General features: G+C 40.3%; 5 protein-coding genes and 3 long non-coding RNA genes across 9 annotated transcripts; 4 read left to right on the top strand and 4 right to left on the bottom strand.

Annotated features, from left to right (window-relative positions):
- Nucleotides 1-26,937: 26,937 nt before the first annotated feature.
- On the top strand, nucleotides 26,938-38,343 carry shha (sonic hedgehog signaling molecule a). Its single transcript, XM_061666864.1, has 3 exons — nucleotides 26,938-27,506; nucleotides 31,348-31,609; nucleotides 34,808-38,343. Exons 1-3 carry the CDS (start codon nucleotides 27,204-27,206, stop codon nucleotides 35,470-35,472), a joined length of 1,230 nt encoding a protein of 409 aa, XP_061522848.1. The 5' UTR covers nucleotides 26,938-27,203; the 3' UTR covers nucleotides 35,473-38,343.
- Nucleotides 38,344-40,105: 1,762 nt separating this feature from the next.
- rbm33a (RNA binding motif protein 33a) lies at nucleotides 40,106-71,175 on the bottom strand. The gene is made up of 19 exons (XM_061666350.1): nucleotides 70,975-71,175; nucleotides 68,640-68,718; nucleotides 68,153-68,201; nucleotides 68,000-68,070; nucleotides 66,945-67,197; nucleotides 64,270-64,395; nucleotides 64,002-64,170; nucleotides 63,737-63,930; nucleotides 62,240-62,585; nucleotides 60,098-60,159; nucleotides 56,347-56,476; nucleotides 55,614-55,969; nucleotides 54,597-54,851; nucleotides 53,591-53,881; nucleotides 51,930-52,643; nucleotides 49,229-49,426; nucleotides 47,460-47,639; nucleotides 46,869-46,957; nucleotides 40,106-45,322 (listed from the first exon to the last, which is right to left on the bottom strand). Exons 1-19 carry the CDS (start codon nucleotides 70,991-70,993, stop codon nucleotides 45,274-45,276), a joined length of 3,630 nt encoding a protein of 1,209 aa, XP_061522334.1. The 5' UTR covers nucleotides 70,994-71,175; the 3' UTR covers nucleotides 40,106-45,273.
- Nucleotides 71,176-75,824: 4,649 nt separating this feature from the next.
- LOC133396584 (uncharacterized) lies at nucleotides 75,825-95,866 on the top strand. The gene is made up of 3 exons (XR_009767391.1): nucleotides 75,825-76,079; nucleotides 76,500-76,568; nucleotides 95,440-95,866. It is a non-coding gene; the product is annotated as an uncharacterized LOC133396584 (long non-coding RNA).
- A 4,946-nt stretch (nucleotides 95,867-100,812) lies between these two features.
- Nucleotides 100,813-116,952, top strand: LOC133396238 (uncharacterized). Its single transcript, XR_009767339.1, has 3 exons — nucleotides 100,813-107,049; nucleotides 116,204-116,284; nucleotides 116,371-116,952. It is a non-coding gene; the product is annotated as an uncharacterized LOC133396238 (long non-coding RNA).
- en2a (engrailed homeobox 2a) lies at nucleotides 102,984-104,915 on the bottom strand. Its single transcript, XM_061665806.1, has 2 exons — nucleotides 104,229-104,915; nucleotides 102,984-103,297 (listed from the first exon to the last, which is right to left on the bottom strand). The coding sequence occupies exons 1-2, from the start codon at nucleotides 104,734-104,736 to the stop codon at nucleotides 102,984-102,986; spliced, it is 822 nt and encodes a 273-aa protein (XP_061521790.1). The 5' UTR covers nucleotides 104,737-104,915.
- insig1 (insulin induced gene 1) lies at nucleotides 116,451-122,252 on the bottom strand. The gene is made up of 6 exons (XM_061665805.1): nucleotides 122,094-122,252; nucleotides 121,684-122,023; nucleotides 120,734-120,858; nucleotides 120,451-120,617; nucleotides 119,988-120,087; nucleotides 116,451-118,870 (listed from the first exon to the last, which is right to left on the bottom strand). The coding sequence occupies exons 2-6, from the start codon at nucleotides 122,015-122,017 to the stop codon at nucleotides 118,841-118,843; spliced, it is 756 nt and encodes a 251-aa protein (XP_061521789.1). The 5' UTR covers nucleotides 122,018-122,023; nucleotides 122,094-122,252; the 3' UTR covers nucleotides 116,451-118,840.
- On the top strand, nucleotides 121,451-123,950 carry LOC133396239 (uncharacterized). Its single transcript, XR_009767340.1, has 3 exons — nucleotides 121,451-122,041; nucleotides 123,411-123,528; nucleotides 123,889-123,950. It is a non-coding gene; the product is annotated as an uncharacterized LOC133396239 (long non-coding RNA).
- Nucleotides 123,951-128,393: 4,443 nt separating this feature from the next.
- Nucleotides 128,394-133,362, bottom strand: LOC133396235 (gastrula zinc finger protein XlCGF8.2DB-like). Of its 2 annotated transcripts, none has more exons than XM_061665804.1 (3): nucleotides 133,195-133,362; nucleotides 131,368-131,581; nucleotides 128,394-131,080 (listed from the first exon to the last, which is right to left on the bottom strand). In XM_061665804.1, exon 3 carries the CDS (start codon nucleotides 130,926-130,928, stop codon nucleotides 129,873-129,875), a length of 1,056 nt encoding a protein of 351 aa, XP_061521788.1. In that variant the 5' UTR covers nucleotides 130,929-131,080; nucleotides 131,368-131,581; nucleotides 133,195-133,362; the 3' UTR covers nucleotides 128,394-129,872. The 2 variants fall into 2 exon arrangements, with proteins under 2 accessions (XP_061521788.1, XP_061521787.1); XM_061665803.1 differs by having other exon boundaries at nucleotides 131,368-131,578.
- Between the last annotated feature and the right edge of the window lie 10,817 nt (nucleotides 133,363-144,179).

Raw genomic sequence — 144,179 nt, 5'->3', positions numbered from 1 at the left:
TTTAGCAGCTAATGGCCGCGGTTTTAATTCTTGATCAATTTATTGGTCAAAGGAATTTTAATGATGTAGCATTAAATTCAATGTAAATTGTATTTTTTTAAAGGTAGTGCCATGAATAGTAACTTGGTCTCAAGTGAGCATTTTTTTTAACTAACAACAGCGTACCATTCTTTTACACATAATACAGTTAACTTGCTTACCAGTTATTTTTTTCTAGAATGCAACTGACAACGCGGATGACCACATAGCTTTATCCTTGGCATTTATTTATGTGGGCTCCTTCAACCTCTTCGCACATCATGGAAACAAAATAACCTTCTTAAAGACCAGCGCTATATGCAAAAATGTTATGAAATGTCATTCTGCGTGGCCAGAAAAGTGGCAGACCTCTGTTCTTCTGTGTTGTGATTGGTCAGTCTGTAGATTTGGAGGGTAGGACATTTTCTGAATATTTGCTCCATCATTAATCATGAAGTGTCTGAAGTGGTGCGTGTGGGATCGGTGGCCTGACTAAGCGACCATTATCTGCCTGGCTGGAGAGGCCTGGCATTGAGTCCGCAAGAGATCAGAGGAGGGAGGCTCCTCGCCCAAGATCCCAGGTATTAGCGCCGCGTCTGAATTAACAGGATGCGCATACTTCGCTCGACATGTCACGTCTTAGCCGCGCTTGGCTCCGAATTCTTCCGTGAAGCACCCTTTTCTGCTCGTTTCGCAAGCTCCGAATGAGGCCTTAAGCCCTCCGCCGCAAGATGAATGCTGAGTGCTAAATTAATTTCAGGCATTTTCTTTTGTGCGCTGACAACAAAAAACAAAAAAAACGAACAGGTTGCTCGCCGGCTTCCGCGGCCGATGACAGACGTGTGTTTGCCCAGGTGTCAGGCCTCCCCGCTCTGCAGACAGCGCGGGGTTTGTCCACGTCCCAAAAAAAAATAAAAAAAAGTGCCTTAATTGTACACAGCGCCTTCATTCAGGGCGGCTGGGAAAAGAATTCCTTAAAAAGTAATCGGACGGGGGACTAAATAGCGGCGCCTCTTGTTGAAATGTTGAAACATGCCCCCCTGTATTCAAGTGATTGCAGGCTGCAATAAAAGGGAAAAGATGCATTCAATGGAAGACTAAAGGAAGATCTGCACTTAGCGGCCTTTTCATTAGCCACACCTGCACTATTTAACCACCTCCAATACCAGAGCTGCAAATGGTTATAATAGGCTTTATAAACTGTTAATAAATGGCTATCACATTTTTATGGCAGATTATTTGTTAGTAGAAAAACTGCCACAAATGATTCAAGCTCACTATTTGGCAACTCATTCTCCCACTTTTGATAAACTCTTAATAGATAAGTTGTTACATTTGTATGGCATGATAAATTACTTGTAGGAAAACCACCACAAATGACCTAGGTTCACTATTTGGCAAGTTAGTCTCACTGTTGGAAAAACAGCCACAGATGACTTAAGATCACTATTTGGCAAGTCGGTCTCACGTTCCTATTTACAGCTTCTAATTTAGCCTTTATAAATTGTAAATAATGAGTTAGCAACCAATAACATGTTATTAATAAATAGGCTATTACGTTATGACATGACAAGTGTTCACTATTTGGCAAGTCAATTTGGACGTAATCAGATCGTGCAGGTGTACCTCAGGTTGTGGCCAGTGATTGTCGTCGATACACAAATGACTTTGTTGTTGTTTTTAGCTATAAAAGGTACAGGCGTGTGTTTTGTTACAAAGCGTGATCAAAAAAGAAACTTATTTGCTTTGACGTTGAAGTTGTCACTGTTTGCTTTGGGGTAATCTGTGTGTGTGTGCGTGCATGTGCGCGTGTGTGTGTGTTTGTCAGGCAGCTTGTTATGTCTGCATTTAGAGCACTGGGCTGAGTGATGGCTACACAGCTGGCAGGTACAAAAGTATCTGCGTCCATAAATTCCCTCCGGCCTTTTTTTTTTTTTTTTTTTTTTTAGGGGGGTGGGGGGGTGGGGGTCTTGGTGGTGGCACTTGTGCCTAATTGAAGCACTTTAGGCCACAATGACGTCAATTGCCATGCGGTCTCTGGATAAAGCTATGCGGCCGTCCACATGGTTGGTTGAATCCGACCTGGCAGCAGACAACAGAGTAAAACAAAGCTAAATGAAAGCGAGTATATATACAAACTGTACAATGCGTAGCTGCAAACAGGCTAAAAACAGGTGCAGCGGTCATGTACAGTATCCCTTGCTAAATTCTGAGATGATATTGGAACGAATTAGATCCATTTTATTATTTGCTAGCGTGTTCCAGTTATTTGGGGCAGAAAATTGAAAAGAAGGTCGACCAAAAGTAGTGTGGACTTTTGGCATGAAAAGATTAATAAAAGTGCTCGAAAGAGCGAATGCAGGTGGTGGTATGCATGGTGAGCAGAGAGCAAAGATAGGGTGGGATCTTGGACCAGTGAGTTCGTTGGCATAAATGCATGAAATCTTCAACATTTTTCCAGGCGGCGTGAAAGGGGTCGACAGCGTCAAACCTCACCTTCCTGGAGGGAGTGTCATTGCTTCGGAACAAAACACCTTGCAGGCGGTCGTGTGCTCACACGCTAAAGCGCCTGCAAGTTTATATTTGCCTCTTTCGAGTTGATATAAGGGATCCTAAAGTAAGACGACGGGAGAAATCGAGTGACTTGAAAGGGTTCTGGGACAAAAAGGGGCGAGGAGGATGAGGAGGAGGGTGGAGGTGTGCTGGGATTGATTTTTCCACCAGCTGGGAAAAGAATCAGAATTGTATGCCACTTAATTTGGCGGCCACGTCTTTTTTTTTTTTTTTTTTTTTTTTTTTTTTTTTTTTTCTCCAACCCTCGCACACGTTTTTGTTTTTCTAAGCCACCAACACAACAGAGTGCGCTCGGGCCGTCAGCACCTTAAGCGAGTAAAAGCATTTGCCTTTTATGAGCTAAAACCTCCTCGTATTTGTTTTGCCACAATAGGGAAAAAGGACTTTTTAAAACAAGTTTGTGTACAGGAAAACATCAAAGAGCAGCGCAAATGAATGTTGTTGTTTTTTCCACTGAAGAAGAAGAAGGAAAGAGAGGCGAAGAGGAGGGCCGATGGGATCTGAAGGCCTCGTTTTCCCACAAGCCTCGGCGCAGGTGATTCATCACGGCGCTCTGTCAAAGGAGCTTTCCACAACATGAGGCGAACAATGACGCTGTGATTGCAAGCACAGCGGAGCCCTCGATTGAAAGATATCAGCGATACGTTCGCATCCACACACGAGAGAGGGGAAAGTGGGGGCGAGGTGGGAGGAGACTTGAATGAAGCAAAAGCATTTAGCGAGAGAGGCTTGAGCGGGAAGAGCCTTCGGATTTCCTGCGATCCAGAAGGCATCGTTTGCTGGTAGAGTGGGCCAGCAAAAAATATGTTTCCTTTATGGGAAACGAGGCGGCACGGTGGACGACCGGTTAGAGCGTCTGCCTCACAGTTCTGAGGACCAGGGTTCAATCCCCGGCCCCGCCTGTGTGGCGTTTGCATGTTTTCCCCGTGCCTGCGTGGGTTTTCTTCGGGCACTCCGGTTTCCTCCCACATCCCAAAAACATGTAGGTTAATTGACAACTCTAAATTGCCTGTAGGTGTGAATGTGAGTGTGAATGGTTGTTTGTTTGTATGTGCCCTGCGATTGGCTGGCAACCAGTTCAGGGTGTACCCCGCCTCCTGCCCGATGATAGCTGGGATACCCTCCAGCACGCCCGCGACCCTAGTGAGGAGAAGCGGCTCAGAAAATGGGTGGATGGATATGGGAAATGAAATTGACATGACATTATTTACAATATATGTACATATAATTTACATCTAAAAAATTAAAGCTAAAAAAAAATCAATATTACAGGTGTATTATGTATTATTATGTTATAGATATATCAGTAAATGTACTTGTAATACTACTAGAATATAAAATTAATAAAATATGTATAAAATAATACCATAAATTTCTCCAAGTGTGATATTATTATACATACTAAATTCAAACACACTGAATAAATCATGGCGTTTGCATGTTCTCCCGGTGCCTGGGTGGGTTTTCTCCAGGCACTCCGGTTTCCTCCCACATCCCAAAAACATGCGTGGTAGGTTAATTGAAGACTCTTAATTGCCCGTAGGTGTGAATGGGAGTGCGAATGGTTGTTTGCTTCTATGTGCCCTGCAATTGGCGACCGGTTCAGGGTGTACCCCGCCTCCCGCCCGACGATAGCTGGGATAGGCTCCAGCAGCCCGCGACCCTAGTGAGGATAAGCGTGAAAGAAAATGGATGGATGGATGAATAAATCATTTTGATTTTCTGTATTTGATTTGATTTTACAGTATAGATTGTGAACTATTTGTAAAAAAGACAACAATTTTAAATACATAAAAAATATATACATACAGCATATTTAATATGTTTGTGTACTGTATAAATTTAGACATTAAATTAATGATAAGAATGTTTTCTTTTTATTTTGGTATTCGGCAGTGAGGTGGATAATGAGGCAAGTCAGGACATATTTAATTTACTAAACTTTAGTATAAAAACGTTTGTGAAATCTATAAAAATGGCAAAATAATATTAAATGACAAAATATTAATTAATAAAATAATAAAATGTATATAGTATATTTTATACATATACACCTTCAAATGTAAAAAAATGACCAAAAAAATTGGTAATATTGAATGAATACAATTTTTTCAAACAATACCAAGGGAAATTAAAGGGGGCACGAGATTGAGCCCTGAGAACTGCCTATATGTAAAATTCTCTACAAAGACAAGTATATTTAGAAGTGCCCTGGTTTTGTAGTAGTGTACAAGTTAAATGGAGTGCTCTTTCAAATAGTTCTGTCATACTAAGACCCATATATTTATTTTCTCTCCCAATTAACCTCATTGGGGTTGCAGGGGTGCTGGAGCCTATTCTAACTGACTTCAGGTGGGAGGCTGGCTACACCCTGGACTGAACGCCAGCAAATCTCATCATACTAATTCCAATATAGGGTTAAGTAACAGGATTAGATGTGGATGATGTGAAATAAATGAATGAAGAATTTTCAGGTCGAGTTTTTATATTCAACGGCATGTTATTTTTCCTCTCCATTTTAAAGCATGGCCCATTACCTCTAATTCTATTTACACTGAGGAACGGGGACTAGCATTACCCTGCGCTCAATATCAGCACTTTAGGCCTATAAAACACAGCAGCCTGTCATTGAGGGAATCCCTAATTGCTGGTGACAACAATTGATATTACAGGCCACGCCGACTCTCACTGTTAGCAACAACAACCACGGCAATGCGCTATGCACTTAAACGGGGAGTGTATGGACATTTTATTCCATACACGCACTCAGCTAGACCATGCAGATATGAGTCAGCAAATTTTAAATTATATACTGTAGATAGATAGATAGATAGATAGATAGATAGATAGATAGATAGATAGATAGATAGATAGATAGATAGATAATGTGATCTTAAAGGCTCATGAAACATTATCTCAGAAGCCATATATTATACTTGCGTGCAAATATTTGATCAGCAAAAATGCATCTTTATCACAGCAAACACAGTAAGACACAATGCGAACGACATATGGCTTCATTTCCTTGTGCAGCTATAAAAGCTAAGTCAATCAGACACTATCCATTTGTCACTGTATTACATTGTCAGATAAAACCTATTTAAACAAGTCGATATTAATCCCACCGTGTCGGTCGTGGGAGGGCGTTTATCCCATAATAATTAAACGCTGGGAAATATGTAATTATCAAAGATGATCGACGTGTGTCATAATTGGGCCTTTTTTAAGGGGGGGACGTGCGAGGACACGCCAGGTGTTATGAAAACACAGGCTTTCCGTGTGACAACAACGGGCCCCGACGACAACATTGGCAACCTCCTGTGATTTCCCACCCCACCTCTGGAGCAAAAGCACAACATTCATTATTGAGCGCGTTCCACAGGAAGCCAGATGCATGATACTGAGGATGGAGACCGAGGCGCTCTATAATTGCTTCTTTCCTGCAGCCTGATGCAAAAAAAAAAAAAAAGAAAGAAACTGGAGACTATCCTGAGACGCTCATTCGGAGTATAAAGCGTGTGCTAAATGATGAAAAAAGCCAAATTAGCGCCACATTCAAAAGTTGTGAAAGGCTGCTGAATATCAACAATGGAGGCTGAGCTGCTTGATGATCCCAAATGTGGGGGACTGCATGTTTGTTTGTGCTGCGCATGTGCACCCAGGTTTGGAAGCGATGATGTAAGATCAAAACTGTTTTTGCTTCGGGATGAGCATTACATCACTGCGAGCGAGGGAGCGAGTGAGGTGGAGACGAGCAAGGAGACAGACACATGATGGGCGGGGGGGCTTCGCAAAAGGTGGTCCGGGGGCCCCGAAAGGGTCATCAAGTCTTTAGTGTCATTTGGATAATAGGTAAGAATGGCAAAATGTCATTCAAAACATCACCTGTGCACGTAATTAAGGCTTTATGATGGGTCGCTCATGAATATAAATATTTCTGAATACGCTGGTGCCTTCAAATACAAGTTTAATTTGTCGCCGGACCACACACACTTTTAATGGGGAAAACAGCACGATATAATATTGTACTATAATGACATAATTAAATAGAATTAAATAGTTTTGTCACACCGCATCAGTTGAATGGTTAATGTGCTGCTGCCCAACTTGGCCGCCTGGGGGCACTACAAGACAGACGGATATACTGTACATGGACATCTGTACAGGCTCAGCTCCTCGCGGAGGATAAAGAATATATGACTGTTAGTACTGTCATGTTGAATGTCGATATGTGTTGCTGCACTGTTTGTATTCAAATATCAGTTGCTTTACAAGTTGATCATCTGTCAACAAACAGAAAATGTGGAGGAATATATCTTTTTTTTTAATTTGTATTGTCCAGACACGTAAATTCTACATAAGGATTATTAGGGCCATACTGTAGAAAAGAAGAAAAGTTTATCTTGAAAAAGTACAAATTAATTCATTATGACAATTTTTCCTTTAAAAAAATCTGACTTCATCAGGATTAAGATTTTAATTATTTGTCTATTTTTTTATATTAATTAGATCATATATATTATATTGTCACCATTTAAATTAATAATTATTCTTAGAATTCTATTTAATTGTAACCTTTTCACCAATACATTTCTACAATGATTGGCTGAGGGCAATCACATGCTTCTTGGGAGGCAGCCATTACGGCTCAAATTGAACTTAGTGAATACGATTCTTTGCCCTGTTATGCGATGATTTGGAGATGTGAATTACAACGTAAGAAAATCCGGTTTTAGTATCATGAATTATTAGCATTTGGCGTCATCGAATGAGAGTTTTGAATTAAACGTCTGCGCCCCGAGCTAATGACGCCATTGTCCAAAACACATCCTGTGTTCAAAAGCCTGGCGTTTCAAAAATGATCATTTATGTGAAAACTTCACAGCGGCCCTTCATGTCTGACTCTACATAACCGGCCAGAAAAAAAACCAAAAAAAAATTGTGTGGCTGACGTTGTGCATGAGGCCTCCTGTAATTGGGCCGCTCCCTCGTACATCAAAAGATTACAGATCACAATTAAAGCTTAAAACCAAACCGAGATGATCACAAGCTCCACAACGTCCTGAAAGACAAATTAACATCACGGGAAACTACAGCACACACATTTGGTTGTTTTTTGAACAGTTCAATTCATTGATACTTCCGTAGTGTTCATAGGGTTGGTAGGCTGGTTGGTAGCTGGTAGGTCGATTGTATGGTAGATCGGTAAACTGGTAGATAGGCTGGTAGATGGTACATTGGTAGATAGGTCTAGTTTGGTTGCAGCTAATTTGGTAGGCTTGTTGGTAGGTAGGTTGGTGAGCTGGTTGTTGGGTTGGTAGGTAGGCCAATAGTTTGGTTGGTAGGTAGGTTGAAGGTTTGCAGACAAGAACCGTTTTCTAGTTTGGTAGGCTGGTTGGTAGCTAGGTTGGTAGGTTGCTAGACAAGAATAGTTCTATGATTTGGTAGGCTGGTTGGTAAGCCTGTTGGTAGGTTGTAGGCTAGTTGGTAGGCTTGTAAAGGTATGTGGGTAGATTTTAAGGCTAGACAAAAATAGTTTTGTGATTTCCTGCAGGTCCTGAACGCATCACCGCAGACTGTCAACATGTCCGGTCCTGCGCCAGTTACAAGGAGGGGAAAGGGGAGAACGCTTCCACACGAGGACGAACTGCCACCACACCACTCAAACCGCGCACTCATAATTAATACGCTTTTTTTTTTTTTTTTTTTTTTTTTTGTCGTCGCCATAACGATCTGACATTTGCGAGAATAAACCACATGTGAGCGAGGCAGCGTGGTTGCCAAGTGTCATGTTTACCTTCATTATAGAGGCGGCAATCCCCCAACAATCACGCACCCGCTCCTCACCTAGCAATTAAACTTGACTTACTTTCTTCACAGGAAAGCATCTATCCACAATAATCATAATAATAAACAGAGTACGCATCCATTCATTTGATAAAAGCATTTCTCACCAGTTGTAAATGTGCATCTGCATGCTAGTTTTACATGCACTGGTCAAATCATTAGGTACACTGTTACAAGCATACACTGAATTGTGAAAAATTACAATAATGCTCACTTTTGAGTGACACATTGATTTAACAGTATGCTTGTTTTTTATTGTTGTGGTGGAGCTGTTTCCAATATTTTAGCTGTCTTAACAGAATTAAATAAAATTATTACGTTACCTAAATGGCTTGTTATTGTTTTTGTAGTGATCCTTTGGTTGGTAGGTTGATAGGTCGGCTGGTAGGTTAGTGAGTTTGTTAGTTAGTGAGAAAAAAATCTTACTTTATTTTCATATTATTAAAGATATGTGATTTCTTTTCTGGCGGCACGGTGGACGACTGGTTAGAGCGTCAGCCTCACAGTTCTGAGGACCTGGGTTCAATCCCCGGCCCCTCCTGTGTGGAGTTTGCATGTTCTCCCCGTGCCTGTGTGGGTTTTCTCCGGGCACTCCGTTTTCCTCCCACATCCCAAAAACATGCATTAATTAGAGACTCTAAATTGCCCGTAGGTGTGCCTGTGAGTGCGAATGGTTGTTTGTTTGCATGTGCCCTGCGATTGGCTGGCAACCAGTTCAGGGTGTACCCCGCCTCCTGCCCGATGACAGCTGGGATAGGCTCCAGCACGCCCGCGACCCTAGTGAGGAGAAGCGGCTCAGAAAATGGATGGATGGATTTCTTTTCGAGAAGAAATGACTTAATTCTCCTAAATTAAAAAGTTTTTGTGGGTGGGTCTGACTTTAATTTCATAATTTTACAACATTCTTCTGAAACATATATGAGTTTTCATTCATTAAAAAAAAAAGACTTTATTACGACCCCACCCATCTCCATATACAGGATGTCCACCTCGACCTCACTGACTAAGTCCATTTGATCTCAGTGTGATTCAACTTGCGGAAAGGCGCAAGTGCAACAAACGCCGTGACTCATCAGAAACATGGCTCAGTGTTCCGTCATGACTTAGCAAATAATTGCCAGCCAGCCAGCCAAGTGGAGGAGGAGGTGGCCTGGTGGGAATGTTAATGTTGACTTTTTAATAAGCTTTGACCTTGTCTGCAGACTCTAATAAGAAAGCTGTAGTGTGTGTGTGAGGGGGGGGGGGGGGGGGGGGGACGTCACGCGATAGACCTTCTAAATCATGCGCCACAAATGTTTTAATCTCACAAATTGCTTTCTTTGGTTTTCCAACCCGCCCATGACCGCTTTCCCTCACTCTCTCATTCATTCGTACACGAAGGAGGCATTCCGACCGGGAGGTGATGTCATCGTCTCATCGCCTCAGCGAGGCACGGTGCATCGCGGCGTATATTGTACGGGATGGACAGAAGCGCGACCTAATGGTTCTCAAATCTAATCACGGCTCCGCTGGAGACGATTCAGCTCTCTGGAGCGTTCTATTGCGAGTGTGACCGCATGCATCGGCCCCACCTCTGACACGACGCAGCCTGGATACTTGGAAACCGACGGATAAGAAATAACTCCTACTACTACTACTCCAGATTTTGTCAGATTTCTACCAAATTGGGACCACGTGTACTTGGAAAATGCGTGACGCTGAATTGTCAAGCATTAGAGTTTTCGTCATTTGGTGTGTGTGGAGCACGGCGGCAAAGTTTGATGCCTCACCATAAAATTCAACTATTAATGTCCTGAAGACATTTATATGCTTTCACTTATCAACATGAAATTTGGTAGGCGTGCCTATTATGAGTAGACCCACAAAAACGTCTCAACATCCTATGCTTGAAAAGACAGGATGTCGGCCATTTGCTTTGTTTTTTTTTTTTTGGTTTGGTCATGTCCCCCAGTTTGTTTATTAAATTTAGGAAAATAAAATTTGGTCGGCTTGTCCCTTATACGTGGACACACAAAAATGTTTCAAGAATCCATACCCGAAAATTCACAGGAAGGCTGCCATTTTGTTTCATTTGTTTGGTTTGGATGTGTCGCTCGGTTGTTGTTTGTTTGGTTTTTTTTCTTTTGAAAAATCAGTTTGCAACATGAAATTTGGTCGACATGTCCATCATTGGTAGACCCACAAAAAAATGTCACAAACCTATACCCTAAAATGCGCAGGAAGTCTGCCATTTTGGTTTGTAGCTGCCTTTTCAGGGTCATTTTGACCATGGTCCCTTCAAAGATGAACTACTCCGAGAGATTTAATCTGATCGCCACCAAACCGGAACCAGGTATATTAAACAGATGGTCAACGCTAAATTGCCATACATTTGAGTTTTTGTCATGGCGTGCGGACGTAGCATGGCGGCGAAGTTGGAAGGTACGCGCAGCCCGACGGAGGCATCCGAGGTTCCCCGGCATTTGTCACGTTCCAGGTTGTCGTCGTGGAGCTCGACACACGCAGCACGGATCAGTGCCTCTGTATGGCTCGCCTGGAGCGGCCTCTTGTTCCCTGGCTTCAACATTCCAGGTACACGGAGGGAAAAAAGCGAGGCCTCCTTCCTGTCGCTCGTCTTACGTGGTGCCGAGTGACACGCGTCCGCTCGTCTCTCGGGCGCGTAATCAATCTGCTAATTGGTGTCGGAGGGTCGGCCGCTGTTGAAGCGTCCCGTTCTCTTTCGTTGGCTCGTTCGTCTTTGTCACATTCAGTGCCGGCATGCTACATTAGTTGCGCACACACACATGTAACACGGTGCTTTGTTCATCTCTTTCCTCCGATGCAATGAATCAGACAAAAGGGTGAGGCTCAATGTCAGTTTCCATTGGTAACCACTGCCGCAGCTCCGGTGGAGAGCAGGTCCGCCTCGTCATCGATTGTGTTACAGTGCAACATCTCGATGGCGCAAATCGACAAAGTAATGAAGAGAAAATATGTTGTTACTGTACTAGAGATTTTTCATGTCTATAGCCTACCTTGTGAATCTTGAATTTTCTGACAACTTTTTATTTTTACTTCCTACATTTGAAAACAGATATAAGTATGTACTTGCTACTCCTTACTTTCCCATAATAGGCTTTTTACTTTATTTCAACTTCCGCAGATGATAACACAATGTACAAATGACGTAAATCGAGAGAGGTAAAGGCAACCGCGATCTTGAGTGAGCTCATGAGCTATAAGCTAATTTTGCATTTTTTTTTGTCAGTCAGTTCGCAACATTAGTAAATCTTTGGAAACACGATGTTTTGATGAATCAACGCTAGCTAGCTAGCTAGCACCATGAACGTTAATAAAAGAGGGAAACTATTTACGAAATATTTTTTTTACATTTGTACTTTTTTTCTTATGAATGAAATACAAAGTAATAATAAATGAATCGAATACATTTAGGTAATTAGATGTAGCAAACCAAAAGTTACACTTCATAAAATATTTAATATTTTCATTAAAGAAAAGCAGTAAATGATTGAATTTTCAGTCAACCATTTCCTACTGCATAAATTAAAGATAAAAAATGTGGCTAAAAAAAGAGGAATACTCCTGAATATCATACTTGAATATGTGGTTCACAAACTAAAAGAAAAAGAAAATAAAGAACAATCGTGACTTAGTAAATTCATTAAAATAAATATGTGGTTGCAAATGAATATGTATATGTTAAAAAATTTTTTTTAAATAAAGTAACATAAAAATCCATTCACTCATTTTCTACAGTGCTTATCCTGTTCCAGGTCAGTATCCCAGTTGACATCGAGCGAAAGGCAGATTACACCTTGGAGTGGTCGCCAGTCAATCACAGGGCACATATAGGGACAGACAAAACGTTGACAATCACATTCACACAGACGCTGAGAGGGAACTGAACCCATGTGGCCCGTATGGAAGTCGGGCAAATGTCCTTCTGCCTCTGGTACTACTACTGCACATAGGTGGCAAATATCAGAGCAGCGGGGGGGAAAAAATTGCAGGAAAAAAAAAATAGAACAAATGACGTGATTCTTGTTCTGCATGCTGCTGACGGAGTCGTCTAAAGAGCACTTGACATGCGAGTGATTTAGAGGCCCTTTCCACACGGGGTGCCAATCAAGCCGTGATTAGACATTGCTGATGGCGGACCCCTCAACCCCCACGAGTCCTCACTCTTTTTTTTATTTATTTATTTATTTATTTGATTGCATGCAGGAAAGCTGTTCTGCCATTGGGGGGGTAGGGAGGGGATCAACTTTGCATCAACTTTGACTCTTGATACCACAAGTAGGGATGTGAAGGAAAGCACAAAACAGCAGAAGGTTACATTGTGCCCCCTATAGGCCCCCTCAAATCATCTGTGGATGACACTCAAAGTATACAGTATATAACCACATCTCCGTTGTTTGTTGTTACTTCTTTTTTTTTTTTTTTCAATTTAGCTGTACAGGTTATAGGTGACATTACTAGTGGAAGAAGTTTTGAAATGTTTTATCTCGGTCTTATTTATTTATTTATTTTTTATATCACAAAAACCTGGCATTTGAACAGGGGTGTGGAGACTTTTTATATCCACTGTACTCCATGATGTCTCGTGGTAACGCACTGCAAGCTACAATTTCAAATATGCAAAAACTATCATTGTTGTAATTGCCTCTGCTTCCACCGCACAGTAATGCTCTTAAAATAGTTGAGTGCACTACTCTGAGCCGCATGCTTTTAGGATTCACGCTTCTTACGTTTAAAAAAAAATAAAAAATAAAAAAAAGCCTCACGAACCCCTTGCACCCTTTGACACCGCTAATAAATACCATACTCTCCCGTTCGAAAATAAACGGCTTGAAAATGCACGCGAAGGCCGAGGGACAATAATAGTCATCACAACATATCACAACAAGTCTGAGATACCACGCAACTATGTCCCCTAGTGGCCGTGAGCAGCATAGATAAACACACCGGACAATTTGTTTGATGTTTTTTTTTTTTTGTATGATAACAACCACAACGAAAAATATATAATAGCACATGTACCCCAATTAAGATCTACATTTTGGGATTTGATTGGATAATAATCGGACAAACATTCAAAAAGAAAAAAAAATAGACATAACAGAGAAAATTATAGTAGTATAATAAAAGTGGTAGTACTGTATAGTAAATATATGAAATAAATCCTTTTTTTCTTTGATGGATTTGAATCCGGTGAGTGTTGCTTGAAAACGCAATAAAAACAAATGGTAAAATTATAACGAAAAAATTGAAATTGTCAAATATCCATTTTCAACACCGCTTATCCCGGTTAGGGTCACAGGACGCCGGAGCCTATCCCAGCTGACTACGGGCGAAAGGCGGACTACACCCCGAACTGGTCGCCAGTCAGTCGCAGGGCACATATAGACACGGACAACCATTCGCACTCACATTCACACCGTCACTGAGTGGGAACGGAACCCAGCCTGCCTACACCAAAGTCAGGCGAGTGTACCACGACACCATCAGTGAATGAAATTGTCAAATATTCTCAATGAATTTGTGAATTTAGTAATGGAAGATGTGGAATACTGAAAAATGTGACAAATTTGAAAATGTGAAAATACATCCTGACTGAGCTGAAGAGTTGCAAGTTGGAATGGTTTGAATCAAATTAAAAAAGTGGGAGGAGGTGGCAAATATTTCGTATTTAAGGGATTTTATTGTGAAAATCTGGGAATTTTTGGATATAGCTCTGTATATGTCCCGAATGAGCTCGACATGTTGAAGTTGGAATAGTCTGAATTGGTCACGAAACATGGAAGGAGCAGGTGAATATGTATGTCAAAGGTCTGCAATCATTTGGCTATTTTAATCAATGAGCGGAACACTTTGAAGTTCAAATGTCAAAGATGAGGAACCTTTTTTGTTGAATTTCATTCACTTGTAAGTTTTTTTCGTGAGGAAGATGTGTAATGGAGGGGGAGGGGGGAAATGGGAAGTTTTTAAATAGTTCACTAAATGCTCAGAATATTGTCAATATTTGGAAATATGAATAGTTTGAATCGGTCGAGAAATGCGGAAGGGGAAGATCAATACATAAAATATCTAATTATTTAGGAATGTTGTCATGGTAAGTGTGGATTAATAAAAACATGGGGAAATGGAGATTGTGAAAAATCGTTCTCAGGATGTCCTGAATGAGCTGAACAGTTTGAAGTTGAAATGTGAAAGATGATACCGCATTCACTTTTCTTGGGGGAAAAGGAAAATTGAGGGAAAATTGGGAATTTAGGGAACGTGGCGTCAAATGTTCTGAATTTTGAATTTGCTTAAATGGTTTGAATTTGTTGAGAAATTTGAAAGGAGTAGAATGAAGTGATTTGAATCTTAAGGGGTGAATAATGGCTAAAACCTGTTATTTTCTTACTGAAAAAAATACATATTGGTAATTAAATGATGTAGTTTAATCTGATGGGGAAAAAACATGAAAGGATTAATAAAAAAATTGCAGCCTGGGCACGCAATACTTTGGTGATGAGCAATAGCTTTTAGTGCGACGATGGCCTTAATGGCTTTTTACAGGCAGAGCTGTGGCGGGGTCAGAGTACGAGCAGATAAGAGCGAAAACACAAGCAGGAAGTCCAATTCAAGTGAAAAGTCAAGATGATATGATTCAACATATCGACTGTGCGTCACAACACACACACACACACACACACACACACACACGACTTAAGTATTGGGAGCGTGCATTCATTGTCATTGAGACCGCCGCATTCCGCCCCCACGACTTTTCTCGAAAAGCACCAAAGTCTGAACATTCAACACGTTTTTGTGTGCGCAGGCTCCAGTATAGCAAGTGGGTGAGCTTTTACGCACCCCAGCGTCACTTTTCAGGGAGCTGCGCAAGCGAGAGGATGTGGCCAAACACTCACACCGGGCCAAACTTTTCCCCAAAAGTTCAGCTCGGCAAGGCGGCGGCCTCCGGTAGTTGGGTGAGATGATAGAAACTCCAAATGCTGAACGGGTTTTTTTTTTTTGGGAAAACAATCATTCACCCTGTACAGTTCCGAGGACAACAATATGACAGTGAAAATGCATGTTCACGTGTGTGGTGCATGCCGAGGCAGCAGGGCGGCGCTAAAGGCTGTAATCATGAGGCCGATTCGGCCACTCGCAAACGCGGCGGTTCAAAGACCACGAGCGTCACAAAGAAAAGTAAATATAAGTCATAAAGTTACGAGAGAGAAAAAAAATGAATAGTTGGAAGAGTTGTAAAGTTGTGATACTTCAAGAAAAATCTACAAAATGAAAATTAAGACGAAATTCATAAAGTTACAAGGGGGGAAAAAAGGTTGTAATGTTATCACAATAGTTATAGTATTCAGAGTAAGGAAATTGCAGTATTACGAGAATGAGGTCAAATTATGATTAGAAAGTCCGAAAGTTATTAGAAAAATGGGAATTACCAAATTCAAATTGTTGTTTTTTTTTTTCAACAAAATTTTAAAAAAAAGAATGTAAAATATGGGAAGATAGGCATAAGTTATGAGAAAAACAAGTTGCATACAATCTTAATATGGTCATAATGTTACGAGTCGGCACGGTGGCCGACTGGTTAAGAGCGTCTGCCTCACAATTCTGAGGACCGGGTGTTCAATCCCCGGCCCCGCCTGTGCGGAGTTTGCATGTTCTCCCCGTGCCTGCGTGGGTTTTCTCCGGGCACTCCGGTTTCCTCCCACATCCCAAAAACATGCGTGGTCGGTTAATTGCTAACTCGAAATTGCCAGTAGGTGTGAATGTGAGTGCGAACGGTTGTTTGTTTATATGTGCCCTGCGATTGGCTGGCAACCAGTTCAGGGTTCTGGGATCGGCTCAACCAGTTCAGGGTTCTGGGATCGGCTCAAGCACGCCCGTGACCCTAGTGAGTAGAAGCGGGTCAGAAAATGGATGGATGGATGTTACGAGTCATAAATGAAAGAAAAAAAAGTTACAAGAATAGATACAATAATACAGTGTGTCCCAAAAATCTATCAATGCCATCCATGGCAAATTCCTCAAAATAGGATGTGTTTTTGGCAAACCACAAAGCGAAAACATCAAACTGCTAGAGCAGGCATCCTTGCAAAGCCACGAAAAGTATCTGAAGCTTGCATCGGACTGAGCAGTGATGCTTTTTAAGATGGCGCACGGCAAAATAAACATCAATTAGATCCACAAAATAATAACAAAAATGTAGAGGCTGTTAAATAAAAGGGATGTTTTGATCGCATTACGACTTCCACGCCACTAAAACAGACGTCAAACACCTGCACGCACACAGCCGCCTATGATCCCCTCGCCTCTGATGTTTGGCCTTTTATAAACTGCGCCGCCCTGCAGTCGGGAAAACTTTCCGGCTTTTTTCTTTTTCTTTCTTTCTTTTGCTCCGAGGCAGGAAAGATAAAGAGTGTGAGGAGTTTCCCATCTGTAGATAAGGGGCGGTGCTACGTTCACCTGGACTCGTATGGTTCGAAATAGACCAACGCTTGCCACAAGGGCACGTTTTGTATTGGCCCGCCACCAGTGCTGGGAAGTAACCAAATACAAATACTTTGTTCCTGTACTCAAGTACATGTTCCAAGTATCTGTATCTTACTTGTGTATTTATTTTTCGGATTGCTTCTTACTTCCCTCCACCCATTTTCTACACCATCTACATTTTCTGTTTATTGTTTTTGATATTGCTATTTTTCATCCATCCATCCATCCATTTTCTGAGCCGCTTCTCCTCACTAGGGTCGCGGGCGTGCTGGAGCCCATCCCAGCTATCATCGGGCAGAAGGCGGGGTACACCCTGAACCGGTTGCCAGCCAATCGCAGGGCACATACAAACAAACAACCATTATGTTTTAAAATGCAGAAATAAAGAATTGGAAAGTTTTTATGCCATTTTTTTAAATTACATTTTTTTTTATTAAACTTCAGTCGAATGTTAAACGTAATCGCACTTTTTTATCTTAAAGTATTTTTTTCATGTTAAAAACAAGTTGGATGAAAATTTGTTGGACAATTTTTTTATTTAAAAGTAACATTTAAAAAATATTTAAAAAAATAAAAGAAATCAAACTACACTCAATTGTTTTTTTAAGTTGAATCTTAATTATTCCCATCATATATTAATTTAAAAGAATATCACACTAATTGCTTCATAAAAGTTCAATGTTACAAGGTATGACACTTATTATTTTAAGTTATTCTTTTGAAATGTAAAAAAAAGGTTACATAAAAATTGTCCGCAATTTTTTTTTCATTTAAAATTGTAGAAACAAATCATTACTACTAAGTTAATGTTAAAGGATATAGCATTTTTTAAACTCAATTTAAAAAATGGAAAAGTTGAGTGATGCAATCTATCACACTTTTTATTTTAAATATTTGTTTAAATATAAAAAAAGTTTAACAAAAATGTAACAAACTATAATTATTATTTTTTTAAATTGTGAAAAAAATAATCAGGTTACCAGAAATCACACTACTTTTGATTAAACATTATTTTCAAGATGATGTTACAAGATATTTGCTATTTTTTGTGACAATAAAAATCTGAAAAGTTGAATGTTTGAAGGTGTGACACATTTTCTAAAAATTAAATAGTACAAAAGTAAAGCATATTTTGAATGTTACAATTACAGTAATATTAATGACTTTTTTTCTATGTCATCAATAACTCAAAGCAAGTGTGAGGTTTTTAGTTTTTTTTTCTTTCGATACATTTAACTGCTGAGCATATGTTGACCTACAGTATATTGTATTGCACAAACACAAGATGAAGTGGCCCTTGTCTTCCTTCCATTTTCCTGTATCTGACCTCCCGTGGATGACGCCAACAAATATGGCAACTTGTCCCGACATGCCCGCCTCATCTAAAGCGCCTCCCGTAGCCGCAATTTCTTGTTTGAATTGTACGAACTTCTCAAAGGTTGTGTGTTGTTTTGGGGGAAAGCCGCTTTGGATTAGTGCCGCTTTACAGAGCACGACGCTGAAGGAAAAACACTCGCAAGACGACGTGTTACAACTAATTTAGAGTCAATGTCCTTTTGATGGCGTAGCTCGACGCATCGCTATTTAAAGCCGGGTAAATCAATGTTTTGTTAGCAAGCAGTACATGCAGAGGTTACAAAAGTTGCTCCTGGTGTGGTATTATTGCTTTTGAAACATTTGTTATTTATTGATTGAATTTTTTTTATAAGCCTTATAATAGCGCAGATAAACAGCTAACTGTGGCTAGCTTGTGAACGAGCCAAGTATTTGCCTTCCCCAAAAAAACACTTTTCAAGGATGAATGAAGTATTGATTCTAAGGAAATACAGTAGCAACGATAAACAACTGTCGCTAGGTAGTAAACGTAGCCTTGCATTCACCTACTAAAACATTTTTCTAAATAAAAAAATCTAGGGGAAAAAAACCCTTAAATTTCCTTTGTAGATCCCTAAAGTATTCTGATTCTACACAACCACTTGCCCTGAAATTGCTCTCGTAAAGCATTTACCTTCTAAAATTTTCCTTTAAAAAAATAAAAACTACACCCCCCCCAAGAAATCCTCACTAATTTACCGCAAGGATCGATAAAGTATTCTGATACCAATTCTTCGCAACACTTAGTCGCCAAAATGCAATTGTAACTAGCCTAGCATCTTTCTTCAACAATATTCTTCTAAAATAATAATAATAATAATAAAAAAATCCGAAAATAAAAATACAACATACATTTCCGAAAGGATCCAAGTTTTCTTCCTAATTCGTCAGAAACAGTAGGTCGAATAGGAGCTAACAGCAAACAGTGGCAAGTTAGCGAACCCAGCCAAGCATTTGCCTTCTAAAATTCTCTTCTAGAAAGATTTATACAAAAATCGGCAACTTTCCTTTAGGGTACACGTAAAGTACTTTGAGTATTTATTAATCCCGGGAAACCCTGATAAATTACCAACCGTCGTTCACTAGCAAAATTAGCCTAGCATTTTCACCTTCTAAAATGTTCTTTTTTTTCCACTAAGTTCCCTCAAGGACCCATTAAGTATTCCAATAGTGATTCGTAGGAGCAATTAGTCCCAGAAGACCTCCGGTAAGCGGATAATAGCAGCGAGCTAGTTAACCTAGCCTAGCATTTGGCTTCTCCCATTGATGAAAGAGAGCTATTGATACTGAGTCTTAGGAACTAGTTGCAAAATAGAGCTGTTAAACATCCAACAGTGGCTAGCTAGTGAACCAAGCCTAACCAGATTTGCCTTCTTAAATTCTCAAAGCAAATTTCTCTCAGGGATCCACATAGTGAAAAAACTGAAACTGATTCTTACCAAGCAGTATTAACAAAACAGCCCCAATAAACAGCTAACTGTGGTTAGCTTGTTAACTAGCTTAGCATTTGTCAGTCTTTGGGAGACATTCTGAACACCGGACAAACATGCTTCATACCATAAATACGTGATCGTAACACAGAAACTCCTGGATGACATGACGATAAAAACGCTGGCTAAACAAATCGTAAAAGCAGCCCCCGCGGTGACTGATTGTCTTGCCGCTTCATAAAAACTTCTTCCATAAAGCGATTTTGAGGCCTCTTCACGATCCATTTGAACTTTTTTCACGGGATCTTTAGAGCACATATATTTAAAAAAAAAAAAAAAAAAAAAACGAGATGGATGTTGTCTTGAGTGAGGCTGTTAGCTCGCACTGTTAGCACTTAGTTCTTATTATTATTATAGTATGCAAGTCTGCAAGTCATGAAAATAACAAATACCGTCTTTACTGCATTTTCTGTTCAGATCTGATCTAAGTGTTAATAGCAAAGCCCTCAAATAAAAATATCAACCTGTTTGTGTTATGTCATAGCTTTATCAATTTTTTTTATTTTGTTTACGTGTATGTATGAAAAACAGTTAAATATACTGTACGTTTTCTTATAGCTCAGTGACTAGAGCCCACTTTGTTGTAAAATGGTAGTAAGGAATAGCCTCAATAAACAGCTAACTGCGGCCAGCTAGTGAACCTAGCCTAGCATTTGTATTTCACTGCAAAATTCTCTTCTGGAAATCTTGATACAAAAAAAACAAGACGAAAAAATCCCAAAGGATATCTATAAAATCTTTGGAGTCTATTTATTGAAAACGGAATAACTCAGGTAAACCGTTAACTGTGGCTAGTTTATGAACGAGACTAGATATACTGCAGTTGCCCATCTCGAAACTTAATTTTGACAATTCTACGCTTAAATGGTGTTAGAGTGAAATCAGAGTCGAGATTGTTTTATTTTCGAAAATGTAACAGGTGTCAGTCACGGGCTTACTCACCTCTGCTTGTGCGCGCGCACACACGCACATGCACACACGCTAGCGCACACACTGTAGCCCAACCCCCTGGCCCTCTTTCACCTCAGTTCAAAGTGGCTGTGGCTGTCTCGCCTTGGCGTTTAATGTTTAAGTATTGGGAGCGGCCCTGAGGAGAGCAAATAAAAAGCCTTTACACGCTCCGGAGAAGCTGTGATTCCAACATTTACTGTATCGTGACATTCCCATTGTGAGCCGTGCACACCACCTCCGTCCTCACTGGCTTCAGCGTTCAGCGGAAAAAGAGGATTCCGGCAAGGTGGAAAGCAGAGGTGGTGGAAGTACTCACACTCTGTAGTTAAGTAGAAGTACAGATACTAAAAAAATAATAATAAAAAATAAATCGCTGATATCTTGTAACTTTTCATTTTTCTATTTTGATTTTTTTTTCATGAAAAAAAGTCCGCTTGAAAAATGTTTTAAATCAAAAGTAGTGTGATATCTTGTAAGCCCGACCGATACGGATTTTTGTAGCCCATGCCAATTCCAATATTTGGGGGGAAATAAAACATTTTAACTTAAAATTATTGTGATCTCAGCCCTACTGTTTTAATATTGTCAATTTTTCAGTCAACTTTCTTTGCATTTTTTTGAAAAATCATTTCGAAAAAAGTTTATCTTGTAATATTCTGTGTTTTTTTTAATTTACATTTGTATTTTTAATTAAGAAAATATCTTTAAACACTTTAACTTTTTCTCTTCACGTTCTGATGTTAATTTATTATTAGAATACGTGGCGGGTGGAGTTGACAAAAGTACTCATGCTCTGCAAATACAGATAATTGTGTAAAAATCAACTCTGGTAAAAGTAGACGTTCTGATTCAAATCCTGTACTTAAAAAGAGTTTTTTAAAAAAGATAGACTCTAAAATGCATTCAAGTAAACATGAAGTCAATACAGTCAATAATATATATTATATAAATATATATATATATATATATATATATATAATACCTATTTTGAACTTCAGCAACTTGGCATGACTGACTGACAAAAGGCTAAATCAACTCATGATAGTTACTGGAAAAAAAAAAAAAAAATCATCATCAAAGTATTTGCACTTGGTTGCTCCCCACTACTGGTGTTAAGGCACAAGCACACAACACAACAACACAATGCTGCGGCCGCTGCTTCTAGAGAATAGGAAATCCTACTTACCACCAAGACAAACAACCCAGAAAGCCTGATACTACTTATATGTTTGCGAGCCATTATTCCCGCACTCCTAATCCGTCTAACAATGTTACAAAACATTCCGACATGAGGAGGCTTTAACGTGCTAATTGGGAGCAAGAGGAGGTGGCGGAGGTGGAGGCAACTCAATTCAACAGCGGTACCTTGAACGCCCCACGACTGGGATGAAAAAAAAAAATATTCCTCAAAATTTGAACAATTTGTTTTGCGGGGATTTTGAGCCATTATCATGTCACCTCACTAGACCTCCTCTCAGCTACCATCACTTGACCATTTCTCAATGCAGACTGACTTCCGCCACCTGTTCGTGGTTGGGGGTCAGGATAAAACAGGCAAACTGATATGCTGTTCATTGAGGCGCTATTTTAAATCCCACTTACGAGTCCCACTTTGGCTGCTGCATGCAGTCCTGGCTGGATGCAGCAACCAATCATATTGCAGCGGGAGCGTGTCCTGCCTAGAACGCTTTACAATAACGCCTGTCTCAGCTCATTAGTACGGCACTGATATTAGTCTTTCTACACAAAGGATAAAGGATATATGAACGGGAGTACTGTTATATTGTCAGTGTACATGTTGTCGCTGTACCGTTTGTATTCAATCTGTTGCTTCACTGCAACATAGATGCTCATTAGTGTTAACATTAAGCTTGCAGGATCTGAAAGGGTAAGCTATGGTTGTTTTAAATACACAAGTTGTAATTCTCTTTGTTTTATCTTTAGTTTGACAAAAACTGACAAGAACAACTGGGAGCGGCAATAAACAGCTTGAAGCCTCTTTTTTGTTTTTTTGAAGAATGATTCGCTATTTGCCAAAGTGCTGCTATTGGGAAGTGACTTGAGTTGAGTTCATTGCCAGCATGGAGGTCACAAGTCAAAGTGAAAAAGTCAACCCGAAAAACGTGTAAGTCGGATCACTCATATCTCAAGGCAACAACGTAATTAGTATCAAGGAGATATGTCGAAGTGAGGCATCTCGACTGAGAGACGAGCTTTATATGTTGCGGGGCTGAGTTTAGCCTGGGTTGTTAGTGGAAGTTAAGGGTAACGTTGTAAAATTGTTTAACTGTTTTGGGATCATAGTTTGTGGTATATTTACAGTTTAAACTATTGGTATATGTAAAACATTTTTGAGGGGTGTCAATTACGTGGGGCTCTGTATCGCGTAGGATTACTATTTGCATTTTTTTCACAATTCAAAACAGTTTCCAGGTTAGATTATACTTTGCACACCCTATTTTTTGTCGTGCTGAAATGGCCAGCTTTGTCCCATACAAGTAAGCGACTGAATACCACAGCCGTAAAACTACTAGCAATAAACTAGCGAGTCCAGCTTTTGTCACCACGACGTGATCCTTCGACATACGAGAGCCCATTGGGACAAAAGATTAGCGCCCGTAATGACAATAAAAGCCTTTTACTTCGTGGGGGTAGCATGCGTCTGTCTATGTGGCGCACGGACACATCACTGAAAGTCAATGCAGCTCTGCTTACCTTTTGGCTTTGACATGATAGCAGGGGCATCGCACCAGTGGGGGGTGTGCGTTCTTCTTAATTATAGCTCCTCTGCATGTTAGTGTTTCGGATAGTGTCGTCCGGTCTTCGCTTGACAGTGGTTCTGGATCGTCACCTGACCTGGCTGATCATGTCCCACGTGGAGAAACTGTGTGGGGCCGATTACGTAAATTCTAACTGCAAAATGTTAAATTCAGTTTTCCATAATATGTCATGTCCCCTCTACCCTCCAGTGTTTAATTTCATTCCATACTTGTGTGACAGTTATTGTTTTAAAAAAATGAAATGCATTCACAGAAAAGAAGCAAAAACGGATAAGCCATCACATGCGACCTTCACGTAAATGGTGTAATAAGGACCTCAATCCCTCCAGAAATTTTTGGCTAAAAGCAGCCTAACTTTTGCTTGCGTCATCTCCTTTAGCGAAAAAAAAAAAAAAAAAAAAGTGTGGAAGCAAGGGGAATGAATGTAACAAAGCAGAGCAAAATTTAGTAGGATTATGTATAATTTCTTTGCAAGACGAACAATACTGGTCATATATTTTTCAGTTATTTGACTCCCGTGCGTTAGTGTGGACCTCTGCTAAAGCGGGGGGGGGGGGGGGGGGGAATGCTAGATGAGCTTATACTCCTTATCCCTGGGTAGCTAAGGAGCTAGCGTCATGCTTTATGAGAAAGTGAAAAGGAAACAGAGGCCCAAAGAAATGTTGAATTAAAATAAAAACTAAAATATCCCTGCCCCACAAAAATGTTAATAAATGGTAAATTAAAAAAATTGGTAGTGAATATTATTCCCACTCCAGACCTGTAGTTGGCAGCAAAGTAAATTGAGGCAGATTTTGTCTCATGGTCCTTCCACCTAGCGAGCTTAGCTGCTTGCAACATTCAATACATTAATGAATCGGAGCAGAAAATGTTAGTTAATGTTAAACGGTTGAACACAAACTGCTAAATGTTCTTATATTCCTTGCGCCTAGCTAGCTAACCAGCTAGTGTCATCATTTATGAGAAAGAGAGAAGGAAACAGATGGCCAAAGAAAATGTAAGTTGGAAGAAATATTAAAACGATCACCCCCATAATTGTTGTTGTTGTAGTAAATTTGCAGTTTAAAAGAAAGTCAGAACTGGTGGTAAATATTTTTCCCAATTCAGCCCGGGAGGTGAGAGCAAAGTGGATTGAGCCAGATTTTCGTCGGCTATTACTTCCGCCTAGCTAGCTTAGCTAATAAGAATGAGCACTCGATTTTCACAATGATAATTGATACAAATCTAGGGCGTAATCCTCCACCAAGGCAGAATGGAAAATATGAGCTCGTGCTAGACTTGTCCCTCTTAGCTGAGCGACAAATGTAGTTAGTCTAAGCCATACATTGCAGTCAATAATGTTCCACTCCGGTCCTTTAGGTAGCAATAAGTTCCATATTGACATATTCAATAGTTATTTTTATAACACTTTTTTGTTCATCCATCCATCCATTTGCTGAGCCGCTTCTCCTCACTAGGGTCACGGGCGTGCCGGAGCCTATCCCAGCTATCATCGGGCAGGAGGCGGGGTAAACCATGAACTGGTTGCCAGCCAATCGCAGCGCTTTTTTGTTGTTTTACTTTAATATTCCATACTACTTTTGTTCAAAATCCTACTAAATTGTCTGTGGCGTCCCTCAGGGCATCATCACTGCAGCATCTCTAAAGGGAAGGAGGGGAACAATCTGCCCCCACTCGCCAAGCGCGCACGCCATCTTTTGGCCGTGGTGGACGACGTGGGCGAGTGGCATGTTGGTCTGCGAGCCAACCTGGAGGTCAGCCAGGATGAGCTTTAATGAGACGGAAAGCGCAGCGAAAGACTGGCATCGGTTGCCACACTGGCAGGGCCATGAGTGGCATCCAAATGACACACGCACTTCCTACTCTTACTTCACATCTATACTCTTACTATGACTTACTTAACTATTAATTAACTTAATTATTTTACACAATAACTGTGCAATTTATGCAATGGAATGCAAACATATGTTACTTATTGAAAGTTATTACTATATGGAAATAATTAAAATCACTTTTCTTTTCTTTTTTTGCTGAGATTCTATTTTACAATTATTGGAGTACATGTTTTTAACCAACATTTTCTTTGTACTTTTATTTTTGCTTCAATAATTATTCTTGATGTATGTATCTTTTTTGATGCTATAATATTTTGTTTTGTTTAAAATTATTCTTATTTTATTTTGTTATTATTTTAAATGATTTAATTAAATTCTACACCATTTTTCAAATTTTTTTTTACCTTTGCAAATTATTTTTTTGTAAATTATATTTCTTGTTTTCAACTTGTTTTGAAATGTGTTTGCAAAGTGCCATGGAAATAAAGTTCGTTTTTTTATTACGATAGTGCGACCCAGGAAAATGTGACGACAGTGAGCTATTTTTGGGCCCTGACTCTCAGTTTGGGAACCCCTGTTGTAAATGAAAGTCTAAAATAAAAAATTTCAAGTAGCCCGGTTATTGTCAAAGTGTTGTACGAGCACGACTAGTGGTAAAAGGGCTTTTTCTAGTGGCACGAGAAAGAATCACTGAATTAAATACAAATAAAGTGGACATTTACATGTAGTACAAATAATCATATTAGAACAAAACATGCCCTGTAGCTATGCATGTATCCAGTTTTTAAAAAAAATTATATATAAATCTTGTGTATTATATTATTTACATTACTTTTTTTACTTTATTTTTTACTTTTCACATACAGTTCAGTTGTATTTAACTTTGAAGTCCAATACGTTTGTACACGGAGAGTGAAGAATTATTATTTATTTTTTTTGAGGTGGAACTTGGTGTAAAAAGTTTGAGAACCACTGAAGTCGAGCGCAAGTACGCAGAGGGCAAACTAATAAAGTGGTTGCTAATCTGGATTGAATGTGGATTCTTGGTGTAAATAAATTGCTTTTTGGGTGAGTTTGACGCGCGTTCGTGGGCGCAGATTCTTATTTTTTTTTATAATTATTATTTTTTTCCCTTATTGTTCCACTTCTGGACAATTTACCACGCTTGATCTGCCACGGGACATATATTTCCAGCTTCCCCAAAAGACCCTGCGCGTGAAAGTTCACGGGGTATAGTGGCAAAATGCTCGACTTTTTGTTCTTTTTTTTTTTTTTTTAAATATAATTGATGTTTTCCCGTGGAAGAGCCCCTCCCAACGACACAACACATGCAGGTGGAAGGAATCTTAGCTTTTTGTGTGTGCGTGCGTGCGTGCGTGCGTGCGTGTGGGTTGGTGTGGGCTAACAAGAAGAGGGCGAGCCAATCAAGTCCCTCCCCTGCTATAGATCGCTGCTATAATACAAAGCAGTAAAAAGCGAGTCGCCTCACACAAGCGGCTGCAGCTCGACTTGAAGATTCGGCGTGTGTTTCTTTTTTTTTTTTTTTTTTAATTATTATTTCATTTAGTTTCACCTCCTTTCAAAGACGAAAAGAAGAAGAAGAAGAAGAAGAAGAGGGGGGGGAAAACAAGCCTCCTTTGGATGTTCTTCCCCTTCCTGAGACGTTCATTTCCGCACCTGTCATTAGAAGAGAACCGGGAGGGGGGCGAGCGACAAGGGCACCGAGAGAGAGCCGGCAAAGGCGCACCGAGAGGCGGCCACCTCGTGAAGGACACACACCCCCCCCCCCCCCTCTCCCTCCACCTCCCTTTTCCCCCCTTTTAAGAAACATGCTGCTGTGGACCAGAATAGTCCTGGTCGCCGTCGCCTGCTCGTCCTTGGCGGTGTCCCCCGGCATGGGATGCGGACCGGGCCGGGGCTACGGCCGGAGGAGGCACCCCAAGAAGCTGACACCTCTCGCCTACAAGCAGTTCATCCCCAACGTGGCCGAGAAGACCCTGGGGGCGAGCGGCCGCTACGAGGGCAAAATCACGCGCAACTCGGAGCGATTTAAAGAGCTCACGCCCAACTACAACACGGACATCATCTTCAAGGATGAGGAGAACACCGGCGCCGACCGGCTCATGACTCAGGTAAGGTGCGCACGGGCGCGCGCGCGCTCCATCTCCGTGGCCCGTGAACGCACCATCCCCTTGTCAACTCGATTGCGCACCTCCACACTGAAGTCGTTTTAGCCCCCTCGTGAACTCTGCGCATTATCCACGGCTGCGCGCAGCCCAAACAGACGCTGCGCTTTTGATTTATTTATATCATATTTCATATTTGATTTTTTTTTTGTTTGTTTTGGTTTTTGTTGTTCTATGTATATATAAAAAAAAGAAAGAAAGATATCAACGCGGCAGCGCGCATGCGGACACTCAGGGACGCTCGGCCTTCATGCTTGGTGACAGTGGATTTAAAATATTCATGCACAAGCCTTGTTCCTCGTATCTATATTTGTATCCTCCTCCAGATGCTCCCTTTAATATTAAAAAAATGCCAGGTGGACATCATTTGAAGCCCAATTGGCTTGAAGTTTTGTGAGGATTTTAACAAAACTTGCCTTTCGCTGGCTTTTCTGCTTCATTCGGGGAGGGAAATTGTTGCGATTATCGAAACGCAAATTGATCAAAAATGACTTTTTTTTTTTTTTTCTACCGGTGAATTATTCACCAAGGTTGATTTGGCTCGTGGTGGTCCTGATGAGGGTCAGACGCGAGCTGAGGAGCCGAGATGAAATATTCACCGTGCGTGCGGTGTCTCGGTGGAGTCTCACCTCCACCCACAAGCCCCTACCCCCATAACACCCTCCCATCATCGCACCTCCTTACCGGTCGGCACGCACGCATCTCGGAGCTGCCACGGTCCAAATTCCGGCTCAGGGGAAGGAGAAATTGCATTTTAATGACATCAGAACATAACATAAAATAACGTCATATTCCGTTAATCCACCCGGTGCTTGTTTCCTCTCCACTAAAAACAAGGTGATATGTGTTGGTCTGTGTGTGTGTGTTTTTGGCACATTTCGCAATGGAAACTCGCTGGAAACGGTTGGCGTCTTTCTCCTAAATGGTTCCAGTGGAGATTGAAAAATCCGCTATTTTGTGTGTCCGCGGCATAAGCGCGGTCACATGGGGATTATTCGGGCTACAGTGTCGGTGTTGCGCGGCTTTACGCAAGAAGCCGTGGGACTTTTACGCACGGGATTTTACGCATGAATGTAGGGGAGGGGGTGGGGGTCTTATCTGGGAGAATAAATGCATTTTGTGTTCAGGGACGTAAACCGAACGTTCGGCGTAAACTTCCCAACGGGAGCGCTGCTAAACGAAGTCATTAGTCGGTTGGCTTCAGGCTTGATTAAGACAATGAGAGTGGCCGATTGGGCGTTTTATGGATGGAGTTCGGTTTCCCGTTGTATTAATGGAGCTTAATTGACAGGAGCTAATTACGCGTGAAATCATCTCCCCGAGTTGTCAAAATGGCTGTTTGCGCTGACAGGTAGCTGAGAAGTGTTTCCTCAAACCAAATCATTTGTGAAACAGATTAAGAGGTTGGCTGTTGGACAACTTTAACCCCCTCCTTCCCGAAGCACAAAGTCCGGGGAGTGGGGTGGGGGTGGGGTGGGATCCTGCTGGGCTTTACGGTGGCTGAGCAGAACTGGGCTTGATTTGCGGCACACGACCTAATGAATTAATAAATAGGGGCCCTTTACGGCTCACTTAGAATGCGTCTTTTTTTTCCCCCTTGCGGGGAGTTGGGGCGGCGTGGGGGTCTGCGTTTAATACAGCGCATTCTACAAGTGTGATATGCTCATAAAGCTGCAGCCGCTGATATATGTGTGGACTATAAGAGAAAAAGGGACCTTGTGGACATTTCACAAGTCTGTCAGTCAGCAGGCGACTTAAGGAGGCGCGTCACGTACCCCCCCCCCCCCATCCCAACCCCACAAGACTTTGCAGGACAAGAAGAATGAAAGTGGTCCCTGAAAAGCCTCTTTGGGATGTTTTTATTGGACATGTTGCTCAAGTGTGGAGAAGAGTTGTCTTGGAGAAGGTGAAGCATCCTCGCTGGGGTCCGCAGAGAGCTTTTATTTATTGCCCAAATGATACATTTATTCCAAACGATCACCTGCTGCACTTATAATATGAGCCATGTTGCGTTCAGTTGCATATACACATAAAAAAGGAGAAGGTGGGGGGTGGGGGTGGGGGGGGGGTGTTTGGTGCTGCTCGCACCTTCCCATGCAGACCCATATATGTTGTAGAGCAGTGAAGCGAATGTGGGCTCTCATCAATATTTCATAGTGGGCTTCCCCCCCCCACGCCCTTTATCCGAGATGTGCCCTCTGACGCTGCTGCTCAGTGCTGAGAAATAAAAATCCAAGCTCACATTTACACATCACACCAGCGCTTCAGTCATGCAGACAGAGAACGAGAGGAACATTTTATCGATACGCTTCGCCATCTTCGAAACAAGATAAATGTACCCTGGTTTGTGCCTTACACGAGGCAAAGCCAGGAGAAACTGAAATATTCTGTATTAAAGCGCTTGAGTTTCTGCATGGTCTCTTCTTGTTATAATGACGGGCTGTCTAATACATTTGTACAGATCACAATCTTGAGGTAAGGGTACAAAATAGTCGCTCTCAGGGTACACCCCCGAAAGGAACATTCTGTACCCCACGTTATTCAACTGAACCCAATGAAAGCTCTCACGGGAGCCCAAAAATGGGCCTCCAACCTACCGTTTACATCCATGTACGCCGTTTGGCCAGGTATTGAACTTTAATTGGACATTTTTCAGTACAAAAATGGTACAGTACGTTATTAAACCTAAATTAAGGGTACAAAAGTAGTACCTCGAAAGATATCACCCAAAAACTGGTCAGAAAAGGGGGAACAGTATTTATATATATATATATATATATATATATATATATTATATTATATTATATTATATTATATTATATTATTCCGTCCCCTGAGGAAAATTGTGTACCTCTCAGTATTTAATTTGACTGATAAAAGTCCAACCTAGACCCCAAAAAACGGGCCTCAAACGGATTATTTTAAAAGGCTTCCAGGGGCCACAAAGGGTACAAGGTGTATTCCCAAACTGTAGTGTAGTGTCAAGGGTACAACCCCTGTCAGAAATAGGGGGTAAACTGGGTTCCCTCACTGGTCCCTTAAAGGATACAAGGTGTGTTCTCAAGCTGTAAAAGTCCAGCGTTGACCGATTGAATGGCTTTCCAGAATCCGACGTTGCAGCTATCGTACATTTTCTGGGACCAAATGGAAATAGTACAAAGCGCACCTCGTCGGCCATAATACAACGCAGTAACCCACTCGGCTACAACTACTGGACCATTCAGTCACTGCTTGTACTGAACTTTTTTTAGGGTCAAGAAAGCTACAGATTCGAATCTAAAGTCAAGTTGAGGGTACTAAAGGACAATTTTGGGGGGGGCTGTAAGCGTCTAGTGTCAAGGGTACAAAAGTAGGGTGCCATCCCACACTTTCAGGGGTACCCGTTGTGTACCCATTTCTATGGTCACTATTTGTATTGATTTCCAGGGAGCAAAGAGGTACAGGATTGGTCCTTGGATTATGAAATAGACCTTTGCGTAGCAAACAAACAATCGGAAATCTAATTACCTAGGACCAAGATGTGAGAAGAGGGCTACAGCAGGATGTATACTTCAAATGTGTCCTATAATGAGAATGATTGGATTCTGAATTGTTTGTAGGGTCAAAAAAGTACTGGATTGGGTATGAAAGTACTGACTTTTGAAGACACCATTTTAAGGGGCGGTTTACGTGTAGTTCCGCAATGGGGAAATTCTGGGTTTTACAACAGCAAAGTGGAATCCGTGTACACAGCAGCGGTGCAGGTACTCGACAGACACAACTCACCGGTCCTTTGTCTGGTCCATAGCGGTGCAAGGACAAGCTGAACTCGCTGGCCATCTCCGTGATGAACCAGTGGCCCGGCGTCAAGCTGCGAGTCACCGAGGGCTGGGACGAGGACGGCCACCACTTCGAGGAGTCCCTCCACTACGAGGGCCGGGCGGTGGACATCACCACGTCGGACCGGGATAAGAGCAAGTACGGCACCCTGTCCAGGCTGGCGGTGGAGGCCGGTTTCGACTGGGTCTACTACGAGTCCAAAGCCCACATCCACTGCTCGGTGAAAGCAGGTACGCTGCAAGACGTGACGCTTTTAGGATCAAAACACACGATTATTGTTACAATTACAGCCCCCTCCGAAAGTATTGCAACGGCCAGGTCAATTCCTTTGTTTTTGTTGTATACTGAAGACATTTGGGTTTCAGATCAAAGGATGAATACGAGACAAAAGTTCAGAATACCGTCTTGTATTTCATTGTATTGACATCTACATGTGTTTAACAACTCAGGACAGAGGACCTTTTGCTTAAAGCCAGCAATAAAATCTACATTTGCTCAGTCTGTGCACCTTCTACATCCTAAATGGTTTCTAAAACCGTAGATATGGTTCAACACTACAAATTTATAAATATACAAAAATGACCCATGTTAAAGCAGGAAAATCTCCACTCATTGATCGTCGGTCATAAGTCTTTGACTGGCCTGATAAATCCCTGATTAATCATTCAGCACACACTTTTTGAGATCACAGCGCGGGCCGGGCCCCGACGTGTCATTCTGGGGTCAGCCGACTTTACCGAAAGGATTTGCCCGGGAACAATGTCGAATCGCTCGGGCCAAATCTGGTTTGCGGGTTGTCGCCTTATTTCATGCCCGGGAATCTTAAAAGAAGATTAAAAGCCCCCCAAATTCTGAGCGCAAACCCTTCCTCCTCCTCCTCCTCCTCCTCCTCCAGAAAGTGTGATCCTAGAGACTGGTATGTGAAGAGCTTCCACCAAGGCCAAAATTATTGTCGTCAAGACGAGTTACAAAGCAGCCGCGCGGGCAGGGGGACATGGGCGCGAGCATTTAAGGAGTCCGGGGGCCCTCATTTAAATTCAAATCTACAAGTGGAGAGCCTCGCAGGGTAAATAGTCAGTGGTGAGTCGCCTATTTGTGTGAATTGTCACATAGAGATCCCTGCACCTGAGCAAATATAGAAGGGAGGGAGAAGCTTGAAGGGAGAGGGCGTTAAAAAAAAAAAAAAAAAAATGTTCTTTAGCCGTCCACATGCTGGTTTTGAATGACAATGGGCGATCTTTATTGGGTTTTTAAATTAAGAATAGATGAGGCCGGGTTTATTCCAGACAATCTGGAGTGGGCCAATACGCATCCGGCACAGAAGGGCAGAGAGGGCAAGGAATACTTTTTTTTTTTTTTCTTAACTTTACTCCGAAACTTTTTGAGGAACGGTGTGTGTTCAGACCACACGGACTAATTTCTGAGTTGAAGTTTAACTTTGCAGAGCTGAAAGAAAACCCTGCTAGACTTAGTAGTACTTTCAGGATGTCTAGGAACCTTTAAGTGCCAAGGTCCGCTGGACTGAACAAGAACTACTAAGAACTACAGGCTCCTGGAATTTTTGGTGAAAATTCCTTTTCACATTTTTTTTTAAAACTCTTTCAATTACATGCTTATATGTAATTATTTCACACGCATGCACAACAAAAAGGGGGTGTTTGGTGCCTTGCCATCTACAGTTAAATACATTTTCAGAAATACAGTGCACACCCTGCATATTCTCGATTTTCGGAATAACCTATCCATACCTGGAGTTATTTTCGCAAACCCTCTCTTATATGTTCTTTTTAATCCCTATTTCCCACTTACATTTTTCGGGCATCGATTATTGGCAGATTTTTGCTCGTCGGAGTCGGACTCTGTGTCTTTGCCCCGCGAATAGCAAGGGTTCACTGTACATGGTAAATTTCAGACTAAACCACAAAATGGAGCCCACCTACGCCACTAAATTCACGTGAATGGAGAGATGCCGAATGGGAATAGTAATACTGTAGTCTACGCTTTCAGAAAAGAATTAACTCTTGAGGCTACTTGAACTCTGTTGCTAACCAAAACAACAGCACCTACAGAGATGTCTGCATAAAAGCGTGCTGTCTCGCCTGTTGTAAGCCAGCTCCCTGTGCAGTATTAATAAGCTTTAATGGCGATTAGTGTTCCAGTAGACTCTGATGTGTGGTCACTCCACGATGTTGTGCAACATACTGCTGCATTTCTTTGGATAGTTAAGTCATTTTTATTTGTATGTGAATTAAGATAATTTGACATTGTAATAAATGAGTATTGTTAGGGAAGGTTATTCCAAAAATTGCACCCCCATCTGCAGTTGAGTAAAATTAATTATTGGAATACAGTAAATGTGTTACAGACAAAACAAAATAGCGGCCAGAATACGTGCATAGAGAGACATTAAATACGAATAATAAAAGTCTATGTTGAAAGCAAAAATAGTTCACTGTTGAGCCCATTTGAAGTCTGTTGCTAACCAAAACAGCAACACCTGGCGAGACAGCCAAATGTGGAATCAGGCCTGTTGTTCCTTTGTTTGAAAGTTGAGTGACTAAATCTGCGGGAATAAAATCTGAATACGGGAAATAGGGTAAATGTGGTCAAGACTTAACAAAACGGGGTCCTAAATACATGTGAAGGAGAGACGCTTCATGGGAATATTAATACTGTATGTTGACAAAACTCTGTGACGGCAAAAAATTGTTCACTGTATCGCTCAGCCCAACTCTATTGCTAACCAAAACGGCAGCGCCGACTGAGGGACGCAAATGTGGCGTCTTTTAAATTGTGCATTCTCAAAGATGCCCCCCCCCCCATGTGCATTTAAGTATGAGAATTTTAACTCTGTTGCTGACCAAAACAGCAGCCCCTACTATGCAAACGTGGCCCATTGCAAATGAGCTCACTTTTACGCATTCACTTGACAGTATCTTTATGAAACCAGTAATGTTCCAAAATAAATGGGAATAGTAATACTGTAGTCTACGCTTTCAGAAAAGAATTAACTCTTGAGGCTACTTGAACTCTGTGGTTCTCAAACTTTTTACACCAAGTTCCCCCATCTGCAATTGAGTAATTTAATTTGCAGAAATACAAGACGAAACATGGTAGAAATTAAACAAAATGGCAAAAAGCTTAGGACTGTTAAAACTGAAAAGGGTCGTTTCTATGTTCGTGGAACTACCACAGGTAACTGTTGAGCCCATTTCAACTCTGTGGCTAACAAAAACAGCAGCACCAACTTCAAATGTGGCATGTTGCAAATGAAAAAAAAAAATTCACATTCCGCATTCAATTAAAATTAACTGAACTGTATTAAACCAAGAATCCCGCCTTCCCCTTCTGCAGTTGAGTATGTACAGCAAATGGTAAACGTAGTGTATAATATTCATTCTAAAGTGGGTTGCGTCTATATTTGACAGAAAACTCCGTGGCGGCCAAGTCCGGAGGCTGCTTCCCGGCATCCTCCACGGTCACGCTCCAGGACGGCTCCACCAAACCGCTGAAGGACCTCCAAAGCGGGGACAAGGTCCTGGCAGCGGACGCCGAGGGCAGGTGCCTCTTCACCGACTTCCTCACGTTCATCGACCGGGACTCGACCACGCGGCGGCTCTTTCACGTGGTGGAGACAGACGCGGGCCACCGGATCGCGCTGACCGCCGCACACCTCCTCTTCGTGGTCAACAACTCCACCGGGAGCCGCGGAGCTTCGGCGGTGTTCGCCAGCCAGGTGCGGCCGGGCCACGAGGTGCTGGTGCCGGACGGCGAGCGACTCCGGCGGGTGACCGTGGCGCGGATTTCCACGGAGGAACACGTGGGCTCCTACGCGCCGGTGACCGCGCAAGGCACGCTGGTGGTGGACCGGGTGCTTGCGTCCTGCTACGCCGTGGTGAGCAGCCACGAACTGGCGCACTGGGCCCTGGCGCCGCTCCGGCTCGCCCATTGGGTGTCATCGGTGCTCTCCGGCGCGCAGACCCGTAACCATACGCATGAGGACGGCATGCATTGGTACTCCGAGGCGCTCTATCACTTAGGAACGTGGCTCTTGGACCCTCACGCCTTGCATCCACTCGGCGTGTCCAGCTGAAACCAGACTTGAGGACCAGACTTTTCCACACACGAAAAATAAATAAATACATACATAAATAAATAAATAAATAAATAAATGTAGGACTCTTCACTAGATGAAATAATAATAATTCATTAAAAAAAAAAAAAAAAAAAAAAAAAAAAAAAAAAAAAAAAAAAAAAAACCTCGACAAAGGCCCCATGCAGTTGGAGTTGATGATGGGATATTTATTATTATTATTTCTGTGACTTTTCTATGATGATGACGACGCGTTCCCCTTTCAAAGAACGAATGGAGCCTTAAAAGAGAGAAAGAGAAAAGTTTGAATAATTTATTCTCACATGAACTGATGGCTGCGGAGAAAAGTGTGCATAATCTATTTTTGTATATGTCCAATGCAAAACCAACAAAGAAGACAAAAAAAAAGTCAATAACGGCAAAGAGAAACAACACGAAGCTAACTCTTGACAGGTTGTAATGTTCATAATGTGCATATATACATATATATATAAATATAAATATATGTGTGCAACTGACTGTTATATTTTGGGGGAAGAACAAACTTGGCGGGGTTCCATAAATTATATTTTTATACACAGAATTGTAAATTAGATTTTGACAGATCGCTACCGAATTTGAAATAGTGTAAAGATATGAGAATATATTTTAATTTAAATACAGTAGTATTGGGGAAAGTGATGGAAAATTAAGAAGAAAAAAAAATGAAAAATCTTGTACTTTTTTGGGGGGAGGGGGGGTTGTCAGAGAGAGATATTCTGCCTCATGTCTGCATTCTTAATTTTTTTGGTTGCTATTATTGATTTTATTTTCGTTTTCCTCTGAGAAAAACAAAAAACAAATGCAGATTCTGACAATTCGGTAACAGTTACAAGCCGTACTGCTTCGTTGACAAAATTAATAAGTAACTAATGTAAATGTACTAAAAATGTTTTTTTCCTTTTTTTTGTCCTCCATATTTTAATAATAAAAATAATCATAGGGAAATAGTTTTATAGAGATGTGGCAGACGCACAGTTTGGGTAGTATATATACATATATATGTATATGGACAGAGCATACCAGTTAACTTTCATAACAGGGCGATGTGTCGACAACAAATGTCTAGAGTTTATTTATATGTTTATTACGAAAATGATGATAAAGAAAATGTGTTCAAACTTGGGTTTTATGTCTTTTCCTGAATTTTTGGGGGACTTATTAGGTGATAAAAACAAACGTGTGAAAGTAGAGAAGGGTTTGAAAGAAAGGGCAAAAAATCAAAAATAAAATAACGCGCGCCTTCCCAAAAAAATGGACATATTGCACTTTGAGAAACCTTTCACGTGCTTGTGAAATGTGGCGCGCTCTCGTCAAATGTGACGAGCTTTGCCCTCTGCAAATAACCTCCATCTCGGCACACACAAAGCGTGTTTGTTGGCCGCCTTTGAACGCTTTATAGGCTTATTAAACCTCCGGGACGTCCTCAAACGTCATCGATCGCCAGTTTCGGACGATATTGAAGGTGCAAGTGTGAATTCTCTTTGGATTATTTTAGCGGGGATGATGAGGTTCTCGTTGAAGGAAGTTTGGGTTAAAAATTGGGCAGGCGCGACACCGTGTGGAATACTGACGGGAGTGCAACATAGGAACGCTGAAGGGGAAATTGCTGGGGTTTTTTCGGTTAAAAAAACACCACCAGATTTAAAATATATATATAGATATAATAATAAATAGCAACAACAACAAAAAATACTTCAAAGAAGACAAAATTCAGTCAAATTTTATAATTTTTTTGGACACCCCTGACTTAGTAGGGAAATTATTTCGATCAAGTAAAAAGTACCCACAGAAAACCTATATTGACCTAAAAATGAGACTACATAATTTTTAATTACTCTTTAAATGTTTTAGTTTATATGGCAGACTTGCCCAAATGCTTATAATAATAATATCCTACATTGCTGGATCTCTGTTTTAATACAATTTGATTCATCAAGCAGGCACCGTTTTATGTACGTTATGCCAACACTCATATTTTCCATCTGTGTGAAACGCGGATATCGAAAGGTCAATGTGGCCACATCAAGTAGCGGAAAATACTTCACAAATCCATTTTGTCCTTAAATGTTCCTACTGACGCATTGGCCGCCATAGATCCAGTTCAGTCCTGTCATGTAGATTGCTTCTCATAAATTATTGTTCACAAATCTGGCTAAATCTGTGTTGGTGCGCACTACTCCATTGCCAAAACAATCCCTCCACCTCACAGGTTCGGCATATCAAGATGCTGATTAGAGAGCATATTCTTATTGGGGGCAGTCTACGGCACACCTCATGTGCAATAAATGTGCTGCACTGCGTGAGGCAGAATATGGTGTAGCTGCTCATTTTAGAGTGGCCTTTTATTGTGGGCAGCCTAAGGTACACGTACAATAAGAACACTTTCTAAACGAGGTGGATGGATTATCTGGGCAACGGAGCAGTGCTGCTCAGATTTTTGATTTTTTTATAATTTGTGAGAGAAAAAAGCTCAAAGCTCTAAGACAAAGTCTTAGAGCTTTGAGTTCAGTTCATGAAAAATGGGAACAAAAACAAAAGTGTTGCATTTATATTTTTGCCCAGTATGCATTCACTCCCTTCATTTGAAAACTGATATCTGTACTTGAGTATTTATTTTTCAGATGACTTTTTCCTATTACATGTCGGGGTTACATACTCTTTAATAGTAATGTAAGAAGCATTCCTAAAATGATTAAAGCCAACCCTTCAAACAAGGTAAACCAGGCCACGACTGCGAAGTGTTGCAACACGAGCAGGAATTCCACGTCTTGCTCTCAGGTTGCCCACATTGTGTGTACTTGTTGATATTGTGAGGTGGAAACTTTTTTTTTTCGGGTGAGTGGGTGGGTGGGAGGGAAGAGGTGGTCCGTCTCTGCCGCAGAGTGTGACCCCGGGGTCCCTGCATGCGGATACAAAAGCATGCGCGCATGAGGGGTGGCATTCCTGGGAGCAGGTAAACAGAGCCTCCCCTCTAATCCCTCCAGGGGCCCTTGAGTCTGCCTCGCAGCTCAACAGAGGGAAAGAGAGGGAGAGAGAGCCTTTCACAAATGTTGACTTTTTGCAAACGCGGGCCGTCTGGCATTCGGCAAAAACAAAACTCCCCGTTTCTAAGAACAAGTGAAACAAAAGAGCTCATCCTCTGCTCATCTTTTTTTTCTCCTCCCGGCAACGTTTGCTCCTCTGACGACATGCCGGGTAGACGACACACAAGATGGATGCTTCTTTTGTGGATCGAGGTGACTGAAAAAGTAATTTCCCTCTTCCTGATTCCTTTGCATGTCTATCACACTTTGTTTTAGATCTTCAACACATCTTTAATATCGCACAAAGGGTCAGTCAAACATGGTGGTGCCTGTGTGATGGTTCTGGGGTTGCTTGTTACTTCAGGACCTGGACTTGCTGTGATTTACATAACAATCAATTCTGCTGTCTCCTACAAAAGATCGCAGGCGAACATCCAGCCATCAGTTCGTGCTTCCGAATGCGGCTCATTTGGAATTCATGAGTTAGAGTTCGTCAAAGTACAATCCCTGAAGTTCACCCAAACGGCTGCTTCAAACCTAAAATGTCCGACTTCCTTCCCAATTTCTGGTCCTTGACACTTTTTCACACATCCTGTTGTGATCGACATGTCCAACAGATTTTATGTCTGTAGGTAAAACTGGTTTTGGGCACTTTTTTTTTTTTTTCTTTTGAAGATTTCCAGAGGGCCCTACTGATTGAGCTTTGGGAGCTTGCGCTGGAAAATTTGGAGGTACATGCTTTTTCTTGGACAGGTACGAAGGAATAGAGCGTGTTTTATCTCATCTTGCAACAGCCCCTTTCGAGTGATAATACGTCAGAAAACAAATCAGCGTTGATAAAGTGCATGCTTTAAATTCCTTAGCTATAACAACGCAACGCTTACAACCGTAAAGTCGACTTGAGAATGACTATCGTCACACTGGGACAATTTTGCTAAACATGGTTAACCATGTCATCACTTCTCAATACTGTCTTCTGACTGTGTGGCTTATCTTGAGTTATTCTGGTTATTTTGTTTATGCCGAGAACTTTTTGTCCATGTGGAAATATAAATTACAATTGTGATTTTAAGATTTAAAAAATAAATAAAAAATTCAAACAGATCGTATTTTTTAAGAAGAGTACAAGTACGAGAATAATCATCATAGTGCCCAGTTAACCATGTCATAATTTTACTACATGACACTGCACTGCTGCACTCCTGAGTTTGTAGCTCATTTTTAGTCACTCTGGTTACATATTTGGCCTACTAGCCCATATTACGCACTGAAATTCAGAAAAAAACAAAAAATACGTCTTAATGTTATGTAAACAGGTTTTTTTCCCCCCACAAAAAGGTTTATTTTGTGATTTTATGTCCTGTTGATGTGAAAAGATCACAATCAAATCATTAAGTAGCTAAATTCCCATACAAATGTAAACAGACCAGCAGCCACCATTCTCACTGTGGGAATCTGCCATATATTCATGGTTAACATCATATAAAACAAAATCTTGTTCGAGCACAGTACACACCAATAAAAGATTCATAATTTCATTTAAAAAAATACATGATTGGCAATTTTCACATGTCAAAAGGTTTTAATTCTTTGGTTTCCACTTTGTGATTTCAGACTGAACAATTCCATGTCTTTAAAATTCTTAGAAAAATAACCAGACATCCATAGACATCCACAAAAAAAGCACAACTTTGGTGTTTTTCATAATGTCAAAATATCACAGTTTGAACACGCAATGCAAGACGGCTCAACTCCAAAACTCAAGTTGGATTTTCCACAAAGTGAATCAACTACACCAGGTAACAAGTGCAGTGTTTTTCATCACAAAAAGAGAAGAAAAAAAAATGTCCAACCACAACGCAGAATGTCAAAAAGTGCGTGAAGAGCTCGTATGAGAAGTGTACAGTGGCTTTTAGAGTAAACCAGTCTGCTCCATATCCAGTGTGGCGCTCCGGGACGGGGCCACCCTGCTCGATACATAAGTCTTTAATGAACAAGGCCGGCTTTGAGGAAAAGGGGAGGATTGTGTGAGGAAAAGAAACGTGAAGCAGTGACATTTTCAAAAGTGCACAGTCGATTCACAGCAGTTGTCGCGGCGCATTGCTGTAAAGGGAGTGTCACGGTTAACATGGGAAGTGCTTCCAGAGGCTGAGGGGAAAAGGTGAAATTAGTGAGGAAATGATGACACCTGTGGCCACGGGTGGTCATAACAAGCTCAAGCAAAACTAATTTGAACCTTTTTTTTTTTTTTAATTAAAATCAAATAAACCACTTATAGTTACATTTTAAAAGACAACAATGAACCAAAGCAGCCTGTTTTTTCCCGTCTGCCTTGTACCTAATTTAGTACTCGCGATCATATTTGATGTTTTGTGGTCGACTGTCAAGTAAAACATTTGAGATTATATTTGTAAGATGCTGCCCCCGCAACCTGACCTCTGAAAAGCGGAAGACAACAAATGAATGTTTATTATGAGAAAATGTATTTTTCTTTTCAAGGGTTGCTAATCATAAATTGCCTATCTCTGGGTATTTTCGAAACCAATCCTGTGTTGTCGGCTGAAAAACTCATTCATGTTCAATAATGTTGCGACAAGACGGCGCCTGTCTAAACAGAAAACGGTGTCAAGTATGTTGAAGTGATTCATGTTGACTGAGAGACAGATCTTTGCATATCAGGGAGGAGCTAAATTAAGCCTGGGTGGTTAGTGGAAATTACAGTCTCCCCGCCGTATGTGCAAGTAGAAGCGCGTTTGATGGATTTTTCAAAATCAAATTATTTATTAGCAGTTTATTTTTTAAGGTAATGATTAAAAATAATAATTAAAAAAAGTGTTTTTAATACTTTGAAAAACTGTTCCACACGGTTCTTTCATGCGCACTTCTGGTGCATTTCTTTGAAACCAAATCAAAGCTACTTATATTTAATGTTATGAGATTAGTTTGAAATGATAAACTGTTTTGGGATCATAGTTTGTGGTATATTTACTTAAAATATTCATATTGGGAATTATAAACACTGTTAGTGGGGGCGTCAAATACTACATACTAATTTATGAAACAGCTCAAATAAATGTTTAAATAAGACAAACTCTTCCGATTTTGTAGTTGCACATCTTACAGCACGTTTTGAAACTAAAATATGAATACAAATTTGAGTTAAAAAACAAACAAGTGTCAGCGGAATGGACCCATTGTTAATATATAATTTTTTTTTTTAAATGAACACTGCATTGAGTGACAACCATAATTCCTCATATAGTGGCTTGGGGGGGGGGGGGTGTTTCTTTACTTCACTAATTCACCTGACACTGTTTACATGCTTCAATAGCTGCTGCTGTTTTGGTTAGCAACAGAGTTGGGCTCACGAAAGCCAATGTGTCAACAACACAGTTAGTTACAGTTATTCCCCCAAGGTAAAAAAAAGGAGGCATCTATTAGAGTCAGGGCCACTATTTGAGGAAATACAGAATCTGAAAGACCATCAGGGCTGCGGATCTGTAAGATGTAGTGACCTAAAGAAATAAAAATTGATTAATGTTTCAGCAAAATGCTGCCAGATCATCAAAAGGCCCTGTAAAAAAAAAAAAAAAGTTAAAACACTTTATCGAAACATTTAAGAGCCAATGCCAGTGCAAACAAAGTGTAACAATTTAAATATTTGGTTTCAAAAACCTTACGAGGTAGATTTCTGAGTGAAACACCTAAAAAATAAAATAAAAGTGCATCATGTGTAGAAATACCTCGATAAACAAGTTACAAATAGATTAAATGTGAATCACAAATAGATTCAATGTGAATCTTATGGCATTACAAGGTCTGTCTTACATATCAAATCCCTTGACTGGCATTGTCAGTACTTGATCATAAAAAAGAAAAATCCACTGGATTTAGCACAAACACTGAACAGAACAACAACAACAAAAGATAACCTTTGCAATATCTGCTTAACTCAAAATAAATAGAATAGAAAGTGTAAAAAATAAGGTGTCAGTTCATGACAACAAAAATGACAAAATACACAAGTCAAGCTTCACATGCACAATCCACATCAAATGTGTTCATTACACCTTTGACTACGCTGCACTTGAATTAAGGCTTTTTGCATTTGTGTGTGTTTTGGTAATTGAGGGGAAATACCACTAAATTAATAAAGCCAACTGATTATATATTAACTTTTGCTAAAGGTACGCTCACATTGGGAAGAGCAAAGAGACAGGAAGTCATTCGCTGGCTACTTGTGGTTACTAGCGACATCCCAGTCGGTCAGCGTGCAATGGTTGAGTATACGATCTTTAAAGCGGGGTACATACATAGTGATTTTTAACATAATGTGAGAGACCCACACATGAGAAAGAAAATCACATGCATGTTCTTACTGCTCATAGTGTGTGGTGTACTCAGGATGACCAACACAGAAAACCACACACAACGATATTTTACTGTATTTTCAACAATTGTGATTATCAGTCGTAGTACCAAGACTGACCTTTGAGAGGCAGCATGGTGCCACACGGAATCTAGACTAGTCGGAAAATACAACGGAGAAAAACTGGAATACGCTTGACTTTTTGAGTTTTCGAGCAACTACCTTCTTAATTGGCTATTACGTTTTACGTCACAATTGAAATTTCCCTGACTGTTTTCCGAACAGACAGGGAAGGGGGGAAAAAAAACAAACAAACAAAAACATTCACAACACACCCGACACCACAAGATAATCTTTCGGAGACATCCAATAATCAGGCCTTTGCGGATTTAAATCACAAGGCACGAAAAATTTTCTAATTATCGGTATGTATGTACCCCGTTTTACTGTGCCTCCTGCTTACAGTATGTAATGAACCACGGACGGAAGGACAAAGTCTCACACCACTATTAGCCCTGACTAAAGAATCCTACCGCAAAAATATATAGAACATTCCCGGACGAGATAAACTGCTTGCTGCTTACTGTGTGTAACGTTCAAAAGAACTAACAAAACTAGCCATCTTCACTTTCTCCCAAGCCAAAAAATCTTGGGAGATTGTTTATACCACCGTTCACGTCTTGCTAATATTTCATAATAATTCAATAATTTCAAAATTCAGTGGCACTCCCCTGACAATTTGTGAGGTAGGTACTTGTCAGAAGGTTAAAAAGTCCTCGTTGATTTGAGGATTACCCATAATGTGTGGTGTGAAAAGAAGCAATGTGGAATATGGAAAACACATGAGAGAGAACAAATACATGACATCTACCTGCTAAAACGCAGCACAAACATGGACGTCACACACTCTAAAGTTCAACCGGCTTCACATACCCGCTCGTTCACGGTTATATTGGCCATCTTTTTTATTTTCCCCTCAAGAAATCCTTCCCCCCGCCCCCATCACGAACAGAGATGCGGTCATTATTTGTCATTTAGACACAAACTAATAGTAAAATATAGTTACGCCTGGACATTTTACATAAAAATGCCTTCCACTTGACACAGCACACGAGTTAGCAACGCCAAACAAAGCGCTTCTGTGGGACAACGTCCTGGTATGTACATCATATTTCTACACGGATAATGGTTGCCCCCCTCAAATTCCATGTGACATTTGTATAAAGACTATGGAATAAAACTGAGGTTGAATGGTACATAAAGTCAGAGTAAATTATAAAGCTTACACTTACAGGTTTAAAACTGCAGTTTGTATTTGCCGTTTGTAATTTTGCCAGACATTTGCTATTTAGAGTGTTAAATGATATGGCGGGAGCAAAACGTTAAAAAGTGCATCAAGATGATTTTCCCGGAAGATCCCTCAAGCTTCCTGATGACGTTCATTATAAACTTATTTATTCTGACTCGCAAAATACCCAGAACTTGAGGGTACTCAAGTATTCAGAGTGCTATGTTATGTAAATGAAATGGGGGAATTCTTGCACTTATGTTTAAACTTATGAGAGGAGGAAGCGAAAGCATACAAAGACAAATACTCAACATCCCATCATTTTACATTACTCCTAAAAACTATTAAAATAAAAAAAAGAAACGCAGACCGAAAACCAACAATGAACACCAGCCAATTTTAAAAAATATCAATTAATGACGGTTCCTTTCTCAGTAACTAAAATATACATCACAAAAGGTATGAAATCTGTGGTGGAAAGTCAGTTAAAAGAAGCCCTTGGTCATAGTTAATAAAGGGAACCAAACTGAAGAGCGCGATGTTGGTCAGAGAGAGACAGTTATGAATGGAGCTGCCTCAATTTAAAGGCCTATTTACCACTGAACACTGGTATTCGACCTATCCGCTTCAAATAAGTGATACGATGCTGCCATCTACAGACAAGCACGGCCTACTACAACCTCTGCCTGGACGAACAAGTGAGCTTTTTTTATGAATATAAATTGCATGTTATGAAGTAACGTTCCCATGCAGGGGAGCAACCATTATCCTGTGTCTTAGTGTTCATGTGTACTGTACAAAAACAAACTAGACTTGTGTCTCCCGTGTCATTCCCCTACTATGGACAATGGTCATCAAGCATGCTGCATAGTGTCGTATTGTTCCAAGTTCCGAGGACGACACCTGCATGCAGACATGATGGCTGACTGACCCCAAAATGGCAGAGGCAACGCATCGCACGGCGAGGTTTGGAGGTTGTGAGTGCGCCGGGGGAGGGCCACCATGTCGAGGAGGTGTGTGTGTGGAGGGGCGGGGGGGGTGTAGACCAGTGGAGCTCCTCGCATTTGAGGGCGCTTCCCTCATCCGTCAATCAGCTTCACATCAATGTGGGACAAATCAATCATGTGCCTGTGTGGTGAGCGTAACAATCATGTTTAGGGCTTTTCGGGGTACGGAGCAATACATCCATGAAATAATCACTCATGTGGGATGGGAAGATGTTAACGCGCCATCTCATTATTCATGCGGTGCAGCGACAGTGAAACACTGTTGACAAAATTTTAGCAATAATTTCTGCTCCTTAGTTTAAACTGTCAATGTTCAGGCAATGTTTTAAGTAAAATTTTAACATTATGAACTATGAAGTATAAGCAGAAGTTAACCATTTTTAATGTTAAAAACAATATAACCTTCTGTAAACACCAATGGTGCATCTCAATTTTAACATATATATAATAATATATATATATTATATATACACAATTTTAACATATATATAAAGGTATTGCAAAATGTTCAAACAACAAATAACACTACCTTTAGATCACAAGCTAAACAGTTGCCGGCTAGCACTAGTAGCTAACGTAGCAGTCCACATTTTCACTCGGTGCTAGGGCTGGGTGATTAATCCATTTTTGTTTATTGTAATTCCAGTTCATTTGCCAGGACCTTTTTTATTATTATTTTTTTTTTTTAAATTTTGTTGGGGCAGCTACCTGCTGACTTGCACTACTGAACACAATCCAAAAAAACAACATTGTTACTATATTTAGCAACTTTTCCAACATCTCTAGCAAATATTTCGGGAAAAAAAACGACTGGTGACTTAAATTGTTTGCTAAGAAACAGGCAAATTGAGCTTAATTATTTTTACGTGCTTTACATGAAAGGAGCCCAGTGAAAGGCAATCACGAACATGCAAAATATATGGTGCCAATTTATACTTTGCAAAGGCAGTGTATGTATTATAGATATGTTGGAAAATTTAGACCTGAGGTATGGGCTTCCAAGTCAAATATTTTGCTGAGGTCGCCCTGCCTCCCCTGCAAAACTTTACATGAGAAAGGAAGGACACAGAGAGCTGTAGTGGGCATGACAACAAACAAATTAGCCCAACTATGTAGCCTGCTGGCTCATTTTATGATGTTAAATAATTCAATATTTAAAAGATTGTGTTCGTGTCAAGCCAATGGGAAGTGAACAAACAAGGAGTAGAAAGCAACCTAATTAAAACCAATAACTGCGTGAAATGACACTAAAGCGAGCAAACACTTTTGCTCTATCATCTCAGTGGCAACTGGCTAACGTTTCTCAAAAGCATTTGGGCAATAAGTGCTTACTGATTTAAATAGGTCTGCCTACGTCACACTAATTTAAGCATAGACTTCTTTTCATCTCCCATTTGTCTTTTTCCACTTACCTCCCCCCTGTCCACCTCCTTGTACTTCTTTTAGTAAAGAGTGGTAAAACGCAAACTACACAAATTAATTTGCAAGGTTGAATTCAAGGACCATTACATTAATGTAATTTGAAGACGACTTAAATTAGGTCAAGAGATATTGCGCTGATATAAAATTTCCATGATATTAAAGGCAAAGTTTCCCTCAAATTTAGTCGAACTCTTTTGACTTCGGACATTCCATGGTATTAATATGAAATAAAGAAAGGGTATTACCTATGAAAGCTCATTTGAAAACTTGCGGCATGTTGGGGACTTGAAAAGGTGGCAATTGCTTTCCTTTGCTGAGGTATCATTCTGAACATCTGCAATATAATGAAAAGCATTTAGGGGGGGATGTAAAAAGGAATGGAAAACAATATACTCTTTTCACCAACAGGGGGCACTAGAGTTGTGAAGTTGTTGTGCAGCTATTGAATCTGAGCAACAGGAGGCGCTGTGAGATCACGCTGGGAAAATGTCATTATTGAATGAGTCGTATCTTATGTTTAAGATTTCATTGATTCTGGGTTTAAAACCAAAAACAATTAGGAAGGCTTGAGACTAGGCTTTTATTACAATGACGTCAGCAGCAATTGTCAAATGAGGATTAATTGGAACTTATGAATACAAGCAATATTTTGCAAGGTCGAGTTCAAGGACTTAAAATTTTTTACAAATACACTTTTTTCCCTTCATCTATGTATTATAAATTATATACTATTACATGTAAAAAGAAACACCTGAATTAAGTTCAAGAAATACATTTATGCTCAACTTTACAATAACAGTAAGCCACTAATAGTACATTTTTAAACAGGCCCTTACCTCTATTGGGCCGATGGATCTCAAAAGGCTCTGCAGCTGCACATCAGTGGTGGATGACGAGAGGCCCTCGATGGTGACGGTGCGCCGTTGATTCTCGCCGACCCTCTGGCCTTGCCAGACGCCCACCGGACCTCCTCGACCTACGTGAGCGACCCCTCTTCCTCGGCCCGGCACGACGACCTGCCAGAGACACGCGGGGAGGTTAAGGTGAGTGAAACGCTTTCCTCTCAGCCACGCTGACGTATCAATCCAACAGTGTGGAGAAGAGCTACGGTGATCCCTAAAGGAGATAGTCGATGCTTTCTTCACACACAACTCAGACATGGGTGACTCCCCTGTGATTGACTTATCATTTTCTACAGAGAACATCAATGTCAGCACATGCTGCACACGCCTTGGCATGTCTTCATATGAGGAGCCCGTGAGTGAGAGATATATTCCATCAGATGCAGAGGAAGATGGCTGTGTGTGGGGGGGGGGCATTGTGTGTGCACTGTTATGGTGCCTGCCTTAGCCTGTCAGCATCAGTGAGTGTGACGGCAGCCTGGTGGTGACAGGCGTGCAGAGAGGCCAGGGGACCCGTTGTAGCCCCCACCCGTGAAATACTGCTTTCTGCTTGTCAATACACCTAGCACGCTGTCTTGTTTCATGACTACCACTGTACAACGTAATGTAGCTGTAATGGCGGGATTTTGTGAAAATCGCAGCACTTCGCTATAACGTGCAACGCTAAACATGGCCATGAATCCATCAAATACGGTTAAGTTAAAAATCTTGTATGCCCCATTATTCAGAAAACAACAAAAGCGGGTCTGTTGCTTGCAAACCAAATTGTTACGTAAATCAAAACACTAACCTGCACTAATGCAATAAGTCAAAATTACAGTAAATACTTATATGAAAAACAACTCCGGGTCATGAATATAAACCAATCAAATGAGAAATAGTTGTAACTGAGCATGTCTTTTGCCAAATGCAGCCTGTTTTGTTAGTTCATTGTGCACCGTTCGTAACCTCGAAACGTTTGTCGAGGCCGCCCCAAACAGAGGACACCGAAATGAACACACAAATGACTGCTGTTAGGTTTTGTACCAGAAACGTAAAGCTTGTATGTTTTAGGTTTTAAGCGGGTACCATATAGTTCATCTGAAAGGTATTCACATCACTTCAGTTTTTTTTATATTTTATGTTATATAGCCTTAGTCCAAAATGGAATACATTTTTTTTTATTTTTTTTTTTAAACACGCAACACCCCATAACGACAAAATGAATTTTCTTTTTAAAAAGTTCGGTCCTGCAAAGAGGAATGAGCAAAACTGACCAAAGATAGTTGTGCCAACTTTGTGGATACATATTTTAAAAAAGAATTGCTGCCAAAAGTGCATCAATAGTAAAGTGTTGAGCAAAGATTACAGGATTAATACTTATGATTTCTCAGTTTTATGACTGTTAATACATTTGCAAATTTGTAATTAATTTTGGCATACGGAAAAACACATAAAAAAAATGTAAAAAGTGAAGCGCAAATCACTCAGTGTTCCTTCCATCTTAAAATAATAAGCTATTAACACATTACGCATAATAAAAGAGCATTCCATTGGTTACATTTAAACCAGCATAGTTCAAACCCTAAGTTGACCTGCAGACATGAATGAGACCTTTGATCACCAGCTCAAAAGATCACATCCATTAACCAAGGCTGATTCTTGGTTGGACAATACAGACAATGACATTATGTTATGTTCTCTGTCAAGAGTTGAGGACATACCCTGGTCTGCTGCGGGTTGCCAATGCTCCCTCGGCCCACCTGTTGCATTCCGCCCGCACCGTACAGCTGTTGTCCCCCCATGGTGATCTTCCTTTGGATGCCCTGCCTGAGAGGGTTGTCCGGCCAGGTGCCTTGGTGGTGGTGGTGCTGCTGCTGCTGCTGTATTGGGATACCTGTGGCCTCCAGGCTCTGTCCAGGCTGCAAGTCAATGCATGACAACAGAAGTTTATAGCAAATGCACACACACACAAAACAGAGAGGGACTGAGCCCTGCCACGAATAACAATAAAATGCGAGTAATTGACGCTCCCTTGCCAAAACGGGTTTAGAATTGCCTATAAATCTACCACCAACAATGGCCCCAAAACAGTTTAATATAATTTAAATCTCATCTTCCATTGCCCTTAAAAATAAATAGCTTACAAATGACTTGATTTAAAAACAAAAAAAATAATAAAATAAATAAAATAAATACAAAGTAAAATTACAACAACAAAAAAACGCACATGTGAAAAACTCTCCATAACCTGCACTAACTAACCAGGCTAAATTTAGCACCTCCCCGACATACAAAGCTCATCTCACATTAAAGAGGCATCTTTTCAACACACTTCCTTCATACCAATTCCTATTTAGACAGCAATTTGTGGCATCTTAAGGCATCTCAGAAAGAGCGCAAAAAACAGGTGAGTTTTTCAGTGAATCGACGGGGATAAGTTCCACAGAAATTTTTTGGGATGAATTAGCATATATAATGAGCTGCGAATGTACAATACTGTAAACACCATAGTCTCTTCGTAAAAGAGGCTTGAGAAGGGGCTGAATATTGATCAACTCGATGAGGTGATGGTCTCATTATCAAATAAAGTCACAGCTTTGACACGTGGGGAGGAATTGAAGGTCGTCTCCTGCATGAGACTGCGGTGAGATGTGACAGATCAATACACGGGAAGAAAAGGGGCGATATCTGCGACACCCCCCAGTTGAGAGTAAAAGGATTAATCCCCCCTATAGAAATCACAGCTCCCGATCGTGCCCGTCAAATACTAAGCTGCATTACACTGGAACGACAGCAGCTGGATGTGTACCCCATCCCCCTTCACATCCCCATCGCCTCGTCCTCTTCCTCCTCCCAGGCCTTTGTGTCTTGCAATGCTTTGTATTATCCTTGATGAAAATGTACTTTGCCTCTTATCAGTATGCCTCAACCATACAAATCCAAATCCTCAAAAGTGGCAACTTTCTTAGCACTTGTATTATGCTACACCCCTCCCGCCCCCACCTCCTTGCTTTTTCGAGCGGCAAAGATTAATTACAAGGGTCTTGGATTGGCGTTCCTTTGTTGCCTCGCACCTGAGGGACGGCTCGATTGGTGGGGGGGGCAGAGCGACGGAGGGATGACGGCAGGAGGAAAAGAACACAGATAACATTGTCAAGCTCTCGTTGATGACAGCGGTACAATGAGGAAGGGAATCTTTTCGCCATTTCCATCTCTCGTCATCAGCCCCCCTCAAAGATGCGGCACGTCTGATAGCCGCGTCGCAGGTTTCCATTAAAGCGCTGACACCCAGTTATCTTCATCTGGAGCTAGCGTGATCCTCCGGGATGGGAGTTGGAGAAAAAAAAGCGGCTTATTCAAAACATCAGTATGAGTGTTTAACATGCTCGCCTTTTGTGATTATTCAATAAAGATTGCTGGGTAATTAAAGGCACGGCAGTGACTTATCAAGTGAGCAGAAAATGGCAGGTCGTGCTCATGCGGGTGGGCTTTATTGGGATTATTATCACTCAACAAGAAGCCCCCCCCCCCCCCCCCATCTTTACAACTTGCCCTTGTCATAGGATGTCAACCTTTAAGAGCAGTGATGAGGTGCCCACCAACTTTGTAGATAAATGTCACACGATTCTCTGATTCCTCGCTGCAGCGGGAGTTCGTTAAGACAGTGTCCTAAATATCAGTTTGCCAATCTTACAGGACGAAGAGATGAATTTCACCAAAATGACACACAGATGTCCTCGTATCACTCCCATAGGTAAGATCTCTCTCAGGTAAAATAGAGATAGAGAGTGCAATCAAGGGCAGTTAGATTTATCAGGTACACCTGTACAAACTGAAGAGGTTTCACTGACAAGGCGTTTCAAAAGAGCTGCCTTTACAAAGAATGTTCATACAGGTATTATGGTATACAGTATATTGCGAATAGTAGTTACTAATTTACTTTATGGGGGTTAGCATCCATTTGGGGATGGATCGTTGCATTTTTTCCCCATATTAAACAATGTTGCTGTTATATAAGAATATATGTAATTAAGTGAACTAAATGGCAGCACACTTTAATTCACCTGCAAGATTGTTTATGTGCTTTATTATGTGCATCATCTGTAAGCCAAATATTTTTAAAGGTAATGTTGTAAAATGAGTTTCAAATGATATTAAAGTGCTTTGGAATAATACTTTTGTAGGATATTTTCAGTTCAATCTATTAATAGCATTTTTAAAATGGATGTCATTTTAGTTTTTTTTTTCTATTCGGGGTATTGCAGGGGTTTTCTGTCTTCTAGTTTATCTTGTTTTGCAACATGAGGGGGCAGTATACAACGACAGAACAGTTCTACACGACTGCATGTGTGTCTGTGTGTGTTTGTAAAGATCCAAAAAAGTATAAAATTGGGATAAAACTAAGTATAAAAATGTGCTCACCCCGCCGGAAAGTTTGACCACTCTGACTTTTTGCGGCACCTGTTGGCCTTCACAGTCAGCGAGCTTGGCCCGCTGCATCACCGTTCTTTTACCCCCAGATTTAAGACCTTGAGCCTGGGGCTGGCCAGGCCCCAGGGCAGGAGTCACTGGGATGTTTTTTAGGGGGATCTGAGCAAACTGGTTCGGAGCGCCAGGTTTGTTTACATTCGGCGGCCCGCTTGTCCTTCTCTGCTGCTGCAGAGGGCTTTGTGGGGTCTGCATCCACTGCTGTTCTGGACCAGGCGTGAGAGTCTGTTGCTGTTGGCTATTTCCTTTTCCCATCTGCAAGCGCGTCTTGACATGGGGACGAAGCGTTTGGACCTGAGCCGCGCCATTGGGATTACCGAGCGACTGACTGAATGACTGTTGGGGTCTTTGTCTCTGCTGTTGCAACTGCGGAGGCTGTCGTTGTTCCTGTGGCTGCTGCGGCGCCGGTACCAGCAGGTGCTGCTGGACGGTTGGAGCCAGCTGGTTTTGCTGGGCTGTCGGATGTTGTGAAGGCGCTAGGCTTTGGGTTGAAGTTTGGGTGTTGATCCTGTCTAGGAGCTCCTTCTTCCTGACGCCGGCCTGCATCTGTCGCCTCAGCTCCTTTCTCTTCAGAATCTCCTCTCTGAGCCGCTTCTGCTCCTCGATCTTCAGACGGTATTGCCGGGTCTCTTCGTCCTCGTCCAGGTCCTATGGTGTGGGGAGAAATCCGAGAGTATAAGCACTACCATCGAGGACTGGAGAGGGCATGACACTGACACGTAATCAGAGTTAAAACCCCAGACGATAAAGCAATTGCATTGATCTGTTACCCACAATGGAAAGAGGCTACTGGCATTAGCAACCATATGATTAGGTTTTGAATAAATGGGAGTTGCTTTTAAGCACACTAATATGCTTGACTGATGCTAACAGTGGAAAGGGAGCCAATAAGGCTCATTACTCACACATAACATTTAGTACATTGTGGGGGTCAGAAACCGGAATACTGTGCAACCTCCAAAGTAAAACTTTCAGAGGAAATATGCCGAACGCTTAATGCTTAAACGCCTAACAAAACGTTCTAAGTGGGAAAGGTATGGCCTGCGGGACTGGCCTATAGGATGAAGTACATTTTGCTTTTTTGTGTGTATGATGCCACCACAGCAGGATACCAGTGACGGCAACGAAGGACAATGTAATCATCGCCATAGAACCCAAAAAGGAACTTGAGTCTGGCTGCTTAAAATATGAGACAATATGAGAAGTATACTTAAACATCCATTACATGCAGTAATTTTAACAAGCAATAAACAACATAAATATACCTATAAAGCACCATTTTTAGACCTGTTATCTCCCCATGCAAGTGTCAGCAGTCTTCAAAAGGGTGAGTAGTTTTACTATCATTTGAGTAGTTGTATTATCATTTAATTTTATTATACAATGTTTAACTTGTTAAAACTTCTATGGCAGTCAACTAACGTTACTTAACACAATGCCTGTAGAGTTATGAAGGTTTTATGATTCATAAAGGCTGAAACAAATTCAGATGACATTAACAGTAGTCCCCAACATATTCGGGGGTTCACAATTCACAAAGTCAGATTGTGTTCCATTTTGGGGCTTCCACAGTATTTTTGTGTTCAAAATCTGACCTGTGGTACGACATTGCTTGGGATTTCCTTGCAAACCACCGTCCTGCCCGTGGCCATGGACTGCTGCGCAGCGTTTGCGGCAACCTGCCCTCTCCCTCTGCCGCCTCCGGGCACCGCATGAGCATGCTGCACGGGACGCACCCCCTGCATTGCCTTGACAACAGGCCTGACGTTGGCGCAGAGGGAGCCACCGGGGTGGAAGGTGCTCATGTTTGCGTTGCCAGGTGCTACAGGGAGCTCCCGTAGGTTGCAGTTGCGCTGAGGGTGGATTTGCTTGGGAGCAGGTGTGTTCTGGAGAAATAAAGAAGGAAAAAAATACTTATTTAACAGTAAGCATCATATTGTTGCTATAGATCAGGTGTCACCAGCCTTTTTGAAACAGAGCTACTTCTTGGGTACTGATGAAAAGTTACCAGTTTGATACATACCTCTGAAATAAATGTGCAGAAATGACCTTTCCTTCTATTATTGATGATATTCATTGATGTGAAGACACTGACCATGTTAATGATTTTTCACGCTGAATTTAAGTCACAATATCAGCAGTCTTACATAAAATATGGGTTTATCACTAAAGGTGAATGTCATGAATCAAGTCCGTTCGTAATTATATGTAGCAACAGGCTCGTGAATGAGGCAAGGAAGCCTTCAAAACTGCTCAAGGCAGAATATCCAGATATTGGAGAAAAAAAATACAAAATAAAGCCGACACTGAATCCCACTGAACTTTGTGAAGCTGGATTTTCAGCAATGACAGCAATCAGGACAAAATTATGGAGTAGACTGGACATGAGCAATACATTTTGGGTGTCATTGTCTCCCATTACCCCAAGACAGGACCGGCCCTTTGAAGATAAACAAGCACAAGGCCACACTAATTACAGTAACTACATTCAGTGGAATGGTGAGTCATATTTGTAATAAGTTGTTTTCTATTTGTTTCGGCCACGAAAATGTTGGGGACAGCTGTTGTCAAGTATTAGTTGGGGCTCAATGGGTGTCTCACCATCCTTTGCCTGTTGGCCATGTTGCGTTGTTGTAGGTTTTGGAGACGGGGACCTGACTGTCTCGGACTGCCGTGCGACGGCTGTTGCTGGAAGAGATTCTGTCCGTGGTGCAACAAGTGAGGAGGCTCGTTGAGGTTTAGCTGTTGCTGTGGCTGATGATGGAGGAGCTCCTGCCTATGGTGCTGTTGGTGGATGGGTTGATGGGTAGGGAGTGGGTCCTGGTGCGTAGGCTGAGGGGGCCCATGTATTAAGCCCTGAAGAAAAGGATTGCAGTTTTGAAGTTCAAGCAGATGTGTCAGTTCTAATGGATGCTTTCTTGATATTCCTCATTACTTGGACATTAATTGGACATACTTGACAAATAAAGATGATTCTGATTCTGATTAATTTCAGATCAACTGGTGCGGGAGATGATCAGGTATGGTGCTGGAAATTATCCAATTTCTCCTAGACATCTGAACATTATTTTTTTTCTACAAATAATGTATATTTGTAAATCTATCTACACCAGCAATGTATAGTTGCAGACAGAAAAAGTAAAGGCTCTTCCACTAGCTACAATTAACTGGCGTATCCACTTGTTCCCATTCATAGAACCCATAAAAGTAATTGCACACACAAAGTAAATTTGTTAGTACACTGATACAAAATCATTATTTCAGGATATATACTTATTGTGACATTTTTGTTTTGTGGTGTTCTGTGAGAGTTTATGTCCCTTGGCTCAATTAACACTAGCATAAGGTGTGTGTTACAATCACTAGAGGGCGCACTTGTCTATGTCTCATAACAAAATGTAGATGTGGCATCAATACAGAAGTCTTTCCACTTTACGCTTCACTTGCACTGAATATCATTGCTGGCATTGTTTATTCATGTAAATAGTGCTCAGGTACAGCAATCACTTAAATAATCAAATGCAAAGCCGATAAAAATCACAAATAAACTGAATTGTTGAACTGCTTTACAAGAAATGGAGCAGGAAAGATTGACGATAAGAAAGCTCTCACTCGTACCTGAATGCCAAATTGGGCTTGCGGCGGGGGGAAAAGGATCCCCTGCTGACTGAAGGGCTGACGAGGGTTCATGAAGGGTCTGGACTGGTTGGGTGGGGGACCTTGTTGATTCAAGCCAACCATACCCTGGTGGCCTTGGGGAGTGGGGAGGCTGGGTCTCGGCGGCTCTCTAGAGAACAGTCCGAGTGGTCCCTGTGGGCCCGGCTGGCCGAAGGCCGGTCCTGGTAGGCCAAAACCCAGGTGGACCTGAGCAGGCATTTGCTGCTGATGCAGGTTGGCGTTCATGAGCGGGTTGGGGCCCTGATGATCAAACATGAGCTGCCCTGGAAAGCTTGTCAGATCTTTGCGTTCTGGGCCTGCATGATAGGCAAAACCCCCCCCCAAAAAAACAAAACAAAAAAAACAGACGTCAGAAGTTTTAACCTTCAGTAAATCCCTTTCCAAGTGTACTGTGTGCAGGCAACATAAAAGCTGAATGTGGTATCAAGGTGAAAGTGTAAAACAGCACAAATACTGCATTTAGCAAACGGCAATGTGAAATGATCTGTTTCATGCAATTTCCCCACAGCTCTTTCAAATGAATGTACAGCATATGGACAAACATGCATTTAACATGAGCTTTGCTTGTGGGGCACACACACCCTGTAGGTATAACCGCCAGAGGTGATGTGGAATACTATTAACTGCGAGGAGAAGCACTGTAACCTTTGTGTGAGCTTGGCATGGGACTCACCTCCCATAAAGAGGGGCTCTCTGTCCTGGGGGCCTTGATGTGACTGGTTCCTGAAGGGCTCCATGTGATGAGGTGGCCGCTGGGGCTGACCAAAATTATTTGGCATGTGCTGATGGAAGTCTCCAGGTCCCTTGGAAAACAACAGAAACACATTGAGGATCAAACTATAAACTTAAATGCCATGTTTCTACTCAGAGTGTAATTCCATTAATAGTGATCATCACTTAATTTAGTCACTTTCAACCATTGTGCCAGAGATTATTAGGTGTGGCGTGGGAAACTATCCAATTTCACTTAGTCAGAAATTTATCATTTATTTACGACAAATAAAGTATCTTTGTTCATCTATGCCAGCGACTGTCTTCAGCTAAATGGGCCCAGATTTCACACTGAGTGAGTGCATCTGTGACTAAATTAAGACAACATCATCAATTCAGTACCTACAGTACTTTTCTGACATTTTTTTGTGGTATGCTGTGAATTCTCTCTCATGTAAAATAAGTGCCTCGACCAAAAAAAGGTTGGGAAACTGCCTTAATTACTTGCCAGATGCCTCATCCACTTAAGACAACTAAAAGAATCTCATTTCCCATCAAGCAAATATAATTACCGTAGTAGTATTATCTCAGTTCTTGATCACCATGATCTGATTGAGCCCACCTGAACCTTGGTGCGAACCAAAACAGCAGCACTAGCACTTTACGAAGTACGTAAACCGTCTCTCAGATGAATTTAATTTTGTAGGCTTACCACATGTTGTGAAAGAGTTGCCTACTCATATTAACGTTGTGGTGATTGCAAAGAATAAGCGGTCTGGTACACTCCAATATGTGATTACTCCACAATGCTGTGTGGGTGCATTTTTATGCTCCAATCAGCTATGCAACTCAGTTGTTCTTCCCATTCTGCCTCCGTTTCTCTGCATTTCTCCCTAACAGTATTTGTTTTTCTTTTATTTTGTTTGCATACATTGTAATATATCGGGATTATTGTTTAATATTCCACAAAGGTCATGCCCAGTACAGGTGACGCAACCACTATTTGGGGGAATACGGTAATCACATTTAGTTGAAAAAAGCACAAGGAGTTTTGGGTATAGGCGGTCCTTGTAATTGAACATGGGTGTCAATCAGTGTAATTGACATTAACGCTACTTGGGCCTTGGATAAACCTTTAGAAAGTCAAGGCTAACAAGGCGGGAGGATTTCAAGACGGGATAAGTGCCCTCATCATTGTTTCAAGCACTTTAGTTTTCTACCCATTGCATACTTTCCACCTATCTTCCAAGGAAAAACTGATAAGCATCTAATCCCTCATTGGAATTCAATTACCTCTCATAACCGTCTCCATTGTTCTTTTAAACATTCATCTCTCCTAAAAAATTAACCTGCTATGCAACACGTGGCACTTCCACAAATGGAATGCTTGCCCCCTTCCAAGATCATTGTGAATTACTTAAGATGCTATCAAGGCTTAATCCATCTTCATTCCGGTGCCGCGTGGCCGTGTTTCAAGAGGCGTCAGAAAGCTGGAAGGCACCGCGAGTCCCCAAAAGTTGCCTCACGGAAAGTTCATCAAAGGGGCTTAACAAAGACGGGGGAATCACTACGGGAGCGCCGTCGAAGTGTGTGAAAAGGTCAAGACAGGCAGGTTTTCACAATGAGGACTCGGGCGTCCATATAATAGCACGGCTCATCCTCTCAATTGTAATCCGCCATAAACAGGCTACAGGGCCGTTCAATACGTGAGTGATGCTGAGCTCTCGCCAGCTAAGGGATAACCAAGACTAATCATTATGAGAGGTCAAAATCCCATAGAATGCAAACGGTGAACATGGACTTAGTTTCAGGAACTGTGTCGTGTCTGTGTTATTGTTCTTGCTCCCGTACAGCTTGTCAATCAACCATATTCAGTTGTAACAACTAAAAGGGTGACAACATTTCAGGTAAATTTCCAGATTGTTCCAAGGGAGGTTTTGGAAAAATTTTACAATTTCTGGAATATATGGGGAATGTATGGAAATGGCCTTGTAGTCTGGGGGGATAAATATAGGTCATGACGACATGAATGCAAACTGATACATATTAGAAAAAAAAAATCTTAATTTATTAACGTTTTCATTGAACAATGCTAAATAAAATAAATCTTAAAAAAAATGATTATGCTGCAGGATGTTGTTGTTGTTGTTTTTAACTACATTTAAATTGCCTGTTATTCACGTTGCAACCAATTCCCATCAATTCTCCATAGAAAGTTTCCAGCTTTGAAAATATCTGGAATTTTGCACCACTAGTTAGAAGACAGCATTGTTGGGAAGACAAACCCTGTTTTAATACTAAAAAAAGAATCATTAAAAAAAGAAAATAAGCTCCCATGTGAGCATGAATTGTTTTTATAGTCCCCAGTAATAATAACTGAATTAATCCATCTAAATGGTTTTTCCATTCTTGGGGTTGGGGAACAAAACGGGTGACAGATCCAAGAAGTACACAAAAGAACTTCTTAATGTAAGATTGTTGTTATAAATTCATGCCTGTTGTGTTCTTTATCATTTATGTACAGCGTATGGTGATGTTTGGGTGGCAAGGAAGAACCAAATTTGGGTCCTGTAATGAACCAGTAGGAATTTCAAAACCACTCTGATGAAAATTCCGTTCAATAACTCTACAGCCCAAACCCCCACCCTTACCCCTAGCAATTGGCTCTGATGGTATGATAATGTATGATAATCATGAGCAATCACACGTCCACTGGTAAATGGGACGTTCCCGGCTGATACGACCCGTGCAATTCAAACGGTGTCCGTGGCAACCGCTGCCTAAATTCGATTGGCGGCCGGAGAATTGACACTGCGCTCTTCATCAAACCGCTTTTCTGCATTGCCTTGTAACCTCTAGCAAGCACCACTCGCAGATTTAGAGGGGTGATAGAAATAAGCAGCTCCCCGCTGTTGCGCTATCAATACCGCACAAATGGGGCGTATTGGGAACTGAAATGCAAAATAATGATAATGGCGATTGGACATGAGGAAAATAAAAATATACTTATGTTTTGATAAGGATTGGCCCAAGTGGAAAATTGCATGTGAACACTGGATGCATCCACATAAAAAGGCACTTCATGAAAAGATGTAATGACCAGTGCGCCACTTGGTTCCTAGGAATCAGTCACGAAAGTGGGCAAGCTGTTTCCTCCCCTCAGAGTAATGACTTTAAAGGCATTTCTGTCTATCCCTTGGTCAGATCATTTGAGAGTGAAATAAAGCCCCTTTTCTAACAGGAAGACTCGAGATCTCTGACGTGAAATTCCGCTTTTGGAATAAATACGTGGTACAAAAGGGCGACCCCCCCCCCCTCGAGCCCCATGAAAATACCACCATGTTTCATTAACTCAAATACCACTCCCCATGCCTTTGGGACGCTTCTAGAAAGGGAATTTGAACTTGCAGTGTAACCTGACTTCCATTATATGTTGAGATGGTCGGTCTGAGCCCCAGCCCATCCATGACGAGCCGCTAAGTCCCGCCGCGGCAGCTCCCACCTCCGACCATCTAAAGCCCCTATCGCGCATTTCCAGTTGTGCGGCTCGTATCAGTGGTTACAAATTGGCTTGAACAGTGTTTGGGCCGCTCTAATTGCTGTAATGATACTTGCACAGACGAAAGCTTGCCAGTGTGTAGCAGTGGTGGAGGCAGTTGGGGGGGCTGGCGAAAGTGCGGCGAAAGGGAGGGAGACGAGCAGCTGCTACTTACAGGAAACCTTTGAGGACCCACAGCAGGCCTAGGCTGGCTCGGAGCAGGAGGCATCAAGGGCACTGCAATGAAAGAGAAGTGTGGTAGGGGGTGCATAGGAGAGGGATACAGAGGGGGGGTTGGAGGAAAAATTAAAATGAGAGGCAGTAGACAGAGAGAAGGTGGTACAGAAGGAGGGGATCATTGTAAAGAATTGTACAACAGTACTCTATTAATAACATATGCGAAAGGACTAGTAAAGTGATCATCACAGTAAATATTAGGGTGGAAAAGCACTTCGAGGTCAGGAATCAAATGAAAAACAGTATTAAAAAAATGCGACGGTAACTGTGGGTGACAACGTATTCTTACACTGCTATGCAAACTGATTTAACACGCAGCATTCTTAACCTCGTAAGTCGGAAAATATGTTGGCCAAAATCAGCTTAGAATTGACACACCAAAATGTCAGACTTCCAGTGTCTTTTCAGGCATGGGTTTTTGAGACTTTTTTGGTAAGTAGGCATTCCTACCAAATTTGTTTTGAAATGAAACCGCTTGGAGGGGCTTCCAAACTAGTAGGGCTGCAGCAAGCTAATAGTTTTAGAATAAATTATCGTACCAATTATCCCACTGATTAATGTAATAAAACTGATTTTGCATCATTAAACAAAAAAATTTGCATGTCAGGTGCAGGTATCATTGTTGTCAACTTGGGGTTGTCAGCCGCGCGTTACTAAGATTCCCACATAGTTTCCAGGCAGGACAGGCCCCACTGCAACATGATTGGCTCCTGTGTCCAGTAGGGCGTGTTCTACAGGAATACAAGAGCCAATCATAGTGTAACAGCACGTGTCCTGGAGCCAGTAATATTGGAACAGGGCGTGTCCTGCCTGGAAACTATGTGGGAATCCTAACGAGTCATTGTCACGTTCCAAGCTATAATATCCTTGGCTGACTCTGTGTGGCTTTAAAAGGTGGGCCTGGCCTGGTGAGTGATGTGGGAGTCAGCGAATGAGAGTGTAGAGTTGGCTGCTGTGAGCTCAGGTTAACAGCTGGCTGTTAACTGGCAAACCGTTTAGCCAGGTTGCATGTTAAATGCCTGGGCATTTAAATGAATGTGCTGATTACATGTTTATTTTGTTGCAGTTTGTGCAATAAAGCAATTGTAAGTGCACCAGTGGCTGCGTCTATCTTTGACCACTATTACATTATAATACGTTAAAAAAGTGGTGGTAGTAGGCTGTATTAAATTCACGATGTTTATGTGACTTTGTGTTGGTGATTGTATGTATTTTGTTGTGGTACGTTAGTTCTGCTTTGCAGTAGCCACATTGCACTTTCTATTTATTTTTAAGTGCAAACACACTTTTTTTTGTGATTGACTAGAGATGTATAGTATAGAGTAAATTTTATCAAAGAAAAGGGAAAAAAAGAAAAAGAAAAACTGAGGAACTGTTATTTAAAAGCCAAAAAAAAACCCATCTAATTCACAAACTCTTGTAAATATTTGTTCCAATCATTGTATCATATTTCTCAATTTAGTATGGTCCGTGGAGGGCTATAAACAAATTAAATAACCTTTGACCAAATTAGCACAATCCATTTCAGGAATTTATAATTGTTAGGCAAACACACAAGTGAATCAATTACATTCTCGTGAACAAATAAAACAAAAATAAAAATAAACCCACACTAAAAAGCTTAGGTTCTAGATAAAAATTTTCATGGGCTGGGACAGACATGCCAGATAAACCCATCGCAGGGAATTAAATGTGGTTGTCACTAGACAAAAAAAAAGAAAAAGGTAAACCCATTTGTGATAGGCAGAGCTATTCACTTGTCATTCACGCCGATGACAAAATGCCATTCTAATCCAGACAACTTGTCCAGACAGGGTGGGCGGGGGGAAACGGCAGCAAGGTTTTAAATTGCCTGGAATAATAATAATAAAAAATATATAAATTAAAAAAAGAAGTGCTGTTCCAGTGGGGTCCATTTACAATGAAAAATGTTCCAGGGAGCCTGAGGCAGCCAGTGGATATAATAAGTGGGAATGGGTTCGCTCATGATCAAGCGGTATAAATGTAGTCATGCATCATCTTTAAAGCACTCCCTGACCCCTGCATAAACATATGTATTTTTCAACTTAGGGATACCAACCTGGCACAGAGGATGGTGCTGAGCCTTTGAAATGGGGGTTAATGTGGATGTTTTTAGGTTGCGGGGGTTGCTGCTGCTGCTGCTGTTGTTGCTGCTGCTGCTGCTGATGTTGGTTGTGGTGATGGATGAAACCTGGCGGCGGGGAGCCCATCAGTCGCGGCGGCGGCTCCATCTGTGGCTGCAGCGGCGGTGTGCGGTGGGTCATGTGCGGCGGGATGAGGGGCTGCGGGGGCTGCTGTACGTGCGGTCGCCTGTGCTCTTGGAAAGGGTGGGGTCCCCGCAGCCGGGACAAAGGGTGGCGATGCTGCTGCTGATGGTGAAGACGGAGGAGAGGCATTCGAGAGGACTGATAATGATTGGAGAGATGGGGAAGGAAAGAACAATATTATTAGCTGTGTTCTTAAACATGAATTTAATGCCAAAACAAAGGATTATCCTTTGCACGAGCAGAATATTTAATATAATTCTTATTTCTCTATACTGTGCATGTGTTGTCATAATGTGGCTGATCAGTGCATGCCACCTCTGTGATGGTGCTGTGCGGCCTTTAATGGAGACATGCCATTTTTCCACATACTAAAACGGTATACAGGGCTTAATAACATGTTTTTGGCAGGCTTTTGTCAAAATACCCAGATGATTAAGAATTACCCCTTTCACCCTCTTTTAGAGTCCTATTTAAATGAACCTGTGTTGAAGGGGCAGCCGTATCTCCACTTGTCAAGTTTTTATGGCCTTAATGTTTGTCCTCTTGTTTGATTTTTATATAAAAGTCTGAAAGTGCTCCCTGACAAAAAGCGAGTCTCTTAATGTGTTGGTCCATACTCTTGTGTTGGTTACTAGTTTTTTCTTCTATGCCAATGCGAATTAATATAGCTAGAGGGTCGCTAGCTGAACTCAAGCAAGCATAGAGTCTAAGAAAAAAGCGCGAGTGAAGGATAATAAAAGCCTCAATTGCATTTTCATTCACGGAAATAGTGTGTGGACCCATGTGCGTGGCGCATGCAATGGACACATCTCCAAACACAAATTCCCCTCCCAACTTCAACATCACTGAACAATGGAGTATGTACCCGTTACGCATTTAGGTCATGTTACAAAGCTGCCAAGTCATGGGTAGGGAAACTGTGTGGGGACAGTATTAGGTAAATTAGCCCCACTGTAACGTCACAATTCAACAAAATACTGAATGTCTCGCTCACGCTTTTCAGAGATGGGGAAGTCACCAAGGATTTATTTGGTTATATAATTCAATACTTACTCAGGCATTCCAGAGACTTAACTATTTGTAAACAATGCATTATTAAAGAGACAGTTTTCCAAAATATGCCCCCCTTTAATCTAAAAGATGGACCTCCCTCGTCCATGACATAACGCAAAACCACAGCATTCATTGGTGAAATTGTTGTACATAAAGATTTCATGAAACAGACCCAGGAACAGATTATTTCCTTTGCAAAAAAAAAATTGTGTATTGTGAATAACATTAAGTTTTACCCGCATTCCCATGTTGCCCCTTTGGTGGAAGCTGTGGTTGTTCATCCTTCCTCTGTTTCCTCCTCTCATGTTGTGCATTCCAAATCCAGCGTAGCCTACGCCTCTTCCTCCTCGGCCTCCGTACCGATTTTGACGTTTCTGCTGTTCTTGTTCCTCATACTCTATGAGATCTCTTTTGGCCTTCTCTGACAGTTCTGAAGAAATAAAAGCACTCAATTAACCTTTTGTAACATTTAAGTGAATATTAAAAACACAGTTTTCCTACCTAGTGTTTCGGGGATATTCCTCCGCTTATTGCCTGCATCAGCCAAGCGCACAATACCGCCGTCCTTTCTCTCTGACTTGAAGCGAATACGACCAGAGTCTCCATCTTCGTCGTCGTCGTCATCCGAGTCCTCCTTTGGTTCTTCTTCAGGCATGGCTTTATTTTCAATCTGGGGACAAACGATTTACTAAGGGTGTGCTCCCCGTTCATCATGTTTGGTCAATGGAATAAATCATAAATTCGGGTTTTTATTCTCTTAATACAGTACCTCTTCTATTTCAAAGACCTGGGAGTCTTCCGCTGCTTGCTGCTGTTCATCCCCCAAATTCTCCTCCTCGGGGGCCACTTCCTGCTCGACTCCTCCTTCGTCCTCATATGTTTGGTATTCATTGTCCTGTAGACAAAGTTGTTAAAATGGTGACTGTAGCCTATTGCCAGTTGCGTATTTGTGGAAATGTAATGGCCTCCGTCCTCCTGAAGTCCATATACTGGGAAAAAAAAAATGCAGCTAATTGCAGAGACAAACAAAAATGTTGTACACACGATTTTCGGGAGGCACCGTGTAAAACCTCACCCGCCCCCTCTTCCGATAGCAAATTAGCATAACAGTGGGAACACAGCTTCATTAGTATTCCTGACAGAATTTGAAAGTCAATGAGATGTAAATGATGGACACGATAGAGAAAAGTGGGCAAAGATTTAAAAATATAAAAACTACAAATAACACACACACACACTTACTCCATCGCAGTCTGTATATATTAGTAACCCACGATACGCTAATGTAACAATATTATATGAATTTATTAAGGTATGGGCAGCATGGTAGATAAGTGATTAGCCTGACGAACGCACAGTGGAGAGCTACAGGGTTCAATTGTCGGCTAAAGGCCTCTTTATACTCCAGCGGTCGCGCGGTTGACAACGGCCGCATTGCATCACTTGACCGATGAATTGCCCCGCGCAGCACCTCTCCGCAGCTTGCCACGCACCCGACAAAAATAGTTGCTGCGCGTTGAACGCCGCGGAGATCATCTCTCGTGATTGGTCCGTTTTAGTCACATGCTGTGATGACGTACCAGTGTGCCCATTGGTTCTACATCAAAACTGCGTGTGTAGGTTGCGCAGGAGTATAAAGGCAAACTACACGAGGGACACCGATTTATCGTGAAAGAATTGTAACCACCTTACAAATTCTGCCTGGCTAATCAAACATATGAGCACAACTGTGTGTTTTCTCATTTACTAAATAAAAGTAGGGGTGTACATTTCTAAATATGAGCAAGTAAATAAAAAAGCAAGTTCAAATAAAGTGCTTAGCTTCAGAATAATTCTTTGTGGGGAAAAAATACAGATAATACTTCATGTTTTGATCATATGGGTAGAAGCAAAATCATGCATTGTAAAAATGCATTACACATAGGTAGAAAGGTTTTCAAGAATTTTGAGGTCAACTTTAGGGGTGCATATTATATACATCTGTGCGCATTACACACGAGAAATTACGGTACCTGTATTATTTTGTATTACTAAAAGGAGTAAGAATTTGAAGTGCCATGATTTGTCCAGGTCTGTTCCATGGTATCGTTTCAGTATTGGTATTGAGGTACCCTAATTGTTTACCAGTTTTCAAAGCAAGGTTCTTAACGACATGCTTGGATGAGTTTAGTGTGGACGAGCCCTTGCGATGAGCTTGGACGGAGATCTCAGGTCCATTGCGGCTAGAACACAGGTGAACACCTCCAAATATCTTCCTTGATTTTAACCTCCTGTAGGTGTTAAAGGCCAGTTTTCCCAATAGTTTAGTGACAATCCACATCTTTCAAGTGCCAAAAACCATGGCATGTTGGTTAAATGGACCGTGGCGGACATTCGCGCATGAATCGACGCTTATCTTTGATCCTCTTAGTGTGGGGGGGAGCAAATAAAGAGAAGCTCACCATCAATCACCAGAGACGTGTATAGAGGTGTCCTCGGGAAGGTCAATAATCTTTTCACCTGCATGACACGTTATCAGATCTAGATTAAAGCCCCCCTTCAAACAGCCACCCACCCACTTGCGCACATTAACCTCGGCGACTGGCAGCACAAAGCATCTCCTTACTCGCCCAAAGATACCATGGCCCAAGGTCACAATGGCACTCAGCGGAGCATCGCCCCGCGGCAAACAAGCCGTCAGTTTTAACATTGTCAGCATGATGGAGAAATTAACCAGTTGGCAGGGAGAGATAGCGGAGCAAAAATAAAAAATAACTTAAAAAAATACATACCTAGGCCTACATCTCCTTTTACAGTTTACAATTCTCACGAGGATGAAATCCCCCAATTAGAAGTTAAAGAGGTTGCGGGACATCATAATATAACAACATACAATCATAAGACCCAAAAGAGGATAAGCACGACAGAAAATGGATGGATGATGGAGAGTTCCCGGGTTCAAATCACAGCTCGAGTTCTTTTATGTGGATGTTTTTCCTCCAGGTACTCCAGCTTCCTCCCACATTCCAAAAATAGCAAAACAGCTTGATTCATAGTACAACTGCCTAATTCCAATGTAATGCCCAATCCATTTCTTGGGGACTGTCCATTTCCATGTACATTTTAACAAATGACACATATCAGCTACGACTGGGTTTACACTGACAACATGAAACAACCTTGCCAAATGACAAAAATACAGTGCAGGTAAATCGATCACAATGTGGTAGGACTTTACACTTCTTTTGAGGGAGTGTTTTGTGAGCTTTTTCCAGTGCTGCTGTTTTGGTTAGCAACATAATTCAAATGGGCTCTGCGTGAACAATAGCATCAGTAATCTGGGATCAACACATACTGTCCTATTTTGTCCTGATGGGAAAATGGAGGAGTCTATTTCTTCAAGTGGATGACAGAACCGGTGACTAATTTAAACAGCTATTAGACGGACACGGTCTGTAAACTCACCTGACATTCTCCATCGATGGGCTCATTGATTTGTATGTCGAGCACTTCTTCTGTGATGTAACCCTCTTCGTGCACATCATCCCGGGTGTAGTCCTCCACATACTCCTCGTCCCCTTCGTCCTGCGGGTAACCCGGCTCCAGGCCCACGTCCTCGTAGTCATCGGTACCCAGGTTGACAGCATCTTCCGAGTAATCCTGCACGTTCCCTTCCTGGTCGAAGCTGTACGTGGCGTTGAGGCTTACTTCCTGACCACTGGACACATACAAATAATACTTCTAACACATGCATTCTGCATTGCTGCCACAAATGAAAATAATTGAGCTTAAAAGGTCTGCCCACAAGGTTACATTGGATTTATTAGAATTTCTGTGAGCAGAACGTACTGTATCGTAGGGGTTGAACAACAAAAAATTTTTTTGTAGTCAACTATAAAGTGGTGAAAGTCCAGTCGATTAATTGATTGATATATAGAACTATAATTTAACAGCCTAAATAATTTATTTTGTCTTCTTTTTAGGAAAATAATGATGCAGACAATAAAGTCGAATTATTTTTCTGTAAAAACAGCAACGGCATTTGTGATTGCTTTGGCTCGATGTGAAGAGCCTGGGAGAGGCAGTTTAAATGCCAACGGAAGCTGTGTTTGCACAGACAGAGCTTTTTTTTTAATTTTCAAGTTGCTGTAATACTTACCGCCCAAAGTATTTCGATAGCCAATGACATCCGCGAGCTAGAGGCTGAGCTGCAATGTATTTGTTTATGGCGCAGACATGACTGGAGCTTGAGGCAGTTACACTTCCTGGCCCTTACCTTACGTACTTTTTCTATGTGGGAAATCATACTGTACCAAAGAATAGAATAGATATTATAGTAGTAATACATGGATCTTTATGACAGAATTTCATCTTTGAAGGCATACAATGAAGTAAGGTAAAGATCCAAATTCTAACTATTCAGGCTACTACCTGGTGCCATACAGCTTTGGGGGAGAATGGAAAAAAATAATTAATTCATTAAATTTTTAAAAAGAGCATTATTGCTGAACCTGCTTTACCTCATGTCTTCCTCCTCATCACTCTGTAGAAGAGCATCATTCAGCTCTTCATCCTCATCTTCAGAAAGATTCTGGGTGAAAAAGTGGAGAATGTTGAAACACGGAGAGAAAATGTGAGTGTGTCACACGTGCTGTTTTTTTTTAGCGTCTTACCTTCTTACCCGACGGTGAAAATTCTTCTAACAAATCTTCCTCCAAGTCACTGTGAAGAAAAAAAAAAAAACACAAATCCATTCTATGCATAATGTAAATGTTTACCCTTCCGAGAAACCCAAGTTCATGGGCTCCTTGATTTACAACAGAGTTCCATTTCTACAGCGGTTACCTGTCTTTTGTACACAAGTCAGGATGGGCCGCAGTCCATCACTAATCTACGCTAACCTAGTAGTAAAGTCATATTTACAGTAAATATTTGTATGACACACACTTCTAGGCCATAAATATAAAACAATCAATTGAAAAACTAAGTACTGCAGTAACTGAGCACATCTTATGTGTCACTTGAAGATGCCACTGCAGAAACGAGTTCATTGTGCGCTTTTCATAACCTCAAAACGTAATTTGTTGGTACCGCCGTGAACCGAAGACCTCTTGTATGATGATTTTTTTTTTTTTTTAATTCAACGGGGGGGGGGCTTACCTCTCTAAATCGTCGTCTTCACCCCTCCTCCTGCGTGAACGCTCCGTTCCGGGCTTGTCATACTGGTCAAAGGTATAATCTACGTCACAAAAAAGGAGTGAGTCTTAAAGCGGGTTTAGAATTTAAAAAAATAAATAAATAAATACTTTTTGTCATATACAGTGTATGTTAAAATTGACTATATCACCTTTTAGTAGAATATTATTAACCCTCTCTGGCAGCCAGTGGTAGAAATTGGCATGTGCAAAGTTTGTGACAGCACAGGAAGGGATGCATATGTTGTGAAGACTAATAATTTCTACTGACAGCCCCAAATAAACTAGGCTCCACCCCGACATACAAAGCTTGTCTGTCAATTGAGATGCATCACTTCAACATACAGTTAAACCCATGCTATTACCTTATACTGTACAGTAATTGCGCATAGATGCCACAAGATGGTAGCAAAGGACTACTTTTGTCTAAATGCAGCTCCTCAACTCACTTCAACAGTTTCTTGGCACCAAGATACCAGCAGATGCCAAAGTACAAAACTGCAAATAAAGGTCCACTGCACTTCCTTGACACATACTGTTGTTAGAGCTGTACAATATAACAATATATATTGTACATACGATATAAAACATTTATTGTATAATATAATCCTCTATCGTTTATATCTTTAGATTTATCTCACTAATACTGAGTGTATCCTGAAACTTATTTTCTTCTGCTTAGTAACTTTCACAAGATAAATGGTAGGTATACTTGAATGTTACTTGAAGCACTGTGAAGCACACATTTTGCACTGTGAAAAATAGTTACACTATTTCCAAAAGTATTCGCTCACCCATCCAAAAATCGGAATCGGGTGTTCCAATCACTTCCATGGTCACATGTGTATAAAATCAAGCTCCTAGGCATGCAGACTGTTTTTACAAAAATTTGTGAAAGAATGGTTGCTTTCAGGAGCTCAGGGAATTCCAGCTTAGAACTGTGATAGGATGCCACATGTGCACCAAGTCCAGTCGTGACATTTCCTCACTCTTAAATATTCCACAGTCGACTTCCAGCTTGACTGGGCTGCATAAAGTCCTGACCTCAACGCGATGCAACACAGTTGGGCTGAATTAGAGTGGAGACTGAGAGCCAGGCCCTATCGTCCAACATCAGTGTGTGACCTCACAAATGGGCTTCTGGAAGAATGGTCAAGAATTCCCATAAACACACCCCTAAACCTTGTGGACAGCATTCCCAGAATAGTTGAAGCGGTTATAGCTGCAAAGGGTGGACCAACGTCACATTGAAGCATATGGATTAGGAATGGGATGTCACTTAAATTCACGTGAGTCAAGGCAGGTAAGAAAATACTTTTGGCAATAAATTCTATGTTCTTTTGAATAACTCCTGTAGAAATAGCTTAAGACACTGACTATTGCAAAATGTCAGTCAACAGCTTCAGTTTAAAAGAGGTTTATTTGGAGGAACCCTTTTGTTTTTTATGCACTGGCACAACTTGTTTGTATTTTAATGTATACAGTATAGATTTACAAAGTAGGCAGATATGTGCACCTGTTGCTATGGTTACAACTTCAATTTGTATGGTGAGTCAGTTGAGGTTGTCAAAACTTCCAGGTGGATGCGAAATGTGTGTAAATTTAAAATGATTTTTCGATCTTAACAAGTTGTTCTATGAATGTTACATATATAGAGCCACTTTGATCTGTAAGTTGCTCATGTGTAACTGAAAAAAAATCAAACTGATTCATAATACAGGTGAAATTGCGGTCGTTTGAGTTTCCACAACAAGTTAATAACCAATAAGTGTGATTTTCCACATGTACTTTTAATTATTTGTACCAAATTAACGGGAAACATTTCAGTTTGACACACCTGATTTAATTAGTCCACTTTTTACAACCGTAAAACACAGTAGTGACCTCCCATTCAAACACCAGTCACTGCAAATGATGTCCCACTTTGATATAATACTGAGCAAGATACGAAGAGGCGACGGTGAGTTAATAAAACATATACGTCAGTGGAGTTGTTTCCTTAAAAAAATGCTTAGTTAAAATTATTTGATTGCACCCGCATTCGGCTTGTAGCTATTGCGTACACGGAACACATATTTTGAGCGACGCTAGCTATGCTAAACGAGGTTAGGTTCCAAAAGCTACAGCTCAACTAGCGGCTGAGTCTTTCGTGTCAAAATTCTAACAAATACAGTCGATCCATATGTGCGGCACAAGCGTTATCGAACAAACATTAATTTCGGTGTCTCTAGCCTACAAAAACAACTAGTGGCTAACGTTAGCCGCTCGGCTAAGTTAGCAAGAAGAAAAGAGCCGCTTACCCTCGTCATTGGCCGACATGGTGCGCGAGAGCTGTCCGTTTACGGGGTGTGACTTACACAGCTGGGGGTAACATTTGTTATTTGCTCAGAAAGTCCACATTTCGATGAGGCGAAACGTGGGATTTGAATGACTGGCGCTTTCGACGCAACGACGAAAACAGCAGGCGCGGCTGCTCGGTCCCCCGCTGTGCTAAGTTGCTAACTAACAAGCGGAGGGAGCACAAACATGGCAGAGCTGTGTGCTTCCGTTCCCCGCGATTGGGTGAGTTAGGAAACAACAGCGACCCCGCTCGACGGGGTGAGGAAAAACACAAGATAGTCATGGACAGTGGATGTAAAGAGACATACCTGTTCACTTCTAATGCCAGGTTTTGTCGTGTTAAAATAGGAACAAGATAAATCCACCATAAATGTGATGTGCAACCTGTACCATTAAACTGAAAACAAATAATTTAAAGATAGGTAAGTAAAAATAACTGATAATGTGGTTGCACAAGTGCACACACACACTTAAACTGGGGATGTGGCTGTGAATTAACCAATCACATCCCAACTCATGTTTAAATGAAAGGCAAGGCATTTCTTTTTCCTCCTCTCTCATCTACAGCCAAAGCTTCAAACAACATGTGCAACAGGAGGGAATGGGACTGCACCTCCTCAATGTGGAGTGGCAATGTGGAGGGAGGGAGCTATGGTGTTTGATTGAAGATTTTGTCTGGTTATTTATGATTGTGTTTTTATTATTATTATATGTTTTGTGTGTGCATCACATTGTACAGTATTTTGTGTAATGTATTTATTTGTATTTGCTTGTATTTAGCCTTGTTTTACTCTGCTCTCTGCAGCCAGGTCGGCAGTACAAAAGAATCTCTGCCAAGATGCCTTCAGCAACATTGAAGGACCTGCATGAATTTCTGGCAAGTAGTGTCTGTCTAGTACATGCAACATTGCCTATCTTCCTTATTTATCTGGGCTATGGGATAGAGTGACAAGATGGAACCTTTATCTTGCAAAGAAAAACATTCAAGCCATGCTACATGGCTTTTTGGCTATAATTCCAAATGTATGTTTGGCGCAGGCGGCACGGTTTACGACTGGTTATCACATCTGCCTCACAGTGCTGGGAACCGGGGTTCAAATACCGGCACCGCCTGTGTGGAGTTTGCATGTTCTCCCCGTGCCTGCGTGGGTTTTCTCCGGACGCTCCGGGTTCCTCCCACATCCCAAAAACATGCGGGGTAGGTTGATTGAAGACTCTAAATTGCCTGTAGGTGTGAATGTGTGCGCGATGGTTGTTTGTTTGTATGTGCCTTGCGATTGGCTGGCGACCAGTTCGGGGTGTAACCCGCCTCTCGCCTGAAGATAGCTGGGATAGGCTCCAGCACGCCCGCGACCCTTGTGAGGATAAAGCGGTACAGACAATGGATATTTGGCGCAAACACAACACTGCTCATCACCAAAAGAACACCAACCCTACAGTGAAGCATGGTGGTGGCAGCATCATGTTTTTGGACTGTTTTTTCTTCAGCTGGAGCCGGTCTGGGGCCTTACACAAGGTGGAGCGAATAATAGTGAGTTCCAAATAGCAGTCAGTGTTAGCACAAAACCCTCAGTCTTCTGCTGGAAAGCAAAACAATAAAAATACAAATATCAGGAAAAGCCGACTAAAACATCTGAACTTTATTTGGTGTTAATCAGAGACACTTTAAATGGTGGCAGATGTGTGCTGACTCCCCATTCAACATGAGTTTGAAAGTGCTTGGTTAATTCTGAACACAGCCACATCCACAATTATAAGAGGGTGTGGACAGTTGTGCAACGGCATAATCTCAGCTGAATGATAAGTGGTACAGAAAATGGATGGATGGATGGATGTAGTCCTGTATTGTTTGTTGAAGCATTTTTTTCTAAAATTAATTAAAATGTATTTGTTTATTTATTCATTATTTTAGTTTTACCTTAAAAAGCTTATCTTATTTTTTCACCTGTACAACTGACTAGAATGTTAAAATGTTCATTAAAAAATCGCTTGTAGAAGTATTAAAGGTTGTATTTAGTTTCAAATTAATTCACTTTACATTATTTAAGATGGAAAACCTTGTTTGGAAATTGAACAACTTCATAACTGACACTAAAAAGCGGTCATGTATACTGTAGAACGGTTGATATCGGATGATTCAAGTCATAAAAATTCAAAACAGCGCATATTCCTCATCTTTCTTCCCCGTCATTCATCATTTATATCGGACGATTCGATTCGTTTGCGGTCCACTTCAGTGCAATTCCAGCCCCTCTGAAATTCCTCCAGGGCTGAAAAAAGGTCAACAAAGACGGCGAGACACAACCAAAGAGAGGTGAGCAGTGAAGTGAAACCTCATTGTATTGCCTCATTATGGGCTCCCACTGTGAGGAAGGAGCCATTTTGTGGCACCAAGCAGGTCAATAACTGCAAAGATGGCTGATGGGGGATCAGCGGTGCAGATTGTGAAAGACAGTGTGCATATTAATGGCCTGTGAGAATGGTAAAAATCAGTAAGAAATACAATCAATTGTTCTGTTTATACATTTTTGTGTCTGCACATGCACAGCAATAATTACTATACGTCATGTCTTATTAAGTATTCACTCCAAACAGCTGTTTCCGCAAGTGGTATATAAGATATTCATTGCCACCCCCCGTCCCCGTCCCCCCCACTCCTCTGGATTCACTTTCCCAGGAATTTTGATTTCTCTTCCAAATAAATTGTGAAAAGGGGGAGCTGTCACACTTTATTATGCCCTGTCCAAATCCAGCGGTTTTCCATAACAATGCAAATTAAAAAAAAAAAAAAAAAAAAAAGGGTGCAGAGCCAAACCGGACAGGCCTTGTTATTTCCCCCCGTAGGATGACTAAAAGTGCCTTTGAAGGAATCCAAACGTCTTTAGAGTGGTTTGATGAGAGGGAAATTTGCAAATGTTCTTATAGGAAAGTGAAACAGTTCGTTCCAGGCTCCAAGCTGTCGCAAAACCGTAATTAAGTTAACCAAGCTGTAAAATAAAGAGTCAAATAAAGTAAAACTACTCAACATTTGAAGACCCCTGACTAACTGGTTGCAATAATGCGCCCTTGTGGTGTTTTATCAGCATTACTGGTTTAAATAACAAAACCTCTATTAACCCAACGCATTCTAAACTGTCACACGAGTGAAAAATAAGTCAACAGAAGTAAAATAACATTTAAAAACAGTAAAAATACTTTTACTTACTTTACTATTTGAAGACAGCTGACAGACAGGTAGCAATACTGTGACCTAGTAGTGCTTTATCGGTATAGCTGGATTTCATTCAAGAAAAAGTTCAATAAGCATAGAATCATACAAAATAAGTAGTATTACTGGAAAACAAAACTCAAATAAAGTGAAAGTGCTCACCATTTGAAGACACTTACAGACAGTGGCCTAGTGGCATTTCATTGGTATCTTTGGATTTAATAACAAAACTATCCATCCATCCATCCAAAAATAAATTAGAAACTGGCATGCATTGATTAAAAAAAAGTTAACCACCGCTGAATAAAATTAAGTAAAACTACTCGTAGTTGGAAGACGGCTGTCAGACAAGTAGCAGTACTGTGACCTAATGACGTTTTATCGGCATTGCTGGATTTTGCATTTGCAGGCCTCTCTCGACATGATGATGGTTCGAAGTCCCAGGTTTTGCTTGACTTCTGGGGCATATTTACTCCAAAATGATGACCTGGTCCCTGCTAATTTTCACTTCAAGTAAACAATTTTGCACATTGCTGTGGTTTCTGTGTTGTTGCTTTTGAGAACGACTAGAGCAATTTCAGATACAACCACAAACGTCAAACATTTCAAGATGTCGCTAGAAAACCGCAACTGGAACCGCAACTGGAACATCTCTGTCAAGTTTATTCACATCACTCCAAATGGATATTCCTATAACACAAGCATTTGTGTGTACATTATATATATATATATATATATATATCCATCCATTTTCTGAGCTGCTTTTCCTCACTAGGGTCGCGGGCGTGCTGGAGCCTATCCCAGCTGTCATCGGGCAGGAGGCGGGGTACACCCTGAACTGGTTGCCAGCCAATCGCAGGGCACATACAAACAGACAACCATTCGCACTCACAGTCACACCTACGGGCAATTTAGAGTCTCCAATTTATGCGTGTTTTTGGGATGTGGGAGGAAACCGGAGTGCCCAGAGAAAACCCACGCAGGCACGGGGAGAACATGCAAACTCCACACAGTCGGGGCCGGGGATTGAATCCGGGTCCTCAGAACTGTGAGGCTGACGCTATATATATATATATATATATATATATATATATATATATATATATATATATATATATATATATTTAAAACAGATTGAAAAGGAGAGAGAGAGAGAGAGAGAGAGAGAGAGAGAGAGAGAGAGAGGTAATGTACACATATTTGTATTGGCTAATATCTCCTTACAGTATATGGAATATTTTTTAAATGATAAAAAAAAATAGTTGAGTTTGATATGATCAGACATAGTTTTAGGGCAAATCGTTTTTTTGTTATGTGATGTGTATCATTTCCTAACGGAGCATGGCGCGGTGTGTAGCTCATCCTTGTTCCCTAGAGAGGATTTGCACCAGTCTGTGACCCACATCTCACATCTCTCGCTTGTTTTATTTAAGCTCACCGTTGAGTGTCAACTGAACAGTGAAGAGGCGGGTTGGGCGGGAATTTTGGACGATCCACGCCCGTGATTGGACGACGCGCTATGCCACGCTCCGCCACTGGCCCGGCTCGTTGTCAATCAATGCCGTTGCCGCTTCCCGCGCCATTCGACGTGCACGCGCTGAAGGGAGCGCGCACGTAGACTGTCTGGAGTGTGTCTGAAATTAACAAAATAGGACACGGAGTTTTTAAAAAAAAAATTCCCCCCTCACCCCTCGTCTTGCACGACTCTTTCCACTGAGGACACCTGGGCGACTGTGGGATTTTATTGAACCGCCACCGGAGCCGTCGTCATTGGATAATTTTTTTGGTGGTGGTGGGGGGGTAAAAGCGATGTGAAAGTTTTGGTGCGTCAGCAAATTTCGCTGTGTGCGCAGACAGGTGAGTTAGCTAACATACACACTTACACGGCGCCGTTAAAATATTACCATTAAAAATAATAACAATAATACTACTACTAATAATAATAATGCTCGTATCCACCTTATTCATGGCCGGCTTCAATGGAGTTTAAACAAACCCACGGTACAGTCCATTAACACGACGCCGTGGGGTTTGAATGAAGCGGACGTTTATGCACGTTAGCTACCTGTGCGAGTCCCACGTCGAGCGACTCCATCTCCAATTTGTCTTCTCACATAAGCCAAGTTATCACCTCATAGCCACTCAAATGCCCGATGTATCACCGAGTAGGCTCTTCGGTTAGTGTTAAGGAACCGTCGTTGAACCCTGTGTGACGGTTTTTTTTTTTGTTTTTTTTTTATAAATGTGTTTTGTCCTGTCATTTGTTTTTATGCTCAGGAGTGTCTGCGTGCTGCTTTCAGGGTTCACGGAGAGAGCAGCAGCCCAGGAGCAAGGCAGCTGAGGAAGGTTGGTTGCAACACTTTTACGGAGAGAATACAGTATTATATTTCCCTTTATGCACAGTTTAGTCTGCTTCATTTCTATTGAGTCTCTAACTATCGATAACGACAGTATATCTTCATATAACCAAGATTTAGAGTGGGAGATTTTGTTGTGGTCCGATGAAACCATGGTTTAACTTTTTGGCCATGATTCCAAAAGGTACCCTTGGCGCTAACAGAACAATGCTCATCATTAAAAGAACACTAAACCTTCAGTGAAGCATGGTGGTGGCAGTGTCATGCTTTGGGGCTGTTTTTGGGGCCTTCTTATATGAGGTTGAGGGAATTATGAGCAGTTCCAATAGCAGACAGTGTTAGCACAAAACCTTCTGGTGGCTGCTAGAATACCAAAAAAAAAAAGTCAGGAAGAGCCTACTAAAACAGCTGCCATTTATTTTGGGTTAATCAGAGACACCTGAAATGGTGGCAGGTGTGTGCTGACTCGCATATAACATGAGCTTGAATGTGATTGGCTAATTCTGAACACAGCCACATCCCCATAAGAGGGTGTGCACCTTTGGGCAAACACATTATTTCAGTTGTTTATCTTTACTCCCCTCTTGAAATGTTTTTCAGATAATCGGTCATATTAATGGTGGAAAACATTTTCAGATGATGTATCTTGGTCTCATTTTTTTTTTTTTTTTTTTTTTTTATAAATATCCACTGTATGTATTGTCTCCAATATTTACATCCATCTAAGCCACATATACACAATTTAATGACTGACATTCCCCCCCCCCCCCCCCCCCCCCCAATAGTGTCTATCTGTGCATTCGTTTTCAAAATCGCTTGTCCTCATGGACTGGTTGCCAGTCAATCGCAGGGCACATATAAACTCACAGCCATATGCAAATTCACACCCAAGGACAATTGAATTAACTAACCATGTTTTTTTTTTGGGGATGTGGATCCAGGAAGCTGGAGTGCCAAGAGAAAACCCAACGACTAGCCCTCTCCCACACTGAGCTGGCTATTTATCAATATAACTTGACAGTTCTTTAAGTTTTTTAACGCTTTTATGTACATTTCCCGACTGTGGGGCAAATATAAGGTTCAAACGATTCTTATCTGGCATAGGAGTAAGCCATTTAATGTTTCCTAACATGCGAACGGCAACATAACCCAATATCCTGCCCACAATAAGACCCAAGAGTACATTGTGTCCGCCCCCAATGATCGTCTGGTGCCTCAGGGCCGTCTAGACACTTGTGCTCCGCCACTGCAGACTGCGCAGTCCTCTTCATCCCTCCTCCCTCCCCAGTTCTAGTTTTTTAAGGGGCCAAGATGGCGGCCTCTGCGTTGTTGTTATCCCTCCCCAAACCTCCGTGAACCCGTACGGCGTCCACGTGACGAGTAAAAACACGGCGCCTCAGTCACGTCACGTCAGTAGCCATTTTGTCTCATTCGCTATACTTCAACTTGGATTTCTGTTCACGTCGCTTTATCGAGAGCCCCATTTTTCAGCCAAATTACAAGCTCAATATCTGGCAAAGTGTTTCGACTCATACCTTCTGTAACTGTTGCAATGTCGCAAAAAAAAAAAGTCATTCATTCTACAAATTTTATTAGCATAAATTTTTTTAATTCTATTTGATGGACTCGAGGTGTGCCACTTAAAATATGTATATATATATATATGTGTGTATATATACACACACACTGTGTAAATAATAGTGATACCATTTGAATTACTATTTTTTTTTTATACAAACTTTGGAGGGATGTAACAGACCAGTACATTTTAGCGGGGTAAGGAGTAAATACAATTTAACATTTAAAAGTAGCTGTACACCTGTCATTGAAGCAAGCTAAAATCATTTTACTGCTATTTTATTGATCATCAAACCGGCACAATTTCTTGGCAAAGGTTTTTATTTGTTGTAATAAATTAATGTCTGCTTAATCAGATATTTATGCTCTGACTATATGATGTGTATGTTTTAGGAACAGATGCTGGCCAGCATTAAGACTGTGACAATTTGGTCTAAAACACTAAGGAGGCTGTGCAGAAGTTTGTTTTTAAAGAAGTATAATTGAATTATAATGTTTTACTTTATTTATTGTTATTATTGTTACTGTAATATCTGTTTTTTATGTTCGATATTCATTGGGTCCAGAGCTTCAAATCATTACAAAAAAGTTGACTTTAAAATTTATTTATGTATTTTTAGTTGCAAGTAGATAAGATTATTTATATGATGCAACATTTTGGTGACACGATGCCTGTGAGAAAAGTGCTTTTTTTTTTTTTTTTTCTTTCTTTCTTTCTTTCTTTCTTTCTTTCTTTCTTTCTTTCTTTCTTTCTTTCTTCTCTTCCCTGTTTAAAGAAGCTTGTCACGTACTCGTCAGTTGTCAAAAATGCGCTGGGAGCGTCCCTCTGACATGACAAGTTACTTTGGCTCTGTGATGTTTATGTGTTTGCCGTGTCGGTGACCAGCCTGGACAAGATCTCTTCATTATCACCTACTTAGCACGCATACTTGTCGTTGTATTCTTTGAATAGGTCTGGACTGCTCACCTATTAGTTTTTGAGCTTGAAAAGTCATGTCGGTCAAAAATGAATGGAATTGTAATTATGGAAGGGTGAGAAAGGCATGACAGTTTAAGGTTCATTGATTTCTTTTGCAGTAGACACTCACTTTTTCAATTGCCGTTTTGACTATTTAAGTCAAGGTTTCCCAAACATTCGCCTCTGGGACACAAACGTACAAAAACTATTAACTCATCATTATGTATTGCTACGACTTTGCCATGTATGTCAATCACTGTGCACAAAATTAAAATTGACAGTCTGGTATAATAATTACAACCCCCCCCTTTATATTCCCCCTTCACAAAATAAAAAGGTTAGATATGTAATAAATTGTGAGCATGCGACAACTCTCTGAAAAGTCATATTTCCTTTATGTATTTTTGAAAAGTGCTTATTTTTCATGATTAAATATAAAATATCAAAATAAAAAAATGTATTTTTAAACTTCACTTTTCCTTTATGTTTTCACCTTTTTTTTTGAGAGGTGTGCCAACTCTGTCAAGATGTTTGAAGGGGTTTAGGAAAGACTGATCTAAACCAATTGTAAAGAAAAAAAGACCTGGAGATTAAGTATTGAACAAATAGTGTAATTAGCAGTGTGCACCCCTGATGGACACTTAAATAATTTATAGCATTTTACCTTTGACAGTCAGCATTTCAAACAAAACTTTCCCATGGACCCAAAAAGGGCCAAGAGCCCCAGTTACGGAAACCTGAACTTATCATATATCTAAAAAAAAATGCTTTACAAACTGCGAACATTTATTTAGTAAATGTACTGGAATGAGCTTAACTAGAAATAAAATGCAGCCCATTGCAAATAGCTGAATTTCATTACGAAGTTGTTATTGACAGAGAAATTAAAGAATACATTCACATGGTTGATAAGTGTGTGTGGGGGTGGGGGGGGTACATTCTTGTCCCACACTCCAGACAAATATTGGAGGTTTTTGTGCAATCCTGATCATTAACAGACAAACTGGATAAAGATCTTGACTCTGTATCAAAATGTAAGGATTTATTTGGCTTGAAATCCTCCACGTAGAAATTGTTCTGGAACAATATAGATATTAGTAGTAAAGTCTGTTTTTCATTTCATTCGCAGGAAAAGCCAGTGTTTTCACGCGAATGGTTTTCACGTTTACCTGCCCCTCCAGCTGGTAAGAGTCCCGCTGACCCGTTCCTTCAAGAGCATTTTAGGCACGTTTAAATTGGAGCGAAGCAATTCCAGGAATGCTGTGAACAGCGTGATTGCCTAAGGGAGATGTCGGTACACTTCAGAGTTTCCCCAAACCTTCAGCCCGGGACCCAAAAAAATGGGTCGCTGTGTTAACAATGTTTTTCAGGTTGCAGATTGTAACATTTTGAGGAACATTTTGTAAACAGTTTCCTTGGTTTGTTGTGTGTGTTGTACAGTATGTTGTCTTATGCACTCAGTGTATTGATGCTACAGCTATCTTTGATATTTTGTGTCACTATCTAAAACAGGCTGGAAATTGTTTTTATTTGTTTTGGATTATTTTGTAACATGTACTGGGCTTTGTTGTATTTGGACTTTTTCAAGGGTGTACGTGGGGGAGAGGCGGTGCGCCAACTCTTGTCAATTTATGTATTGGAGTTAGTTTGGGTCTCGAGCTGGAAAAAGTCTGGGAAACCTTACCTCCACTGAGGAGCTTATGATGGATGGTTTATTGGTGAGCAAAGACTACTTTGTGGAGGGGTGGGGCATTGGCCACCATTTGATCCGGGTGCAAATCCACATAACTGTCTTCCTTTGACATTTTTGCTCATTGACTAGGGCAGTGGTTCTCAAACCTGTTTTTGTACACAAAAATCGCCAGCTCAAAGCTAACACAATGAAAAACAACATTGATGAGCGAAAGAAAATTAGCATCGAACTCGCAGCGCATATATCTCTCAATATAATGAATATTGGGACACTAACGCTATATAAACATACAAACAGGCAATATAACAATACTCTCAGGCATATATTCTTTGACCTCTGTGGAAAAACGAGTTATTTTAACAATATTCAGTTGTGATTTCTTCTACTTTCTTTACCGTAAGTGCGTATCTCATTGTGTGCACCACCCTGCCCCTCAGAGGTCAAGACGTGCACAGCAGGAACAGCGCCCCCAGCTAGGCACAAACAAACGAGCAGTACAAGCACCTCGAGCCTCACTACATTAGTCCTATCCGCCACGATAAAACTATACTCCATATACATAAAAAGTTCAAAAGTGTTTTGCTGCACGTGGAGAAAGCAAATGATGTTCACACCATATACTGACAGTGCAAAATAACTGAACTTGAATTGTTATTTTAATTGAAATTGGGTAATTTCCCGCTGCGCACCTGATGATTTCTCACAGCACACTGGTTGGGAATCACTGGACTAGAGCATGAGTCTTGAGGTCCATGTCAATCATTTACTGTATAGCAAGTGGATAGTTTGTTTGGCCTTGGTGCTGTCTATTGGTGATATGTCTGAGAAATTCTACTGCATTTCGAGGGTTTTCTCGCTTCCAGTTGAGGCTCAGCTATAAAACGCTGAGTCCGCCTGCTGTCTTTTTAGTCTCCGCCCATGGTGTGGTCACGAGGTGTGACGCCATGATGGCGTCTGGATGGAAGCAGCTGAGTTACAGTGTCAGGCCCTGCTCGTGTGTGCGCACAGGAGCACGTTTCAAAGTGTTTTTTTTTTTTTCCCCTCTGTCTGCAGCTGCCATTGTCTGTCGTAAACGGCGGGGCTCTCCGTCGGCTTCTTTTTTTTTTTTTTTTTTTTTATATCACTGTTGCTTATTTGAAATGAAGGCCTTCTCTGTATTTTAAGGCGTTTCCTGGAAGGCGACCAGTGTATGCGTCCATTTGTTGCCGCTGCTTCTGTGCTGTGTGACTGCGGTGTTGTTGATAGCTCCGAAAAAGCAGGCAGCGTCCATTTTAGGTTCAGAGACAACCCCGTAGAAAAAACACACCTCACAGTGCTGATTGCGTTAATTTTTATTTCTGAAAATTAAACACCGGCAGGTGTTCATTTTTAATTCAGAATTTTGCTTCATAAAATTAATTTGGTGTAATATCGCGTTGAAAAGTTTATCCATCATTTAGATTTTATTTGGCAAGGTCATTACCGGTCGTGAGTTCATTAGTAATACACGTTTGACTGAATCTTCAAAATATATTTTCCGCATTACAAATAAAGAGATGCATGTTGAAACACTCATGAAACTATCCTAATCGTTTCTACACAATGTAGCAATATTTATTTGCTCTAAAATTGTAGTACGGAGCTTTTTTATTCCTGTTTTACATATATTGTGTAGACTCGTGAGAGATACTGTTTCCAAAGCGATAATTTTTTGGGAGGGTGCATAGTTATTTTTTTTAATATTTTCTAGATGAGATAAATATCGCATTTGTTTAGGGTGTGCACAGTGTTACTAAATAATTTTTCCATTTGTACTTGTCAATTAATTGTTTAGATTCTTCTGATCGTCATATATAAATATACAGTATTTGGTAGCTTTCCCCCCCCCCTCTTGGCTATTATAAAAATTAGCGTTGCGCCACAATTATACATTTTCAGTACAGTATATGTAAAATTGCAAGATTTTAGTCATTGTTTGATATTATTAAATGAAAAGCAAATTTGTGTGCACATCTGCTTAATTCCCAATGCAATAAAATGCTTAGGTCACTTTCACTCGATACATTTTTATTAATCAACCTTATTGTTAAATCCAGTATAATTACAGACAAGACAGACAAGACAAAAAAATCAGTGTTGGGTGTGAGCAAAGAATGATAATATATGCTGTACATAATATATCGCTAACTTATGTTTGTTATATTACAAATCACCATTTAATATGGGTCGTAGTCGTATAGCAATCTGAAGGTGAATTGAATAGTGTTTTTATTCATATTGAGCCTAAAGTTGACCCAACCGTGTCCTGACGATTTATTTACCTGATAAGAAAACAAAACAAAAAAATCTTCATCACAAGAAGATAACTTGTTTTTTTCTGTGGACTGTAATTGATCACAGCTAAAGAGTGAAGAGTAAAATGTAGATAACAGAACATCAAATAATATAAAATCATAATACATTGGCCAAAAAGCAGAAATTTCTTGAATGTCAAAACTGTAAAACATCACCCGTCCTCTCAAAATTGTACCAAAACTTGTGTAAATGAACTCTGTGCACATAACGTGTCCCTAGCTTCAGTTCACTTCAGTCATTGTTTACTTGCATTCGTTGTGATCGAGCTGCGTACGGAACACGATACCGCAGACAGCCGCTGCATTACTTCCTGTTTTTATCTTCAAATAACCTCCAACCCCCCCTTACCCCCCTAAACTCCTCACAAGTTGTGTGTGCTCATCGACGACACCGTGACAAAGACGGCTATAGGCCCGAGTGAGCGCTGTTTGACTCCTCACTCGCTCGGTTTTAACACTGCTTACTTTCCACAACCAAACTTTTGGCCTTAGATGAACTTGAACTTCAGCAACTTTAGGCGTTAACGTTCCAACACCTCCGGATAAGGAAACAGTAGAGCAACAGCCCGTCTCCTCAGCCTTCTTTTAGCGTTTTCACGCAAATCTAGTCATGCACTGAAGCATTCGTTATGTTAAATTAGCAAGAGATTTTGAGACCCTCTAATTTCAAAGCCTCCTAAATCAGTGTTTCTTAAAGTGGGATTCTACGGCGCACTGGTGGTCCCTGAGATACCTCAAGTTGTCGGTGGTGGATCGAGTTTTGCCTCAAACTTCTAAACCGTCAGGTCCATGAATTAAGGAACATTTATAGTGTATTTCCCTGTGAGTGCAAAAAGAACTATAGTAAATTAGCTGTTGTTAAAATATAAAAATTAAAGAGTAGTGTGTTGTTTGCCTAATGGCATAATGTTTAACTTGGTCACAATATCAATAAAAAATACCTGCTAAAATGTCTGCTAAAGTTGTTTTTTCCTCATGTAGATTCTAGAGGTGCAACAGTTAAACGATTATCAAATTAATTAAAATATATTTTGATAAGCGAGTAATCATTTAGAGACCTTGTTTGACTTCAAATTGTCCAAATCATTGGAATTTCTGCCTCCCAACAGTAAATATTAGGCCTCTGATTACGACAGAGTTCCATTTCTATGGTGGCAACGTAACTCAAATTTGAACCGAAGTCAGAACGTGCCATTGTCGCTAAACTGTGGTAACTCGGCCCAAAAGTCGTCGTTTGTGATTCAATACAATTATAGGTGGTGCCTCAAAATGCTTCATTTATATATAAAAAAAAAAAAAAAAAAACAGGGGTCGCCGTTTATCCATTGCAGCGAGTTGGTTTGTGTCCCAGGGTCAGTCGCCAGGTGTGCGGGTGTGGGTCGCCGATTGTAATTCATTTGCGATTGTCCAGTTCAGTTGCGTGGGCACTGAGCGACAGCCAACTGCGCAAACTAGTTTATTGGGTTTTGTTTGTAACCTCGAAATGTCGTATGTCGATACCATCATAAATTGAAGACCCCCCGTAGTCTGTTGATGTATGTTAATGAACGTTTTGTGTGGCCCTGCTGCTCAATAATGAACGGCCCATGTTAGGGACTAGGAATTGTAATAACGTGATGCATTAACCTCAGTGCTATGGGTCGCTTCACTCGCAATTTCAATTTGTTTTCACTTTCCACTAATTTATTTTTCCCACTAAATGTCAGAAAGATCATCAGCATTTCGCACTACGGGGGCTTTACTGCAACTTTCCATGCATTTCTCCTAATTGGTGCTTATTCAAAGGCACCTGGAGTACCTGTTTCCTCTCTGCCATTTGACCTTTAAGCGAATTAAGATGGTTGGGCAGAATTGGAGCCGCTTGACCCCGCAGCGCACCACGACTAATTAGTAAATCATACGTCTCTCTGAGGTGGGGAAAAAAGTCATTTCCTTTTCCACTGAAAGTGGGGGGTCAGTAGCTAATAACCACCTGGCCCAAGTGAAGGTTCCTTATTGGCTCTCCCTGGACTGTGAAAGTGAATATTTCACATTTACTTTTCTGCGTGGATCATATTTGACCCTCCATAAGCCATCCAGGCTAAATGAATGCAGGGTCTCTTTGCTGTCACACAATGGCGTGGAAAGGTCAGCCCTAATGAAGTCGGGGGGTGTGACCCCTGGTATTCAGTGACTTGGCGTGGGACCCCGTCCCTCCACCGCAACCATGCTGCTTAATCCCCGTTTGATCCTAATTGATAGGCATTAACATGATCCTTATCCAGGAAATGTGTTTTGTCTTGCATGGCCCTCCTCTCGTGGTGTCGCTGACACAAAGTGTTAAAGCGTTTAGCCAATTGTGAAATTGATATTTTTTCCACGTTTGTGTGTTTAAATGCGGGCCGCGCCTCTAAACCCTGAAGAGTGCTTTGAGGTTCTTAACGGGACTTAGCACGTGACCCCCAGAAATCCAACACCAGCTCATCATCGCACTGTTTTCCTTTGGGTCCTTTTCATCTTCATTGCTCGGCAATTACTGCCTCTTTAACTAGTAACTAATTACCCTCTTTTGGAATGTTTATGTTGACTTTCAACGCACTCAATGTGTGAACACCATGCAGCCTCTAAAGTTTGTGCAAGTGTAGCTGTCAATGCCTTAACTTTATCTGAGATGACCACAAGAGAGCAAGTTTTTACCATATCCAATGGGTTATAATGATAATAATAATAATAATAACAATTGGAGCTGCAAGCTGGAAAGAAGAGGCCTTGACACTCCCAGGCCTGTTTTTGAGGTGCACCATACGGAGAACATGTATGTAGAAAGTAGAGCGTTATTGCATACAAGTCTTATAGCTGATTACAAACATTCATATCAAAACATCGTTGTACAGTGCGGGGGATAGGGACCAGGCCCGACCGCAAATAGCGAAAATCCACAAATAATTGAGGCTCATTGCCATGTTTTTTTTTTTCAGAATGTTTTTCCCCTGGGGGGGGGGGGGGGGAAGCAAATAAACTGGGGATTGGATTAAAAAAAAACTAACAAAAAAAACACAAATAAGCAGGAGATTGGGAAGAATGATGGGTGGTGCTCTGGTAAATGTGATATCATATTGCCTCTAGCACCCTTTTGGAAGCCGTTACCTCTCTAGCAGCTACTAATTCTAAACATGTTTTAAAGCACGCCATAAGTACGTTTTGCATATCCTTCCTCTACCAAGCTGCGGTACCCAAAAAATTCCCAAAATTGCGACAAGGGGAAAAGTCATAAGGCTCACTGTCACTGACTGCTCGAAACAACAACTGTAGTGATAAGGGTCGTGTCACTTTGCCTACACTGACCACTCATCCCCCCCAAAAAAATCAACTCATACTGCTGATGGAAGGTTTTTGCGGTTATGAAACTGTGACTTCTTGAAACTATGACTTTTTCAAACGGCTGTAAACCATGAAACCGATAACCGGTCTATGCCTCGCTGAGTTATTAGTTTTGTGTTTAATGGCAAGTCATCAAAAATTGCTGCCATCCTCTGCCTGCACACTATTTGAGATTCAAAAATATGTCAAGTACTGTATAATAAGAGGTGCAAATGAGCAATTTTTGGGGGTCAACTGTGGGAAAAGTCTACTATAAAATGGTCAAAGAATAACATCAAAGCAAAGCAATTATATATATAAAGGCCTTACGCCATAAACAATATGTATAAGGTTTGTAATTTTGACTCTTGGTTTGCCATGAATGCTTTTATATCATCCCCATATGTTCCATACAAATTTATATTCAGATTTTCCATTGTTAAATTCAATTGTTAAAACAATAAAATTGTATTATGTGGAAACATTTATGAGACAGTTCCCCCCCCCCCCCCCCCCTATGAACTGTTGGTTTAAGTGTCTTTTATGGATCAGCCTTTCTTCAGTCTACATGTCAACAGCCTCTTTTGCACAGAAATCCCGTCCCAAATCTGCCTTTTACACAAAAACCAGTGAAGGTGGAATCTTGTGAGAGTTTAGTGTTAAAATTCACACTGCAGTCTGGCACCGCAGAACACCCAGATCCGCAGGTAGAATCCCGCCTCTTTTATGGTTCTGCCTCCAAACCTGGAAAATTGACTGCTCGACTTCATTCCCCTCATTATGTTTAGACAGAACAACCACATGGAAGAAAGGCTGTAAAATGGCAGCTTTTACAGGCAGCGTAAAAGGGGCTAATATCTCATCCACAGTCATTTGGGAGTCAAAACAGCAGCAGTGCTTTCAGACATTTTGTTGTAGCTGCGCTCCCAAGTGTGCAACAGTCCACTTCAGCATGCCAGGTGTTGCTTGGTTCTTGTTGGTTTCACACGGCGTCGCCACTTCCTCCATGGAACACGACGCTCCCGTCTCCGTAGGGTTTGATTGTTCTTTCCGTCTTGTTTGTGGCAATGAGTAATGAGCACTCTGTAAGGGCCTGATGACATAATCTGTAGACTGCAGTGAAGAAATATAACTAATTACAGCTGAAAACTACAGTTTGGTACAGCAGTGGTGTACTCCACTTGACTAGCCCACCTGTCCCCCTCTATATGTGCCTCACTCCCTATTGTCAGGCCCCAAATAGACACATGTACCTCATTTTGTTGCCTTTACATTGGTCTAAAAAGTTTGGAACCTAATGCACGGTGTCCTCAGTTTAGGGCATACAAGACTTCGAGGTTACAGGCAGAGTACGAAAGCACGTTCAGTTTGTACGTTTCATACAAACTGTTTTTCCTGCTTTTTTAAAAAAATTTTTTTTATTATTTATGGCCTGAAAGTATTTTTCATCCAAATATGTACTCGATTATAAATCCATTACCTTGTGTTAGCATAGGTTAGTAGTAGACTACGCCACATTGCCACTTCCGTACAAGTTCGGGTTACGCCTTTGGATTTGAAAATAATTTGTGCCATAGGAAATAACTGAACTGTACAGGCTGTGTTTTAAGTAAAAGTCTAGACTTTCTGTAACTTCCACTAACAAACCAAGCTAAACTTAGCTCCTCCCCGACATACAGAGATCTCCCAGTCGAGATGTATTACTTAAACAATTATTTCCTTGACACCAATTACTGCGCTCTGATTAGCCAAGTCTTCGGTGGCGTCTGCCGTCTTAGGGCATTCCAGATACAGCACAAAAATAAGTGAATTCGTAAATAGCAAACTGCAAATAGGCGGTTGTACAAGAGAAGTAATGAACCAATGTAATACATAAAAAAAACATAAAGAAAACACCAACGACGAATGAGGACAGTTTAACAAAAGAGGTATTTGCCTAATAGCGTAATTGCCTTGGTCATTATTGATCTTTTTCGGAAAAATAGAGAAAACGCAACAAATCAAACAAACTGAAAGAGTCCAGTTGCCTCCATTCAACCTTTGCGGATTACCATGACCCGGATGACTGAGAATCAATACACACATAAAAAAATATATATAATTATTTAGCTACCACATTGGTATTTTCTTTATTGATACTGTAAGTTAGCCTAATATCATGATTTCTAATGTCATTATTAACTAACACTGTTTGTTGAACATGAAATCAGTATAAAAGGGATGTCTGTATCTAGATTATTACAGTAATTATTTATTTATAATAATTATTATTTTGTATATTTTTTTGTACCAGAGTCTGAGTTGCTTGTTTTTGAGTGTCTGCCGATACAGAGTTCTGATCCGATACACCGGCAATGCAATAAAAAGAAAATGCCACACTTTGATAGAGATTTAAACAACAGTGATGCTCTGCATGACTGAGCAGTTCATTTAACACTACTAATCTAAACACATTGACTCTAGCTGTCCAATTTTCTACTCTCGGTAATAGAAAATCTTTTTTTCCCCTGGAAGCTTCAATCAATAATTGCACTTCTCGGGAAGCACAAAAGACGTACGTTTGCATGTGTGTGTTTCACTCCGAGGCTACAAAATGCTAAGCAGGCTCAGATGTGTAGAATAAGGCACGCAACCCTGTCAGCGCAAATCAGCAGTGCAGCTCTATATTATCTTGTTTTGCAACATGAGCCTTATTGCCAGAACATCAAACGTCACAACAACATCTCGCTAACTGCGGGGATGACAGATGAAAAAGTTCATGTAAAACGCTGCTGTGATGTTTGTACATCACTAGGGTGACACTTGTTGTTGTTGCAGTTCTGGCATTTGAAATCAATCTTTGAAGGATACAAATCCACACTTATGTATTCTCTCTCCTCTCTGGATAGAGTTGTCAAATCCCCACCAATGGACCGTCTTTTTCATTCATTTCCCACCATCCCGTCTGTCCTGTTTCCCATTCATGAACATGGAACTTTTTTTTTTTTTTTTTTTTTTTTTTTTTTTTTTTTATTTGTACGGTCGACATGGATTTTATTTTTAATTTTAGTCAATTATAAAGAGTGAGGAGTATTGTCATTTTTTAAAATTTGTGACATGATCACATTTATTTGAAGTACATTTCATCCCCCAGGTGGATGACTAAATCTATACATTTGCTGCTAGTGTTTAGAAAAAGGTCGTAAAATAATTAGTGTAAGTTAACAGATGGCCTTAATTTCTTTACACATTAGTCAGATAATTTGAAATATCATACTATTTAAAATGTGTAGTATTTTTCTACCAGTGGTCCACGCACTGCACTTTGAGAAACAGTGTTCATGACAATCAAATCACAAAATTATTTTAAGGTAACACAACAGAATATAGTATTGCTTCAGCATATGATTACCCTTATTTTGTTACATGTGATGGTCAACATAGTAGAAACTGTTCTCAGTGTGATGATTCTGTACCCCTACAACCACAATAATAAACATATCGTTAGCCAAACAGCATGGTTGCCCAAGTCATATTTGAACGTTTTTGGAAAACAGAAAAAAAACACAAAAGGTTAACAAGAGTCCAATTGCAATTCAACTTTTGCGGATAACCATGACCTGGATGGCTTAGAATTTACACAGATATAAAGAAAAAACAATACAAATTTTAGCAAGCACATTGGTATATTTTTTTATTGTTATTGGGACCGTAAATTAATCTTCTTTTCCTTTCATCTTGTCCTGTTAGGGATTCAGGCAGTTATATTAGACTACCGATATACGACAGTGCTGATCAAAACTGAGCATGATATCACAAAATATACAGTGGAAACGGAACCCAGCCCAGTTAAAATAAATTCATCAATGTTTTGGAAACTTAAGTTGGTTTTCTTCATCTTCGGGCTTTAATCAAGGGGGACGGACATGAAAAATTTTGAGTAGTTGTCCTTTCTGCCCCAAAAACAAAGCTTTCTTCTGAAAGCCACCAACAAAGAAAATGACCGTTTTAGCCCAGACTAGTGTTGTCACTTTACCAAAATTCTGACTTTGATACGATACCTGCATAAACTACCACGATACCCCTATTGAAACGACCACGGCCAAAACCTAACTAGCACCCACTTTATTGTACAATTTGGATGTTTTTTTCTGTATTTGTAAGGATGATGGTTAAAAAAAAAAAAAAAGTTTGTCTTAAATTTGTTTCTTGTGGTTTCATGTTTACAGCAGAAAAAAACTGCCTCTTTTAACCGAGTAGTCTTCACTTTCTATTTACACCTTTAACTTTGTAAAGACAGAATTAATAGCATTCCAAATCTTGTCTTCTCAGTGGTTTAGTAAAACTATAGCTTGACATGCAAGGAGGAAATGATTGATTATTCAATGACCATCTAAGAATCTTGTCAGTGTTTTTTAGTGGTGAAGGTTGTTCACAGATTGCATATCCTTAACTTGTATCCTTTGCCAAAACACACTTCCAACACCTTCAGGAGCTCAAATAAAAAGTAACGTAATTTCATTTCATTCCACATGGACCAATCCAACTTGGCTTGACAATGTGGCACCTTCTCACACGCACGCATGCACGCACGCACAGACGCGCACATCTCCTGACAATAGCACTCACCGTCAAGGGCGCCATCACCTTTGCCACTAATGAGCCTGCTTATTTACCAGATTTCCTCATAGGCTTTGTATTGCGAGAGGGGAAAACAAGCCACGCATAGCAGAACAGTTAATCGGCTTCTTCAAACAAAAGCAACATGAAACATACCTGAAGTGTCATCACTGGTTTATAGTCTGGAAAATCTCATATTTTACTGTAAAAGAAATAAACCGCATCTTTCGGGTTACTTTGTGAGTTTATACATGAATCTCGTTAAAGCATAACCATGGCAAAATAATGCATTTTGTGGCAAAAGCGGCATTTTGGATGCATGTTTGTAGTATGTGTTGCCATTGTTTGGATTTTAGTGCTGACGCATGCATGCTGACGCTCCCGCTTAACATTTTGGTATGGATGTCCTGTAAAATGAAAAGTACATGGCAATTATGTATCAAGTTGTAGGCAATGTTTGAACACCAAATGTGTGTGTGTTTTTCCACTCGAATTCATTTTTTTTTTTTTTTTTTTTTTAAACAACAAAATGATGCTGACTATAGTTGCTGCTCACTTTTTTTTTCTTCTTTTTTTACACTGTATATTGTCAGCCTAATAGCATATACATATATTATATATATATATATATATATATATATATATATATGCATATATATATATTGTCAGCCTAATAGCATATACAGTGTAAAAAAAGTGAGCAGCAACTATAGTCAGCATCATTTGTTGTTTTTATAAAAAAAAAAAAAAATGAATTTGAGTGGAAAAACACCAACAATGCTAACTATTAATAGTAGACTCCACTGTAATTATATATGAAATAGAATACTTGGAGTGGAAAGTAACAATAGATCAATCAATTAATCGATCAAGCTAGCCTAGTAGCATAATTGCTTGAGTAATTTTTTACTTACTGTCACAATTTCAATTTATAATAAAAAAAACAGCAGTGTTTGTGAAGAACTTTGTTTTTTCTTTACGTCTGTGTAGATTCTCCCGTCATCCAGGTCATGGTAATTGGCGAAGGTTGAATGGAGGCAGCTGGACTCTTCTTGTTTATTGAATTTGTTTTGTGTTCTTATTTTCCAGAAAAGTTCCAAAGTGACTTCAGCAATGATACAACTAGTCTTAACAATATTTAAGTGTCTTGACTGCTCAATTTCTTAATACTTATCCTTAAAATGCACTTCTTAAGTCTTTGTTGTTATATTGAAAACTATATAAAAATCAAGTTTGCTTGGTTTGACATGGGTCCCTGGTTGAGACCAGTTGAAGACCACTCATTGACTTGACTCCTTGATTAATGTATGGCATCTACCATTGGTTTTATTTCTTATTTGCTGATGGTATATGACGTTACAGTATGTTTCATCACCGCAGTTCTGGACCCAGAGCTTAGTCAGTTTGCAGTCCTCATTTGGTAATGAGGCCCGCTTGATTCACATCACTATTCCATTTTAGCTTACATCTGTCAACGCTGCGCAGCGCTGTTACATGGCTTTATTTGCGCTTGTCGAGTAGCTCCCAGTCTTTGAGGCTTTACTGTATGTTTGCTTATCTGTCCGGCAATCCGTCTATTCAAACAGCGTTCCTTCTATTCAGCCTCTTCTCTCGATGGCAGGGGCTTTTTTTTTTTTTTTTCCTTCTTCAGCCTTCCTTATTTGAAGACCAGATGGTGAGGGCTACGGAAGCGCCTCTTTTGTCTGGCCGCCCTTGTGAAAAGAGTCTGTCCTCCCTAATGTAATCAGTGGCACCGGAAGGGTCCATTTCGGAGTGTGAAAGGAGACAATCGGGGCCTTGGACACGTCTAGATTACACAAACCTAGAGTTCATCTTCTGAGCCAGCCCCCTCTTCTTCTCCCAGGAAGATCCCCATCTTTGATCACTGAAGGGTGGAGGTGCTGATCCCACCTCAGCGGGGCCAAAGGCCGAGCCCACCCTATCCCTGTTCAGCCTGCACTTGGCTAACGCTGACCCCTCCTTCCGGAAGCAACCACAGGGAGCTGGTTTGATACCATGACCTGTCTAGACACCCTTGCCTGTTGCCCTGGTGTTGCCAAGAGGACATCATGAACTCTGACCTCGAATGTAGTTGGAAAAGAAACCACTATGCTTTTTTTTTTTTTTTTTTTTTTTAATTTTCAGAGGAAGAGGTGCCTGGGAGAGGAAGCAAAGTGGGTGATGACCCACTTAATCTGCTGAGAAACAACTCGTAGGATTGTTTTCAATTTAAATATTGACTTTTTCAGACAGATGTAAAATCCTATTGCTTACTAACTGCTTTTAAAAGTCTATTACGTTTTAAATACAATTCAAATGCGAGATGAGGGGTTCAGATTTACCCCCCCCCCCCCCCCGAGTATGAGTGGTGACACTCTTAATCCACCTAGAAAAACTTCCTGCCTTTCCTCCCCCAATGATAGTATGACTTTGAAAGACTAATATACAATTATTGCTGACTACTTGCTATGCACCTGACTATACAGCTTTTTTATGACTTATTTGGAATTATTATTTTTGAAAATGTAATTTGACAACAGATGAGGGACGTGGTGGACCGATTTACTGATTTTTGTCTGGCATAGTTTTTCATTTATCTGTTCAACTGTTCTCATGAACAGAAAGTCTTGTTTTTCTTGTTTTCATAGTTTATGGAGGTCTCATGTTGTAAATGCTTCATGGAAATATATTCTTAAATTTATTTTTCCAAGTTGTCATTCAAACACTTCAGGGATGCCGTTGGGGCTGTTTTACTGTATATTTTTTCTGTCATTTGAAGTTTTTCCCAGTAGATTAAAGTAACATTCTACTACGTCTCTATTTGCTTTAGACACTGTATCTGTACATTTAATCACTACATGCGCTATTTTGTAAAAAAGGATTCTCATGAAAATAGAACTCGAAAATAATAATTCAAGTATTTTGAACTCGTACACGTTTATGTACAAGTTTTGCTCTGTTATCAAAATGTCAGAATGTCTATCATTCCAACATCTTTCGACCATATTGTAGCGATGGAGCACATGTTCTGATTTCGGGGCTCCGCTCATCTCTGGTGTTGTGATCGTGCCCCCATCATGGCTACCACCTTCACCGCCGACCCCGCCTTCTCTTGCCCGCCATTCAGCGGCCGTTAAAATGGCAGCATGAGTGAGAGGGCGGGAGAGACTGAGGAAGACGCCCGTGACAGTGAGCTAGGGCACGGTCGACTGAGTTGGAACTCTCCTTGTATGGCCGCCTGAAACAGAGGCGATGATTATTGCCTGTGCATAGCAGCACAGAGGCCTAATCGCAATTTACTCCCCACGTCTAATTGCCCCATTGCATTTTAGTGCCGATACCCTATAGCTTATTTTCATGTGATCCATTGTCAGTATCACTGTGGCTTCATTAACTGACCAGCCGAACCAATCCACAAGGAAACATCGGGCTGTGACAGTAGTAGATAGTAAATAATAAATAGTTTCGTGGCAATGGCAGACATCCCCTTTATATCCAATTTTTATCCCAATTAGGAACAGGCCTCATTCCAATATGAGAATATTTGATTACATGCATTTTTTTTCTCTTGACGTTGCTATGATTCTTATTTGGATTGTGCCACTTTGGAGCTAAAAAAAAAAGACCGCCAGTTGCACTCCAGGACACTATTATTTTATAACAAGATTTTGCTGTTGAAAAAGTTAATATGTTCCTCCAGCACTGTGTGCAAAACCTTTGGTTGACAGGCAGCCAAATAGACAACATTAACGCTACATTTTTGTAACTCAATATGGCCTTTATTCCAGTTTTATGGTGACCATTAACCCTCTTTGAACCATGCGCCCACATCTTTGGCGAGCTGCCTGGTTTAGTGTGAAGCATGATGGGAACCTGCGATCTTCCCTGACTTTCCCTGCAGTTTCCACGTTTTGTTTCTCAGCTCCATTTTTTGTCCTAGTTAAGTCATTTGTCTGCTTAAGTTCTGAAGTATCATCTTTGATTGCATGCGCATTCATTTTTAATAGAGCAGAACACAACGGGTTGATCAGTGATGATTTGAAGCCCTTTTGTACTCGGCAAAAGCGCTCTACTCATGCGCTTATCTCTTGTCACGAGCTCCAATCAGGCTTGATAAAGCCAATGCGGTTCCCATTTAGAATCGCTGATGAAATGAGTTGATTTAGTTTGAAATGACTCAAAGTATGCAGGCCTCATTGACACTTCACAACAACTCAATTGCAATGTGCAGTGTGGTGGATGTTTGGTGAAGGGAAAATTGTCCAAACGGTCTATTTTTAGGCCTACCTACCCATGCTGAATGACACTTTGCTTTTGGCCCTTGCCATGAACATGTTTTTTTTTTTTCGCCTTTCTACAGTGCAGAGGGCTGGTGGCGGGCTTGGAGGAAGATGTCACGCTCGTGATGGCCCTTTTTTTTGTGGGGGGTGAGGGGGTTGATGATGTTGCCACTGTTGCTGCAGCAGCACCAGCTACCACTTTGTGCCTCTCTCAGCCATGATGCTGAATCACCAGGTGAGTGCCACCAAGGGGAGGCTGAGGTGAGTTGAGTTTGAGCCTGTGTATCCTTGACCCCCAACTCCTTGTGTGTCAACAAACTACACAGTTGCCCACAAGTGGCGTGACTAGGTTTGATACATTTTCATTTGTTTCAAAAAAATAATAAAAATGGAAACATAACCAACTTGTGAGACAGTCTAACCATGAATGTCTGTTGGTACCTTTTCCGTCTCTGTGAAAATACTTTTATTTTACTGAAAGTAAATAAAATGCTCATTTTGAAAACATTTTATCATATTGTGGTCTTCCCTCTAACGTGAACACAAATAATGCCTATAAAATGTTTTTATTTTGCAGCAATAATTGTTCTTTGGTCCAGATGTTCCTTTCAAATGATGTCCCCAAGGCAAATTTTCATTTTCAAAGAGACATATTTGCAATTTGAATGTAAATTAATAAAAATGCACCTTCATTATTGGTTAGATTTAAATCAAGGTATCTCCAAATATGAATATATGTTAAAGGGCACGGTCGTTTTCATTAATGTTTTTGTACACTTTATTGTGTCCCCCCAATATCGCACCCCACCATGTTAGCCTGTGGTAGTTTTTGGCCTCTTAAAAAAAAAAAAAAGCTACCGTAGTTCCTATGAATCCATCTACTGGATGTGACATCACTGTTTTGGGAACTTCAAGGGGGAGTGTTATTTTTATTTATTTATTTATTTATTTTAAATTGCAAAAACTCCCTTTAAAGAAGTAAAGTGAGATTAGTGTAAACATAAAAAAACAAACTACATTTTACAATCTTAACCTTATCTTAATCATAAAATTAAACTTAAAAAAACCCACTTGTATACTAGTGCAAGGTTTTTGTAAACAGAGAATCTAAAATTTGCTGATTGACAGAGAAATGGCTTATCTGAATGAAAGAAATTCCACCCTGTCAGGTTCCAACTAACAGTGTGGAAATTCTTTTAAATAATCTAAATTCAACTAATAAATTTTTCCTGAAGTTTAAACATGTCATTTATCTGAAATAATTTTAAGAACCTATAAAATGTATTATTCCCCCCCACAAGTTATCACACTGAGAAGTCGCCAATAGCCAAGAATACACTGTAATTAATATACACTGGTGTTGCACATTTGACTACATTCCCTTGATTGAATATATGGAGAAAATTAACTTTCAAGAAATCGGTAATGGTTACTTTTTACATGATTTTAAATGGGATGGGAGAATCTATCAAATGTTTTGTGGTTCCATTTCGATGCCCCTGTTATACTGCTCAACTTCCTATGGCTGACGTGAAGTAGTGCACTTCATCTTGTCTCAATTGCCTCGAGACCCCAATTAATCAGCTCACTTGCTGACACTATGTGGAAAGCCTTGGTCCTTTATGTACAGCCATCTCATCTTTTCTGGACAACATATCAATGACTGGTGTGTGGGTATGAGCCAATAGCCTTTACATGTATCGTGTGAAATAAATCCTGAAATGTTACTCTTCTGTACCTGTTTTTCTCCTCAATAAATCCACAAACTTGAAACAAAAGTCACTGTGAAGTTATCAGAGTGAAAACCCTACATAGATGCATTTTTTATTTTAAATAGGACTTTATGAGGATGGGACACATTTGTCAAAAGTTAGCCCAGAAAGTACTTTAAATTAGAAATGGGAGTTTTAAGTGAATGCAAGCTGTGTTGTAATATGAATAGCGATATCCGAGAAATAAATCCATAACATCATTGTTCACCCCTCATTTGAGGTTACATCCACAATTGGATGGAAAACATCCCTCTACCAGTCAAACTATTGATGATTTCACATTCCCTCCCCCCTACACACACACACACACACACACACACACACTTAATCAAAGACTGTGTGTGAAATGAGAGTTGCCTGGGTGTGACTTTTGCCCAAAGCATCCACTGGCTATTGTGCGGCCAGTCAAACCTCTGCAGGCACCAGCGCCCTGACTTCCATACATGAGAGATCAAGGGTTACCAAGGTGCTTCATGGAGCAGAGGCCTCAATGCGAGCCGCAAAATACTCATTTCCTTTGCATGTTATCTTGCGCAAGTGGGGATTCAGATGGATTCACCGACTTCTTCCCCCGTCTCCAATGAAAACAATCTCGTCTTCTGTCTGCCATTGCAATCTGCTGCTTGTACAGTATGCTTTTTTTTTTTAACCACCTTTTTGTTTATCCAGCACCAGACAGAGGCGCCTCGCAAGTCGTCCCATCCATTTCTCATTCTTGCCACTGAGCCACGGCATTAACTTGTATTCTAACAAGATTAAAATATATTCGTCCTGGGGATTAGCATAGTTAGGTGTCCTTTCACCTCGCCACAGTGGGCTTTGATCTGCGTTGCGAGGCAAGAGTCCTCCTGGCTCGGACCTCGCCGTTCGAGTGCCAAGTGTGAAATTGGCCTGATGTCATCCCCATTTGGAACCTTTTTACGTTTTTCACCACTTTAATGATGTTTCCGCCACGACGCCCGGGCACCTCGGAGCAGATTCCACTCTGGCCCAGAGGAGGCATGTATGTAAATGACACAGTAGGGAAGGAGGAGCTCAAGGCTAGATGAAGCCTTTTTTTTTTTTTTGGCTTTGGTTGTTTTTATCAGGTAGATACAGTGGAACATCAAAAGTGGAATGTACAAAAAAATGGTACAATTTGCAGTTCAACCAAAATATTCTGGAAAACAAACTGCTTCAAAAGTCAGAATCTCAAAACCACAACTCAACAAGTGTTTTTCTTTAACTTTTTTTGTGTGATTACAACACCCCCCAGAAGGGTACCAGTTATGGCAAAGAGGAAAGTTATGATTATACACATTTAACCAGAAATGGAATTTACAGCGAAGTAGGAAAGAGTCAACGGCATGGGCTGCTAGGGTTTGAACATACGCGTCGACTTTACTCCTTCGCACTGATTAAAGACTAAGTTATGTGGTTGTTTTAAATGCACAGCATGTAATTTCCTTTGTTTTATGTTTAGTTCAACGGTAAACTTGCACTGAGCGTGGCAATAAACAGAATGCAAATAATTTGCAGAACGAAGGCTCCTATCTCGAAAAACTCGGGTCAGTCGTATTTCAAGGCACAGCAGTACCTCGTGCATAGTCTGTTTGCCAGGAATATTCAAAGGGTGAGTGGTTCATTTAATTTTGCTAGAGTTAACTACTCTTTATCTTCCTTTGGGCAAACGTATTTTGAAATGAGAGCAACTTTAAAAACTGCCACAACTACAATTGTTGGCACCACTCCTAGAAAATAAGACACATTTCACGCAATTGTTGCCTGCAAGCTTTTGCCGGACAGTTTAGTAAATATTTGGCGTTGCATGTCGAAGAAGCCTTTATGAACCACCTGAACCCTCACTGTTGTCCTGGGTACATAAACATAAATATGCTACTATTTAATGTCAATCTGTTAACATTAGTGTCTATGATTGAGTCTTTTTATAGCTACCTGTTTTTTCCTAACGAGAAAAGTGAGAAGTCCACTTGAGAGAGGCTTTTAATCAAGTAATGGACAGTTTATCAAACTGGTAGCCCGGGAGCCATATCCAGCCCACCACATCATTTTATGTGGCCCGGCGAGAGCAAATCATGTGGATTGACTTCGTGTTTTTTACCAAAATTTTTCTTTAAAAAAAAAATAATAATAATAAAAAAAATGCAAGCATTTTTTTTTTTTACCAATTCCTCTTTTGAAACAACTTGAATAATACTGAACAATTTTTACTGGCTTCTGATTTCAAAACTAGTTATTCATCATTTTGTGTGTATGTAAGAATATAAGGCGATCATACATTTCATATGGGTTCACAGCCATAACGGCCCCTCCGAATGAAACCATAACTATGATGTGGCCGGCGATAAAAATGAGCTTGACACCCCTGATAAAGGAAGTGGCACACCTGGCGTCTTTTAGTAAAGCAGCCATTATTTGGGGAAGTACTCGTGAATTGTACTAAGCAGCAAGGAAAATGCGGTAGCTTCAATTTGATTTCCTTTCCCCCCCCCCAAACTGTTTGTCCCCTAATAGATGCGGTTTTGGTGAGCAACAGTGTTCCAATGGTGTTAGCATTTAACTGTTAACCATGTGTCAATAGCGATAGTCTGAATTGGAGACTTAGTGTCATTGGTCTTTTCTTCAGAGACTGTTCACATGCCTCAGTAGGTGCTGTTATTTTGATTAGCAACAATAGGTCTACAAGGTGTGCAAACAAGTGTTACTTCCTTTTTTTCGCCTCTTGACGGGGAAAAAAATAGACGACGACTCACCCGGCAACTAATTGAAACGTATTCTCTATTTGAGGAAATACGGCACTCAATTCTACTGCTCATAGTGTGCTGAGCCGCCATAATACTTAAGTACGAGTTCATATGTACCTGTGGCTAGAAGGCAAAGCGCAGTCTCTGTCACCAAAACGCACAGGTGCTGTCAGTGAATGGGATGATTGATTATTGTCAACAACAGGTTTTTATAGCTACACTTCTTTATTGCCACCCGTTTACTCTCTTTGAGGCAGTCCTCTTCTGCCTTGACAATCGTGCCATGTTTTTGTGGTCCAATTAAAAATAATAATAACACAGTGCATTACATTTTATGTGGAGCCTCCAAACCTGTCGCAGGGTCACCGTTTTTCCCTTGTAGCGTGCAGGTAGATGTCCGGTACTCAATCGCAAAGAGTCACCGTCTGTAATTTTTTTTCTGCGATGGTCCACTTCAGTCTCGTTCGGCCGCCTCACTCGGTGTGCGGCAGGCCTTAGAGCAAATACAGTAGTCGTGATATTCTTTTAACTGTTTAACCAAGTAAAACCTGCGGTGATTTCAAAATCACATTATTGTCATATAGGGAAAACTTGTCTGAACTGTGCGGGTTTTCCGTTAACGACAATTCATGATTCAGAGTCCCGGCCTGAACTTTTTGGGAGCCTTCTGCGCCTTGTGAATATTTTCACGCAGCATGAGAGTGGGTAAGTGCATGCGTAAATGAATGAAGTGTGTGTGTGTGTGCGCGTGTGTGTGTTAGGCAAGCAGGAAAATAATAAAGGCGAGTGATAGTAAGATGTGTGTGAGCGTGAGAGAAGGGGAAGAGAGTTTGGGTGGGAAGGTTCTGTGTGGAGAATGGGTTAGTGAGGGGTGGGTGTAGGAAGAAAGGGGGGGGGGGGGTTGAGTATGAAGGGGTGTATAAACCAGCCACCTGCAGCCATGACAGGCTTTGACCTTCATTTCTCTCCCCTTCCCTTTCTCTCTCGCTCTCTCTCTCTCTCTCTTCCTTCCCTTCCACTCCCTTTTCTGGATGGAAGTTTTTTTTTTTTCTTTCTATTTCCAGTAGGGTGCGAGGAAGACCGACCGTGGCGAAGACAGGACAGCGTCCGCACAAACAAAGACTAGCGGTTCAAGTATGAAAATGCAGATAGGCCATTGTTGTTGTTGGGGTGGAGGGGGACAAGGCTGGGGATTGTTCAAGGCTTTCTCTTGCATAATGTTTGGCTGCTTTGGCCAATGTTTTCATCTGAATTTGATCCTGCCGAGTGGGTGTTTGCGTGGCAAGGAGGATTATTGTGCCATTCAAAATTTAAACCTTTTTGTTCCAATTTTTTTTTTTTTTAGCATTGAAATTAAGGTGAACATAGTGGCTCATACGAACATAAGAAATTTAATTTTTGTTGATAATCTTCAAGGTTTATTTACTCTTGCAATTTCCAGGAGGCAGTTAATTACACAATTAACACATGATACAAATTATGTACACTTTTTGAGTTGTTTTTTTTCTTTACCAAAGGATAGCGTCCAACATAAAATAAAAAATAGCATTGTATACTACAACTCTGTGCTGTCATTTCATTTAAACATTGTTTATATAGATAGATAGATAGCTCTACACTGATGAGTAAATTCATGATGTCGTATACCAGCAGTGTTTGTAAAAGGCATTCAGCTAGAATAGTCTGCATTTGTTTTTTGAAGTAATACTGCTTATCTGATTCGGCACAGTTCTGTTTCACAAAAAAGTCCACATGGGGACTTTTTAAGGCAAAGTGTGTTTCAGTTTGGTGGAACATTTTTTTGTTTTTTTCTTTTTTTTTTTAATTCACACACACTTGTTTTTGCAGATGCACAACAGAAAACAACACATTGAAAGGCAAACAAACAGAAATTTGGCGTATGGCAGGGGTGGGGAACCTGCGCCCCGTGGGCCATATGTGGACCCCGAGAGCAATTCTACAAACCGTGTTATAAAAAGCCCCCCAAAATGCCCATAATATATAATAATAATAAACATTTGTTGGGTTAATTTTTCATGGCCCCTTATAAGCGAAAGGTTCCCCCGGCCCCTGATACATGAATACAGCCTTAGTAGCTCGGTCACACTTGTTTTGCCCATTTATAAACACAGTTGTTTGCCCCCCCCCAAGTACAACAGATTGCAGCGTTCATGCAAAAGGCCTCGTAGACACATTTTCCATTCACAAAAAAAAAAAAAAGTTATTGCAAGATAAACAAGCAGTGTAAACACCCCAGATACCTACTCTAAAGCAACACTGGTCATTGGATAGATTTTTTTTTTCTCAATAGAATCTATATAAATACACATGAAGTCCTTTTTTTTCTTTAATACAGTCACAGACGGATGCCTTCTTTTGCAATGATAAATGTCCTCAAATACTGTAGAAAATTTAACAAGAACACAAGCTGCATGAGTGCTTGTGGTTTGAATGCTACACGGTCACCATAGAGGCAGCAGTCATTCATTTAACACAGCAGTGATTGATATTGCTATTTAAAATAAAACAACACACGCACGTAAGCAACGTGTTAGAAAATAATGCCATAGACCTCTCTTTCTCTCTCTTCATATCTATACATGATTTAAAAACAAAATGGTGTTAGTTAGCATTGATTTAAATTCACAGTAGCCTTGATGCAGCAGGAACAACAACAACGACGACAACAACAACAACAAACAAACAAACAAAAGAAAACATTCTTTGGACTTGTGTCTTCTCATATAGAAGTGCCAGATGTAAAAATGACAATCATTATATCATATATATGTATATTGTATACCGGATGGCATTCATAAGTAAATAATTAATTAGAAGCTCCTGCTTGGGCGGGGGAACAGACAATGACGACTTCATACAGCATCTTGTATAGACGTGATATTGCAGACTGGATTTATGCTGGTATATTCTCTCTTAAACTGGCCCTTGTTGTTGGATGATATTATTGCATCTTAATATTCCTATATAGTGGGATCATGTGAACTGACTTCACTATATTCTGTAGTCTTGCTTTATATTTCTGTGTGGTAGGATAGACTATTTAAAAAAAAAAAAAAAAAAAAAAAAACCCTAAAAGGAGGGTCGTGTTCAGTCGCTGTCGGATTTGTCGTCCTTGGTGACGGTGGCGTGGTTGTAGAGGCCCTGCGCCATCAGGTGCAGGGCCAGTGTGTTCTTGCTCCCGTTGGCCTTTTTGATCTTGGCGCGCTTGTTCTGGAACCAGATCTTAATCTGGGACTCGTTCAGGCCCAGTTCCTGGGCCAGGTTCTGGCGCCGCTGCTCGGTCAGGTAGCGGTTGGTCTGGAACTCGGTCTTGAGTCTCTGCAGCTGCTCCGCGGTGAAGGCCGTGCGTGGTCGCTTGTCCTCCTTACTGGTGCTCTTCTTTGGTTTGCGGGATCTCGGACCTGCAAGCGAATCAATCCAGAATTTATATATTTTATATAAACTTTAACGTATTTATATTAACATCCAAAAATGATGCAAAACGTGCAGATTATTTGCCTATTACAGAAAACAAGCCCCTCCCTCCATGTCCACACATACGGAATTAATTAACAATAGCGTAATATTGTTTACTTGTGTTGCAATAATTCCAAGTGTGTGTGTGTGTGTGTTTTAATGGCCCTTTACCCACGTGCACATATTTGGTTAGCAGTCAATTTGAATTAAATGTCAAATTCTGAAAACAGTTCTACTGATTGTTACTCGCTGTGATGGTGCATAATGTATTTTCGCACGATGAGAAACGCGTAGCATTAGGCGCAATGCTTTATTTCTTATGCTATATATTAAACGCACACAAACACAACCGCGATGCATGTGTGTCTTCAAACACACACAAACTCTACAACTCGTAGTAGTCGCCTCCTCTAGCTACATAATGCATGAGAACAAGTTGTACTCCGCTCGATTTGATCCACGCATGACACTCGTATAATTTGGTTTTCTGCTGACGCCTGTAAACTTTTTGCGCAACAAGAAGCAATAGATAAATAAATTAATTAATTAATTAAAAACAACAACAACAAGCGGACGTGCAAACAAATGCATGCAACACATCAGAAAACCGAGTGTTGTTTTGCACACAGTTTTAGTGTAAAAAAAAAAAGAAAAGAATTCAAATGCTTTTTTCTCCCCCAAATAAGGCGATTCGCATCCGTTTATTTATTCTGTGTATTTTTTAAAATAGCCTACTTCTTTAAAAAAAAAAAAAAAAAAAGAGTCGTGCTTTGTTAAGAGTGCATCAATCGAAAAGGTAAACACATGGGTCGATGAGCCCCTAGCGCGCAGTTCGAAGTCGGTCAGTGTTCCGGGACTCCATTCGGGGTTACCCACCTGAAGAGGGCCTGTCCGAGTAGCGGGTGCAGTACACCCAGGCGGGCCACAGCATGGGCTGCTGGGCCGGGGCTGCGTTGGAGCTGGCTTGGGAACTGTCCGAGTCCGAGCTTAGGCACTGGTCTCCGCTCTCCCCGCGGGCTTTCAGGGGCTCCTCGGCGGCTATGGCTGGCTTGTCCGCGTGCGGCGTGGAGGTGCCCTCCGTGGGCACCGTGCTGCCCACCGGCTCGGTCTGAGGCGCCGCCGGACTGCCGAGGCTCTCCGGCGGCGGAGGCGGCGGAGGCGGCAGCGGCGGCGGGGGCGACAAAATACTTTCCCCGCGGCGGTGCTGGTGGTTCGCTCCGGTGTCCTTTTTGCGTCCGAAATCCGGCCTCAGAATGTTGTCGATGAAGAAGTTGGTGACCCGGTGCGGGTTCTGCGCGTTGCCCCCTTGCACCTGCAGCAGAGGCAGGATGGCTCTGTTCGATTCCGCCGACTCGTCTCTGCTGCCGCGCTCGTTCTCTTCCATCGTGAATCGTTTTTTGTTTTGTTTTCTCCCCCCTTTATTCTCTTTATGTTTAACCCCCTTTGTGGCTCTCCTCCGGCGCGCTTCGCATGCACAAGTTGGAGGTGGATTTGTTTAAAAAAACAAACAATAAGACAATCAACAACGGTTAGATAGAGCTATGCACAGCCTCGCGGTAGCGTCCTCGGAGAAAAGCATACTTTTTGGACATAATAGCCCCCGCGTTGCTGCCGTTACGAGTGCGCCCGAGCCATTTGCGCACATTTACGTGCAGAGACGTCCGCGGCGGCGAACGGCTTCAACTAAACTAAATAAAGAGGCTCGCAAAAAAAAAGTGATGCTCTTAATACTCTCACTCTGGAGTTTGCTTCTTATTTTCCATACGAGAAGCCCCCCTTGAGTGACGTCTCCCCACTGTCCTCCCAGACACGTGCCTCCGACCAATGGGAGGCCAGGAGCCAGGCCACGTGACGTGGGCTCTCAAGCTCTGCGCGCACGCCCCCTTTTTGCCTTTTCAGCCCCCCAAATCCACTGCGAGGCTCTCTCCGGTAATTGATTACAACGAGCCTTGTATTTCTTTTGCTGAACTCGGCAGAGGTTTTGTCCTTAAAGTATGTTTAATATAAATTTTTAATCCACTGTAACATTTATGCACACTTTGAACATTAATACTGCATTACAATATAGGGAAAAATAGGCTACTAAAATATTTATTCAATTAAAATGTATTGCCCATAAAAGCTCAATAACATAAGCTCGGATAAAGAATGGTTGGGTTGCCTCAGGAAGGCATCCGGTCTAAAAACTGCCCAAAAAAATAATGTAAGCAACTCACTGTGGGGGTCCCTAATAGGGCAAGACAAAAATCACAACAATATAAATAAATGTTTCAAAAAAAAAAAACATTCTCAAAGATAATGTCCAAATGTGTAAAACTTTCAGGGTAAATACAACTGAACTGTACTTATAGTGATTCTTTTGCATACCACTAGTGGTACACTGCCATTATTTTGAGAACCACTGAGCTACAAGGGTCGCTAACCTGCAGCCTGTGGGCCTGATATGTCCTCCAGAGCATTTCCCCCTATTCTAACTAAAACTGTATTTCATGCTGTTAAGGTAACGTTATGGCCCCTGATGGGTAAAAGGTTCCCCAGATTGCATGAAAAAGGGGGAATAAACAAAACCACCCTCTCCCAACAGAAGACATTTATTCTGTATTTGAATGCACTTGAGTAGAGACTTTTTCAGGCAAGTTTGATTTGTTTTTAGAATTGCATGGCGGACCGGATCAAGTGTTGTGGCGGGGCCTTATATGGCCCCCGAGCCAGAGGTTGCCTATTTCTGTATGAACCAATTGAGATTTTTAGGATGTAAAAGTTTGCAGCAGGCCACATTACATTTATGAAAAAATAAATGACTGTTTTTTAATGTATTATGAATATGTGTGGGTTAAATGATTTCCTATGTCCGTTTTTAGAATTCCACTGTAGGCCAAATTAAATGCTTTCGTGGGCCGTATGTGGCCCATGAGCTGTAGGTTACCTGTCAATGATACAGATTTTAGTAAATAAAAAGGGCAGAGAGATCAAAACAAAAATCGCAAAAAAATGAAGCAAAATAATCCCAAATTATGTACAATTTTCTAAATGTTTTTTAACTTCCTTAAAAAAAAACTTACTCACATGACATCATTCATTGGGGAACCTTAGATGTTTTATACAGTCCTCCGAGGATCATACATTTATGAAAAATGATGTTAAAATTGTTTTATTACACTCATTGGTAGGTTGACTTGTTTTTTATTGTTTGATATTTATATTACAATTGCATGTGAGAGAGGCCGTACCTGGCCCCAGTGCTGTAGGTTTTACACCAATGTAGTCCCACAACGGATGAGTGAAAAATTTGGTCTGACCTTTTATCCAAATACATACATGTGAGAAATTTCTAGCCGCGTATGTCTTGCGCTCATGTTCAAAGTTGTCCATTTTGCAAAAATAGTCTTGTATATTACTACTAAGTGTCTTATTTTTTTAGTCTTCCCCAAGTGTTCCCACGCTGACCTGTGGTCCATATCCTCTTTAAAAAGGAAACCACTGATGCACAACGACATGCAGGGAGGCCCCCCCCTCCTGCCAAAGACTAAACTTTTGGGGCTAACTTTTGCTGACCAACTTTTTGTGCTTAGTAGTCCTCCTCCTCTCGGGGCGACACATGCTTACAGCGAGCTGCCCGGGGCGGGGGCAGATTGGGGACCGTCCGAGCCGAGGAGAGAGCACACTTCAGGGGGAGGAGAGATCAACCAAGGGAAGGGTGAGTGTGGCACTTATTGACTGTAATGTACTTTTCCTTTTTATTTCGAGTTACTATATGGATCTTTTAGGACTTGTGGATGAGTTTACCATACAAATTGTTGCTTTTTTTTGGGGTGGGGGGGGTGGTGGGGGGGGCTGGACGATGCCCAAACAATGTGGAATCGTGCCATGCTAGCACTCCTTAAAGCTCCATTTGAATTCTAATTGCACACACACACACACATTGTTGTCACGCTGCGAGTGGAAGGAAGGCGCTAAATGAGCAGCACACAATAGAGGCACAAGACGTCGGGCTTGTTTCCACAAAAAAGAACATTACAATATTCACACACACATGATCCCTGATGCATTTTCCCTCTAAATTCTTCTTATGGATATTTCGCCATCTTTCTTCTTGTATTTCGGCCCAATCTGCTGTCACATTTTATACTGTAAACCATTTTAAATCACCCTCCTGCTGTTATTTCCACTTGGCTAGTAGACATAAAAGTGTATATCTGTCATTGTAGCAATATTTGCAACTAAATAGCAAGGCACAAAACGAGACTTGACCATTTGTCATCTGAAGCCATTTTGTCCACACCTGGTGTTATTTTTACAAAGAAAAGTCAACCTCAAGAGTCCAAACTAGATGAAATGTGGATTTCCAATTGTAGGAATTTAGCATTGCATTTTGATCAATAATATCTCAACTTGGTGTCATTTTCACGTGGAGACCTTAACATGAACACCCAAAACTAGACTTCAATGTAGAAATATCTATAATCAAATCTCATGACTCAAAAGTGGACTTAATTTTTTTTCACAATGGGAATATATAATCACTAGGAAAAATCAACCTTAAATCAAAAAAATAAAATTTAAGTGTTTTTGCCACTATAGAAACGTGCATCTATTTTCTCAAAGAATAGTCCAAATCAAGACTTAAAAAAATAGACTTTAGATTGTTTTCCTCAGTTTGATGTCATTTTCACAAATAATAACCAAATCAAGACCAAAATGTAGTCTTTCAAAATCGGTATCTGTTATTATAGGAAAATGTGCATCTATTTTAGTGTCTCTTTACTAAGGGACAGTCGGAATTAAGACAACAAACAGTTTAAAATGTTATTTTTGTCACTATTAGAACATATACGTCTCTTTTGGTCTAAAAGCCATGCAAACATCTATTTTACTGCCATTTTCACTAAGAATAGTAATAGTAGACTTGTTTATTTTATAGGAAAATGTGCATCAATTGTAGTTTCATTTTCACTACAGTAGTCTAAATGAAGACTTAAAAACTAAACTTGAAAATGTATTTGTATTTGTCATTATAGGAACCTGTGCTTTCATTTTAGTGTCATTGTTACTGAGAATGGTCAAACTCAAAACTAAAAAACAGACTTTTAAATGCATGTTTTGCATTACAGCAACATATTATCTGTATCTGTTTTAATCCCATTTTCACTTACAGTCCAATTAAAACTAAAAAGTACACTTTGAAATGTTTTTCTTCTATGAAAACGCATGTATTTTAGTTTCATTCTTATATAAAAGTGAATATGTAGACTTAAATCTATTTTTGTCTTGATAAAACATGGATCTATTTTAGTACCTTTTTCACAAATAACGGTCAAAGTGAAGATTAAATGTTAGATTAAAGATTAAGATTAAACCTAAAATGTGTATTTGTCATCATAGGAACCTGGGTATGTATTTTAGTGACATTTCTACAAAGAATTGTCAAAATCAAGACGAAATACTATTAAAACGTATGTGCGTCAGTATGTCAACATCAATTGTGATTTTATTTTCATGATGACTTAAAACTGGATGTGTATTTGTCGATATAAGAACCAGTCCCTCTTTTTTTAAATTTTTTATTTATTTATTTATTTATTTTACAAAGAATACTCCAAATAATAATAAAAACACTAGATATCGCCATTTATTTTTTTCTTGTATGACTCATATTACATGGTGGTTTCCAAACTTTGAAGTACCACTTCAAAAAAAATACTCGCCAAGTACCACCATAGTGACCAACATTAAAATACAGTAGCATAATAGGCCTATAGGCCAAGTCACATTGTGAGCATGTTTGAAAATTTACACTGCTTATATATAGGAAAATAAGAAATAATGTACTTATGTGATGAGTAAATTCAAATGTATTTCACATCAATTAAAATGTTCAAAACAAGAAGCTCTTACAGATAAAATGCATGTATTGTATTTGTATCACAAATGTACTCTACTGGATTGGAAAAATGTAAGCTACTGTAACATGATGCACAGTTTAAACATTTAATTGAGTGATTCTTTCGCGTACCACTATAGGGAGCCTGCGTACCACTTGTGATACTTTGAGAATTACCGTCGTATTATGTTTGATTCTCACTTTTGTGTCATTTCCACAAGGAACAGTCAACCTCTAGGTTCTATTTAACGATGATTTTCAAAGTGTGGTACGAGTACCGCTAGTGGTACGCTGGCTCTCTCTAGTGGTATGCAAGAGAATCAAATACTAATAAATTTGACATTTTAAAACATGAAATACTGTCAAACATATTGTTAGCCTATTAGCATAATTCCATCCATACATCCATCCATTATCTGAGCCGCTTGTCCTCACAAGGGTCGCGGGAGCGCTGGAGTCCATCCCAGCTATCATCGGGCAGGAGGCGGGGTACACCCTGAACCGGTTGCAAGCCAATCGCAAGGCACATAGAAACAAACAACCATTCACACTCACATTCACACCTACGGGCAATTTAGAGTCCACAATTGACCTACCATGCATGTTTTTGGGATGTGGGAGGAAACCGGAGTGCCCGGAGAAAACCCACGCAGGCACGGGGAGAACATGCAAACTCCACACAGGCGGGGCCGGGGATTGAACCCGGTCCTCAGAACTGTGAGGCAGACGCTCCAACCAGTCGATCACCGTGCCGCCAGCATAATACATAAATCATTTTAATTTATTGTCACGTCAATTAAAAAATTGCCTGCAATTTTTTTTTCTTTTGAATCAGTCAAATCGAGCGAATGAGACTCTCGTTTGTTGAATTATTATTTCTTTTTTTCTTGCTTTCCAAAAACGTTCAAAAATGAATTGGGCAATTATGCTAATGTTTAGGCTAATAATATTAAAATTAAGGTTGTAGCTATGAATACAGTCTGTTTAAATATTTTTTTTTAATCCAGCACAGTACATTTTTTACTTTTCATGTGCAGTTCAGTTGTATTTAACTTTTAAGTACATTTGCATTTAATCTTTATGAACTGTTCATTTTTAAACATTTAAGTAAATTTTTCTTGTTTTACTTGCACACTACGTTTTGATTTAAGTGTTACAGGTATATACTCCCCCTCCTTATATATCTAAGCACAGTGTAAATATTCGAACTGTGCATCATGTTACAGTGGCTTACAATCATAAATACTCTTTTTAAGATTAAAACCACTGGACCATTTTTGGTGAACACTTTGGCCGACTGCTTACTGTATTTTAATGTTGTCATTGTGATATTTGGACACCCATAGTGTGTGTCTGTGTGTGTGTGTGTATATATATATATATATATATATATATATATATATATATATATTTTTTTTTTTTTTTTTTTTTTTTTTTTTTTTAAAGTAATAAAGGCCATCATGTTGTCTTTAATGAAGCATGATGCGTGTAAGACTGCTGTATGCTTTTCACGCATGGTTGAATTATTATTATTATTAGCTTTAGTTAAATCTACAGCATTTGTAATTGATTATTAAAGAATAATATGAAGTGACATAATTTCTGCTGTGTGTGTGTGTGTGTGTGTGTGTGTGTGTGTGTGTGTGTGTGTGTGTGTGTGTGTTAGTGTTAGCACCACCAAAAGTGAAGTGAAATATTTATCTTTGGGTGTGTGCAGCCAATTGGCATGCAGCCCCACACGCTACTACACTATACGCGTCTTGTGCGCATGTGCAGTGTCCTTGAGCTCCCATAACCCACTTTCAGAAGCAGATGTGTGTGTGTGTGTGTGTGCGCGCGTGTGTGTGCGGTAATACACTACAAAAGGTGACGCACGCGCACATGTAGGATTTGTGAATGGACGCCATCATGTGTGCCAGCTCACAGATCACAGACGCCCCCCTTGCAGAAGGGGGGGTGAGGGGTGGGTTTCTGTAAACTATCCCCATGCAGGGGTCGCCCCCCTCCCCCCCACTCCCCTTAAATCCTGCTGCTTCCTGTGCCTTTCACACAATGTGAAAGACCCCCCCCCCCGACCACCACAAACACCCCTCGCTATGGATGTGTATGATTTGTTTTTGTGTGCGTGTCCAAACCCGGAAGTGTTTTGACACCCAGGGTCAGACCCGCCATCATTGTCCAATTACTAAGAAGAAGAAAAAAAAAAGACATTGATTGCCTTTAAAAGGGTAAAAAAAAAAAAAAAAAAAAAAAAGCCTTATAAATAATAATTTTGAGTATTTATTTGGATAAATTCGTATGGTATTATCTTTGTTTATAGGTTTAAAAAAATAAGTGAATGCAAGGTTATAAAATATTACATGAAAACTAAAAAAAAATTCTATTAAAGGTCAACTATAAATAATTGTATTATACTAATTGTACTTAACTGTTATTTTTTTCATCCTATTTTTATAATTTAAAACAACAACAATAAGTTCTATTAGTCTCTTTACTAGTTATAATTGGTACATATATCCATAGTTGTAATTTAAAACAACAAAAAAGATTACTGATTACTGAAGATTATATTGTACTAATTCAAAACAAAAGAATTATATTGGTACCACTTTATTTATTTATTTTTTTTGCTGTAGTTCTGTTTTAAAACAAAAAAATATACACATTCTCACGACACGCATTACATTTTAAAAATGTATAATTTAAGTATTCTAAATATACAATGAATAGAATTGATCAAATGAGCTTGTGAGCTTTGAATGTTAAAAAAAACGGTAGAAATGAGTACAAATTACAAAAAGTCAATGTTGACAAAAATGCTTTTTATTGTACGAATACTACCTGTAATAAAATAACTAGATATGTAATCATTAAATACACACACACAAAAAACAATTAAAAATAGAACTGTTTGGCTTTAAGTATTTTCCCCATTGACAGTCCTTTAATTCCAAATAATTGACTCGGAGTGAGTTTCAAACGTGATACTTAATTAAAATCCACTTTTGTTGTTGTTATTGTTAATAGCAGTTTTCTCCTGTCGTTAGTGACGCTCTCGACTCGCCATTCAATTAGAGGCTTCATCCAATTAAGCCTTAATTGCTCGCGCGGGGTGGCGCATGCTGTCGTTTGTGCTCTTAAGTGGCTGAAGTAAGAACAATCCCGATTGAAAGGAGATTTCGCCGGCACGGCACAGCGATCACACGGATTTCGAAGTTATTAGAAAGCTGCAAAGGGCCGAGAGGGATTGTCTTACTCTTTTTTTTTTTTTTTTTTTTTTTAATTAAATTTTTTTTTGGTTTAATTTCCCCCTCTCCTAACTGTTTTCTAAACACGTTCGCACATGTTTAGACATCAGACAAAGTCGTGACGTCAATGCGGTGAAAAATAAACTCGGTTTCCTTCAGCCTTTATAGTGGAAAGAAGTCATCATGGACATGAGAAGGCAGTAAAACCACGTGAGGGCTTCTAGCCAATCAGCGAAGAGAATGAGCAGACGAATCGTAAAAATAAATTCTTAATTAGTCATTGTGTTGGAAAGGGAAACGTAGATTGAAAATGTGATTGCTATAGTTAAAATTAGCCTTCTAATGTTCAACAGTAATTTGTGGTGAACATTTTGAATTGCAAAAAGTTTAACCAATATATAAAATGTTTACTAAAACAGAAAATGTGCCATACTGCATGCATTTAAGTTTTGCATTTGGGTTTCATTACGATGTAAAGCTTTACATATATTTTTATATAAATAAATAATCGACTCGTGTTCTACAATAATTTGCGGGTAGTAATTCATTAATAACATTGGAAAAAGTTGAGTATACTGGAAAAAAACTACATTACATTTTTTTCCCCACCGTCCTAGACAAGTTTAAATTGTAAATTAAAATGTTTGAAAAAAGGTAAAAGTATATTTCAATATATTTCAAATGATTCAAAGTCTTGGAACGACAATCATTCGTGGTGAACATTTTTATTGTATTGCTTTTATTTTTGAAACGTTAAATTTATTAAAGGAACATTGAAACATCCAAGTCCAAACAAAAGTGCAAACAATAATTTACGGTTATTATTTTTAATTGATCATACTGTTCAGATAAAAAAAAGATACATTAAATGTATATAGACGAAAATCTTAATGTAATTTACAGACTATTTCTAAATTTGTCAGCATTTCTACTGTATAAAGTTAGAAGAATTATTGAAGGAAAATTATATTAAAAATACAAATATATATTCTAAGTTGCATGTATTTAAAGAATAATGCAAATTAATGCACATTAATGCCCTTTTTAATAAAGGTAAAATTATGTAAAAATAGGAAATAACACTTAAAAACGGGGATAAATTTACTGGGAAAAAATCCACACTCATTTTCATTTTGTGCTGAATATAATTTGAGGGCTTTTGGGGGAAAATGCTTCTTCTTTTCCCGCGCAAAAAAAAAAATTTGTCCAAGTTATTTTTGTATGTCAAAGTCCACCTGCAGCGCTGGACTTTGGCCCTCGAGGGTCCTCGTGCGTGCGTGGTGGATGTGGGACGGGGGGTGGTCCCCGCTTGACGTGGGCATGCTTCTGGGGCTTGGGATGGTCCACATGCCTCGTGCACCTGTCCCCCACTTCCTGCTCCCCTTTTCGGCGGAGGGGGCGAGGGGCAGGTGAAAAAGCCTTTTCCCCACGCGCAAACTTACACCCAGGATAGGGGGCAGGTGTACTTTAAATAACGAGCACGTTCATTTTGTTATTAATGTATTTTTTTTAAATGCAGTTCTGCTGCTGCTGCTGTATTGTTTATTGAAAAAAAATGTGAGAAGCGTGCGTGGATGAAATTTTAAAAAATATATTATTATTTTATGAAGTCATGTCATAGCGTAGTGAAATAATGGCAACACTGCAATTAAATTACAAACGGGTTTATTTTGAGCCGCTGTTGCCAGGCAGATTTTTGTGGCGAGTGTGATATTAAGGTGTCCCGAATGAAGTGTCTTTAAAATTGCACCAACCATAATAATAAAGTTGTCAGATAACAAAAGAAATAACAATTTTAAGTTATTGTTACTACTAAAATATCTGTTCTCTTTTTCTGGTTTTCCCCTCGGATTGCATTTATTTATAGTGCAGGTGTACCTAATGAAGTGGCGAGTTAGTGCTTTTTTTTGTATAAAAAAAACATTCATTATCAAAACTCTTCAATTACGTTATGTTGTCTAATTCAGTTTCCCCCCCCCCCCCCCCCCCCTCTATTGGACTCCATTAAAAGAGTGAAGGTGAAAGTTGGTCCAAAAGTAAATATAACACTGTATGCATATTGCTTATACTTTATGAACCTCAAAATTCAATATGATAGTAATTAAAAAAAGTGAACTTTAGTGTTTTCCCTTTTTGGACTACATAAAAACAGTGCATGCGGTTTTGTGCAATTCCTCCATCGGAAAAAAAATCTATGTAAAAGTGCTAATGTATGTATAAGTGCCTGGGGGGGGGGGCGGAGGGGGGCGGTTGACCCACGTTTTGCCCCCTTTCACCTTAAGTGCACCTGAGTTGTTTTGACCCCACACGCGGCGGCGCATGTGGTGCTCGTGCGTGTTCACGTTTGCCCAGATGCATTTAGCGCGCATGCGTATAAGGGTCATTAAAAAAAAAATACGTGACTCAGCAAGAAGAAATGTGACACTTATTGTTGTTTTATACTGTGTAAAGCAACTTTGAGCCCTCTGAAAAATGCCATCTATATTTATTATTATACTTTCCTCCCACCTCGAATCACACATTTGTCGCTATCGAGTGTTGGTCACCAAAAAAAAAAAAGTTTCCTGGTAAGTAAGCATCCATCCTATCCCAGCTGTCATCGGGGTACACCCTCAACTGGTTGCCAGCCAATCGCAGAGCACATAGAAACAAACAACCATTCGCACTCACAGTCATGCCTACGGGCAATTTCGAGTCTCCAATTAATGCATGTTTTTGGGAAACCGGGGTGCCCGGAGAAAACCCACGCAGGCACGTGGAGAACATGCAAGCTCCACACAGGCGGAGCCGGGGATTGAACCCAAGTCCTCAGAACTGTGAGGCTGACGCTCTAACCACTCGCCCACCGTGCCGCCGGTAAGTAAGTAAGCAATCAAGTATAAAAAGTCCATGCAAAGATACAATAAATAAGTAGGAAAGTAAGTGAACAAATAATACACATGTAAATAGGTAAGTAAATACGGTAAGCACGTGGGTACGTCAATAGCTAAGTTTGACCTCATTTGCTTTCTTACCCAAGTGTAAATAAATACAATCTGGGGTGATTTGACCAAGTGCATCGATTGCACATTAAAAAGTGGTAAACTGACGTAATTTCCTCCTCCTTCAAAAATAAGAATGTTAATACAAGAAAGAAAAATCAAAATTAAAAATCAAAGTCTTCGTGGACGTTAACTCAAGTGAACGCAACAGGTGAGATGCAACCACTGAGTGACGTCTTTATAATAGGGTAGCTGGTTTTGTAACGTGACTTGGCACTCACCCCCCCCCCCCCCCCCACGTTTAAAAATACTTTTGTTACGCACATGAAGCGCTCGTTTTTAAATATGACTCTTCGCACGACAAGTGTCAAATCTCGGCAAATCCTTCCACTTTTGTGACGTTACAATCTTTTAATGATCGTTTTATCAAGTCTTGACAAATACAAGACGTCCTACATTTGTACGATCGCTTTTGGAGCGCGACTCGGCACTTTTTGACACTTCACACACAGCTGGTGTCAAGTCTTTCAAATCATACCCCAGTGACGCCACACACACACATAAAAATGGTTTTCACATGACTAAAAAATGTTGTCCATGTAATGTCTATACATATATTTTTTACATGACTCAATATTTAATATAATAACGATTATAGTGTGTATAAATATGGAAACTGTACTTCGGTATAATGTAATGTCTGTTTGAAATGGATTGTGCCCTTCCTCGTTTCTCCACTAGGGGGCTACCATAGATGGTGATAGGAAGCGTTCAGGTGGAGGAACAATGCTGACACCTAGTGGTAACAGGACATCACTACTGGTGATTATTATTATTATTATTATTGCTTAAATTTAAACCCGTAGCACTTGACTATTTTCTAATGTTTTTTTTTAATTTACTTTCAGCTCAAAAGAGGACCCTGACGTGCAGCTGTATTGACCATCACCCCTATTCCTTTTCTTAAATCCCATAATAAACACACCAGTCATTTCCACATGTATTTTATTTTAGATAGCATATAAAAGGCTGAAACACACACACACAAAAAAGCATGAACGAGGTGCTTCATCCCCTCCAAACCAAAACATTTTCTTCCTCCACCTCAATGTTTCATTTTATAGAAAAATAAACGAGTTCTCGTTCCTTCCGTAATGTGGCTGAATCAACTTTGACACAGGATCAATTGAGCAGCCTGACTTCTGACATGTTATATTGCTCACTGCATTTGTCAGAAATCGGAAATAAGAATCAATAATTGGCCTGTGTGTGTGTGTGTACTGATTGCACTTCACCTCTCACCAAGTTAACATACTGACAGTAATAACACCTGAATGTGTGTCTGTTTGCAAGCCATAGTGTCATTTATGTACAATAAGTCCATAACCCCACAATGCTTGATAGTGACAAAAGCACCATCTATTATGTAGAATACATTAATACAGTATTACAATACACGGGCAATCACAGATTGCAAAAATAGACTTCGGCCCCTTCCCAAAAATACACTTGACAGATTAAAAAGCATCCGTCACTGAGGAATCAATTCTTTGGGTATTGGCTAGTTCCTGGAGTCTTGCCCTCTGATACCAACTCATTTTTGGGTTTTTCTTTCTTCTGCAATATCCAATTTCTGACTTCCATTCAGGATACTGGTTCAGTTCTGGGGCTTTGACAACATAATACCAGTTACAGTTAATGTTTGACTTCCATTACTGTAATACTGTCTCATTGCAGACATTTTCCCTTCTGATGCCAGTTCATATCTGGGGTCTACTCCTGCGATGCAGGCTAACTTCTGGTCTCTGGAACTTGGGTTCTTTTTTTTTTTCTCCACCAGCTAATTTTTGTTCCCAAATTACTGGCCTTTACCTGATATCTGTAACTGTCTAATATGAGCTATTCCCCATACCAGCGACTTTTTGACTGTCATTGCTGTGCTACTGATTCATTCCTGGATTATTTCTCTGATACATCAGCTAATATCCAACTACAATTCCACCCTGATACTGGATGTCTTTTTTTTTTTTTTTTTTTAACTAAGACGTAAACTATTTCCTGGGTTGTATTTTACCTACACCAGAAACATTGACTTTCAGTCCTGTGATATTGGCTAATATCTGTTGTTCTGTTTCTCCCACATCAGCCATTATGTGTACATCCCCGATACTGTCTTAATTCCTGGGTTCTGTTTCTCCACCAATGGCTAATAATTGACTTCTACATTCCCACTCTTTTTTTTCTGAGTTGTATTTCCTAGATATTTTGCTAATGTCATGTGTCTGAGACAGGTTACTACCTGGGTTCTGTTTTGTTGCACTGGCAAGCGACTTGTTCCTGTGACTGCCTAAATACCCAGATTCTGATTCCCCAACATCTGACTTCCATTTCCCTTTTATGCCGGCTAATTTCTGGGTTCCGTTCCACCCACAACAGCTAATTCATGACTTCCATTACCTTCCCAGACACTGACTTTCTTCTGGGTTGCTAATATATAATCTCTGCAACCTGCTAATTTCTGGGTTGAGTTTTGTGACTTTGCTCGGACTTCTATTTCTGTGGGACTGGATAATTTCTGGGGCCCATCCATCCATTTCCTACACCGCTTAGCCTCACTAGAGTCGGGAGTATGATGGAGCCTATCTCAGCTGACTACGGGTGAGAGGCAGGGTCCATCCTGACCCGGTCACCAGCCAATCGCAGGGCAATTTCTGGAATCTATGAGAACGACACTGGCTGATGATTCGTCAAACACTGCTAATTATTGGTGTCATTATTCTTAAATCGGACCAAATCATGAAATTTGGGGGTAGATTATTAGTTTTTTTTAATATATATATATATATAACACTTAAGACTATTTTCCTGGCAGTTCGTAGACAAAGCAATCGTGTCGCAGCCCCACACTGGAGGAACTTGGTTGACACAAAAATACTCGCAGCAGTCTTTGTGTCTCTTAATGATGCTTAAATAGCTTTACGCACACAAGGAAATAAATGTATACTTTGCAGACGTGATGCTAGTTTCGAACTAGCCGAATTGGCACTCCTGCGTACATTTCCTGTCGCTCTTCATTCTTCCGTGACGTGTGGTACAGTCACGTTAAAGAAGAAAAAGCAGGCAAAAAGTTGGGCAACTCCCCAAAAACAAAATTGGTCTGAATTCCTTGCATGCCAGAAAAATCCAGAAAGGTTCCCTTTTAAAGATTGTCAAGTCAAAGTCAAACCAGCTTCGAAAAAAAATTCAAAAAGAGGCAAACACTGTCCTGTCGGTTTTTGAAGCTGTGGTGGGCGGGGCCTCCATGAGGTCACATGGCACATAAGACCAAAGGCTATTTTTCTCAAACCACACTTTTGTTTTTCTTTTGTGACGTTGCCTTCAGTCGCTGTGTGGCTTCTCCACACCAGCCTGTGGGAGGAAATGTCAACATATGTACGACGCATGAAGAAACAGCTTACACAACAAGAATAACGTTGTAATGGAGGGAGGTCAGAGATTTGTGAATCACGACATAAAAGGTTTCCAATGAACAAACTAGCAATTGCAATAATACATTTTAATGTCTGACTTTTACAGAAAAAAGTTAAAATTTTAATTTCATTTTTAAACAAAAACGAAGAACCTCACACCCTCCTAAAACTACGACTTTCTCCCCGCAAAACAACCATTTTCTGACACGGAAGTTGTAAAACATATTACATCATATCACGGAAACAAAGTTTCAATATTATTATTATTATTATTCAATAAGTTTTGTTCCCAAAAGTCCCCCCCCCCTTATAGAAGATAAAAAAAATTGAGCTCTCATTTCAGCATCAACAAGATTAAGACAAAACTTCAGATTTGGATCAGAATCATTATTTGCCACGTATGTCAAAAACAAGTAATTTGTCTCCGGTAACTGGAGCTGCTCTCAAATATAATAATAGCTTTTTCCACATAACGCTGTGACGGTTTATCCAAAATGTTGTAATGTTACAAAGTCAGAGTGCTTATATTTCCTTTCCATGTTTACGGCTTTCAATGACGTGCAATCATGAGAGTAGAAAACAATCTTCTGGCACTCCTGATTGACGACTGCAATAATTAAAACCCTCAAAAGGAGAAAATATAGCCTGAATGTTGCGAGAATATAAATGCAGGTAGTATAAATGTTTGTGTAAAAAATAAAATGAAACCGCTACTAAGTTGAGAATGGAGTTCTCATTTTAAAGTGTGAATGACCATATATTCTAACTTAGTTTTCACTAATTTATGGCTACATCCCAGTAAAATTGTTCAATTTGCCAATTCATATGATGACTCTTCCCCCTTGTGAAATGTCATTATTGCCAAATTATGGCAGCTTTTGGTAAAGTTCCAAGTGTATTAACAAACAAAACAAAAATCACAACTATTCTTGTCAAACTCGGGTTAGGGTTGTAAGCAAGCTGACCTTTCGGGCCGTGGCGATTACCGTTAGCAACCACTTGTAGCACAACCCCGAACATAAAAAAAAGAGAGAAAGAAATGCCCCCGGATGTACCATGGCCAGCTGGCGTCCGATGTTTCCCACGGTGACGCCGCCGGAGAAGAAAATACACGGCAGCCAGGAGCGTACGTACAAGAAGTCGGGAGATGTGTACCTGAATCACACAAATACAAACTGCTTTAAAACAACAACACTGCCGCCATTGATGCAAATGACAATTCTGAGATGAGCAAACAATACGAAAAACATTTGCTTCTGAATGAATGATAACTTCAGATGTAACGTTGCTATGTGCTTCCTAGTTGTGCTTTATCTTCTCATAATTGATCACTTTTCATATTGCGTTGGTTCTGTGGTTACAATCGCTATTATGTTCTCTTCTCACAAACACACTTTGGATGTGATGTCCCTGCTTACTTCCAAGCAGTAATGTGCTCGCTGTACTGTATTCTCTCCTCCTAAATGATGACTTTCAATAGAATAATGTCACTATGTGCTTCCTGGTGTGTTCACGTACTGGTAGACGCCGTTGTAGACCAGCAGCTGTGTAAAGACGGTGGCGAGGAAGGCCGTGGTGACGCCCAAGCCGAAGCCACTACGTGAGCGGTCGAAGGTCCACCAGAGGCCCAGCGACAGCGCGGCCAGCGTGAGCGACAGCTGCACACTGTTGTCGATGTCCAGTTTCTGTTTTGAGCGCCGAGTTAGGGACAAATCGACCTTCACATATTTGTCCAACCTACACACCCTTACGGTTACTACAGGACATTCACGCGGATCGGAAGCTACTCGTGGAAGGATACGACGCTGGCGTGGTTGATGCCCACGAAGACGGCGATGCACCTCATGACGCTCGCCCACTCCCGCTTGAATTTGTGTGGCTCGCCAAGATGGCTGTCCAGGCACGGGTACAGCAGGCCCACCACCGCTGCGGGTGAGGGTTTGGGGGAGAAACAAACCAACAAACAAATCTAATCATGGAAGTGTTGTTTGCTGAGCATGCATGTTACACACTGGAAGAGAAGTTCATACATAATAACTGTCTTTGGTCACCCTGACCATTCATAGATTGCAGTTAGTAAATCATGTGATAAAAACTTTTGGCCCCAAGTATGTGCTTTCTCGTTACAAATATCTTACCAAGGTTGCCTCATCTTGTCACTTACATGTTAAAGTACTGAACTATAAAATGTTTATTTATGAAGAATGATCTGTCTTAAAAGTGACAATGGATTTTTAATTACTAACTCAAACAGCAACTCAAAAGTTAAAAGAAAAACTTAACTCATTCAACTTGAACGCATTAAAAGAAAACTTTGTTTTTCTCGTCCCACTTCCGCTCTTTTCTCAAACAAAGCTATTGCCACCAAAGCCCCGCCCCCTCCAGTCACCCGTTATGACTTCGACCAATGAGCGCGCGGCTCACCTCGTATCCTGCTCGCGGCAGCCAATGGAGTGCGAGGATATGAAAAGCACCACGCCGCACATTTTTTATTTTTTTTAACTCTTTACGTGTTCGCCGAACAAAGCTGATAGAAGCCCACCATAAAAGAGTGCTATAATAATATTCCACAAAAACGTTGCCAACGAATGAATCATTCCCGCATCCTTCCTCTACGCACGCCATTTTGTCGCGTCGAATGTTGTCGTAAAAGTCAAGCACCGTTGGTTAACGGCGGACTCCCATCCGCTTTGCAGTAAAACACTTAAAAGCGTTGGTTAGAACGTCTGGTTTCTTTTCCGTCGAACTCACCTGCCCCGGTGCCGCAGCACGGCGGGATCCACCAGGCGGACGAGAACAAGGTGCTCATCACCTCCTCGGGGAAGAGCGTGACGTTGCGTTGGATTTGCAGCAAGTTGAGCACCAGGGCGAGGATCACCCCCACGGCGAACAGCACCAGGCCGCGGCGGATCAAGTTGAACGTCCGGTGGCGGTGCAGCGAGCCGCAGGCGCTGCTCAGCACCGACGTGATGATGGACATCATTTCCTCGCCTTTGGACGCCAACCAGTTGGTCGCAGACCACAACGGCGAGTGTTCGCGTTCCAAGTGGGAGAAGCTCCAATAGTGCTCCTCCAGGCTGGACATTTGGCACTGAAGGGGGAAAAAAAGGTTACAAACACAATAAAACACAACAAAGTCGTGACAAGTTGAGAGCTTTTACCTTAATGTCTCACTTCAGTCTCCCACTCGCCAGTCGATTTAACCTCTGCGGTTTTTAGTAGTTTCTTCACATTATTGTCAGCACGCTAGCAGGAGAGACGAAAAGAGAACTAAATACACGTCGCAGTCCCAAACAAAAACAAAAACGGAGCGAGAGCTTCTTTCTCCGTCAACCACAGACAGCTGGGTCGGGTGAGACGCGGCGGCCAATCAGAGGACGGCGTGTGATATGACGTCGCTTCACCCCACCTCCCTATGCGCCACAACAACGGAAAGGGGCGGAGGAGAAGCGGAAGTCCACAGTGGACAGAAATGCAAACAGGCGAAAACGTTCTTGAAAATCAATGTTTGAATAAATATATGTTGTATGAAAGTAAAGAAAATTCGCTACAGTACAATGAAGCCTCACCCCTTCTTGCGTGTTCCTCTAACGCCTTAAGATGCTAAAAGGTGGCGTCAAAAGCAGTAAGTGATGTCAATATCGTTGACGTGACAGACAAATAATCAACTAGTAGTCCAAATTCAATGAGAAAATGTTAGAATACTACAAAATATTGGATATACAGTAATCCCCTGCATATTCGCAGTTCACTATTCACCTATTAGCAATTTTTTTCCTCAGCTATTTGGTGGAAAAACTCTTCTCGTCATGGTTTTGTGCTCTTTCTGAAAGGCCCCTAAGATGGCACCCTAGCCCTGTATATATAGGAATTGGTGTCAAGGACGTTTTGTTGAATTGATACATCTCAACTGAGAGACCACCAGTGTTACCAACTCAATGACTTTGACACAAACTGGAGACTTTTGATTTAACAGATATCGGAAGTAACGGACAATCTTGACAGTACACGTGTCCAAAAATAGTTTCCATCTGTCACTTAAACTGGCGTTGACAAAGTCTGTTAGTTCCAGAATTTGTTCGCTGTTGTTTACTAGCGCTGTAGCGGAATATAGGCAGAGACTGGGATGTACAGTAGTATTTCCGACTCGGAGATATACAATATGAGTAGATCCAACCAACGGACGTCCACTCCTATGCCAATGTGGCGGCCATGTTGAATATGGTGACATTCCATCGAAGGCAATGCATTGACATTTGGTGGCCATGTTGAATGTGGCACATTTTCAGGCCATGTATTGACGTGGTGGCCATGATGGCAGGAGTTCTATCTATTGTAGCATAGAGCTCTGCGCAGAGAGAGAAATGGCATGGCGGGGGTGTTAACTTTAAGAGGAATACGAAAAATCTCTCACAAGTCACAAGTCTGGAACATGCTATTTTTGGTACAATAATTTTTTTTTTTTTTTTTTTTGTCAGGCCGTTCGTCTATGGCAACTGATTTGGAACTAGGAAGCACACCAATTCCAATGAAAGCGACCCACCTTAACTCGCCTATGAATACGTCAACAATGTCACCATCAAGCACACCAACGTGGTAAGTTTAGATAAAATGTAAAACTTTTCAAACATTTTCAAGTTTTCTTCTATTTATTATCCATAACTTTGTTTTAGGCCATGAAAAAATTACATAACAATAATTTTGTACTGTACAACAACATGGGTGCATATGGCCACAAAAAAGTTCTTCAGTAGAACAGACAATCTGCAATAACGGACGACTCTCCTACCCCTATTAGTAAATTTTTGGGAAGAAGAAAAATTGTACAATAACTACTTTGTTGCAGATCCGGGAAAAGGTGCCAAACTAGGAAATGTTTTCCCCTTCACTTTTGTTAACATTGTCTGTTGTTAAAATTGCAACACAGCCATAAGATTTTCTTCAATTTTTCCACAGATTTGGAAAGGTGCACATACCAGTGTAAAAAACAGTCCAATTCCTCTACCAACAACTACCGTATGTCCTACTCACACATACACACGCGTACCTTTTAGAGTCTAGCAGCGTTTTGTGAACGAGGTCAGTGGTACGACATGGTGTCAAGCTTCTCGTGTTGTTGAACTCGAGTTCACAGGGGAAGGCGTGGCGTGGCGTGTGTGTCTGGCTGCACATCAGCATGATGATATGAACGTACGTAACAAATGGGTTCAAGCCAGGGGCCGTGTCCTTTTTCAGCGGCAACAGGGAACCATGTTTTTGCAAGAACATGGCTTGCTCCTATATGATAACGAGACCCCCATTTATCTCGACCAAACAGTGCTTACATGGCGGAACAGCACATCAATAAAGTCGTGTTTGATACTTGGAAGCCCTTTGCCTCGGGACATTGGCAGGGATCATCATAACCTCAATTTACCTACTTGAATATACAGTTTGAGGCATCTGTTTATTCAAATGCAAACAGGAATTTCAACAACTGACAAAAGATTCTGGATTTTCTGGATGAATGTTTTCGTGCAAAACTTTGATCACTCAAGTACATTTTCAAATTGTCCTTTTTGTTTATTAAATTGAATTGCTTCCACCACACAGTAACCAGATTGTTAGTGTTATATGTTTTTCAAGCTAGTAACTAATATGTAATAGTTTTTGTCCTTGCACAAATTGAGGCAGGGATGGCACGATTCTGATCTTGCATATGCAGTGCCTCCCGCTGGTTCAAACACCTTTTCCTGTGAAGTATTGACATATATTTTATTCTTCTTTAATGTTTTCTTTTTCTCCAATTATATACTGAAGTCCAAAATAAAATACAGGAACTCTCTTTAATCTTAAGACACTTTGGATCAAAACCGCTGGCTCTGTGTCTTTGGGGAAATCTGTAAATATTAGGAAATAGTGGAGGTATAATCTCTTGTATTTTACAGTGAAACCACCGTAAATTTCACTCATTTTATAATCACTTTACTAATGCTGTCTTAATATTTTTCTGAGAAATCAGACTTGTATGGTTGCGAAAGAAACAATACTGTATTTAGCTGTTTCAGAATGCACAAAATTATCTGACATAAAGATGATACCCAATTTCATGCAACGCTGGTCAAATATTTACAGTTGACACAATGTCTGCGGTTTTAGAGCTAGAGACAGCCACCTCCAATTTTACATGCAAAAAAAACCTGTGATGATAAAGGTATTGCCGTAATCCTCCGCATATTTGCGCTTCATTATTCACCTGCTAACATATGGGCAGCTGCCAAACTACTGTTCTTCTTTGCAATAGTTCATACTAACATTTGTTGTTAGAGGCAGAATAAAGACCAACTAAGAGTTCAGATTATTCCCATTCTGAAGTCAAAATGTTTCTGGAAGCGTGACTATATTTAGCCTAACGCGCATTAGCATTCGACGATACAACGCCGCGTCTGGTCTCAAAGAACCGTGCCTGCACAAGCGAGGGAACTTGTTTCATTCTGCTGACTTTTGTAGTTGGAGTTGTAAACCGTGTCATCACTCCATTTCGAAGATAAATCCGCTGTTTTATTCCGTGTGGCGCGCTCCCCAAATAGGATTTTGGATCTTTGCGCTGCATACAGACAAGCCCAGAGTGTCATTTCATTCGAGCGCTTTAGATTTGTTCCAATCCAAACAGAATGTGTGTTTTTTTTTTTTTTTTTTTTAGAAACGGTAGCGAGAGCTGAAATATAAATGTCACAGTTTTGTGCTGCCTAAGTCAAGCATGAAAATCAGAGCAAAGTTCACCACTCTGCCTTCGATTTGTAGAGTTGTGTGGCTCGAATACACAAAGCATATATTTTGACTGAATTATTTTCATCTTTTATTCTGAGGTTTTATGAAAAAAAATACTTGGCCTCACTCCCGGGCTCTTCTCAATCACTCTGTCCTCCATCCACGTTTCCTGCAAGTCTTCCCTATCATTCTTTTTGTTGTTGTTTTTTTCTTCCTGTGCTCACTCTGATAATTCACTGGAGCCTCTGCACTTCACTAAGGTGGAAAAAATGTGGTGCATACCAAAAGAAAATCTTCGCATGATGACTGCTACACCATAGCAGAAAGTCAACCTTAATGTGTTTTTTTTTTTTTTTGGCTCAGCACAGAAAGGGTAAGTGTTCCCCCAGTAAATATGTTTCTCTCGCTCTCATTCTTGGTAGTGCAGAGGATGGGTGCCTGAGCATGCGTGTAAAGTATGTCAATGTACTGTAATGATCTTAAAACCAATCAAACTATTGCGCGACGTTACTACTACCTTATAATATAGGCGCGCAAGAATAATACAAGGATAATGAACCACATGCTGCTTCACCTCGCGCCTAAGACATGATTATCCACATGTAGCAGTATGTCTTGGTAAATTGGGATTTAAAATATGTTTCAACACGTTTCTATTAAAAATAAATGCAAACGTAAAACAAAAAATACAAAAGGGCTTAAGGACTTTCCACGAAAGCATTTTGACTGTTAAAAGATATATTTAAAAAAAAAGAAATACAGGAAACACAAAATGTATCTACATCATGCATCCATTTTCTGTACTGCTTTAGCTTTGTTTTAAAAATAAATAAAATAAATGGGGGAAGAAAAAAAATAATTGTTGTAATGTGTATTTTAATGAGGAAAAATAGCACTCAATTACATTATACTTAATAAAAAACATATAAAGTAGTGACATGATTAAATAGAATTAAAAATAATTAAACAGTTTTTGTTACACTGGATAAATTGTATGGCCATTTTGCTGCTCTCTCTACTGTGCCCACCCTGGCTACCTGGGGGCAGTACAAGACTGACAGTTGGATATAATATTCATTGAGATGTGTCAACGACTCCCTCAGCTCATCAGTACAGCACTAATATTAGCCGTTCTTTGCAGAGGATAAAGAATACATTACTGTGCTTTTATATTGTCTGCCTGGCTATATGAGTGGCTATAAGCAGCTTATAGACTCTTTTTTTTTTTTTTAAAGAATTGTTCACCATTTGCCAAATTGATCACATGTAGCAGCCTGTCCTATTTTATATTTGGTGTCAAAATTTAGTTGGAAAGAGTTAAATTTTTAATGACAGGAATCACATTATCTTAACACTATTTTACTCTGAGGTTACACTAAAAAAAAATAAAAATAAAAAAATTAAAAAGACCCAAAGAGGCTTCTATAGCTAGGGAAATAGAAAAGAAAATCAAGCCAAAATGCTATTGAATTCGTCCCTGGTGCCGTCACTGACAGTAAGATGCGCATTGGCGGCTAAGGCGGGGACACTGACGACTAAGTTGGCTAATGCCGCCTAGTAATTAGCATGAAAATACAACACATTTTGCACATGGCTCCTAGCAAAGGGCAAACAAGAAAAAGAAGATAAGGCAGGAAGCTGCCACGCTTGAAATGAGCAGCGCATCGAGCTTGGCGAAGATTAGCAGGGGATTGAGACGTCCCGAACGCAGGGAGGCCCGCCGGAGAAGCTTTGCGAAATTGATCTATCAAAGTCATTTTTTTCCCTCAATCGCAATGCTGCGAGAAAATTTGGAAGGAAAACATTCTAATCCCTATCAAAACATAGTGGATTACTACTGTGTAAACATCTTAGTTAGCTCAGGTGTCAAGATGATCCATCCTGTTTTGGTTCCATGAGCACTAAGCTAGCTGGCTCGCTAGTTGTTTTTGTTCAACCAAAAAAGAATTGACTAATGACAAAAAAAAAGTCATATTTTATCACATTGTTGCCTTCTTTTTACTTACTGTTCATGTTTGTTAGCTGTTAGCCTACAAAACAAATTGCTAAAGCGTCCAATGATCTCACGAACAATCTAGTTAGCTCTCTAATGAGCTTGCTATTTAAAATAAACAAATAAAAAGGTAAAGCTAGATAGACAGATGACATCAACAATTAATATATATTATTCAATTATATTGTGGAAGTGACCAGCCTAACACAGACGGTAGCATTCTTATTGTGTGAAGTTTAACGTAGGCAGCAGCTGTTTATCTTATCGCGCACACTGGAAACTTCCAAAATGTTCTCGTCAAGATTTCGGTGAGAAATGTCAAGCTGCTCACTTCTCAGAGCGTCTGATGCCTTGTGGAGGTACCCTTTATGACTTCCATTGACAGCTTTCAGAGCATGAAATAGAATGTGCAGCATAAGACAAAATATACAAAAAAGGCACGCGTGCATGCACAGATACAATGCTAATGAAATAAAAAATAGAAGTAGTCAAGAAATCCACATATATATATTTTTAACTATTAAAATAAACAAAAGTAAATGAAATTATATTTGAAAAAAACTTCGGCATTTCCCTATAAAATAAAGGAAAATGAAAACATAATACAAAAATATTTTTTAAAAAAAATAAGAAAATGAAAACATATCAATATAAAAAGGAATTTACAATTTACAGTAAAAATAAATCTTATAATTATGTAAAAAAAATAAAATTTGTTTAAACAAATACTAAAGTAGCCATCTACTTCAGTATTGTTTGATGTACAAGTAAATAAAAGAAAATGAATAAAATATCAATAGTAAAACAAACAAAAGTATGTTAACTTTTACGACAAAAATAAATAACAGAAAATTATATACCTTTTCTTTAGTTTACCAGTACATTGCCTATTTATTTAAAAAAAATGCTATTGCTGTGGATAATAGAATAAAACCTGCACATCAAAAGTTGAAACTTGCATAAATTGCACTGAATGAGAGCGCTGGTTATATGACATCAATAACCCATGTGTATCTATGTGGCTTGTGTACACAAAAGCTCTATTCTATTCGAGTGCATACACACAAAACACTGGGACGGAACACCTCCCTAACAGCCAATCGGCATCCTTGCTCATCACCAACTGACCGCTCAGGTTATTTTCTCCACCAATCACACAGAAGAAGATGAAAAATCTCTCATTTTATCATACTTTATGTTTTGCCAGGCTGTTAACACCCAATAATGCCTATATTGTATCATGAATGGTGATTTGAATAAAATAAGTCATGACTTACTAAGTTGAAATAATGGCTAGGAGGGCTGACATTGTGTTATTTTGTCCACCTTTGAGTCTGATAACATGTATGTATCCTGGTTAATGTGCCTTATGCAGTTGTTAGCTGACTGCTAACTAATAAAGTAACTGCAGTAAATTTACTATGTTACAAGGTCACTGTGGCAACACTGTGAATAATAAACCCCATTATCGTGATCACCTATTGTCGCCTCTATGTGGGGCTCGTCTGGTCTAATGTTTAACGTCATGTTGCCAAAGAGAGGTGTTGCTGAGGGGGAGCGAGGGAAAAAACCAAACAAACAAACAAAAGGTTTATGGGACTCCAGCAACCAATCAATCTTCCCGTCCACACTGTTTGTGCGTGAGGCCCAAAGTGCGGATTCCAGTAGAATCCACTATTGCAAATAGGTGTTTACCCAGAAGAACAATAACACGAAGAACAATAGCATGAATGAATCTTGCAGAAGTAAACATTTTTTCCCCTCAACCTTTAATTCCCCCCCCCCCAGGCTCCGTACAAAATAAAGCATTTAAAGCTCTTTCAGGAGAATACAAATTCAACAAAAACAATACGCGGTCTGCTTCAGATGATGAATTAATGTAGGGGACGACCGCAAAACATTTAGCCAAACTTGTTTGTTGAGCATAGCTTCCACCACAAACTAAACTCGAGGGTGTTTCTCCTGTGTGTGTTATCACGTGTAATTCCTGATGTGACCTTTGGTAGAAAGTGTTAGTACACATTGAGCAACCAAAAGATTATACCTCTGTGTGTTTTTCCATATGTGCGCTCAGGTTTTGCCGAAACAAAGGTTTTGCTGCACACTGAGCAACTGAAATGGGTTTTGTCCTGTGCATAATCTCGTGTGGATTCGTATGGTTCTTTCCAGAGACTCTTTTATTACACACCGAGCAAACTTAAGGTTTTTCCTCGTGTGTGTGTGTTCTCATGTGTGCTTTCACGTAGGTCTTTTGAGAGAATGTTTTCCAACAAACCGAGCAAACAAAAGGTTTTTCTCCCGTGTGTGTCCTCATGTGTTTTACCACGCTGTCTTTTACAGTGAATGCTTTACCACAAACAGAGCAACGAAAGGGTTTTTCTCCTGTGTGCGTCCTCGTGTGTGATTCCAGATGTGCCTTTCTCGAGAAAGTTTTCTTACACAATGAGCAAATATAAGGTTTTTCTCCTGTGTGTGTTCTCATGTGTTCTACCATGTTGTGTTTCAAAGTGAATGCATTACCGCAGATAAAGCAACTAAAGGGTTTTTCTCCTGTGTGTATTCGCATGTGTTTTACCATGTTGTGTTTTACGGGAAATGCTTCACCGCAAAGAGAGCAACGGAAGGGTTTCTCCCCTGTGTGCGTCCTCATATGTGATTCTAGATGCGCCTTTCTAGCGAATATTTTATGACACAATGAGCAAACATGAGGTTTTTCTCCTGTGTGTGTTCTCATATGTTTTATCATGTTGTGTTTTAGAGTGAATGCTTTACTGCAAACAGAGCAATGGAAGGGTTTTTGTTGTGTGTGTGTGCTCATGTGTCTATCCACATCTGACTTTCCGATGAAGGTCTTACTGCAAACGGAGCAACTAAAGTGTTTTTCTTTTGCGTGTATTTTCATGTGTGCTATCATGTTTGACTTTCGAGCAAACGTTTTACCACAAATGGAGCAGCTGGAATGTTCTTTACATGAGTGACGTCTCCTGTGTGTTTGAGAAGCTTTCTTGTTACAAATGGTCTCCATTTCAGAGCATTTCAACTCTTTGTTGTCTTGATCACTCCTCAAAGGTTCTTCCACCTCGTCGGTGTCTGACAGTGGAGCCAAGAGGTCACCTGGTGGTGGTCCTCCACTTGGACTCCGATGATGAAGCTGTGACCACTCGTGTGGTTTGTATTCGTCATCTTCCCTTTTCGTTGAGACGCCAGTCAGTGGGAACTTGCTGACATCGAACTCCTCAGCTTCCTCTTTCATGTGGGGGTGTTCTAGATCCTCCTCTTCCCTTTCAATGTGGTGTGGCTTTGTCGTGTCCTCTTCGTCTTTAACATGGGGGGGCTGTGGACCGTCCGGGTCCAACCTGGACCTCTCCCGCTGCACCTGAAGGAGATGTTTTCGCTCCTGGACGTCTGCAAAACACAAGCAACGCAAACACAGTATAGATCACATGGGTCAAATATGATATGGTATGACGTGGAACAAAGTCAGACTCGTCAAGGCGGTGTTCAAAAGAATCTTTTACCACATTGTCGGCAATCATTATTTTTTTTTAATCCGGTTTGTGGACTCATGTGTCTAGTATGACGTTTTGCAAAACTAGTTCTACAAACTGAACAGGTAACATGTTTTTTTGTTTTTTTTACACGTTTGTGAAGCTTCGTTGTTGCCTTTTCAGAGCATTTCAACTGTTTATCACCTTCAGTCTTTATTGCTCCTCAAAGGTTCTTCCATGTCGTCGCTGTCTGACAGAGGAGCTGAGAGGTCGTCTGGTGGTGGTCCTGCTCAGTGGTCTTCACTTGGCCTGTGATGATGAAGCTGTGACCACTCAGGTGGTTCGTCTTCACTCTTCATAGAGACACCAGTCAGTTGAAGGCTTCAACCTCCTCCACTTCCTGACAATCAATCAGCTGCTGGATGTAAACAAAAATAAAAATAAATATGCACATATGTAGTTTATACTTATGGGCTTGTGCTACTAATGAGTACGCTGTGTGCTTATATCGGAGATTTTAGATGCAGTCCAATAGAATCCGATAGTCGTTTATTGCTGATATCAGACCAACATCAGATATCAATATCGGATCGGCACACAACAAGCATTATTACCACGAGCGGTAACAGAATGCACATTCGTATGAGAGCTGCTATCGGCTACAACTCACGCCACGTCACTCCACACGCAGACTGACTTAAGGCCTGGTACACACATAGGGATTTTTCACATTTTAAAAGATTATCTGTTCCAGACCCAACACATGAAGATAGAAATTATCTTTTGGGCATTAACAGTTTTGGTCATATTGAGTGTTGTGCTCCGATAATCTAGACATAGAACACCACACACATATAAATTCTGTTCCACCATTGATTTGATTTGGAATCCAGTCCCCCAAGACAGAAATATCACATGATCAATGCCTTTTTTAAATGGTGAAAATATTCAACGCTACCTGGCCCTTTGCCAAAAAGATATTCCCCCATTTGTTAAATCATGAATCAACTGTGGCTAATCCTATTTCTGTCATTTTTACTGACCACAACCAACCATGATTACCTCCAGAGCTGTTTAATAAAAAAAATCCCTTAAATAGAACCTGTCTGACAAAATGAAGTCAGTCAAAAGATCCCAAAAAGCTGAAACAAAATGCCAGACAGAAACAGATGAGAACTAATGTAATTGACATCTATCAGTCACACACAAAGCCATTTCTCAAGGTTTTGGACTCCAGCAAACCACAGTGAGAGAGAGCCATTATCCACAAATGGAGAAACGATTCCCAGGAGTGGCCAGGCTACAAAAATTACCTCAAGTGCACAGCGACAATTCATCCAGGAGGTCACAAAGGAACGCAGGACAACATCTAAAGAACTGCATGTAATTAAGGACTTATGGAGCCTAAGTAACAGCACTTTATATGCAACAACGTTTCATTATAAAGAATCTGTACATTGGTAATAGAGCATTTCAAGCTTCAAGTGTCACTGATTGCTTTCTTGATCACCCCCTTAGTGAAAACATTGACACAAATACAAATATTATATTGATCATGCATTACACTCATACAGCGCTTCTCAAGGCACTCAAAAGATGCTTTAAAATTGCACACATTATTCATTCACTCCAATCACACATGATTAAAACATTATGAGTAAAAAGAGCCCCAGTTTGTAAGAACTGAATCAGGATTAAGGATTTTATGCCACTTTTTCTCTCGCAAATCGGGCCAAATTTACTTGGTCCAGAAATCTATTTAATCATTACGAATATTGTGACAGAAACCTTGACTCTTTGGTAGAAAAAAAGCCTTCTTGTCAACTTATCCTATTATTAATGTCTTATTAAGGTGAAAATGTTTTCCATTTTGGAATTTTTCAATGGTTTAATATATGTTATCTATAATATTAAGTCGAGGTAAGTGAACAAATCGTGGACATGTAACACAAGTTGTGTAGCAAACAGCTTCCAGTTGTCGCTGTCTCCCGTCTCTTTCTCTCTCTCGCTCAACATATTTGCGACTCGTACCACGCTATCGTTCTTCCAAACAGTCCGAAGACTTCGTCGACGTCCGCAATTAGCTGCTTCCTTACCAAACTTTCAACACTGAGAAAATGTTATTGACATTTCAACGACGACAACAACAACAACAACAACAACTGTTCCTCGGGTTGGCTGCCCCGCCCACTTCCGCCTTTTCCTCTTCTACATCTTCGTGTTTAACGGCGGTTTGCAAAATGTGTACCCCATTACCGCCACCTATTGATGAAATGTGGTTACTGCTTTGGTTTACAATCTCAACCGTTCGGTTAAAAAAGAAAAACAAAATTTAAAAAGGATAAATTCAAAAAAGCTCACGTTTTCAAATTATGTTATCATTTTGTCTTAAATCCTGTTGTTATAAAATAAATGAATAAATGTAGAAATAAACAAACAAATGCATACATACATACATACATGTCTTGTAGTTTCTATTTTTTCCTGTTTTCTCGAAATTCTTTTTATGCATTTTTCATTATACTTTACTTTGATTTGCTCCTCTCGCCCGCTTTTCTGACACCTGTAACCAGTGTTGCGAGTAACTAATTGCGGCGCATGTAATGAGATTACGTAATTGATTGAATTCATTCATTCATTTAACTCATCCAGTGCCAGCCATAACATGAATATTTGACTTCTAAAGCAGTCAATGGCACTGAATGTGTTAATTTAATAATTTTATTATTAATTTAATTTTAATCAATTACATTATTGTAATGGCTTACTCTTCTTCTTTAACGTGGGGGTGTTATAATAATACGACTACTAATAATAATGCCCAATTAATATTACAACAATGCCAATATACGAGCAATTTTCAAAAGAGCGTTATTTGTTTTTGAAAGAAGAGTGATTGTTCTCTTTTTTTTTTTTTTTTTAAGAGGAGGACGCTGCAAACATGGCAACCAGCAAAACTATCACTCCGAGTGCAGAGGGCGCCTTATGAAGAAAGTATCATGGAGCAGGGAGAGCCTGAAATAATTTCATTTGGATTCATAGATTATGATTTTTTTTTTTTTGGGTGATAAAATCGGGAACAAGAGAACGGGGACATCCTACTCGGAGAAACTCACAACAACTACGACGGCTAACGTCATCCGTCACCATGAAACTACAGCCGCATGCAGGTAAACTGCTAACTTCTAACTAATTAGCTCACCGATAGTTGGTCAGACATGAACAAAGTTTGATGCTGGTTATGCACTGAATTGATAAAACACTCAAACGATAGGCAACGTGGAGATTGAAACTGGAAACAATGCCATTAAAAAACTTCGATTGTGAATTTGTTAGCATAGATATGTTTCACGCCGCCTTGAGTGGGATTACCTCGTTGCCGTGGGACGTCAACACGTTCGCCATATTTGATGTGGTGGTTAAGGACGACACAGTCGCTGATGCACTTCAGTCCCTTTATTTAGGGATGTCCCGAGTCTTGGCAGCAATAGTGACCCTCTTCACACAAGCCACCAGCAGATGGCACACTCACATTACAGTAAATAAAATAAATAAATAAACATAAAAAGTAAATAAAAATAAACACATGCAAAGAAAATTCATAAAATATAATTAAATTAGTACAGCTCATGGATAGTAAACACTACTTAGAAACTGACAACTGAAAAAATAATGAAAATAGACTAAGAAAAAAACTACATAAAATTATTACAAAAATCGAATAATGCAATCATATTAAAGAAGTAAATCTAAAAAAAGAAACAATGACACTCATGAAGATTTAAGATGAAAATGTATACATATAACAATATTAAATACCTGCAAAATATAGATTAATGATGTTACATTAATAAAAAAAGACATTTAATAAATAAAATGTATCAATGTATATTTATTAGAAGCACAGACATTCCGTTTTGTTAAACAAATAATAAATACATAAAGGTAGATGCTAATAAAAATATAAAAAATATCTTGCATAAATAAATAAGGAAATGCCCAAAATATATTTTTAATTCTGCAAATGAAATAAAATTATGTATTTATAAAATAACACTCTTCCATGAGGATTTTGTTGTGTTGAAGCTATGTATTTATTTATTTTAACTCATCTATAGAAAATAACGTCCAAATAGCTTTACATGTCACATGGAGCATGGAATCAAAAAGAGGAAGCTTAAAAGTGTTCCTCAGATATCCATCCTTCCTTCCATTGAAGCATTATATATATTTTTCACTGATATTTATACTTTCTGTTAGTGTGTGCGTGCGTGCGTGGGTGTGCGCGCGCACGTTATAAAGTAGATTGTTACCAAGAAAGATTCCAGCATCTGGTTGTTGACAATAAATGCCAGAAAGGTCAGGCCAGAGTGCATTGTGCGCAATCACTGACTGCTCGAGTGTGTATTACCTGCCGACACTTATGCGACGTGTTGAGCACAGCGTGTACACACACCAGACGCTTCATTAGGTACAACTGCACAACCATAGGAGCTCCAGCACGACAGCGTTACAGTGGTACAAATGATTGGTTTTGAAATGAATGTAACAATATGTCGCTCATGTACCAGGTGTGTTGCAAAAATTCCAGGACTGGTGTCACAAAATAGCTTTTGCCTTCAAAGTAATTCCCCCCTGGTGGATTCAGCTTTTGTTTCCATAGCTGCTTCAGAGAGTGTTCGCAATAACGAAAATGACGCAATAGAACATTTTCGTCATCCATTGCTTGAGGTTGTCGGCTACAAGAATGATTGGTGGCGAATGCATTAAAAAGCACTAGCTTCTGCCTTTCAAAATTCTCCGTCTATCCATCCATCCATTATCTGAGCCGCTTCTCCTCACTAGGGTTGCGGGCGTGCTGGAGCCTATCCCAGCTATCATCGGGCAGGAGGCGGGGTACACCCTGGACTGGTTGCCAGCCAACTAATCTAGAAAAAACACGTACAAGTGTATTTCAGTTGTTATCATGAGCTAATTCAGCATTTTCAGTATCCAGTTCAAATGTTAGCAAAGTTATGGGAACACGTTGAGATTTTATTCATTTTTCTTTTTCATAGTACTAACACTAATAAGTTAATAAAAGTTTTTTTTATTATATATCATTAATGGTAAAAATTCATTTTTAATCATTACTTTTATACTTAAGTGCATTTCAGAGTCTATTTTTTACATTTACTTAAGTCATTTTTAAAAATGTTTTATTTTCCATTTACTTAAGCACAGAGTGTGAGTACTTTTCCCCCCACTGGTCGTATGCTAGCCACACTTGTTATGTTGTAAATTCAACACAAATTTTACCCACCATTGACAACTACACCTATTGTGGCAATACAAGCACTCGGTGATCAGCGCCATCCTTTTAAAGCCAATTGTCTCTTGGCGGCCTAATAGATTTTCCGCTTTGCAGGGTGACCACAAGCAAAAATGCAAATTCATCTATCCAGCGAGGCGGGCAATTATTACAAAAGTTCTCTTGTGGTCTAATTGCAGATAATGGGAGAGTGAAACCAGGACGATAAATGACAGTAATATACATATCAAAAAGATCACTTGTCAGCTTGAAGTGTGGCTGCTGACGTCAGCAGTCTTGATTGAGAAAAGATCCCCCACTAAAATGAGCAGAAATCTTTTTTTGTGTGTATGTACAATCAAATGTGAAAAATAAAAGAATTATGTATTAAACATCATTCAAAGGAGAGAGAAAAATCATGGAAGCATTATTAAAGTGGACATGTAATTGAAAACATAGGTGCGTTACCCTGTTTTTACTGTCACACTTTGATATAATCAAGTCTGAGTTTGACAGTTTGTGTACCACAGGGCTCCCTACCAAGTCATCTAATTTTGTGGTCATATATGTTTCCAGCCATTCATTTTCTATTGCGCTTATCTCCACTAAGGTTGCAGGTGAGCTGGAGCCTATCCCGTCTGACTTTGGCCGAGAGGCTGCATACAATCTGGACTGGTCATAAGCCAATCGCAGGGCACATATAGACGAGAACCCATTCACCGGATATTTTGGAGTCCTCAATGAACCTTTTTGGAATGTGGGAGGAAGCACGGGAGGAACACGCAAACTCCAAACAGGAAGGCTGAAGCCCGGATTTGAACCCCACCCTATAGCTTCAGCAGCTGCTTGTCAGTTAGTTACTTAGTATAATATCCATCCATCCATTTTCCGAGCCGCTTCTCCTCACTAGGGTCGCGGGCGTGCTGGAGCCTATCCCAGCCGTCATCGGGCAGGAGGCGGGGTACACCCTGAACTGGTTGCCAGCCAATCGCAGGGCACATACAAACAAACAACCATTCGCACTCACAGTCATGCCTACGGGAAATTTAGAGTCTCCAATTAATGCATGTTTTTGGGATGTGGTAGGAAACCGGAGTGCCCGGAGAAAACCCACGTAGGCACGGGGAGAACATGCAAACTCCACACAGGCGGGGCCGGGGATTGAACCCCGGTCCTCAGAACTGTGAGACTGACGCTGTAACCAGTCGTCCACCGTGCCGCCCTTAGTATAATATGATTATGTTAATTATGGCAGGTACTTTAATGCGTTAATTTCGAGGGATTAATCACAGAAAAGTAATGCGTTAAGAAATGTTTTTTAGAGTTTGTTGATCTGTATCATTTCATCATATTTCCTTGACACTCATTTCTACTTTTTTGTTAGCCCGGGCTTTGGCACCATCTTGTGGCATGTTAGGACTTCACAGAAAGAGCACAAAAAGCATAATTTCTTGTGTTTATGTCCATGTTCCTGCACCCATTTGAATTGCCAAGCAAGAAGTGGCCCGTAACAAGAATCCAAACAATTCTTTTGATCTGCGTTGTTGCTGTTGGTTAATTGGTGAAGCGTTAAGAGTAAATTAAGAAGCTTTGTCGAATGCTAGTGAGTGACGATGAGGAGAATGTGCTTTCTTTTTGGCCTGAAGGTGAAAGTTAGTATGCTTTCCATTAATCATAGTGAGCAAACCATGTCAAATGTCACCAGCGCAACGTATCGCAGCCCCTGCATGATCCAAATCCTCGAGACGGAGGAGAATGAGCGGTGACACTTTTAAAATGCACTTAAACAGCAGGAAGGCGGTGACGCCCTTTAAAGGTTATTAACAGATCAGACAGATTCAGTGTCACGAATTGGAAAATTGAAAATGAAGGCCTCTTGGGTGTTGTCTCACGCTAGGCTTATTATATCGCAAGGATGGTGCTAAACCACAGTTTGCAGCAGTGTATTTTCTTCATGAGAGCCATCAAGGTCAAACGGAAACATCCTTGCTGAAACTTTAGCACACATTTACTCAAATAGAAAAAAAAGCTACAACGTGATGAAATACAAGGACAAGGTCTAATGTTAACCTGCAGTCAAATTTTCTTCCAGCTAACTAAAATATTGAATAGAATGGATGACTTAGTCGACGCTCAGGAAGCGGATGCGTGTTGACTAATGATGCAGGCGGAACTAATAACTTTAACAGGAGCTCTAATGCATTTAGGTGCTTCATTCGAGAAGGGGTTGGATGCTTTATTTGCAGGGATAGGGACCGATCCCTGCAATAAATAGTGAAAAACTACAAGTAATGTGATGCCCTCCCCCGAAAATGTTTTATAGTTGCCTATATTCATAATTTAAACGGTAAATATACCACCGGCTATGATTCAAAAACAGTTTAATATCCTTTCAAACTTAACTTAAAACATTACTCTTAAACATACTGTACATGGCTTACAGATGATTTAATTTTCCAAAAAATGCCCTTGAAGTGCATGCGTACGTTACGTCTCGTAACGTTTCGCAATCCAGGCTAAATGAAGCTCCTCTCTGTTTAAGGAAGAAGAAGTCTGTGCTTCCTACTCATAGGTTGCGTGTGGTGTACTCAAGACGTCCAGCATAGCACAAAATATTTGAAAAAAATTACATTTGTTATACATTGAGTAAGGTAAAAAAATACCTGCACTCTTGCATCTTGAATTTAGGTGCTGGTGTACCACAGGACACAGACCTCAGTCCTCTTTTATTCCATAAATCTTAAAAACATGAGGATGATCTGTGAATTTCAGGTAAAAAAAAAATATATATATATTTTTTTGTATGTTGAATTTGGGCGGTGTACCACAGGGCGTCATCTCACCTCTATTACAGTTTGTTGTTTATGATTGGCTACATTGTCAGCTAGCATCAACTCAAATATCATAATTAAGTCAATGACTCCTAGTGTTTTGAGTTAATCCCTTACCGATCACACATCTGACTCATAAACTCGAAGTTAGAGTTTTAGTTAGCCCCTTCAAGCCTACGAAAACCAGCACAAATGAATTAATAACATAGATGTGCGCGTGGCTGTTCAAAGTTCACGTCCATCACCCGAACTCGCTTTCCTCCGACTCACATTGAAACATTTCATTTTTTTGAGAAAGAGAAACTATCGCATGTGTTAACGATGAGCTGTTTCTGGAGATCCCAATTAGACAATCCATACAGCACGATTTATTCACAAGTTGAAACCAGGGAAAAAAAGCACACACAGAGTCAGTCTTCTGATGCCTTCACTGACAGCCTGTTGTAGTCTACGGAGGACTCGCCGGTCCAGTTTTGGAGGTGTGCTGTCAATTGAGTGTGTCAGTACATCTCAGTGGTCCAGCTCCTCTATGAGATCCGCTTTCACCATGTATGCTCTCAACAAAAGAGAAAATGAAAATGTACTTTTATATACCATCAGTTCAACAAGCCTTTCCAGCATTTAACCACACTACTCCTGCTACTTTGTGTCTAGTTTAATGCATAATTTATGTAATGAATACAGCGTCTTATAAAAAATTACATGCAGACAAAATTCAATTTGAAGCACAATTAGTGTGGTTGGTGAGGATAAGCTCAGGATACGCAATCATGAAAATTATAATGCTCTCTTGTTTGGTATATGCTATTTAGCCTTGCTAAATATTACAAATGATATTGGTTGGTCTAAGTATTAGGCAGTGTCCATACAAACGCACATATTTTAAAGGCAGATTTTTAGAATTTAGATTTTTATTAGTAATAAGCAAATATGATCTTTTTTGAAAATGTTCTTGTCCTGAAAGTGAATGTTGCGGCGGGCTGGAACAGATTAATGAATTGCTTTTCCATTCATTTCAACGGGGAAAGATGATTTCGTGTTACAAGGGTGGTCATGGAACAAATGAAACTTGGAAGTTGAGGCACCACTTTATAGTGACAGGCAGAACAATTAAATGTTCTTCAACCAGATGGGGTAAGTTTTTTTCTGTGTGTGAAAAATATGAGCCTTGGCACAATAAAGGTTAAAGAAGAGATGTCTTAAAGTTGTCATTTTTAAATTCACTTTCTTTAATTTGCCCGTCGGATTATGGGGAGTGGCCCCTTGGAACAAATTTCTCCTCTGGACCCAAAACGTTTGCGAACCCCCACTTTAGCACTTCAACGCTCGCTTTAGCGCAGGATGCGTTTCCCAGTATGCCCCGCGAGAGGCAACAGGTGCACAGATATTCTGCTTTTGATCTCCACGCCGAGTGCCTTTTCTGTGATGATCTCAAGCTCGCCCGCCTTTGATTCATTTGCCGCCGACCTATCCATCTATTTTAGGGGCCATCTATCCGCCTGGCTCGCCACCTTTTTTGTTCGCTGCGCGTATAAAGAAGGCTCACACACACCTACACGTGCGCTCTTTCATTCAAAGACAGACATTGCAGGAATTCACACAGCAGGGAAGGCAAAGAAGTATGCGGTGATTTGCGTGGGCCAATGAGCGGCGAAGCGGTGTCGCGAACGTGTCCGTCTTTCTCGAGGCCACCTCGTGAACAAACGTGGCTGATTACGAGGGGCCTCTCGTCCGTGCAGCACATCATATTTCAGCCGACTCGCGGAATTAACTTGCAGTGTGGACCGCTGCCTGAAATGTTGTGCAAAAGAAATATGTGAAATAAAATTTGCAGTTCAAGCAAATCACGCCAGGCTTCACCATATAAATCAGTAGTTCTCAGACTTAAAATAAACTTTTATTGCACCAAACATAAACGTTTGAAACATGCAACTGAACTGTCCTTCAGCAGTGATTCTTTCACATACCGCTAGAGGGAGCGGTTTGAGAATCACTGGTCTAAATTTTGAACGCCACGCGTGTTTTGCTTTTCCTTGGGCTTTTTTTTTTCTCGGCGATGTCGAAATGGACTAGTGTATTTGTGTACTGTTTGTGAAGAGAGAAATAAATACTAATAAAATAATAAATAATAATATAAATACTTTATCATTTATTTAATTTTTCATGTATTGTCTTTACAATTTGTGTTATTTCACCATTATTTTAAAAACTATTATTAGACACAATTAGATATGAAATGAACAGTTATCGATGATAAGTGGGGACACCGTGTCACTATTATTGTTTCTAGCTGCAAGCAAAGCAAACATCATGAGAAGGTAATGTGCGTTAGAGACTCATTAGCGGCATATTCGCATAAATTGCATCCTACGTCACAGATGTCTGACAAATGTGAATATTTGGCATCCTGTGTGTGTGTGTGTGTGCATGCTTGCGTGTGTGCGCGCATCTATACAAAAGATTGGATGCCCAGACGACTTTTTCATCTTGTTTCTGGTCGACGACTTGTGAAATTGACAGTGAATTTTTCAGCATCCAATCTGCTGTCACAAATATTAATTGTTTCCCTCTCCATTTTCTTTTTCGGGGTAGCGATTTAGAGCAAAAAGCATTTCGGGCGGTCGGCAGATGAGGCAGAAATGGATTGAAAATGGCTTAATGAAAAGCGCGGAATTCCTGCTCACATGGTCATACGCTAAGCAGAAATCAGCAACGCTACGCCAGATTGTTGTCGGAAAAAAAAAAAAGTATCCAATTCATAAAAAAGCGCACCTGTCAAACAAGGACACGCTGCAAATATTTAATTATAATGGCTGATGTGTGAGCATTTACATGCACTGAACATTCGCGCAAATTTCCAACTGTTGTGCTTTTGATTGCATTGGCTTTCACACCGTTTGTCGTACGCAGTGTTAGCATCGTTATCCAACTCGTTTGGATAATGGTGGAGAAAATGTCCACACGAGTTGAATGTCCCTATAGGAAATGCTGACTTGTTATCTTTTTACAGATTGTTGTTGGATTGTTTTCATTGGAACATTAGCCTAGTTGTCCAAAGTGTTAACTTGCATCGATAAAAAGTGGAGAAACTGGTCACATGTTGGATTAAATGTTCATTTTGATCTAGATATTCGGGAGTTTTATTTGTGTGAGTGTTATTTTTCACATTTGGGGTAGCATTAGCATGGTTGTCCATAGCGCTAACTTGCATAGAGAATAGTAGAGGAAAAAATGGTCCACGCCAGATTAAATGTTAATTTTTGCATCAATATTTGATCTTATTTCACATCTTTTCATCTCTTTACATGTTTTTAAATAGTGTTTTTCAAATGGTGTGTTGTAGCAGTAGCCTAGTTGTCCAAAGTGCTAACTAGCGTAGAAAAAGGGGGAAAATGCCCTCATGTAATTCTGAGGTAAATATCTTTCACCATTTTGATTCTTTTCAACTCTTTTCAGCTTTTCTTAGGTTTATAGTTTTTAATAGTTTTTTGCACCGCTTGTCGTTGTACTAGCCTAGCTGAGAAAAGTGGCCCTCATGTGCGACGAAATGAGCTGAATATCTTTCAATGTGTCATTCTATTTTCGTATCCTTTCAACTTTTTAAAGTTTTTAATTGGATTTATTTGTTGTGGCATTAAGCTAACTGTCCTAAGTGCTAATTAATGAGGATAAACTTGCAAGCTTCAGCTATCTTAAGCGCTAGCGGGCGGCGGCGATCGGAGAAGAGTCACTTTTCCCTGTTGGTCTGTTGTACAATTCATATTCATTCTATATGAAGATGAACGTTTCCCCCTTCATATTATTCACAGAAATTGGCAACAATTCTTCGTTGCTTTCAAATGAACTGCTAATTTTGTGTTGTCCAACATGGCCAGCGCTTTCTATGTTACGTGGCGATGTGTTGGAAACTATATGGGATGGGATAGAGCACCGGATCTAAGTGGAATTTATTGGCCCGGACATTGAGCGCCCTGACCATTACCACCATAGCAATTATGTCGGACCATTAACAGCCCTAAGTGAGATGGAACTGCTCATTAGGCAAATGGTGTCAGCGAGGGGCCAATTGTTTTCACCTTGCGAGTCATTCTATCTATCTATCTATCTATCTATCTATCTATCTATCTATCTATCTATCTATCTATCTATCTATCTATCTATCTATCTATCTATCTATCTAGCTAGCTAGCTAGCTATCGATTTTTATGTGTGTAACTACGTAGTATTTGTGATCCATGTTTATCGTTATGAGTATTTGGTAGCCTGCTATCGCAGTCTTATCAGTTACAAATCAATACACATCATCAAAGGTGGTCCTACTTTGTAGTTTCACCTCTTTGTGTTTTTGCATCACACGATACGGTTGACAGACTTAAACATGGATTCTTTGTGCTAGCGCGAGGAGCTGCGAGTGAGTCTTTTTGGTTCAAATATTATGTGGTTGTTATTGGACAGTGAAAATCTAAGGATTTTTTTTTTGCTGACTTCTTTTTTCAGCTCTTACTGTCGTCAAAGAGATTTGTACTAGTATCTGGTATCTGAAGCTCATTTGTATCTCAAATTTTTGCTTGCGACACAAAGCGAAAAAAAAAATCCATGATGCGATGCCTTGTAACTTGAGTTCTTGAATTCTTGAGTTGGGGCACTTGTAAATCAAGACACCTCTGTACATTTTAAGTTAGTTTTATATATCTGCCTGATTTAATTTGTTGTTGAACTTTATTGTTGTCCAACAATGAATGATCAATAATTAATAATACTGGCAAAAGTAGAGGGCCCTAAACTCCAATTTTGCTTTGGGCCTAATGGAGATGTGGGCAGGCTTTGTTGATCAGAAGACGATCTGCTTGCGTACCAGCAGCCAACAGCCAATTTGCCCTTTCATCAAACACTTT

Source organism: Phycodurus eques, chromosome 21 (genome assembly GCF_024500275.1).
Source record: "Phycodurus eques isolate BA_2022a chromosome 21, UOR_Pequ_1.1, whole genome shotgun sequence".
Taxonomy (NCBI): Eukaryota; Metazoa; Chordata; class Actinopteri; order Syngnathiformes; family Syngnathidae; genus Phycodurus; species Phycodurus eques.
The sequence above is the reverse complement of the archived record's forward strand: the minus strand, read 5'-3'. Positions and strand labels throughout refer to the sequence as shown.

Coding starts and splice junctions, on each gene's coding strand:
- shha (XM_061666864.1), top strand. CDS start 27,204: ATGCTGCTGTGGACCAGAATAGTCCTGGTCGCCGTCGCCTGCTCGTCC. Junction 27,507..31,347: donor CCGACCGGCTCATGACTCAG/GTAAGGTGCGCA, acceptor TCTGGTCCATAG/CGGTGCAAGGACAAGCTGAA. Junction 31,610..34,807: donor CCACTGCTCGGTGAAAGCAG/GTACGCTGCAAG, acceptor TATATTTGACAG/AAAACTCCGTGGCGGCCAAG.
- rbm33a (XM_061666350.1), bottom strand. Junction 64,171..64,269: donor AGGTCTTTGAAATAGAAGAG/GTACTGTATTAA, acceptor GTTTGTCCCCAG/ATTGAAAATAAAGCCATGCC. Junction 52,644..53,590: donor CAAGCAATGTCGTACCACAG/GTCAGATTTTGA, acceptor CCCACACCATAG/GACCTGGACGAGGACGAAGA.
- en2a (XM_061665806.1), bottom strand. CDS start 104,736: ATGGAAGAGAACGAGCGCGGCAGCAGAGACGAGTCGGCGGAATCGAAC. Junction 103,298..104,228: donor CTCGGACAGGCCCTCTTCAG/GTGGGTAACCCC, acceptor ATTCGCTTGCAG/GTCCGAGATCCCGCAAACCA.
- insig1 (XM_061665805.1), bottom strand. CDS start 122,017: ATGTCCAGCCTGGAGGAGCACTATTGGAGCTTCTCCCACTTGGAACGC. Junction 120,859..121,683: donor GTGCTGCGGCACCGGGGCAG/GTGAGTTCGACG, acceptor CCTCACCCGCAG/CGGTGGTGGGCCTGCTGTAC. Junction 120,618..120,733: donor GCATCAACCACGCCAGCGTC/GTATCCTTCCAC, acceptor CGCTCAAAACAG/AAACTGGACATCGACAACAG.
- LOC133396235 (XM_061665804.1), bottom strand. CDS start 130,928: ATGAAAGAGGAAGCTGAGGAGTTCGATGTCAGCAAGTTCCCACTGACT.